This window comes from Opisthocomus hoazin, chromosome W (assembly GCF_030867145.1).
Source record: "Opisthocomus hoazin isolate bOpiHoa1 chromosome W, bOpiHoa1.hap1, whole genome shotgun sequence".
NCBI lineage: Eukaryota > Metazoa > Chordata > Aves > Opisthocomiformes > Opisthocomidae > Opisthocomus > Opisthocomus hoazin.
In genome coordinates this window covers 46,535,510-46,640,630 of record NC_134453.1, presented here as the reverse complement: position 1 = coordinate 46,640,630, position 105,121 = coordinate 46,535,510, and the positions used below count along the sequence as shown (strand labels likewise).

Sequence of the window (105,121 nt, the reverse complement as noted above, 5' to 3'; positions counted from 1 at the left end):
AGTTTTATTTGTGCAACAGGTATATAGGTTTTTTGAATTGCCGGTGATAGTGACTGTCCACAAGAAAGCACGTGCAAATATGACGTTATTAAGTATAAAACGCGTGAAAAGGTTATAAATAATACAGCCTGGCTGTAAACATTAGGGAGTAACTCTCTAGAGAGATTTCTAAGATTCCCGAGAAAAGTGCTTACTCTAAATCTCACCCAAGGCGTCCCAAGGGGGGGAGAAGCAAGGCTCAGCCCGTCGGCCAATCCCGGTAGTCAGAGGCAGTCTGAGATGGAGTTTCCCTTGACTTGCTCACGGTGTTATCTTCTTCTCCGAAAATCTCCTATTTCCCTGGCCATTTTTATATCTGTTCTACATTTAAGGTGGAGTTTGAGTGACTGTAGTCATACATACCTTTTATCACGATTGGTGTAAAATTCTCTCGCTTCACGTTTAAAGGTATACTTTACAAAAAATCGAGAGCGCAGACTCGAAGAGGGGTGGTCGCACCTCGGAGGCGGGTAGCCTTCGGGATGGAGGTGTGTTTTGGTATTAAAATGATATTAAAACGAGCAAAGTTCACGAAAGGATAGCACTTTGTCAAGGTCTCGAAAACCTGTTGGCTCAGGGGGCCAGATGAGCTGCTTATCAGTTCTAGAGGACCATGTCTTCCCACTTTATCATCACGGAGCATGGCCACGGAGTCTCCACTCCGCTCCATCCTCTGTGGTATGTTGCAGGGAGTTGCTGTGTTAGTGGATTCCTCGCATGCCTGCTGCAGCTGTGTCCCATCCTCAGAGCTCCTTTTGATTTTATGCTTTTCCTCAACGGGTGAACAATGCTACGTTTTTCATATAAACTTTAATTTTCAGATGTAAAACCTTAATTTTACTAATAAGTCCACATATTCCACCCCGTGACTAAAGTCACTCAAACTTCACTAGGTTTGGGACTAATCTGGAATGTCACACATGCTCTTATGGCAAGGGTTGTCAAGTACAAACAAATTTTGGGGAGCTAGCAAGCAAGATAACTTTTTCATCATAAGCCAAAGTTTAACATATAAAGCAAGTGTCAAAACAAAGCACAATATGGTGAGTACTAAAAAAACAACAACGGGATGCAACATCTTGTTAAAGAGTCCTGTAGCTGTTGGCGACCATCCGAAAAGAGTGTCCCACCATTTGTGTTCTCCGTCCTTTTTGACTCTCTCCAGTACTTGATGCATTTCTTCCACATCTTGATGGACAGTAATCAGAGTCTTTTGTCCATTCTCTTGGGCTTCTTTCAACAGTCACTTCAGGTCATCACGTCGCAGCAGTTTTCTCACCAATGTGATGTTCATTCCAATGGGGACAGGTAGTAAATCGTGAATCAGTGTACAGTTGGTCTGTAACAGCTGGTGAGACGTAACAGGAGTCAAGTAACTGAAATCGCATCCCACAATGTTAGTAACGTTGCAAACGCAAAAATTCAAATGATTATCAATATCTGTGGCCATGTCGTCTATGAATATAAAATTACAAGGAGATCTCATGCAAACACATCCTTTCCCAATATATATAAGCACAGTGTTGGGGGCATCATCAGAATGTATTTCAAAATGACAAACATTTTGTTCGGTGTCAAGACAAATGTCTTGAGCTTTAAGGATATTACTCTCACAAATAAAGCCTTGTTGTTCTCGTGTGATACATGCATCGACATCAACAGTTTGCCATTCGTCACCATCCTTTTTAGCCCACACCCTATGCTCAATAGGATAGAGTACCGTCCCATTGTGATTTAATCCTAATGCAATGATTGGGTGCATGGTATATACCGAGGCATTTTGTATCGTTAAGACAAAAGCAGTGGCCTTACTCTCAGTGGGGTCATAGGTGAAATTAACTAGGTACCACCAGGACTGAAATTTTTTCTCAAAGTCAATTGCATTATCCCATATTATTTTCCGAATTTCGGTAGGCAAGGTGCCTTCTTCACCTTCCCTTATAATTGCAGCAGTCATCAATTGCATCCAAAGCTGGGCTTGGATACAGCTGAGTGCTAGAGAGACATTGCTTTGGGCTGCACCAAGTGCACTTGCAATCAGCTGATGGTCCTTTTCACTTGTTTTTTCCCACTGAGGTAATATATTAGAAAAAAGCCATTGGTGATTTCCCAGGGCTAAAAGGGAAGACCGTAGGGGGTGTTCTAACCTATTCAAGTCACCAGTAGTTGTGACTAGTTTGTTAGAAAGTACTTCTGCGTCTATACTATTTAAGATGCCTAGGCCTGTTTCTAAGATACCCGTCACATCTCTCTTCAGTCGTTGTGAGGAGGTAAGGGTCCGCTCATGTAACCATGCATACCATCCTGCATAGGATGTACCCAGGAAAGGTAAGCAAGTGGGTTTGATGGCAGAGACATTAATCTGCGTTGATAGTTCCACTCGCTTGAGAGAGCAGGTCGGATTAAACAATATTTGTTGCTGACCAGTATTTTTAATAACATAAGGACCAATGTTAAAGATGTAAGGATTTAGACTTGTGGGTGTCCGAATGGGTTCATTCCCAAAAATTTGTTGGGGTGTAGGTTTGGCATATTCCTTGGTAGGTCGGGATGCTATTGTGTCAATCACAAAATCAAATAATAGGTCTTCGCCTTTGGGGAGTGGGTTACTCCAGAGACAATTCATCATTATGGGTTGAGTACAGGTAAAGTTGTACCAACAATCTAAATTTTGTTCTGTTATTCTATAGCAGTCGGTAACATGTTTTGATCTGGTGTCATTCACATGGAGTGCTCGAATTTCAGTTGGTCTGCGGTAAGTAGATCCATTGACTAGTTGACAACCAATTTGTAAAATCTGCCCCGGAGTGGTTTCAAGCCTAGCCACTTGCAGTGAGCAATAAAGGCCTGAGACCATGGCCACTCCGGGTCCTGTTGACTACAAATTAAAGGGAAATGTATTGGTAAGATACAAAATTCCTTGGATGCACTTGAGGTCAGCGTAAGCCAATGCGTCCGTCCATGTGCAGTTCATCCAGGATTCCTGTGAACACAAAAGGGAAGAAAAACATGCTCGGTCTTTGTCAACCGACGGGGTTAAAAGGAAGGTGAAATCCACCGGGTGCTGATCCGGTGTATTTTTCCTGAGCAATCTTTGGCTTCCCGTGCATAGGGATTTTTTAGGAGTGACTAGTACCATTGCCACTGTTCCAATTTGAGGCATTTTTACCAGCACAGGTTGTCCTGAATAAAAAGTTTGCTGATGACACCAAACTGGGAGGAGTGGTGGATACACCAGCAGGCTGTGCTGCCATTCAGCGTGACCTGGACAGGCTGGAAACTTGGGCAGAGAGGAACCTGATGAGGTTCAACAAGGGCAAGTGCAGGGTCCTGCACATGGGGAGGAACAACCCCATGCATCAGTACAGGCTTAGGGCTGACCTGCTGGAGAGCAGCTCTGCGGAGAGGGACCTGGGTGTCCTAGTGGACGACAGGTTGACCATGAGCCAGCAGTGTGCCCTGGCTGCCAAGAAGGCCAATGGCATTCTGGGATGCATCAAGAGGAGTGTGGCCAGCAGGACGAGGGAGGTTCTCCTTCCCCTCTGCACTGCCCTAGTGAGGCCCCATCTGGAGTACTCTGTCCAGTTCTGGGCCCCCCACTTCAAGAAAGATGAGGAGCTACTGGAGAGAGTCCAGCGGAGGGCTACGAGGATGGTGAGGGGACTGGAGCATCTCTCCTACGAGGAGAGGCTGAGGGAGCTGGGCTTGTTCAGCCTGAAGAAGAGAAGGCTGCGAGGGGACCTTATAAATGCTTACAAATATCTGAAGGGTGGGTGTCAGGAGGATGGGGCCAAGCTCTTTTCAGTGGTGTCCAGTGACAGGACAAGGGGCAATGGGCACAAACTGAAGCACAGGAAGTTCCGTCTGAACCATGAGGAAGAACTTCTTCCCTCTGAGGGTGACGGAGCCCTGGCACAGGCTGCCCAGGGAGGTTGTGGAGTCTCCTTCTCTGGAGATATTCAAGACCCGCCTGGACAAGGTCCTGTGCAGCCTACTGTAGGTGACCCTGCTTCGGCAGGAGGGTTGGACTAGATGACCCACAGAGGTCCCTTCCAACCCCTACCATTCTGTGATTCTGTGATTGTGTGATTCTGTGAAAAACCTGTAGGGTATTCTCCCGGTTTGGTATGTATTTTTGGAGTAATAGTGGTAGCTGTTACACAGAAAGCCTTCATTTTGGGGCAACCATCTCCACTCCATCTGTTATTTAATTGATAGATCGCATTAGGTAGTCGCAGATGCCATTCAGGCTGGTGAGTTTTTGCAAAGCGTTTAACCAATCCATTGGTGCGCTCAACAATGCTATTCGCTTGAGGATAATAAGGAGTGTGGAATACCCACCGAATCCCTTCCTCCTTGGCCCAATCTTGTACCACTGTAGCTGTAAAGTGTGAACCGTTATCACTTTGGATTTCTTCTGGAAGGGGGAGCGTGCTGAACCACCCCTTAAGGGCCTTTACTGTGTTCTCTCCTGTGGCTGATTCTACACTAGTGGCCATAGTGAGGCCAGAGATGATTTCCACTCCTACTAGGATATATTTCCTTTTGCCTGAGGGTCTTAACGGTCCGATATAATCAGTTTGCCAGGAGTGCCACAATGTTTTCTTGTCCCGAATGTGTAAGGGAGGTGCCTTACTGGGATGATCTCTATTGATTCGTAAACGACATTGTGAACAGGCAGTTACTACTTGTTCACACAGTTTAACTGATAGGGGCCATCCTCGGGCTAAACCTTCCCGATATAAGTCTGCTCGTCCTGTGTGGCCACGCTTAACGTGTAACCATTCGAGCAAGCATTCCCATTCCTGGCCGTCGTCCACTATGTCAATTTGTTGCAGCCGTGTGAGGCTATCTACCTGTTGATTGAACTGAGCAGTAACCGTGTTGGAGCGATCATGACCTTTTACCCAATCAATGTGTAACACTCTCTTTTCTCCTATTTCCAACAATTGCTTCCAGCTATCGGTTTCCCAAACTGGAACCCTGTTCACCTGCCAATCACTCCGCTCCATCCTCTGTGGTATGTTGCAGGGAGTTGCTGTGTTAGTGGATTCCTCGCATGCCTGCTGCAGCTGTGTCCCATCCTCAGAGCTCCTTTTGATTTTATGCTTTTCCTCAACGGGTGAACAATGCTACATTTTTCATATAAACTTTAATTTTCAGATGTAAAACCTTAATTTTACTAATAATTCCACAATACCCCAGTCTTGTAGGAAAATAGAAATTGTCTGTGAAACATAAGCAGGACCATTATCAGTTTTAATTGTTTTTGGAACGCCCATAGCGGCAAAACATCTTAGCCAGTGGCGTGTCACATCGCGTGCCTTTTCTCCCATATGTGCAGTGGCTACCAGAAATGCTGAGAAAGCATCCACACTAACATGTACATAACGCAGTTGACCAAATGTTGATATATGTGTAACATCACTCTGCCACAACTCATTAGCTCGTAAACCACGAGGGTTCACTCCTGTATATGATGATACGGGTGTAATACGTTGACAGTCAGGGCATGCACGAACAATTTCTATGGCTTGCTCTCAGGACAAAGCAAATTGTTTATGCAAGGAAGAGGCATTTTGATGAAAGAAGTCGTGAGATAATCGGGCTTGCTGAAAACTGCGTGGCAGTACTGCTGCCACTGTCAATTTGTCTGCTACAGCATTTCCTTCAGTTATTGGTCCTGGTAGAGTAGTATGTGACCATATATGCATTATGAAATATACATGTACACGATTTTTGCGTAGTGTAGCTAATTTCAATAGCAAGGAAAAAAGTTGTTTGTTATTGACCTCTTTTATCATTGCATCTTCAATGTGTTGAACAATACCCACAACATATGCAGAATCTGCGACAACATTGAGTGGTTCAGTCGAAAACAATTCAAAGGCGTGCAAGGCCGCTGATAGTTCAACAATTTGTGTGGATCCTTCAACGATTAAAATAGATGATTGCCAATCTGATGAATCTGTTTGTTTCCACACAACCACAGCTTTGTGTGTTTTCCCTGATCCGTCCAGAAACACTGTTCGTGCTCCTTTAATAGGAACAGGAACACATCAGTTCTTTGGCTGCAATGGAATTTGAGAGAGGGAGTGTAACAGCTTATGTTGTGGAAGGGTATAACGTATGTCATTGAAATAATCAGCTAGAGCGGCTTGCAGTGATAAGGATTCTCTATTTAATACCACAAAGTCATCTTTAGCCAGCGGCAGGTGGATAGCATCAGGAACACATCCTGTCAATTGCTGACAACGCTTCCAACCTTGTGCTATTAAGGACACTATCATGTCTACCTTTGTAGTTAATGTTTTCATGGGCGTATGAGACAAAAAGATCCATTCCAGAGTCTTCAACTCCTGTGCGTTAGCACACCACTGACCTAAAAGAGCATAGGGCTGGAAAAAAGCATAAACTATATACAAATCTATTGGTAACTCTCTGGCAAATCGTGGGGCGTGCCGGGGGCGGGGCCAGGGGGGGCCGGGCCACGCCTCGCTGCGCTGCTGGTTGCCGAGCGAGGGGAGCCCGCCGACGGGAAGGGGCGGCGCGCAGCAGGCGCGGCCCGGGGGGAAGCAGGTGGAAGGTTTGCTGATCCGTCAGATAGTGTAACTGTTGTCGCTGTGGCCAGATCCAGCCCGGCGCTGCGGTCTGTGCTGTGTCGGAGGGACTGCACGGTTTTAGGCTGGAGTTCACCGTGCTTTGATCCCAGGTCGGGTACGCCGACTGTTGTAGAGGGACCCTGTTGTACGTTTTTGGTTGCAAGCTGAAATAGCAAGATCTCAGTGGCTTCCTCTTGTCCAATTTGTCTCATAATAGCAGTTTGTAACCGATCTAATAATTGAACATAGGGTTCCTGAGATCCCTGTCGAATTGATGCAAAAGAGGCTTCTCGCCGGCCAAAATCTGGCACCTTTCACAAGGCCTTGAGAGTTCAATCCGCGGCTTGCGTAAATACTGCTCTTGGCAGTGTCGCTTGCGTTCCCCCTGTGGCATAATTATCTCAACCCAGCAACTTGTTTTCTCCAATACCTAATCCAGCAGCAATATTCTCCATAACCTGTACAGTTACAAGTTCCTTATATTCTGATGCCCAGATGGTATATTGTGCAGATGATAGAACCATGCTAAGTACTGATCGCCAATCAGAAGGGGTCATGACAGAAGATTCTCCTATAGCCTGTATAAGGTTCATAGTAAACGAAGCCTGGAGACCATATTCTCGTATGGATTTCCAAACTTCCTTAATAACCTCCTATGGTAAATAAGCATACTCTGGGGCTTGGTTAGGCTTATATAGTACAGGCATAGCTTGAAGGATAGAAACATCTCCTTTGCAGAGCGCATCAATCCTACATTTATCTAACAATACGTTTGACTGTCCGACAACATTCAGTGGTCCCGTACGAGTCAGAGGCGATGTTAGGAGCAAAAGGGGGGGGGGGGGGGGGGGGTAGGAGCAGAAGGGAGCGGTTTAGGAGCAAAAGGGGAGGGTTTAATAAGTGACATGTGCGATATTGATTTCTCTCGCTGCACCTGTAAAATTCCATCTGCTGTAGGGGCGGGGGTTGCCATAACCTTCACCGGAGTTATTGATGGGTATAAATCAGGTCTGTCCTCGGTGTCTGTTTCCCCGGGATCAAAAGGATCATCAGATTCTGGCCGATATGCCCCCCACATTCCCTGTGTTGAGTTAAGGGTTTCATCATACGCAGGACTAAATATTTCAAAAGACTGCAGCTCAGTCTGTTACTGCTTTTGTGAGAACGGAGGAGGGGCAGCCAACACTTGTAAGTGCTTCAAGCTGCAAGTCCTTTTTCATCTGCAATTTCTCCCCCACCTTTGCCCACAACGAGCTATCATATGAACCCGAGGAAGGGTACCACGAGCAATAGTCTCTTATCCAAACTAACAATTTAACCAACTTTGTAACTGATACTGCAAAACCTTGTTCTTTCAAAATTCTCTGTAAAATCTCTTGATGGAGCTTTTTCTCCTTTGTAGCTGACTGTCCCATCTTATAATTTCCGCAGCTGCTCACCTTAATCGTCCAGCAAAGGATGATGACACCTCTTGTGTGTGCGCACGCGTGCATATGTCTCCCCTCTTGGTCCCAGCTGTGGTTCACCACCGGTAATGACCTTCAATTCTGAATATCTTCATGTCCGAATATCTTCATGTCCGAGTACTGACGTTCGGGTGCCATTTGTGGTGAATGACTTCACGGACCCCAATCTTGTGCTCGATCAGAATCATTTTATTGCTCAAGTGAATACCTTACATACTAATACAATAGTTACTAGAGCCAATCAGCTTTGGATTCGTGGCTTTGCGAATGCCAGTTCACGGTTGCTGTTTTCCAGGATCTTTTGCAGCTGGATGTGTGAAAACAGCTTATGTCATGACAACAGCAAAAGGAGGCACAGGATGCGCTGATCCTTCAGGGTCACGAGACAATGCTGTTCTGTCTCAAGTTATACGGTTTCCCACAGCTTTTCTTGTTGTTTTTGACATCCCTTGCCAGCTTCAATTCCATGTGGGCCTTGGCCTTCCTCGTTGCATCCCTGCATGCTATGACAATGTTCATGTATTCCTCCCAAGTGGCCTGTCCCTCTTTCCACATTCCATGGAGCTTTCTCTTCCACCTGAGCTCTGCTAGAAGCTCCTTGCTCATCCATGTGGGTCTCCTGCCTGCTTTGCTAGATTTCTTGCTCAGGAGGATGCACTGATCCTGAGCATGGAAGAAGTGATGTTTAAACAGTGACCAGCACTCTTGGAAATCCAGAGACAAAGAATATCGACTAGTCCAGGATTTAAGGGCTATGTATTAGATAGTCCAAGATATATACCCAGTAGTGGCTAATCCGTACACTTTACTGACCTCTTTAAAAGAGGAACATAAATGTTTTACTGTACTAGATTTAAAGGATGCCTTCTTTTGCATACCTCTGGATATAAAAACCCAAAGCATATTTGCTTTTGAATGGGAAAGCCCTGCCACAGGACAAAAGACACAGCTGACATGGACTGTACTTCCATAAGGATTTAAGAATAGCCCCAAGATATTTGGGAATCAGTTGGCAAAAGAATTGGAAATATGGATAAAACAGAACCGAGGGAGAGGTATATTGTTACAGTATGTGGATGACATTCTGATAGCAGCAGAGAGCAAGGAAGAATGTTTTGAAATTACTGTCAGTTTATTGAATTTTCTGGGCCAAGGGGGATACAGAGTTTCCTGAAATAAGGCCCAGATAGGAAAAAAGCAGTGATTTATTTGGGATTTGAAATATCTCAAGGACGAAGACAATTAGGAAATGAAAGAAAACAAGCCATTTGTCAAATTCCTGAACCTAACAGCTCGAAGGAGCTGAGAGCTTTCTTGGGGATGATTGGATGGTGTCGACTTTGGATTCTGAATTATGGACTATATGTGAAGCCATTATATGGAGCTCTAAGAGAATCCAGAGATCAGTATTTGACTTAGACACCTGAATGTCAAATATCATTCAAAGAACTTAAAAAGGCATTAATGATGGCCCCTGCCTTGGGTCTGCCTGACCTAACCAAACTTTTTGAGCTGTTTGTCCATGAGAGGCAACATCTGGCCCTTGGAGTGCTGGCGCAACGGCTGGGATCCTGGAAGCGGCCAGTAGGGTACTTCTCTAAACAACTTGACAACGTGAGTAAAGGATGGCCGGGATGTTTGCGTGCTATGGCAGAAACAGTATTGCTGATTCAGGAAGCCCGAAAATTGACTATGGGCCAAAAGATGGTGGTATATGTACCACACATGGTGGTAACTGTTTTAGAACAAAAGGGGGGTCATTGGCTATCCCCTAGCAGAATGCTGAAATATCAGGTTGTCTTGCTGGAGCAAGACGATGTGGAATTAAAAAACACAGCTATTGTAAATCCAGAAATGTTCTTATCAACAGAAAATCCGACAGGAAGTTTAGAACATGATTGCCTGCTAACTACTGAACAAGTCTATTCCAGCAGACCGGACCTGAAGGATGAACCTCTGGAAAATGCTGATTTGGAGTTATTTACAGATGAGAGCAGCTTTGTGCAAGAGGGAAGACGAACGGCCAGATATGCTGTTGTCACCACCACCGAGGTACTGGAGTCAGGAACGCTACCTGAAAATACCTCAGTGCAGAAAGCAGAATTGGTGGTGTTAAAGCAGGCCTTGCGAATGGCAGAAAGAAAGAGGGTAAATATGTGGACTGATTCCAAATATGCATTTGGCGTGATTCATGCTCATGGGGCTATCTGGAAAGAAAGAGGACTGCTCTCAGCCCAAGGATCATCGATAAAACACAAAGAAGAAATTCTCCAGCTCCTAGAAGAGGTGCAGAAACCAAAGGAGGTGGCGGTAATGCATTGCAAAGCTCATAAATTTGGTCAGACGACTGTAAACTTAGGTAATCGATTGGCAGATAAGACTGCAAAGGAGGCCGCAGAACGAGGTATCCTTGCACTAGTACCAGTAAAACAGATAAAAATCCCAAATCTGAAACCAAAATATAGTAAATTGGATGAGCAACTGGCAAAACAATTAAAAATATCACAAAATACAAAAGGATCATGGGTAATGCCAGAAAAACAGGTAATAGTAACCCCACAATTTATGTTAGAATTTGCAAAAAAAAAAAAAAAAAGGCATGAACAAACACATTGGGGTGTAGATGCTATGGTCTCGAGTTTAAAAACATCTGTAGTGTGTGTAGGGATGATGGGAATAATTAAATCAATAGTAGCTAAGTGTCCAATTTGTCTCAAAAATAATCCCTTGAACCAGAGGTAGGCACCCTTAAGAGTCACGAAACAGGGTAATTCCCCGGGAGACTATTGGCAGGTTGATTTTTCTGAGTTACCTAGGCAAAATGGTTATAAGTATTTATTAGCATTAACTGATACATTCTCTGGATAGCCAGAAGCTTTTCCTTGTCACAAAGCAAGAGAAGTAGTTAAAATACTGTTAAAAGAAATAATACCAATATTTGGGATACCAATAGGCATGTCTTCTGATAGGGGACTACATTTTGTAACAGAAATAGTTCAACAAGTAAGTAAAATTTTAGGGATAAATTGAGATTTACATATGCCCTGGAGGCCGCAATCAAGTGGGAAAATTGAAAGAATGAACCAAACATTGAAAAGACAAATAAGTAAAATTTGTCAGGAAGTATCTTTAAAATAGCCCCAAGCTTTACCATTAGCACTCCTGAGAATCAGAATCCAACCAAGACCTAAAGATAGTGTAAGTCCATACAAAATCTTGTATGGCAGACCTTATCAAACTCCTCTAATCCCAGGGGACATGAGAATAGCAGGGGAAACAGATTTAAAAGTATATTTGATCTCTCTAGGAAAAACCCTCGAAGCACTCCAAAAATACATTGTGCTGACCAGATCGCTTGCTTTGGATATGCCTGCACATCAATATCAACCAGGTTATTTTGTGTACATAAAGACTTAGAACTCTGAACCACTGCAGGAGAAGTGGAAAGGACCTTTCCAGGTACTTTTAACAACTTACACTGCAATGAAAGTGGAAGGATTGGAACTGTGGATACACTACACTCGAGTGAAGAAGGTCCCTTCATGCAAAATCATCAACAGAGATCCAAAGACCGCAAAACTGATTTTAAAATATGTCTAAAAGGGGGGGGCTATCATTGTAAAATATGAAAAGTATTAATTCTGACCTGGAGACTGATGATTATGGGAGCATTGTTTAAAGTATTAAAAGTGAAAACAAGAAGTAAGGGTCTGCTGTCAATAAAAGCAAAACAGTTAATATACTTCCCAAGAAGTCTGGAAGAAAATTAGCTTAACAAAATTTTCAATGGATTGGGATGGAATCTGAGTTCTTGGGTAAAGTCCTTAACTGGTACTGGACTATTTTTATTAATAGCATTTTTGGTAATATTACTCATTTACTGTTGTTTAAAGAATGAACTCATGAGCAAAACTACCTACAATTGGATGATCATCCAAGCAGTAGCTAAAAGACAAGATTTAAGTGATTCAATCACAACGCTCCCACCATCATATAGTGAATAGTGGAAAACTGAATTGTTATAAATTCTAACCATTAGCAACGATAAAGCATTGAATTGATATATAACTAAATATAATTAATTTAAAATGGAAGTGTTGAAAAGATTATAATTTCAAAACTTCCAAAGGGGGGAAATGTAATCAGAGTGAGAGTCTGCTAACCATAGCAATGAACAACAAAAAAGGGGGTGGGGGACTGATACCAGTTATTGTATTTTTTTAATATGTATTCTAGTCTCTAGGTAACCATTAATGCTAACAAAATAGCAGACAGTGTGTTTCTGTTGAAAGAGAATGATGAAGCGTGGTTTTGTGAAGTGAGAAAATTTGCACCAGTCACCAAAGGGAATAATAATGAATATGCATAATAAAATAAATATGTATATTTTTGATCTGTATAAAACACATGGAAAAAGTATGAGGTATGCACGTTTGGCGGAATTATCGCCCATGCATCCAGCGCTGCAATAAAGAATGCCTGCCTTTTAACACTACATTGGTGTTATGAGGTTTTATTCCCAGATTTTTGGTGACATCCTCTCAGCCTTCTCTTCTTCAGGCTGAACACACCCAGCTCCCTCAGCCTCTCCTCGTAGGACAGATGCTCCAGTCCCCTCATCATCCTCATAGCCCTCCACTGCACTCTCTCCAGCAGCTCCTCATCTTTCTTGAAGTGGGGAGCCCAGAACTGGACAGAGTACTCTAGATGGGGCCTCACCAGGGCAGAGTAGAGGGGGAGGAGAACCTCCCTCGACCTGCTGGCCACACTCCTCCTAACGCACCCCAGGATCCCATTGGCCTTCCTGGCAACAAGGGCACACTGCTGGCTCATGGTCAACCTGTCGTCCACCAGCACTCCCAGGTCCCTCTCTCCAGAGCTGCTCTCCAGCAGGTCCGCCCCAAGCCTGTACTGGTACATGGGGTTGTTCCTCCCCAGGTGCAGGACCCTGCCCTTGCCCTTGTTGAATTTCATCAGGTTCCTCTCTGCCCAAGTTTCCAGCCTGTCCAGGTCTCGCTGAATGGCAGCACAGCCTTCTGGTGTATCTACCACACCTCCCAGTTTGGTGTCGTCAGCAAACTTGCTGAGGGTACATTCTAACTCTTCATCCAGGTCGTTGATGAAGAAGTTGAACAAGGCTGGGCCCAGTACTGACCCCTGGGGGACACCACTTGTTACCGGCCTCCAACTAGACTCAGCGCCACTGATGACAACCCTCTGAGTTCTGCCATTCAGCCAGTTCTCAATCCACCTCACTGACCACTCATCCAGCCCTCACTTCCTGAGCTTCCCTAGGAGGATGTTATGGGAGGCAGTGTCAAAAGCCTTGCTGAAATCTAGGTAGACAACATCCACTGCTCTCCCCTCATCTACCCAGCCAGTCATGCCATCGTAGAAGGCTATCAGATTGGTCAGGCATGATTTCCCCTTGGTGAATCCATGTTGACTACTCCTGATAACCTTCTTTTCCTCCACTTGCTTGATGATGACATCTAGAATGAGCTGCTCCATCTTCTTTCCCGGGATGGAGGTACGGCTCACCGGCCTGTAGTTCCCTGGGTCCTCCTTCTTGCCCTTTTTGAAGACTGGAGTGACATTGGCTTTTCTCCAGTCCTCGGGCACCTCTCCTGTCCTCCAGGACCTTTCAAAGATGATTAGTTTCCCACACTAAGCGATCTGTCCGTGACCTTGGCTGCTATAGTGATAACTGTAAACAGGGGCCTTTTTCTGTCTTCCATTCCTACCATTAGCTCAGTGAAACTATAAACATCAGGTGTTATCAGCTTTGGAGTGGACACTGTCTGTAAAATATGCAGCCAGCTTCAGAAAAATGCAGTTACTTAGAACAACTTAGCTGTAAGGAAGATTCACTGAAAGAGAATCGGTTCTTTTTTAACCAAAACCAGGATGGGGGGGGGGTGGGTCTTGGTGGTCACACATTCCTCTCCCGAAGGCAAGTGCTCAACTTCCTTGCCTAAGTCACATAGGTGGGTTTCACAAGCCGACACCCTGCCTTCACAGGGTTTTGCTAGGTCTTCACTGACACTTCAGAAACACTGGTGCTTCATTGCTTTCTGAGGAGAAGGTAGATGACTAAATACAGTTAAGAACAAATTTCCCATTCTAAAAAAATAACCTATTATTTCAACACTTGTCACCTTTTAGAGCAGGGCAGCAATAAACTGAGTGGCAGATGCTCTCTATTAACCCCCACCCTCCCACCAGAGGAAGGGAAAGAGGAGGAAAAGAGAGAGAGACTTACAAATCGAATATAAAAAAGTTTTACTAATAACACTAATAATACTAATAACATTGATAATAAGAGAAATAATGCAAAATATACAAAACTGATACTGAGTTTCCCGGAGTTGGGTGCTGGGGACGCTGGATTCCCACCAGCAGCTGCCAGGCAGCACCAGGAAGTCCCGGACTGGCCCGGGCAGCAGACAGGAACTGGACTCAGGAATGCACAGATTGGAATCTGGATCAGGATCACAGGCAGGACAATAAGCAGGGTCCTCTTCAGAAGGCAGCCATGGACGAAGAGAACAAGACCCTCGTGATCCCCCAGCTTTAAACTGAGTATGACGTGCATGACATGGAATACCTCGTTGGTTATTATCGGGTCACCTATCCTGTCTGCCCCTCCCTGCAAGTACAACCCTTTATGACTCCTCACTTGCAGGACCTAAGAGATCTGTCGGTGACCTTGGCTGCTATAGTAATAATTATAAACAGGGGCCTTTTTCTGCATTCCTTTCCTACCAGTAGCTCATTGTAACTATAAACATTAGGTGTTATCAGCTTTGGAGCAGACTCTGTAAAATATGCAGCCAGCTTCAGAAAAATGCAGTTACTTAGAAGAACTTAGCTGTAAGGAAGATTCACTAAAAGAGAATTGGTTCTGTTTTTACCAAAACCAGGACAACATTGTAAGAATTCAGCTTTCTCTAAGTCATACCTCCATTCACAAACTTGCTAGTTGTAGCAACTTGTGCTCCTCTGAAAAGGATTTTAAAACTGTGCTCCAGTTACAGAGGTTAGATTTTAGTTTTTTTGTAAGGGGAAGCTGAGAGCATATTTTAGACCTAAATACTGGCTTAGCCTGCTTCAGAATTACTTAAATGAGTGTTCTTTGATTGTTGCTCCACTAGAGTTCATGAATGAGACAGGGATGCACTCACTGTTTGATAGCTTTATGAACATTTTGCCATGAATATCTTTTGGATTCCAAAGGCTTTTTTAAACTTTTAAGCTTGAAGCTTTACTTGAGCCTTGAATCTCTTTATTTTGGAAAGGAGAAGAAAGGCGTGCATAGCTATTTCACAGAATCACAGGAATGTAACTTCTCTGCAATCCCCTTCTAAAACAATAAGAGATGGACATATTCTGTTTAACTGTGCAGCTCTATGGTTCCCTAATTCAAGGTAGAGGAATCTCTCAAATTTACTCATCTCAGTGTTCTCTTTAATTGATGTAGGGACTCAGTAATCTTTTATCAAGGCCATTTAGATGGGGAAAGGCCAAGTCAGCCTCTGTATGTTTTGACTAACTGATTTGGTTGGTATTTCGTGCTGTTAATGCCAAGTTACCTTGCTTTTCTGATTCCTCTTGGGATAAGAAAGTTGTCTCAGTGTTGTGATTTAGCCTGGCAGGAAGCTAAGCACCACACAGCCATTTATTCACTCCTCCCCTCCCCGCAGTGAGATGGGGAAGAGAATCGAAAAAAAAGGTAAAACTCATGGGTTGAGATAAAACCGGTTTAACAGGACAGAAAATGAAGAGAAAGTGATACTAATAATAATGATAAAAGAATATACAAAACAAGTGATGCACAACGCAATTGTTCATCACCTGCTGGCCAGTGCCCAACCCGTCCCCGAGCAATGATCACTGCCCCCCAGCCAACTTCCCTCAGTTTATATGCTGAGCATGATGTCATATGATATGGAATATCCTTTTGGCCAGTTTGGGTCAGCTGTCCTGGCTGTGTTCCCTCCCAGGTTCTTGTGCACCTCCAGCCTTCTCGCTGGCAGGGCATGAGAATCTGAAAAGTCCTTGACTTAATGTAAACACTACCTAGGAACAACTAAAACATCAGCGTGTTATCAACATTATTCTCATACTAAATCCAAAACACAGCACTATACCAGCTACTAAGAAGAAAATTAACTCTATCCCAGCCGAAACCACCCCTTATTCTACACCATCTATGTCATGCCCAGGTCCCACACTTTCCAATACATTCCAATTAATCACCACCACTTTTCCTGTCTTTTGATATATACACGCAGATATAATTCCCTTAGTCTATGGGCCATCTCTTTAAAATGTTCATTGAGTTCATTTAGTTCATGACTTTGGGCTCTGTCATAACAGTCCTTCAGGGCAGGAGAGATGGTGTGTGGTGTTGGATTGTTGCATGCTGAAGCCAGTTCTGGTTCCATTATCACTGCGCTTGTCTGGTTCTATAATTGCACTTTGCTCAGACCCAGAGATGGACAGACGTACCCAGAGTCCATCAGATGGACTTAGTGACCGAGTGACCTGGAGACTGACCTAGAGAGCCAGAGATGAACCCAGTGATCCACAGACCCAGAGATGAACAGGCAGAACCAGAGGCCCAGAGACGGACATATACAAAAAGACAGACCCAGAGATGGACCCAGTGACCCTGAGACAGGCAGACACACCCAGAGATGAACAGAGAAAGACCCAGAGACCCAGAGTCTGGCTCAGAGATGGACAGACAGACCTAGAGATGGACAGACAGATGGACCCAGAGACGGACAGATGGACCCAAAGATGGACAGACAGACCCAGAGACCCAGAATGAGTTGCATGGACCCAGAGACTCACAGACATATCTAATGACTGAAAAATGGACCTAGCAACAAAGTGATCAAGAGACTGACCAAGAGAGCCAGAGATGGGCACAGATACACAGGGACCCAGAGACAGAGAGATGTACCAAGGGACACAGAGATGGACCCAGAGATGGACAGATGGACCCAGAGACTGGGAAACTTACCCAGAGATGGACCCAGAGACCAACAGACAGGCTTAGTGACCAAGCAACCCAGAGACTGACCTAGAGAGCCAAAGACGGACCCAGGGACCCACAGACGGATGGATCCAGAGACCCAGAAGGGGACAGACAGACCCAGAAACACAGAGGTGGACAGAAGGACCCAGAGATGGACCCAGGGACCCAGACACCCAGAGACAGACCGATGCACCCAGAGATCCAGAGATGGACAGGCAAACCCAAAAACAGACACAGAGACTGACAGAAGAACCAAGAGACCCACAGAGGGACCCAGAGACTATCAGACAGACTCAGTGACCAAGCTACCAGGAGACTGACTTAGAGAGCCAGAGACAGACCCAGAGACCCATGGACCCACATAACCAGAGGTAAACAGATGGAACTAGAGACCCAGAGATGGAAAGATGCACAAAGAGACAAACCAAGAGATGGCCCTAGAGACCCAGATATAGACCTAGAGACGGGCAGATGTATCCAGAGACCCAAAGACTTACAGACAGACCTAGAGATGGACAAATGGACCCAGAGACCGACAGATGTACTCAGAGACTGGGAGACCCACAGATGGATTGATGTACTCAGAGACCCGGAGATGGGCCGATGTACCCAGAGGCCCACATGCAGACCTAGAGACCCAGATACAGACATACAGATGGGCAGACGGACCCAGGGACCCAGAGGTGGACCTAGAGACTGATAGGCAACCAATTGACCCAGAGACTGAATAAAGAGCCAGAGACAGACCCAGAGACAGACCCAAAGATGGACCCAGTGACCCAGAGACAGACAGATGGACTCAGAGACTCACAGATGGTCCCAAAGATCCAGAGATGGTCGGATGGACCGAGAGACCCAGAGATGGACCCCAGGATCCCAAGATGGACCTAGAGACTCATAGATGGATCCAGGGTCCCAGAGAGCAATAGGCGGACCTAGAGGCAAACAAATGGACCCAGCGATCAAACAAGCAAGACCCAGAGAACCAGGCACCCAGAGACATAATAACAGACAGACGAATCCAGAGACAGACCCAGGCACCCACAGATCCAGAGATGGACAGATGGATGCAGAGACCTGATGTGACTGGTACCCCCCTACTCCCAACCCCTGGTAATGTGGTTAGCATAACTAACGCCATTTTATAAAGCAAGCAGCCATTCTCTGTGACCGAGCGGGTTACGTATTCGTTCTCTTTCCCTCATTATCAGGCCCTGAAGGTCCTGTGAACTAAGTAGACAAACCAAAAAGATTGTTTCTTCCCCTCCCTACTGGCCTCAAAATTTCTGGGCACCAGGCTGATTACTACCTTCCTTGATAGCCTTGAAGGTCCCAGGCATGCGGTCAACCAGGTGTTGTTGATGACCCTGTCACAGAACAGGGAAGCATGACTTCACATAGAGCACTGTCTATAAAGTCAAGAAGTTACAAATCCTAAGTGGGGAACTTGGACTGGAATTGCTGCTGGACAGTGAGACCCGTGACCATCCACTGGCCAGGAATGCCTCCACCGTCCTCTGCTTCCTCCAAGGACTGAGTGACTTGAATTCTTTTATATGTTTTTTGAGTCTAGATTATGATTGTTATGTTGTACTGGGTTTCTGTGGCAAGGTTTTGAGGGGGGAGGGGGGCTACAGGGATGACTTCTGTGAGAAGCTGCGAGAAGCTTCCCCAATGTCCAACAGAGTCAGTGCCAACCGGTTCCAAGACAGACCCATCACTGGCCAAGGCCAAGTCAATCAGTGACCATGGTAGTGCCTCTGTGATAACATATTTAAGAAGGAAAAAAAACCTGTGTAAGGGCATTTTCCAGCAGGAGAGAGGTTTGAGAACTCAGCAGACACCAAGGTCACTGAAGAAGGAGGTGGAGGAGGTGCTCCAGGCACCAAAGTAGAGATTCCCCTGCAGCTTGTAGTGAAGACCATGGTGAGGCAGGCTGTCCCTCTGCAGCCCATGGAGATTAACAGTGGAGCAGATATCCACCTGCAGCCTGTGGAGGACCCCACACCAGAGCAGGTGGATGCCTGAAGGAGGCTGTGACCCTGTGGGGAGCTTGCACTGGAGCAGGGTCCTGGCAGGACCTGTGGACCCATGGAGAGAGGAGCCCACAGTGGAGCAGGTTTGCTGGCAGGGCTTGTGATCCCGTGGGGGATCCATGCTGGATGTTCCTGAAGGACTGCACCCATGGAAAGGACCCGTGCTGGAGCAGTTCATGAAGGACTGTAGCCCGTGGGAAGGACTCACATTGGAGAAGTTTGTGGAGAACTGTCTCTCGTGGGTGGGACCCCATGCTGGAGCAGGGGAAGAGTGTCAGGAGTCCTCCCTCCTGAGGAGGAAGGGTAGACAGAGGGAGAGACAACGTGTGATGAACTGACCGCAACCCCCATTCCCTGCTCCCCTGCGCCGCTCGGGGAGAGGAGGTAGAGAAAAATCAGTAGTAAAGTTAAGCCAGGAAAGAAGGGAGGGGTGTTTGCTGGGTAATGATGTGGGAAATTGACATTTAGTTTGATTTTGTTATAGCTTTAGTTTAATTTTGTTATATAGCTTTGCAGCTATATTAAGAGTTAACCACTGACATTTAGTTTAGTTCTGTTCTTTGCAACCTTGCTAACAAGGACTGCTGTGAGATCAAACGTAGCTAACAAGGACTGCTTGCGAGACAAATGAAGAGAAACAAGGACTGATAACCAGAACTTTATTGTCTGTAAGAAGCAACTCTCTAGCTGAAACTGGTTCTATGGTTTGGGACTCAGCCAACACAGACAACTCAGGAATTTTTGAACCAAAGGTGAAAGCACACAGTGAGGAGGACTATGAGCCTTCATCCACAAGACCCCCACAGACGACCACCAGACGACACTGCAAGCGCTGAAAAGGGGCAGAGTATGATAATGAATTCCTAGAAATAATTATAATAATCATGCCTATTCCTAGAATTAATTACAATAATCCAGCCTACTTAGATAAACTTTGTAATAAATAGGTGCATGCTTTGTGACTCGGTGTACAAGTTAGGAGGAGCGATCCCCCTTGCACCCAGCGCCGCAATAAATGTACTTACTTTATAACTCTCCGTGAGTTGTGAAGTTTCTTTCTGCACATCATTAAAAAAATGGCTGAATGGCCAAGCCCAGAGAGTGGTGGTGAATGGATTTAAATCCAGTTGGTGGCCGGACACGAGTGGTGCCTCCATGGCTCAGTACTGGGGCCGGTTCTGTTCAATAACTTTATCAATGATCTGAATGTGGGGAACAAGCGCCAGGGCCTGCAGTTCAGTCACAACAACCCCATGCAACACTACAGGCTTGGGGAAGAGTGGCTGGAGAGCTGCTTGGTGGAAAAGGACCTGGGGGTGTTGGTCGACAGGCAGCTGAACATGAGCCAGCAGTGTGCCCAGGTGGCCAAGAAGGTCAAAGGCATGCTGGCTTGTATCAGGAATAGTGTGGCCACCAGGAGTAGGGAAGTTATCATCCCCCCCTGTACTCGACACTGGTGAGGCTGCACCTGGAGTGCTGTGTTCACTTTTGGGCCCCTCACTACAAGAAGGACATTGAGGTGCTGGAGCATGTCCAGAGAAGGGCAACGAGGCTGGTGAGGGGTCTAGAGAACAAGTCTTACGAGGAGCAGGTGAGGGAACTGGAGTTGTTTAGTCTGGAGAAGAGGAGGCTGAGGAGAGACCTTATGGCTCTCTACAACTACCTGAAAGGAGGTTGTAGTGAAGTGAGTGTCGGTGTCTTCTCCCAAGTAACAAGTGATAGGACAAGAGGCAATGGCCTCAAGTTGTGTCAGGGGAGGTTTAGTCTGGATATTAGGAAAAAGGTCTTCACTGAAAAGGTTTTCAAGCATTGGAACAGGCTGCGCAGGGAAGTGGTTGAGTCACCATCCCTGGAGGTTTTCAGAAGACGCGTAGACATGGTGCTTAGGGACATGGTCTAGTGGTGGACTTGGCAGTGTTAAGTTTTTGGTTGGAGTCGATGATCTTAAGGGTCTTTTCCAACCTAAATGATTCTATGATTAGTGTTACTATGCTTTATTGCTTCTGCCACCTTCACTCTTATAATCATCTGGAAGAAGATAGGTGACAGGGAAACATTCTTTTCTCAATGCAAATTTTTCTTTTAATTTATTAGAAGAATATTGAGAACTCTGTATTCATAGAATCATAGAAGGGTCCTTAAAGATCATCTAGTTCCCACTCACCTTCAGGGGGCAGGGACATCTTTCACTAGATTAGGTTGCTCAAAGCCCCATCAAACCTGACGTTGAAGACTTCCGGGATGGGGCATCCTCAACTTCTTTGGGCAACCTGTTCCAATGTCTCACCACCAACAGTGTAAAGAATTTTTTCCTTATATCTCATCTAAATCTTCCCTATTTTAATTTAAAAGCATTACTCATTGTCTTGTTACTATAGGCCACAGTAAAAATTCTCTCTCAGTGGATAAGGAATTGGTTGGACGGTCACAGCCAGAGGGGAGTGGTTAATGGCTCGATGTCCAAATGGATGCTGGTGACAAGTGGTGTCCCTCAGGGGTCTGTACTGGGACCAGTAGTGTTTAATATCTTCATAAATGACTTAGCAAGATCGAGTACACCCTCAGCAAGTTTGCAGACGACACCAAGCTGATTGGTGTGGTTGACATGCCTCAGGGACGGGATGCCATCCAGAGGGACCTGGACAAGCTTCAGAAGTGGGTCTGCATTAACTTCATGAGGTTCAACAAGGCCAAGAGCAAGGTCCTGCACCTGAGTCAGGGCAACCCCCATTATCAATACAGGCTGGGGGATGAAGGGATGGAGAGCAGCCATGCCAAGAAGGACTTGGGGGTACTGATGGACGAAAAGCTGGGCATGAGCTGAGAATGTGGGCTCGCATCCCAGAAGGCCAACCATATCCTCAGCTGCATCAAAAGAAGCAGGGTCAGTAGGTCGAGGGAGGTGATTCTGCCCCACTACTCTGCTCTGGTGAGACCCCACCTGGAGTACTGCGTCCAGCTCTGGAGCCCTCAGCGCAGGAAAGACACAGAGCTGTTGAGGGGGGTCCAGAGGAGGGCCACAAAAATGATCCGAGAGCTGGAGCACCTCTCCTATGAGGAAAGGCTGAGAGAGTTGGGGCTGTTCATCCATGGAGAAGAGAAGGCTGCGGGGAAAACTTATTGCAGCCTTAGAGTACCTGAAGGGGGCCTATAGGAAAGAGTGGGAAAATCTTTTTCACAAGGGCTATTGTGACAGGACAAGGAGTAATGGTTTTAAACTAAGGGAGGGTAGATTTAGACTGGATATAAGGAAGAAATTTTTTACGATGAGGGTGGTGAAACACTGGAATGGGTTGCCCAGAGAAGTAGTGTAGGCCCCATGCCTGGAAGCATTCAAGGCCAGGTTGGATGGGACTCTGAGCAACCTGGTCTAGTTGAAGATGTCCCTGCTCGCTGCAGGGGGGTTGGGCTAGGTGACCTCTAATGGTCCCTTCCAACCCAAAGCATTCTATGATTCCATGATTTTTCCTCTTTATGTATTGAAAGGCCGCAATAAGGTCCAGAGCCTGATATTTATTAAAGATCTCACTTTGAGAAGTCAGTATTTTTCACATTCGATTTCATTTTAGTAGTCTAAAGAACCATCTTGCCTTTAATTTTAATATATTAGTTTAATGTAAGACATTATAATTATCAAAAATAATACAAGATTAAAAGCTTTCTTATGTCTGAGATTTTGCTTTTTCAGAAGTAAACCCAGGACATCAGTATATGAATTTAAGAGTTGTAATGAATAACTTTACAAATCCAACTTCAAAAAGATATGGCTCTTGAATGATTATGTACTATGCAAGTGTAATTGCAAGTGTAAAACAGTTAAGCAATGTTACCAGGTGCAATCGCTTTCACAAGCAAGCCACCAGACAGAAAAAGTTCTAACAATTTTTTCATGTTTGAACTTGGCAGGACAGCCACCAGTCTCTTTATAGATGTAGCTATACTATTACTGCACAGGACCAAAGTAACAACATGCACAAAATGTTCTAACAATTGTATGTCTGATTTCCTTAAACAATAGAAGAATCATAACTGTTTAAATATTTCACAGAAGTATAAGATTCCTGCTTTCAAGTTTTAATGATTCCTGGTCTAAAGTTGTATTTTTAAATGTCCTCATTCTTCTACACAGCCAAAGACTCCACAAAAAAAAAGGTATTTATATCACTCTTTTTATTTTTTTAGCGAGAAATAAATTTTCATAGGGCATTTCAATAAATATTGTTTATTCCTTAGACAAAACCTCCATCTCTTTGGCATCTGATCATATTCTATTTTTCAAAAAAAAGACTACATAGGAAAGTTTACTTTAGAGATCATTGTTCAGTATACTAAATTTACAGAGGTACAATTAACTCTTTAAAATACACATCAGTTGTAAATATTCTAATAAACCAGAAAACATTAACCAAACCAGTAAAACATAGTGTACTGAGCTCCTCTTCACTGTCTTCAGTTACAACTGTAGAATAAGTGGCAGAACAAAAAGAACTCTTCATTTTCCACAACACATGCACTGGCTAGTGCTTGCTATTCATTCTGAAGGACAAAATAAAAACAAACCCTGAATTGTACCAGAAACAACTGGTCAAATAAGTTATGTTTAAAAAAAATGTGATCTTAATTTTAACTTCTAAATAAGTAAACCAAAACGAAGTTGCCTACTGCTTCAGTAATAGATTGCACCTAAAAATGTCTACAAACTTTTTTAAATTTTTAAACATAAGTTACTAATATGTTTTAAATATATCTAAGAGTACAGTTGTCAAAATTGCATTTCATGTCATATTTGGACAAAAAATTCTTAAGCAACAAATTAAGCCAATGTATTCAATCTCCTCTCTTGAATAATCCAGAATCAGCTCTACAGGGCTGATACAGAAACACTTCACTTACACTCCATCTGAAAATCTCCCTTCCGGATCTTAATAAAAGTGTTCAGTGGTAAAGGTATTTGACATCTTCTATGACTATATTATATAGAAATCATGAATTAAAATGAAAAACTTTATTGACATACTGATGCAGACATTCTAGTGTATTTACTGGAATCTGAAGTGAATCCTTGTTTACATGTCAAGACAATGTAAAAAATAAGTCATATTAACAAAAAAACCAAACCCTTCACTCTCAAAAATATTTCTTAATATTCTAAATACTTATTTCAAACTAGTTTTGTAAAACAGAGGAGGCAAACCAATTACTTCCATGCAGGAAGTAAAAAATAATTTAATAGGTTTAAAGTAGCAAATAAAGGTTTATTTTATTTCCTCCTCATCACCAGTACAAACCCAGTCTCAAAATGTTTGAACGAGAGGGTTTAAAATAACAAGCGATCCAATTTAGCCAAGCTCACATTCCTTCCCATGACATAAAAAAATCATACATACATTTTATTGTAGAATACAGTAAGAAACAAAAAGATAACTTGTGTATTTATCCAAGAGCAATTTCTAACATCAAGCCAAAATTAGCAACAACCAAGCAGACCATTAATTTTTCAGTATTAAATTACCATAAATACTAGATAACTGTACAAAAACCCAAATCCAAATTGAAAAAACAAAAGTCTTTTCTTTGTTAAAAGGTTTCCAAAGAAATATCCATCAGCTGAAGTCAAATTTCCATTAGAAGCTTCTTGCTCTGGAAAGATGTTTTATCCCTCCAAGTATTTGTAACACAATGCATTGTCAAAATTCCATTAAAATAAATTACTTTCTGATAACATTTAGCTGATATCGCCTACAATGTGGACAGTAATGTACACAGTATGACAGTGAATTTTTGCAGCAACAGAGAAATAACCAGAAACTGGCTCTAAATTATAGATTATAGTTCATAGTTCATGTGTTATTTCTTGCAAACATATGGCCCCCTCTAAGGGTAAGGTGTTGGAGCTGGTATTGTAGCATGTCTGTGTCAGCAGGTTCCTCAATGCTCGTTTTGTCTAAATTGAGGTAGTCCAGAGATTTAGAGTGAGCCCTTTCACCTTTTAAAAGGCAAAGAGGCAGGGGACCATGAAGTGCCTTGGAAGATTCATATGGTAAAGCCTTAGTGCATTTATCCCCTGAGCTGGGCATCCGTCGCCTCCTCCTCCCATTTACTGCTGGGATCTCATATGGCTGATAGTACCTACTTCTAGTTTTGTACAAACGGGAGGAACATGCAAGTCCTGAATCAAGCTGTTCAGAGTGCAAGTTAGGCCTGGATTCCCCTTTATTATCTTCATTTCCTGTATACTTCTGGGCTAATTTTAGCAGCTCCTCTCCAGTCATGAAGCCAACCAGGTAGTTAGAATCCATATGAAGGATCTGATAGCCTGAAACTGTTTGTCGCATTGGTGAGCAGGGGGTACTGGAACATCGTGGTTTCTCTGCTTCTGTTTTGCCTGCAGAACTGATCTCTGCAAAAGGTACAGGGAGGGTAGATATGGTAGTTCTGGACTCTCCATTTATGTCCATTTTAAGCAATGTGCTATTCTCCTAAAAATAAAACAGAGACTGATCACAAATAGAGCCAATAAAGGAGCTGAGAGACGACCTCAGAAATCAGATATTTTTTATCACCCAGAAACCATAACCAGTACTTCTCTATTCAGTTTTGTCTTACACTCTACAGAGTGTCTCATAACAGTGATCACTGACATCTGCCTTTTAAAATTGTTTTGCACCCCTTTTTAATAACAAACACTATAAATATACTCTTGATATTCTTAAATATGTTAAAAACATATTCTTGAGTAGTACTATACAAAAAATGAAGTATTTTTCCATTCTATTTCTTAATCCTTTTGGTCTGTTTGATCCCTTATAACCTCTTTCCTTTGAGGCCATCTACAACCATTAGCACATCCACAGTAATGTCTCAGTAATTTTTCCATTCACAATAATATCAGTAAACATACCTTAAAAAAAAAAGGAATCTAACAGTTATTACCTCAGGCATAACCATGGACTTGACCTGACCTACTGGGTACTGCAATATTTCCCTGTGGTGGGTTGACCTTGCCTGGCTACCAGGTGCCCACCAAGCCACTCTATCACTCCCCTCCTCAACAAGGACGTGGGAGAAAAATATGATGAAAAAGCTCGTGGGTCAAGATAAGGACAGGGAGATCACTCAGCAATTACAGTCACGGGCAAAACAGACTTGACTTGGGGAAATGAATTTAATTTATTGGAAAACAAAATCAGAGTAGGATAATAGGAAATAAGAACAAATCTAAAAACTCCTTCCCCCCACCCCTCCATTCTTCCCGGGCTGAACTTTACTCCCGAATTATCTGCCTCCTCCCCCCTGAGCAGCGGAGGGGGATGGGGAATGGAGGTTGCAGTCAGTTCATGACATGTTGTCTCTGCTGTTCCTTCCTCCTTATGCTCTTCCCCTGCTCCAGTGTGGGGTCCCACCCACGGGACACAGTCCTTCACGACATTCTCCAATGTGAGTCCTTCCCACAGGCTTCAGTTCTTCAAGAACTGCTCCAGCATGGGTACTTTCCACAGGATGCAGTCCTTCAGGAAGAGATGGCTCCAGCATGGGTCCCCCACAGGGCCACAGGTCCTGCCAGAAAACCTGCTCTGGCATGGGCTCCTCTCCACAGGCCGCAGTTCCTGCCAGGAGCCTGTTCAGTCGTGGGCTCTCCACAGGCTGCAGATTCTTTTAGGGCACATCCACCTGCTCCAGCATGGGGTCATCCATGTGCTGCAGTGTGGATATCTGTTCCACCATGATGGACCTTCATGGGCTGCAGGGGGACAACCTGCCTCACCATGGTCTTCACCATGGGCTGCAGGGGAATCTCTGCTCTGGTGCCTGGAGCACCTCCTCCCCCTCCCTCTTCACTGACCTTGGTGTCTGCTGGACTGTTTAACATTTTTCTCACTTCCTCTCAGCTGCTGTGCAGCATTTTTTTCCCTTTCTTCAATACATTAGCTCAGAGGCAGCACCAGCGTCTCTGATTGGCTCAGCTTTGGCCAGCAGCAGCTCTGTCTTGGAGCTGGCTGGAACTGGCTCTGTCCAACATGGGGGCAGCTTCAGGCATCTTCTCACAGAAGCCACCCCTGAAGCCCCTCCCACTAGCAAAACACTGTGGGACTTCTAGTTAATGTATTTATAACAAAGTAATCAGTATACTAAATATTCAGATTTCTATGGATTTTTTTGGTTTTTATTATTTCTGGAAACAGACTACTTTGCCCTGGCTTTTGTCCCCTCACAGCTATTTCAAAATCTTCAGTTCGGTGTCTTCACTGATACAACTTTCCACCACTAGCCATTACCATCTTTAACGTGGAAAGATAAGGTTGATATCACAGTAATTATATGCAAGTGGATCCCAGAACACTTTGAATTCTGCTTTGAATGTCATCTACACTATCTTTGTGTAGCTATTTCACAAAATGCAAAGGTCAGATCAGTTTCCAATCCATCTTGTCAGCCTCACCTTTGCTCTAAACAGTACCTAGTGTCTCTCTAGCAAACAGACTTCAGAAAAAAAAAAATCTATATAGCTTTGTGATATTTAAAGGCAACGACACTCAAAGAAGCCCGTGATCAAAGGGATCCAGTATCCTACCCCACCAGGATGTAGGCAGGGTCTTAAAGGGAAGCGGCGAGTGGAAACAAGTCCACAATCGGGGCAGCCAGCAAGCCCTCTCCTTGTCCACCATGCTTCCCCAAGTGCCTCTGCACAATAGGTATGAGGTTCTGTCAGTGGAGGACCAGTCAGTGGATGATGTGGGTGTCGATCCATCTACACCAGAGGAGTTGCGGAGAACAAAAACACTCACCCCCTGTATTGCTACCACCTCCACAAGGAAGAAAAGAAGGGTAATAGAATCATAGAATCATAGATTCATAGAATAATAGAATGGTAAGGGTTGGAAGGGACCTTAAAGATCATCTGGTTCCAACACCCCTGCCATGAGAAGGGACATCTTCCACTAGACCAGGTTGCTCAGAGCTCCATCCAACCTGGCCTTGAACACTGCCAGGGAGGGGGCATCCACAGCTTCTCTGGGCAACCTGTTCCAGTGTTTCACCACCCTCATGGTGAAGAATGTCTTCCTGATATCTAATCTAAATCTGCCCTCTTTTAGTTTACAGCCATTGCCCCTTGTCCTATCACTACAAACCCTTGTGAAAAGTCCCTCTCCATCCTTCCTGTAGGTCCCCTTCAGGTACTGGAAGGCTGCTATAAGGTCACCCCACAGCCTTCTCTTCTCCAGGCTGAACAGCCCCAACTCCCTCAGCCTTTCCTCATAGGAGAGGTACTCCAGCCCTCTGATCATCTTTGTGGCCCTCCTCTGGACCCGCTCAAACAGCTCCATGTCTTTCCTGTGCTGGGGGCTCCAGAGCTGGATGCAGTACTCCAGGTGGGGTCTCATCACAGCGGAGTAAAGGGGCAGAATCACCTCCCTCGACCTGCTGGCCACGCTTCTCTTGATGCAGCCCAGGATACGGTTGGCCTTCCGGGCTGCAAGTGCACATTGCCAGCTCATATTGAGCTTGTCATCTACCAGTACCCCCAAGTCCTTCTCCTCAGGGCTGCTCTCGAGCCACTCTCCACCCAGCCTGTACTTGTGTTTCGGATTGCCCCGACCCACGTGCAGGACCTTGCACTTGGCCTTGTTGAACTTCATGCAGTTCACACAGGCCTAACTCTCCAGCCTGTCCAGGTCCCTCTGAATGGCATCCCTTCCCTCCAGTGTGTCAACCACACCACACAGCTTGGTGTCATCTGCAAACCTCTTGAGGGTGTGCTCAATCCCACCGTCCAGGTCGCTGACAAAGATATTAAACAGCACCGGCCCCAGTACCGACCCCTGAGGCACACCACTCATCACTGGTCTCCACTTGGACGTCAAGCCATTGACTGTAACTCTTTGAGTGTGTCCAGTGAGCCAGTTCCTTATCCAACGAGTGGTCCATCTGTCAAATCCATGTCCTTCCAATGTAGAGACAAGGACATCATGCGGGACAGTGTCGAATGCCTTGCACAAGTCCAGCTAGGTGATGTCAGTTGCCCATCCTTTGTCCACCAATGCTGTAACCCCATCATAGAAGGATACCAAGTTGGTCAGGCACGATTTGCCCTTGGTGAAGCCATGTTGGCTGTCCCCAATCACCTCCTTGTCATCGATGTGCCTTAGCATGGTTTCAAGGAGGATCTGCTCCATCATCTTGCCAGGCACAGAGGTGAGGCTGACTGGCCTGTAGTTCCCCAGGTCTTCCTTTTTGCCCTTTTTAAAAATGGGGGTGATGTTGCCCCTTCTCCAGTCGTTGGGGACCTCCCCAGACCACCACGACCTCTCAAATATGATGGAAAGTGGTTTGGCAACTTCATCCGCCAGTTCCCTCAGGACCCGTGGATGCATCTCATCAGGCCCCATGGACGTGTGCACCTTCAGGTTCCTTAGGCAGTCTCGAACCTGGTCTTCTCCTACAGTGGGTGGTTCTTCATTCTCCCAGTCCCTGCCTTTGCCTTCTGCAACTTGGGCAGTGTGGCTAGAGCACTTGCTGTTGAAGACTGGGGCAAAAACGTCGTTAAGCACCTCAGCTTTCTCCACATCCTGGGTAACCAGGTCTCCAGCTTCCTTCCAGAGAGGGCCCACATTTTCCCTAGTCTTCCTTCTATCACTGACATACCTATAGAAGGCTTTCTTGTTCCCTTTGACATCCCTGGCCAGATTTAATTCTGTCAGGGCTTTAGCTTTCCTAACTTGCTCCCTGGCTACTCGGATGATTTCTCTGTATTCCTCCCAAGCCATCTGTCCTTGCTTCCATCCTCTGTAGGCCTCCTTTTTCTGCTTGAGTTTGGCCAGGAGCTCCTTGTTCATCCATGTAGGCCTCCTGGCGTTTCTGCCTGACTTCCTCTTGGTCAGGATGCATTGCTCCTGAGCTTGGAGGAGGTGATGCTTGAATACTGACCAGCTTTCTTGAGTCCCTCTTCCCTCTAGGGCTTTATCCCATGGTATTCTACCAAGCAGATCCCTGAGGAGGCCAAAGTCTGCTCTCCTGAAGTCCAGGGTAGCGAGCTTGTGGCGCACCTGCCTCGCTGCCCTAAGGATCTTGAACTCCACCATTTCATGGTAACTGCAGCCAAGGCTGTCCTTGACTTTCACATTCCCCACCGGCCCCTCCTTGTTGGTGAGAACAAGGTCCAGCATCGAACCTCTCCTCGTGGGCTTAGAGGAGGAAGTTGTCCTCAATGCATTCCAGGAACCTCCTGGATTGCCTGTGCCCTGCTGTGTTGTCCTGACAACAGTTGTTCGGGGGGGGGGGGGGTAAAGTCCCCTATGAGGACCAGGGCTTTTGAACGTCAGGCTTCTCCTATCTGCCTATCACAGAATTACAGAATCACAGAATAGTAGGGGTTGGAAGGGACCTCTGTGGGTCATCTAGTCCAACCCCCCTGCCGAAGCAGGGTCACCTACAGCAGGCTGCACAGGACCTTGTCCAGGCAGGTCTTGAATATCTCCAGAGAAGGAGACTCCACAACCTCCCTGGGCAGCCTGTTCCAGTGCTCCGTCACCCTCAGAGGGAAGAAGTTCTTCCTCATGTTCAGACGGAACTTCCTGTGCCTCAGTTTGTGCCCATTGCCCCTTGTCCTGTCACTGGGCACCACTGAAAAGAGCTTGGCCCCATCCTCCTGACACCCACCCTTCAGATATTTGTAGGCATTTATAAGGTCCCCTCGCAGCCTTCTCTTCTTCAGGCTGAACAAGCCCAGTTCCCTCAGCCTCTCCTCGTAGGAGAGATGTTCCAGTCCCCTCATCATCCTCGTAGCCCTCCGCTGGACTCTCTCCAGTAGCTCTTCATCTTTCTTGAATGGGGGAGCCCAGAACTGGACAGAGTACTCCAGATGAGGCCTCACTAGGGCAGTGTAGAGGGGAAGGAGAACCTCCCTCGACCTGCTGGCCACACTCTTCTTGATACACCCCAGGATCCCATTGGCTTTCTTGGCAGCCAGGGCACACTGCTGGCTCATGGTTAACCTGTCGTCCACCAGGACGCCCAGGTCCCTCTCCGCAGAGCTGCTCTCCAGCAGGTCCACCCCAAGCCTGTACTGGTGCATGGGGTTGTTCCTCCCCAGGTGCAGGACCCTGCATTTGGCTTTGTTGAACCTCATCAGGTTCCTCTCTGCCCAGCTTTCCAGCCTGTCCAGGTCACGCTGAATGGCAGCACAGCCTTCCGGTGTATCTACCACAGCTCCCAGTTTGGTGTCATCAGCAAACTTGTTGAGGGTACATTCTAACTCTTCATCCAGGTCGTTGATGAAGAAGTTAAACAAGGCTGGGCCCAGTACTCACCCCTGGGGGACACCACTTGTTACCAGCCTCCAACTAGACTCAGTGATGCTGATGACAACCCTCTGAGTTCTGCCATTCAGCCAGTTCTCTATCCACTTCACCGACCACTCATCCAGCCCACACTTCCTCAGCTTCCCTAGGAGGATATCATGGGAGACTGTATCCAAAGCCTTGCTGAAGTCAAGGTAGACAACATCCACGGCTCTCCCTTCGTCTACCCAGCCAGTCATGTCATCGTAGAAAGCTATTAGATTGGTCAGGCATGATTTCCCCTTGGTGAATCCATGCTGACTACTCCCGATAACATTCTTTTCTTCCACTTGCTTCATGATGGCCTCCAGGATAAGCTGCTCCATCACCTTTCCCGGGATGGAGCTGAGGCTGACCGGCCTGTAGTTCCCTGGGTCCTCCTTCTTGCCCTTTTTGAAGATTGGAGTCACATTTGCCTTTCTCCAGTCCTCGGGCACCTCTCCTGTCCTCCAGGACCTCTCAAAGATGATGGAGAGTGGCTCAGCAATGACATCCGCCAGCTCCCTCAGCACTCGTGGGTGCATTCCATCGGGGCCCATGGGTTTGTGGACATCCAGATCGCTTAAGCGATCCCTCACACAGTCCTCCTTGACCAAAGGAAAGTCGTCCTCTTTGTAGGCTTCTTCTCTTACCTCCGGGGCCTGGGATTCCTGAGGGCCAGTCTTGGCACTGAAGACTGAAGCAAAGAAGGCATTCATTAGCTCTGCCTTCTCCGCATCCTCCGTCACCAGGACACCCACCTCATTCAGCAGCGGCCCCACGTTGTCCCTAGCCTTCCTTTTGCTGCTGATGAAGTTGATTGCCTATAGAGGGCCTCATTTGCTCACTCATCCTGGTCAGGTGGCCTGTAGCAGACTCCCACTGTAATGTTGCCAGTCCCTGTCCTGCCTTTAATCTTGACCCATAAATTCTCCATGGGCTCCTCATCCAATCCCAGGCGGAGCTCCATGTACTCCAGCTGATCTTGGACATAGAGGGCAACACCTCCGACATCTTCTCCTCATCTTCCCTCCCTGTGTTTCCTAAAGAGCCTGCATCCTCCCATCCCAATAATCCAGTCATAGGAGCTGTCCCACCACATCTCCATGATGCCGATGATATCATAGCCCCGCAGGCGTGCGCACATTTCTAGCTCCTCTTGTTTATTCCCCATGCTATGTGTATTTGCATAAAGGCATTTGAGCTGAGCCCCAAATGAAGCTGCACCGTTGCTGCCACACAGCCCCCTGTTCCATACCCTCACTGACTCAGCAGAGTGAAGGTCCTCGCTAGCGCACCATCCACTAGCAGCTGAGTTGCCACCTCCAGGCTTTTCACTAGCTAGCCTGGTTTTATCCCCTTCCCCCTTCCAATCTAGTTTAAAGCCCTATTAATGAGCCCTGCTAACTCCTGAGCCAGGCTCCTCTTCCCCTTTTGCGACAGGTGTACTCCATCTGTTGCCAGCAGGCCTGGTGCTGTAGGGTTTCTGGAGAAACAGGGACATATTGTGAGCAACCCAGACACTCTGAATATGGACTCGATCGATTTGTAGTAGCACAGGCTTCAAGCAGCACAGGCCTCAAAGCTTTTCTCAGGCTGGTTGTGGGAAAGCAAACCTTTCTGAGGCCGGTTGCAGGAAAACAGGCCTTTCTCAGGTCAGCTGCGGGAAAACAAACCTTTCCCAGGTTGGCTGTGGGAAAGACAATCGTTCTCAGGCCAGCTGCAGGTAAACAGTCGTTCTATGAATACTGACCAATCATAGTTTGAGTATTGATTATGTAACCGGGGTGTTTTGCTGATAGATGTTTTTATGTATAGTAACCAATCATAGCTGAGTGTTGTGCCGAGTGTTTATGTATAGTGACTAATCACAATTGAGTGCTGTCTATATAATCCAGATTCTCTGCTAATAAAGTTGACTGTTATGGATCATATTGGTCGAGTCCTTGATGCCGCCGCAACAAATGGTGCCCGAACAGGGACCCTCAGATCGGCATTAGCATCTACGGGTGATTTTTCCAGGAAGACCGAACCCTGAGGGAGCAGAACCCGGCCGAAGGTGAGTTCTGCCCCGGCACTCGGGAGTCGCTAGCGCAAAGTCGGGAAAAGAAATCCCAGAAATGCTGCCCTGATCAAGCAGGCGGCCGGGGAGGAGATGGGGTCCACACTGACAAAGGAAGAGTCAGCAGTGGTTAAGCTCCTCCAACACATCCTCTCCGTGAGAGGGTTACAATATGACTCGGCTACCTTGAAGTCTCTGTTGCTTTGGGCACGGAGAAAGGACTTAATCCCCTTAGTTAATGCTGCCTTTGATGTTCAGACTTGGGCGGATATAGGAGCGAAACTGTGGGAAGAAATTAGTACGGGATCCAAGGAAGCGGGCAAATTCTCCACGTTGTGGAGGCTAATACATGACACTTTGAAAGCTATGAGAGCTGAGAGGGAAGCCGTTGCTTCTGCTTTCGCTGCGTTAACACCCGAGGGAGGGACCTGCTCGGCGACAAGTCTGCTGTTTCAGGGTCCTACTATCCCTCTGCCGCCTGTGAAAGCAGCAGGGGTCCGAGTCGGCAGCCCGTGGAGGCAGGGGAACCTGCGGTCCAGGAGAAGGAGCACGCGCGGCGCGACCCGCTGGCGCAGGGGTTTCCACCCCCGCTGCCAGAATCACCACCACCGCCACCGCGTCGCGGAGAGGGGTGCGCTGAGGTGCTGCCGCCCGCAGATGGCCGCGCGCCGCCGCTGCCCCTTCCGATCGTCCCACGTCCCCGAATCCTGTACCGCGGTATCCTCCATTTCCTCCGACTACACCACCGTCTTGCAGATCTCCAGTGACTCATTGTGTAGACGAGAAAGCGGCCGTCCGGGAGGTCCAAGAGGACCAACTCAGCGAACTAATATCTAAGCTAGAAAAACTGCAAATGCGCCTGGACCAGTCTCCCAGGCAGGCTATGGACCTTTCGTTTCCGGAGCCACCAGTCCCTAACCCATATAACCCATTTTCTCTTCCAGCCCCACCTTGCGCCGTGCCGTGGGATGGGAGGTTGGGAACCGGGGGAGGGTCGGGGGTATGGTGGAGAGGGGTAGTTACTGTGATGGCAGTTATAGTTGGGGTGGCGGTGCGACCGTTGGTCGCAAAACAGAAAAGGGAAAATCACGCCAGGAGTTGTTTTAATTGTGGAAAAAAGGATCACTTTCGGAAGGAATGTGGAGTCAAAGGACCGGTTAGCCAAGGGGGAAGAAAGTGGTATGTGAACTGTAAGCGGGATAACCACAATACCAGTGAATGCAGAAAATCGGGAAACAGATCAGTTGTTCGACTTGGATGTGTGGCAGAGAATCGTGGACTCTGTGCATGCAGGTCAGCAACAAAGAGGAGCGATAATTAGCTCCTGTTTTTCGAGCTGTTGTTAGCCTGACTCAGAAGTAATGGAGTGCCCGCGGAATCACCGCGTGTTTTTGGTATTTTAACTTGGAAGGTGTCAGGAGAGTTACCTTTTAAACATACTTCAAGGAGTGATGTGAATGCGAGTCGAGTATTATCAACTTGGCGTTTGGTTTATGAAGCGTTAAAAGATGTGTTAGCAGAGAAAAATGTGGCCAGCGTCATTCAGAAAAGTCCTTTTGTTGCAAATGTACCACCTGAAGAAAGCCGTGAGCAGGGGCTGGGTCCAACAGACCCTGAACAGGAATCGGGTCTGCCCCCCCTCCGGCTCGCTGGAGGATGGGACAGTCACCTAGAAAGGAGCGAAAGCTCCATCAAAAGATTTTACAGAAAATTTTGAAAGAACAAAGTCTTGCAACTTAAAATCCCTGAGGAAATTGTTACTTTGAAATTAGTGCATACAGCTTTAAATGCTTTTAAGCCCGCAGAAACTATCTTACAAGCGGCTGCTACTCCTCCGCTGTTATCTCAAAAGCAAGGACAGAGCCGCAGTCTTTTGAAATTTAACCCTGCATACGATGAAATTCCTAATCCAACACAAGAAATGCAGGAGGTAAATCTGCCAAAACCTGACGATCCTTTAAATCCAGAGAAATGGGAAGTGGGGTGCAAAATCTGGCATCCCGAAAGTATACGACAGGGTCCCTCTGCAGCAATTGGCGTACCCGACCTGAGATCAAAACAAGGTGAATTCCAACATAAAACTGCACAGTCCCTCAGACACAGTACAGCCGCCATGCCAGCAGCCACCGCATTGGATGGGTCAGCAAACCTTACACCTGGTTGGGCACGCGGCCCCCCCCCGGGCAACCGGCGGCGTGGCCCGCGCCCCCATTGCCGAGCCCAGCGCGCCAGCCTGGCCCGGCCTAACCCACAAGCGGCGCAGCGAGAACCATCTTTCTGACATTCAACGCCTTGGTTGGGAAAAAGTGTGCATAATTCAATTACTGCAGATGGTCTATCTAGATGATGTTATTCACCCTGTTCAAAGGTGAAAATATTGACATTACGACTGAAGAGTTGTCCCTCTATTTACTTTGTTAAAAAGGACTCAGATTTGTTTTTTTCCCGAAGATCAATGCCAAAAGCAAAAACTGTTTTACAAAAGGTTTCAGATAGAATTGCAATTGCCTTTACCTCCAGAATTAATGTCAATTTACCAACAAATTTGTATACAATTTATGAGGTTTTTTGTTTTCCAGCCTTATCCTCTTTTAGGTCGGTGATGTGCTGATGCGCAGGAGTTGAAGACTCTGGAATGGATCTTTTGGTATCATATGGCCACAAAAATATTAACCACTTGTTGGAAATGTAATGATTATGTATGTTAACATGGCATAAATATCTAGTAAGAGTGTCTTTTTGGTACACACATTTGGGTAGAATTATTCCCTGTGCGTTCAGTACTGCAGTAAAGAATGCCTGCTTTCTAGAACTCCAAAATTAAGTTTTAGAAAGTTAATTATTTTGCTGCTTTCTAGTAATAGATTTTGGGTACCCAGGTAGGACCCTGCTCTTGAACATCAATGGTCCGAGGGATCGCAGGACCTCCAGCCGGCACCGAGGGATTCTCGGGGAGAACCTCTGATCCTTGGACCAAAATGTTATGAGCAGGAGCCATTAACAAGGCAAAGGCATTCTTCCAGTATTGTTTCTTGTTGCCTGCTTGTTAGTCGTAGTGAAAGCTTCAACATTAGTCTATATCCCTGAGTAGAAGGGAAAACGCCCTTCCTAAAACAGAATTGAAAAGAGAGTACTCTTCCTGAAACTGAGGCTTGGGAGTTTGTCTGTTAAATGTTGAATATTATTGTAAGTCCTTGTCTGTTCATAAGTCTTTGCAATATTTGGATTTATGCTGAAAACTTGGTGTGCCTGTGTGTGTGTGTGTGGTCGCGACCATGAACGTGTGGTTTTATGTTACAGTGTTTGTATTTCTGTGATCTGATGGATTTATTTGGATTAAGTAACAGGTTTTGTGTCTTACGGTTTGGTAAATTCTGCAGGTATTGATTATTTTCTGGTTTTCTTTTTTTGGCTTTAGACTCGTGTTTGGACTCTGATTTAGCAGGACTGCAAGCATTTGATGCAACAGGGGTTAGATGTGCTGATGTTTGCAGCTTTGTGCTTTTATATACATTAATTTCAGCTATACAAGGTTAATGAGTCGCTAGGTGATTAATATGGTTAGCCAATACTAAATGTTAGGGATGTTTGTATATGTGATAAGTATACCTATAACCCAAGTGCAAATTTACTGAGCTCATATTATTGATACACTGTTATTTTCGACGCCTGACGCGGTGAGATGCATCCCCTCCAATTGACAATAATGATATGTAATGGTCAGGCGGTGCTTCGGTCCCACCATCCACACAGGAAGAAAATTGGATGCAAGTAAATCCAGAAAGAAAATTGGATGCAAGTAAATCAATCTACACTCATATGCTAGGTAACAGATTTACCATCAGTATGTATCATTCTCAGGTTAATTTGATCTTTATACTCAGAAGGTTATGGTATGCACTTCACATCTCTATGTCTTCAATTGGCATTTGTGTTCTTATGTCTGTTTTTAGTATTGTAGTTTGTGTGGGCCTCTGAGAAAGTGGTAGCAAGCTGAAGGCCAAAATTATGTCAGCTCTCATCATTATCAGCAACCTCATCAGCTGACCTGGCGTGTAAGTTGGCTACAGATTGGACAAAAGTAAAACAGAGACCCTCGTGCAAATAGCTGCCTGATCGGGATAGAAAGTTCCCAGGAACCAATGTCCGAGTACATGATCATCTGCACAAAACCGTGTTCAGCGGGAACCACCTAACGCTTCTGGTGTCTCGAGAATTGCCTCCTATCCTAACTCATTTTCTGTCATTACAGAATGCTGATATACGGCCTAAGGCAAAGGTGCTGGCACGGGATTTGCAATCGGGAGCTTGGACAATACCAAGGCAACTATTAATGTGGGGGCACAGGTATGCTTGTGTTTCCACAGATGTAGGACCTAAATGGTTCCCAGCGAAGTGCATTAAGCCGGCGCTAGACAAGCAACAGACAACCACAAAAGACTCTAAAGCACCTGCTGAACCGTCAGAAGACATTTTGAGTGATAACACACTGTTTGATGGCAAGTGATTCGTTTGAGACTGTAAGGAGTGGTGTATCAGACCTCACTAGGCTGCAGGTGTCTGTATGTTTAGGCTGTAAGCGCTGTTATGGACATATTATCACACACCGTATATTTCGCAAAAGGTGTTTGATTTATTTTAATGGTAATCAACACATTTATCGTACCTTAACACCATTGTGCATTCGCTGTAAAAGAATCGATACCGTAAGTAAGATCTATTCAATCCGCTATTTTTGCTGTAACACAGACCGGTATATAAGATAGAAATGATAATGATCCTCTTAAGCTTGATTGGGTGTATGCAAGCAGTATGGGTGCCACCGCAACCAAAATGAGTGTGTGGGTCACGCTAGCAGACCTGACAAGACCAGATTCGATTTGCCTGTCCATAGCATCTCCAGGGAACCCCCTTTTCCCACGTGCCTTGTCGGTGTCCCTTTAGACGCATGGCCCATACCATCGGCACTGACCAGTGTGGTCCCCCTGAACAACGGCACAGTCACTGATATGTGGGACCTATGGACTGTTCAACTGCCGTTGGCCTAGTTAGAGCCTCAAGAGATAGAGTTACTTGACTCCATACCAAAGGATTTTTGTTTGGTTTTTTAGCTATACAGGGAGAAATCAAACACATGCATGGAGCGTTAATACATTGAGCATATCTAAATCGATTAATCAACCACTTGCTTTACCCCATAGAGTATTTATCATTTGTAGGGACCATGCTTAGCCGTCCATCCCATCCCATGTAAAGGGAGGTCCCTGTAGTCTAGGGAGATAAACGCTTTTAACACCAAATCAGATCATCATAATTGGCCACCGAAATACACGATACTGAAGGAAAAGAACAATTCATGCCTTTACCTCAGATTGCAAACACAATATCGAATTTTGGAATAGCGGTGGAATAATCACTGCATCATTTTTAGCCCCCAGGATTGCAGCGTTTCAGGCTCTAGTTGCCCCGATTAAATTGGGATATGGGTTAACCAAGAAGACTAATGTTACTTCTTAGGCCTTAAGTAGTTTGTTTTTAGATGTTGATTTGATTAGACACGCGACTTTACAAAATCGTGTGGCAATTGATTTTTGCTTTTAGCACAAGGACATGAGTGTGAAGATTTTGAAGGAATGCGTTGTATGAGTTTGTGTGACCACTCAAAATTGATACATCAACAATTGAGTGAACTACGCAAAAATTTGAACGTTATAGAGGTAGAGTCAAAACTGACAGACTGGCTCAGTCACCTGGGCATCCGTGGGTGTTGGATCTGGTCAAACAGGGAATAGCGATGTTGATTACGATTCTGATCATGTTATACATTTTTGGATGTTTGATAAATTGTGCCACAAAAGTGGTTAAGAAGACGTTTAACGGTATCTGGGTTGCTCAAAAACAAAAAAGGGGATTTGTAGGGTTTCTGGAGAAACAGGGACATATTGTGAGCAACCCAGACACTCTGAATATGGACTCGATCGGTTTGTAGTAGCACAGGCTTCAAGCAGCACAGGCCTCAAAGCTTTTCTCAGGCTGGTTGTGGGAAAGCAAACCTTTCTGAGGCCGGTTGCAGGAAAACAGGCCTTTCTCAGGTCAGCTGCGGGAAAACAAACCTTTCCCAGGCTGGCTGTGGGAAAGACAATCGTTCTCAGGCCAGCTGCAGGTAAACAGTCGTTCTATGAATACTGACCAATCATAGTTTGAGTATTGATTATGTAACCGGGGTGTTTTGCTGATAGATGTTTTTATGTATAGTAACCAATCATAGCTGAGTGTTGTGCCGAGTGTTTATGTATAGTGACTAATCACAATTGAGTGCTGTCTATATAATCCAGATTCTCTGCTAATAAAGTTGACTGTTATGGACCATTTTGGTCAAGTCCTTGATGCCACCGCAACATGGTGCCATGTAAACTGACCCATGATCAAAGAACCCCAAATTTTGCCTATGACACCAGGCTTGGAGCCAGGTATTGATCTGTTGACTCCTCCTGTTTCTTCCCTCATCTCCCCCTGCAACTGGAAGGATAGAGGAGAACACTACTTGTGCTCCTGATCCCTTAACCTGTCGCCCCAGAGCCCTGAAGGCCTTTTGATTGCCTGTGCGCTTTTAGTTGTAGGAGACTCCATTCTGAGGGGAACAGAGGGTCCAATATGCTGGGCAGACCCTCCTCATAGGGAAGTCTGCTGCCTCCCAGGAGCCCGGGTGACAGATATCACTAGGAAACTACCGAGCCTAGTGCAGCCCTCGGACTACTACCTGTTACTGGTCTTCCACATGGGTGGGGATGAAGTTGCAGTATGTAGCCCAAGGGTGATCAAAAGAGACTTCAGGGCCTTGAGACAGCTAGTGAGGGCATCTGGGGCAGAGGTTATTTTTTCCTCCCTCCTTCCAGTTGTGGGCGGTGACATTGGAAGGAACAGGTGGACCCAATCTATTAAGACATGGCTCCATGGCTGGTGTCACTGACACAACTTTGGGTTTTTTGGCAATGGGATGGCCTACACAGCACCAGGCTTGCTGGCATCAGACAGGATTCACCCTTCTCAAAGGGGAAAGAGGGTCTTTGCTCAGGAGCTTGCGGGGCTCATTGGCAGGGCTTTAAACTAGATGTGAAGGGGGAACATATCAGGCTTGCCTGTGAGAAGCTGTGGGATGATACACAATGTTTGGAGGGGCGGGGTGCTAGTATGAGCCCTCAGCCAGTTGCCCAGAGGCATGATGGAGACACTGCAGCACAGTCACAGTCTTGTGGAGATGAGCTGGGAGCTCCTGAAGTAGTAGGAGCCAACAAGGAAGCTTCTGTGAAATAGCCCAAGGGAAACAAGAGGTGTTCCTCTAAGATGGTGACACTGCCAACAGCCCACATGAAGTGCTTCTACACGAACACATGCAGCATGGGCAACAAACAGGAGGAGTTGGAAGCTACCATGCTGCTAGAAAGCTATGACCTGATTGCCATTACTGAAACTTGGTGGGATGAATCCTATGACTGGAGTGCGACTATCGATGGCTACAGCCTGTTCAGAAGGGACAAGCAGGGAAAGAGGGGTGGAGGCGTTGCCCTCTACATCAAGAAATCAATACAGTGTGAAGAGCTGTCCCTGAAGAATAGCCACGAGCAGGTCGAAAGCCTATGGGTAAGAATCAGAGACAGAGGCAACAAAGGGAACCTTGTGGTTGGGGTCTACTACAGGCCTCCTGATAAAGGGGAGCCTACTGACGAAGTCTTCTTCCTCCAGCTCCAGGAGGCTTTGCGCTCGCAGTCTCTCATCCTACTGGGGGACTTCAACCACCCTGACATCTGCTGGAAAAGTAGCACGGTGAGCTGTAGGCAATACACGAGATTCCTGGAGTGCATTGAGGATAATTTTTTGAGCCAGGTAATAGACAGCCCTACCCAAGGGGATGCAATACTGGACCTGATTCTCACCAATGCAAGCGAGCTCATCGGTGACATCAAGACTGGAGGCAGTCTGGGCTGCAGTGATCATGCATTGGTGGAGTTCACAGCCTTGAGGGATATGGGAAAGGCGAGGAGTGTAGCCTATATAGTAGACCCTAAATTTTAGGAAAGCAAACTGTTCTAATTAAATAGGAGTAAACAAAATTCAAATAGTTTTGCTAAATAGGATTTTATTTGCCAGTCATTGACAAAAAGCTTCTATTATGGAGACATTATTACTAAAGTTTCTTTAGTCTTAAAAGTTCTTTTTCAGTTCTCCTCATAATTGTGGTCTGTTGGGGTCGATATAGCTTGAGAATTAGCACGACTAGGCCGCTTAAGCAAAACAGCATAATTGAACAGGCCGCTGGTAAAGACAGCTAAGAATAGCCATTGAGAAAGTTCTGATAGTGCACATGGTGTGGGTTAGCAAAAACAAGATGTGTTCAAGGACGTGGAGGAAGTCTGTTGCTATTGGCGTTAGTGCATAGTTACCAATCATAAGGGAATGTGGGGCACGTGAACAGCGTGTGATTTATGTCTGTAGCCTATCCGATATAAGCGTAATCGTGTGTAGAGATATGGTAAATGTATATAACCGCACAAGCGGGAGAATAAAGAATCCGACTGTGCATCGTATCAATGCGTGTGAGAGTTGTTCCCGTCCTTTCACGGATGCTGAAACTCGGCATTGTGGTGGCCCTGAGGATTTATCGCAGCCAGAAAAAAAGGCAGGGGACTGCCAGCTGGCGAGGTAAGCCGGGCTGCCCGAGAAAGGCAGGAGCGGACCCGCGGCACGCCGGGGGGGCGTGAACATCGACAGCATGGGTTCCACTGTATCAGCGTTGGAAAACACGGCGCTGAAAAGCTTGTTGGAATTGGCAGATCGAGCCGACGCTAAGTTCACTAAAGGAGACATATCGGGACTATTATTATGGTGCCGCCGCCGAAAGCTGATAACAATGGATCAGCTGTTCGATCCGGATGCGTGGCACAGAGTTGGGATGGACTTGTGGGACTCTGTGCAGGTCGGAAACAAGGAGGCGCGACAATTAGCCCCTGTTTTCCGAACTGTTAAAAATATGATTGCTGATATGAAGGACGATGCTACTGTGGCTGCAGGTGCCGCGAGAGCTGTTTCTGCAATCAGTCAACCCGCGGGAGAGTATCAAGATCCCTGTACGGTGCCTTCCGCGTATCCCGTTCGTCCTAGTGAAACGGAGTTTTGGAGAGAATCGAGTATTGAATTGGGAGGTGGGGCACCAGCGCCACCTACAGCCCCACCACTGCCAGGAATGTGCCGCTACCGGACTCTGATTTTCAAGAAATGGATACTGACTCGCCCGAAGGAGCAACATCGCTATTATACCCAAAGATTCATAAAAGTGAACTCACGGACATATTGAGAAAGCAGCAGGATCAAATGACAAAGCTGTTGGACGAGATGCAACGACTAGATAAAGGATCCCGTAACGCCATGATTAAACAGGCATATCGAAAGGCTCTCCAAGCCACAATGGACGCTTTGTGAGCAGTCGAGCAGCAGATATGTGGGGAGTCGGACGGGATGGGGGAGGTGATTTCAGGGGGGGGGGTCAAATAATGGAAGCATTAACAAAAGTTCGCCACTAGAGCATTCGCAACGGCACTGGGTTAGGCTCATGCTGGAAGACGGGGAAATGAGCTTAGCTGACGCTGATCACTATTTACGCAGTAAATACGGTAAGGGGGTGGGGGATGACGAACGTGAGGCGTGGAAGAGGGGTGTGAAGTGGAGAGAACAAGGAGGAGGGGCATCCGGTGTTCAAAAGCCTGATTGCGTGCACAGTGGGTGTGGTCTGCAGGGACCCGGCGGTACAGAGGGGGGTGGTGTGGCCGCTGGAGGTCGGAGTGGAGACGGGACGCCCCTGATACGCGACCCTAATTTTAATATGGGACAGCAATGGAGGGGGGTAATAGAAAATGCTGTAATTGAAGGACAAATGCTACCAAACAGTTTAACAGCATTCCCGGTGTTTACGCAGGGGAATCAACGGATATGGGCTCCTTTTGACTGGAAAACAGTGAGTCAGTTACAAAAAACTGTAATGAACTATGGTTTGGATAACAAGCAAGTTATGACGCTGGTTACCACCTTTTTCAAAAATCAGATATTAGTGCCAGCTGATGCCCGAGCCTTGTTAGAATTGGTGTTGCCCCCCACTGCCTTTATGTTGTGGAAGGATAAGTGGCGGGATAAATGTGAGGTTGCAATGACGCAAAACCTTCAGCTAGGTGCTGATGATCCTTTACGTGTAGTTACACTACACCAGCTCATGGGTACCGGCGCTTTCCGCGACAGGGCGGCTCAAGCAGTGCTACACCCTCGAATACTGCAACAGTCACAGAGCTTAGCCCTGGCCTCTTTAACTGAGTTACCACAGATTGGGAAGCCTGTATTACCTTATACGCAGATTCGTCAGGGTCCTGATGAGCTGTACATGCACTTTATAGACTGATTAAAGGAAGCATTAGATGCGGCACCGAATCTGCCAAGTGAAACAAAAGGTGCAGTAGGAAAGGATTTAGCTTTTCAAAATGCCAACACTCAATGTCAACAGATAATTGCATCCCTACCTAGTGGGTCTACCCTTAGTCGGTACGTGGAGGCTTGTTCCCGATTACCTCGCTTAGCGGAGGAAAGAGAGAAGGCCAGAATACATGCGGCTGCTATGGCCACTGTTTTACGACCTGCCATGCAAACGGGGAAAGGGGATTGAGGTGTTAAAGCAAAAACTGGTTGTCTTATTTGCGGAGAGGAAGACCATTACAAAAGAAACTGTCCTCAGATCAAGAAGCAAAAGGTGGTGGCTGACGAATTTGTAGGGACATGCCATAGATGTGACAAGTTCGGGCACAAAGCAGCTCAATGCATGTCTCAGTTTAAAAAGGATGGTACCCCCCTGTCGGGAAATGGGCAGAGCAGCGCCAGGATGGGGGGGCGCGAGGACAAGAAAGTTCCCCACAGCTATGGCTGTCTCGACGAGCTCCAAGCCACCACAAGCGGCTCCGCAGGAGTCAATCTGGCCGTGGGACAAGACATCACTATAGAAGACGATAAGGTGCATGTTGTCCCCTCGGTAGCCACAGGACCTTTAGGTCATGGGCTGAGTGCACTGTTGGTGGGGCGACCCTCTGCATCTAGTCAGGGAATTTTTGTCCTACCAAGGGCAATTGATGCACATTTCACAGGCCCAATAGGGATTATGTTAAAGGTATTCACGCCACCATTAACCATCAAACGAGGCAGCAAGGCTGCCCAACTGATTCCTTTTATTGCTCAGGTCCCCCCAACTGACCCTAACTATAGGGGGAGTGACGCCTTTGGCTCAAGTGGACCCCCCTTGGTGGCATTCGTACAACCTCTTTCCACAGAACAGCCCATAAGAAAGATCACTATTAAAGGACCGAACGGCATTGTACTAAAAGACCAGAAAATGTTGTTAGACTCCGGAGCAGATGTTACTATAATCCCGAGGGCCCAATGGCCAGAGTCATGGCCATTGACGGTAGTGTCGGGCAAGGTGACAGGAATCGGTGGTGCAGCAGCGACACAAATGAGTACTGAGTTCATTACCTTTGTAGACCAAGATGGTAAGTTGCTGGCACAAGCACGCCCTTATGTCTTGAATACTACTATTTGGCTATTAGGCAGAGACGTATTATCACAATGGGGTTGTGTCATTCAGACGCCTTTTTGACAGCGGCCATTGAAGCGAGCGCATCCAGGCCTACACTGAAGCTCACGTGGTTGACAAAAATGCCGATCTGGGTGGACCAATGGCCGCTGTCTACTGAAAAGCTCGCCCATCTCCAAGAATTGGTGGATGAACAAGTGAAGTTGGGGCACTTGGTCCCGTCCACTAGTCCTTGGAATACTCCTGTGTTTACCATTCAGAAAAAGTCCGGAAAATGGAGACTCTTACAAGACCTAAGAGCACTTAATGCAGTAATGCAGGATATGGGGCCGCTACAACCCGGACTACCGTCGCCAGCTATGATACCAGAACAATGGGATATCCTGATTCTAGATTTGAAGGATTGCTTTTTTACCATCTCGTTACATCCGGATGATTGTGAAAAGTTTGCATTTACAGTACCCGCCATTAACAGAGCATCACCCACGAAGCAATTCCAATGGGTAGTGCTATCACAAGGTATGAAAAACTCACCAACAATGTGCCAATGGTATGTGGATTTGGTGCTGCAACCTTTCCGACGATCTCATCAGGAACTAATTTTGTATCATTATATGGATGACTTATTATTGGCCTCACGATGTCCAGTCCAAGATGACATTGTTCTTGAATTAAAGGGGATGTTGGAAGATTGGGGTTTAGTGGTGGCTCCTGAAAAGATTCAACGACAACCCCCATGGAAATATTTGGGCATGACTTTAACTGAAACCGTGATTAGGCCGCAAAAGTTGACTATACGTGCTGACAACGTCAAAACCCTTAATGATGTCCAAAAGTTGGTGGGAGACATTCAATGGATTCAGAACGTTTGTGGAATAACCAATACGGATTTACAGCCCCTGTATGAACTATTGCAGGACGGAAAGGATCCTCACGAACCACGCCAATTAACACAACCAGCAGAGGCAACACTTCAAATTATCACGCAGAAGATTTCACACGGTTCTATCTCCCGGATACTTGAAGGCTCCCCGATCCAGTTATATATCTATGACTCTCGGGAAGAGATCATTGGGATATTGGCTCAATGGCGGGAGCAACAATCAGACCCATTATGCATCCGGGAATGGATTTTTGGTCCTAGCCATTTCAAATGAACTGTGACCACAAGGATTGAGGCTATTGCGACTATAATCCATAAAGGATGCCAATGAGCAAAAATTATTGCTGGAGCTGTACCACACCAGGTAATAATGCCACTTACATCCCAATTGGTCGCACAGTTTTGTCAAACCAATGATGAATTTGCGGCGGCCGTATTGAATCAACCGTATGTAATAGATAATCATTACCCGCATCACCCATTGTTTAAGACATGTTTACGGTTGTTGCCGCGGAATATTGTGACTGATTGCCCGATAGACGCATTGACAGTGTCTACAGATGCAAGCAGCAAATCGAAGCGTGCTGGGTTTGTGTGGCAACTACATGGCTACTGGTACTCGCACAGCCTTGTGGCGGAAGGATCTGCTCAAATTTTAGAACTTTTAGCAGTAGTGGAAGTATTGAAACGGTGGCCTCAACAACCTCTTAATATTGTGATTGACTCACTATATGTCGTTGGTGTTGTACAAAGGTTACATTTTGCATTTATCGGTAAGATACAAAACCCATTGCTGTTCAGTTCCATAACTCAGTTATGGCACATGCTTCAACAGAGGCAAGAACCACTATTTGTAGCTCATATTAGAAGTCATACTTCCATTCCTGGGGGCCTAACAGAAGGTAACCACCGTGCGGACCAACTAGTGACAGCCACTCCTGTACAACTGTCCACAAGCTTTGATGCTGCACGAGCAGCACATGATTTTTTCCATCAGTCTGAGGCGGCGCTGCAAGGACAGTTTTCATTATCTAAAGCAGATGCGCGTGCTATTGTTGCAGCCTGCCCTGACTGTGCAAGACTCACTCCTATACAGGATGGTGGTGTAAATCCTCAAAGTCTACAGCCCAGACAACTTTGGCAAACCGATGTGACCGAGTTCCCCCAGTTTGGGCATTTGAAGCACATCCATGTCTCTGTCGATACGTGTTCGGCTGCCATCTGGGCAACAGCAGCTACTTCTACCAATGCCAAAGCAACGCAACGACATTGGGTGCAAGCCTTTGCTGTGTTGGGAGTACCTGAACAAATTAAAAGTGATAATGGCCCAGCCTACAGGTCTCAGGTGGTGGCCCGTTTCCTTCAGTGGTGGGGTGTTAAGCATGTACGGGGCATCCCATACAACTCCACCGGTCAAGCTATTGTTGAGCGTTCCCATCGCTTACTAAAAGATCATTTAAATATTTTAAAAAAGGGGGGAGAGCGGTCCCCGACAGACTGTCTACACAAAACCCTTTTTGTCCTGAATTGGTTGAATGTTAGAGGAGGTCATAGTGAACCCCCAGCTGTTCGGCACAGGGGAACAAACAAAAATGTCTATGACAATGATGTGGTGTTAGTAATGGTATTCCGCCCGGATAAAGGGGTTTGGGAAGGTCCAGTACGACTACTCACTTGGGGGAGGAGATATGCTTCTATTTCTACAGATAATGGACAGACGGAGTGGGTGCCGGCAAAATGGATCAAACCCATCTTGAATGAACACGGAAGAAGAAGGGGAGGCGATAAAAAGACAGTGGGCCCGGTTAACAAATATGCTACATCCTAACGATGTATAGCTGTTATCTGTACTATCTGACAAGTGTCAATATGAGTGCCTGCTTTCTAGGGCTCCGGGGTTAAGTTTTGGAGAGTGAATTATTTTGCTCTTTTCTGGTAGTAGAGTTTGGGTACCCGGGTAGGACCCTGCTCTTGAACATCAATGGTCCCAGGCATCGCAGGACCTCCAGCCGGCACCGAGGGATTCTCAGGGAGAACCTCTGGTCACTGGACCAAAAAGTTCTGAGCAGGGACTATTAATAAGACAAAGGCATTCTTCCAGCATCACTTTTGTTGCCTGCCAGCTGTCTGTTCATAAGTCTTTGTAATATTTGGATTTATGTTGAAAACTTGGTGTGCCTGTGTGTGTGTGTGTGGTCGCCACCATAAATGTGTGATTTTATGTGTTTGTTGTCATAGTGTTTGTATTTCTGTGTTCTGATGGATTTATTTGGTTTTTGTGATCTAATGGATTTGTCTGGACTAAGTAACTGCCTTTGCATCTTCTGGTTTGTTAAGTTTTCCGGTTTTTGACTTTAGACTATTGTATCTGCATTCTGATTTATTTGGGCTGCGGAAGTATTTGATGCAGCAGGAAACAGATGTGGAATTTCTGGCTGGTTAATGTCACTAATCAAAATGTTATTGCTTATTGTTGTAGTGATTATGGCAGTGATTATGTTGGTCCCGTGTATAATACGCATAACACAAGAGGCACTAGAGGTAACTGTGAAGAAAATTTTTGTGATGCAACTAACACAAATTGAGCAAATGTTTTTAAGGTAATGATAAGATAGCTTAGCCTTTTTGAAAAGAAAAAGGGGGAGATGTTGGGGTCGATGTAGCTTGAGAATTAGCACGACTAGGCCGCTTAAGCAAAACAGCATAATTGAACAGGCCGCTGGAAAAGACAGCTAAGAATAGCCATTGAGAAAGTTCTGATAGTGCACATGGTGTGGGTTAGCAAAAACAAGATGTGTTCAAGGACGTGGAGGCAGTCTGTTGCTATTGGTGTTAGTGCATAGTTACCAATCATAAGGGAATGTGGGGCATGCGAACAGCGCGTGATTTATGTCTGTAGCCTATCCGATATAAGCGTAATCGTGTGTAGAGATATGTAAAATGTATATAATCGCACAAGCGGGAGAATAAAGAATCCGACTGTGCATCGTATCAATGCGTGTGAGAGTTGTTCCCGTCCTTTCACGGATGCTGAAACTCGGCAGTGGTCTACTTAGGATTCTTCATTATGAGTTTTGTACAGCATTGCTTTTACAGATATCTAGATACACTTCATCCATCACGTTATAAAACATGTTGTATTAAAAAATGCAGATAACACAGCAAAAATTAAACAAAAAATGAAAATACCTAAAAAAACCCCTATAACACTGACATATTTCACTGAAGAAAAAACTACTTAAAAACCTCAGTAATGTTGCTTGTTATATTTAATTTTCTTTCTGAAATATATTAATGGAATCAATTCAAACTTTCAAATTTGCAGAAACAAATGTTATTTCCTACTTTAGCACCCTATCTACACAATGAGACAATAAATACAGTGATGTTTCAGCACACAAAGATACTCATGACAATTTCTTATTTAGAAATTATAGTTCATGCACCATCAAGGTTACTGGAAATGTAGCACAGAAAAAATTTTGCATTAAAACTTTTGGCTACCATGGACTTTTAGCCAAGAAACAATTATTCATCTGCTCCTGCTCCTTTAATTCCTAGCTTTTATTCTCCAGTTCAGAAATATTTCCAGTAATCTTCCAGAAGGATTCAACCTTTTTCATTAAAAAGCAGAAAGAACACTAGAAGTACAAATAAAATAGAATTTTACAGCAAGGTTAGAAATTACTCTCATGTTCTAGACACATGAGAGATTAAAAACCAGCGAACTTCCCCTCCCAAATTATCACTTGCTGAAGTAATGTGTGCTCTAAGGACAGGGAAGGATGAAGGGTTACCACCATGCAAAGCTAAAAAAGCCTTAAGAGCTGGAAAGCAAAACAAAGGATCTTCTTGAAATACAGCTTATAAAAATAACTTACTTTAGTTCAAAGCATGGGTGTGTGTATTGGGTTTGTGTGGTAAGGTTCTGGTAGCGAGGGGGGGGGCTACAGGAGTCACTTCTGTGAGAAGATGCCAGAAGCGTCCCCCATGTCTGATAGAGCCAGTACCAGCTAGCTCCAAGACAGAGCTGAGCCAATCAGTGATGGTGGTAGCACTTCTGTCATAACATATTTAAGAGGGGAGAAGAAACCTGCTGTGCAACAACAGCCAGAAGAGAGGAGGGAGAATATGTGAGAGAAATAACTCTGCAGACACTAAGGTCAGTGAAGAAGGAGGGGGAGGAGGTGTTCCAGGCACCAGAGCAGAGATTCCCTTGCAGCCCTTGGTGAAGACCATGGTGAAGCAAGCTGTCCCCCTGCAGCCCACGGAGGTCCACAGTAGAGCAGATAGCCATGGAGGACCTAACGTCAGAGCAGGTGGATGCACCCAAAGGAGGCTGTGACCCCGTGGAGAGCCCGCGTTAAAGCAGGCTCCTGGCAGGAATTGTGGCTTGTGGGGGACCCATGCTGGAGCATTCTGTTCCTGAAGGACTGAACCTTGTGGAAAAGACCCACACTGGAGCAATTTGTGAAGAACTGCAGCCCAAGGGAAGGATCTACTTTGGAGAAGTTCATGAAGGACTGTATCCTGTGGGAGGGAACCCACACTAGAGCAAGGGAAAACTGAAGAGGAAGGAGCAGCAGAGTACGAGAGGTGGGAATGAAGTTGAGCCTGGGAAGAAGGGAGGAGTGGAAGGAAGGCGGTGTTTTTAGATTTGTTCTTATTTCTTATTATCCTGCTCTGTGATTAATTGGCAATAAATTAAATTAATCTTTCCCAAGTTGAGTCTGTTTTGCCCATGACGGTAACTGGTGAGTGACCTCACTGTCCTTATCTCGACCCATTAGCTTTTTCATCTTATTTTCTCACCCTGTCTTGCTGAGGAAGGGGAATGTGAGAGCGGTTTGGTGGGCACCTGGCAGCCAGCCAAGGTTAACCCACCACAGGCACCAAAAGGCAAGGGGTGAGGCACAGACAAGTTGGAATGTGCCCAAGGGCTATGAACACCTCCTAGGAATCACACCAAGGGGCCTCCTGGGAAAACCCTGTTACATGTAGAGAAGAGACCAATCCCGTGAGCTGGACTGAGAAGCTCCTGCATTGAGGCCCAGCCCAACAGGATGACCACACAGTGTATCGTGCTTTAACCTGTCAGCCGGCAACTAGGACCATGCAGTCGCTAGTGGAACGCATGGATTTTCACTGAACTCGTGGAAAAAGAGAGAGTTCCTGCTGGTCTGCCAACCCCCATTTATAAACTCAGCATGATGTCTATGGCATGGAATATTTCCATTGGCCAGCTTGGGCTATCTGTCTGGCTATGCTCTCTCCCAGCTTCTGCACACCTCTCATTAGCGAAACATGGGAAACATGAAAAAAGTCCTTGATTTCTTAGCAACAACTGAAAACATCAGTGTTATCAACATTCTTCTCATAATAAATCCAAAACACAGCAGCTACTGGGAAGAAAATTGACTCTATTCCAGCCAAAACCAGGACAGTGTTACTGGGGCAAAATTTGGGCTTTGTGCGGTCCTGCAAGGCACAGGCAATGCTGGCTTCAAAAACGGTAAATCAGAAAAAAAATGCTAACTTCAGAAGAACATGTGTGTGAGGAAAATAAAAAAAAGATCCTAAGGCATTCCTGGAAAAGGCCACGCAAAACAGAAGAACTGGCCAATGGGCCTGTGAATTGCAAACTGGATTTTGACTAGTCACATAGAGACCTTTGCCCATGGTTGTGAGGGATCTTACAGCTACTATCTATAAGATCATTATGGGGTGCAGGCTGGTTCTATACGTTGTTATGATAAACTAATTCTCTAAGTGTTATATCAATTAGTCTTTACAGTATGAAATTGTATTAACTTTCTTAAGAGACATATATACGGTTTACATTGTATACTAAATAGCCACGCTTAAGCAATCAAACTAAAGGACCCCAGCTCATCACAAGGAGGAAAAGGACAGCCCCGCCTTGAAGATAAGAACTTTACTTCTTGGAATCTTAAAGCTGTCCATGACAGATAAAACATACCCTTAGACAACTAAGATAATGCCAGCATCCTAGCCCCTCTAACACCTCTCTGAAACCCTCCCATTGTCTAGCATCATAGATAACCTGGTCTAGTTGAAGATATCCCTACTCACTGTAGGGGGGTTGGGCTAGATGACCTCTAAAGGTCCCTTCCAACCCAAAGCATTCTATGATTCTATGATTCTATTATAAATAACTATAGCAAGACAGACTTCAGGAAAGTCTAGATCAATAGAGAAGCATGTGGATGATGACATCATAGAAATATAGTTGCTTTGTGAAGTTTTACTATGATTAGTGAACAGCAGTGTGTGTGTGTTACGTAGCAAGTAGTCAATTTGTGTTGTACCTGAACACTTGAAAGGTATAAGAACCATGTGTAAAAGCACATTTGGGGTGCCCACATTTGATGGAATACCTCATGTGCATGAATAAAAGAATAACTCCTGTAATTCTATACTTTGCATCCTAGTCTCTCTCCTCAGTTGGGAAAAAAAGGTTGGGGGATTTTTAAGCCAAATGACAGTCTTAGATATCCCAAGACCTGTTTCCTCTTTTTACATGATGAACACTATTATGGTGTTAAGGATGTCAGGAACATATTTAGGGCAAGAAACTTTTGCAAGCTTTGTCATACATTGTATAACCATGGCCACAGCTGTAAATATTATTGCCAGCTCTGCTTGTCTTGCAAATATGATAGCCCAATCTGACGCAGTTTACCGTATTGTGGTTTGGCCCCAGCCAGAAACAAAGAACCACGTGGCCACTCTATCGCCCCTCCCAGCGGGGTGGGGAGGAGAATAGGAAGAAAAAGGCAAAACTCGTGGGTCGGAATAAGGACAGTTTAACAGAACAGCAAAGGAAAAGAACACAAAAGCAAGAATATTGATATGAACAAGGGAATACACAGAGAACTCTCTCACCGCCCAATGCCCAGCACACTCCCTAGCAGTGATTAACCACTCTGTGGCCAGCTCCCCCACTCCAAACCAAGCCTGACTTTAAATGGTATCAAATACCGCATTTGTTTAGCTAGTTTGGGTCAGCTGGCCCAGCTGTGTCCCCTCCTGGCTTCTGGTGAAAACTAACCCTATCCTGCCCAAACACAGGACATAATCCACCCCTTATTCTATACAATCTACATCATGCCCAGGTCCCCCATTTTCCAGTTAATCACCACAACTTTTCCTGTCTTTAATATATACACAAACACATCATTCCCTTAATCAACAGGCCATCCCTCTAAAATGTCCATTCAGTTCATTTAATCCATGACTGCGGGCTCCATCTGTCATAACAGTCTTTCAGGGCAGGAGAGATGGTGTGTAGTATTCACAGAATCACAGAATCACAGAATGGTAGGGGTTGGAAGGGACCTCTGTGGGTCATCTAGTCCAACCCCCCTGCCGAAGCAGGGTCACCTACAGTAGGCTGTAGAGGACCTTGTCCAGGCAGGTCTTGAAAATCTCCAGAGAAGGAGACTCCACAACCTCCCTGGGCAGCCTGTTCCAGGGCTCCGTCACCCTCAGAGGGAAGAAGTTCTTCCTCATATTCAGACGGAACTTCCTGTGCTTCAGTTTGTGCCCATTGCCCCTTGTCCTGTCGCTGGGCACTACTGAAAAGAGCTTGGCCCCATCCTCCTGACACCCACCCTTCAGATATTTGTAGGCATTTATAAGGTCCCCTCTCAGCCTTCTCTTCTTCAGGCTGAACAAGCCCAGCTCCCTCAGCCTCTCCTCGTAGGAGAGATGCTCCAGTCCCCTCACCATCCTCGTAGCCCTCCGCTGGACTCTCTCCAGTAGCTCTTCAACTTTCTTGAAGTGGGGAGCCTAGAACTGGACACAGTACTCCAGATGAGGCCTCACCAGGGCAGTGTAGAGGGGAAGGAGAACCTCCCTCGACCTGCTGGCCACACTCCTCCTAATGCACCCCAGGATCCCATTGGCCTACTTGGCAGCCAGGGCACACTGCTGGCTCATGGTTAACCTGTCCTCCACCAGGACACCCAGGTCCCTCTCCGCACAGCTGCTCTCCAGCAGGTCCGCCCCAAGCCTGTACTGATGCATGAGGTTGTTCCTCCCCTGGTGCAGGACCCTGCATTTGCCTTTGCTGAATCTCATCAGGTTCCTCTCTGCCCAAGTTTCCAGCCTGTCCACGTCACGCTGAATGGTAGCACAGCCTGCTGATGTATCTACCACACCTCCCAGTTTGGTGTCATCAGCAAACTTGTTGAGGGTACATTCTAACTCTTCATCCAGGTTGTTGATGAAGAAGTTGAACAAGGCTGGGCCCAGTACTCACCCCTGGGGGACACCACTTGTTACCAGCCTCCAACTAGACTCAGTGCCGCTGATGACAACCCTCTGAGTTCTGCCATTCAGCCAGTTCTCTATCCACCTCACCGACCACTCATCCAGCCCATACTTCCTGAGCTTCCCTAGGAGGATATTATGGGAGACTGTGTCAAAAGCCTTGCTGAAGTCGAGGTAGACAACATCCACTGCCCTCCCTTCGTCTACCCAACTAGTCATGTCATTGTAGAAAGCTATCAGATTGGTCAGGCATGATTTCCCCTTGATAAATCCATGCTGACTACTCCTGATAACCTTCTTTTCCTCCACGTGCTTGTTGATGACCTCCAGGATAAGCTGCTCCATCACCTTTCCCGGGATGGAGCTGAGGCTGACCGGCCTGTAGTTCCCTTGGTCCTCCTTCTTGCCCTTTTTCAAGATTGGAGTCACATTTGCCTTTCTCCAGTCCTCAGGCACCTCTCCTGTCCTCCAGGACCTCTCAAAGATGATGGAGAGTGGCTCAGCAATGACATCCGCCAGCTCCCTCAGCACTCGTGGGTGCATTCCATCAGGGCCCATGGATTTGTGGATGTCCAGATTGCTTAAGCAATACCTCACACAGTCCTCCTCGACCAAGGGAAGGTCATCCTCTCTGTAGGCTTCCTCTCTTACCTCCGGGGCCTGGGATTCCTGAGGGCCTGCCTTGGCACTGAAGATGGAAGCAAAGAAGGCATTCAGTAGCTCTGCCTTCTCTGCATCCTCCGTCACCAGGACACCCGCCTCATTCAGCAGCGGCCCCACATTGTCCCTAGTCTTCCTTTTGCTGCTGATGTACTTGAAGAAGCCCTTCTTGTTGTTTTTGACATCCCTTGCCAGCTTCAATTCCAGGTGGGCCTTGGCCTTCCTCATCGCATCCCTGCATGCTCTGACCACATTCCTGTACTCTTCCCAAGTTGGCCTGCCCCTCTTTCCACATTCCATGGACCTTTCTCTTCCACCTGATCTCCGCTAGAAGCTCCTTGTTTAACCATGCAGGTCTCCTGCCTCCTTTGCTAAATTTCTTTCCCAGGGGGATGCACCGCTCCTGAGCATGGAGGAAGTGACGTTTAAACAGCGACCAGCACTCTTGGACCCCCCTGCCTTCGAGAGCCCTGACCCATGGGATTCCTCCCAGTAGCTCCTTGAAGAGGGCAAAGTCAGCCCTCCTGAGGTCCAAGGTTTTGATCCTGCTTATCGCCCTACTTCCTCCATGCAGGATCCTGAACTCCACCATTTCATGGTCACTGCAGCCGAGTCTACCTCTGACCTTCACATCCTCCACCAGTCCCTCCTTGTTTGTTAATACAAGGTCCAGCAGAGCGCCTTTCCTTGTTGGTTCCTCCACCACTTGCGTCAGAAAGTTATCATCGATGCTCCGTAGGAACCTCCTGGATTGCGCCTGCCTAGCTGTATGGTCTTCCCAGCTGATGTCAGGGTGGTTGAAGTCCCCCATGAGAACCAGGGCCTGGGACTGTGAGGCTGCTTGCAGCTGCCTGTAGAAGGCCTCATCAACTTCCTCCTCCTGGTCAGGTGGCCTGCAGTACACACCCACTGTAATGTCACCCTTATGAGCCTGTCCCTTAATTCTAACCCACAAGCTCTCAACTCGTTCCTCATTTGCCCCCAGGCCAAGCTCAATGCATTCCAGTTGCTCCCTCACATATAGAGCAACTCCACCACCTCTCCTTGTTGGCCTGTCTTTCCTAAAGAGTCTGTAGCCATCCATGACAGCATGCCAGTCATGCGAGTTGTCCCACCACGTTTCTGTGATGGCGACCAAGTCGTAGCCGTCCTACTGTATAATGGCTTCCAGCTCCTCCTGTTTATTGCCCATGCTACATGCATTGGTGTAGACGCACTTGAGCTGGGCTGTCAATCTCACCCCTGACCCTGGCACACCAAGCCTGGGCTCATCCCTAGTGAGCTGGGCAATGTCCCCTTACCCCTTCGAACCTAGTTTAAAGCCCTCTCAATGAGCCCCCGCCAGCTCATTTTCCCCTTTGAGATAGCTGCGATCCGCCTGTCGCCAGCAGGCCCGGTGCTGTGTACGCCTCCCCGTGATCAAAGAAGCCAAAATTTGACCGATGGCACCAGTCCCTGAGCCACCTGTTAACCAGGTGAGTTTTCCTGCCCCTTTCAGTGCTGTTCCCTGCCACTGATGGGATGGAGGAAAACACCACCTGCACCCCTGATCCCTCAACCAGTCTCCCCAGTGCCCTGAAGTCCCTTTTGATGGCCTTGGGACTTCTTTCTGCTATCTCGTCGCCGCCAACCTGCACTACCAAGAGGGGGTAATAATCAGAAGTCCGCACCAGACCAGGGAGCTTCTTAGCAACATCCCTAACCCGGGCCCCAGGGAGGCAGCAGACTTCCCTGTGGGATGGGTCCGGTCGGCAGATCGGGCCCTCTGTTCCCCTCAGAAGGGAATCGCCTATGGCAATTACCCTTCTTTTTTTCTTAGCCGAGGCAGTCGTGATACGTGGGGCTGACTGACTCGTCCTGGGCAACCCCCTGGATGGAGCTTCACCTTCACCCACATCCTCTGCAGCCGGTCCCTCACGTTCCAGAGCCCCATATCTGTTGCTTAAGGGCAACTGGGCAGGTGAGGGAGGCCGGGAGGGGATTCGCTTGCCCCCCCGAGCAGGGACCCGTTTCCATTCCCCCCCATCTCTTCGGTCTCCTCTTTCTGCTCGGTGGCAAGAGGGTAGGGGGTTCTCTGCTTCTCGTGGAGCCGCCTCCTGCTGCCTCGGCCTCAGGGAGGGCAGGGTGCTGCCCCACCAGTCGATCTCCCTCTCACACTCCCGGATGCTCCTCAGCCTCTCCACGTCCTCCTTCAGCTCTGCCACCAGGCTGAGCAGGTCATTCACCTGCTCGCACCGAACACAGCCGTTGTCTCTGCTGTCCGCCGGTACGAGCGCCAGGCTCAGAGACCTGGACAGCTGCGTTCTTGCGCGGGGCCTCCGTCTGGGTCCCCACACTCCTTCGAGCAAGAGCTTTACCACGGATGGTAACCATGGCTAGAATATCTCCTGGAAGGGCGATGCCCACTACTTAAGTTGCCAGGAGGAGCGGCTGCACCCTGCCTGTCGCCTTCCCCGCTCGCCTTCCCTGCGCGAACTGCCGCGCAAAGTGCTGCGCCGCTCCCCAGCTTCTGCTTCGGCTCTGCTCGCCCGCGCTCCCTGGGGCTGCTCTTATCCGTGAGGGGGTTTGGCCGCTGTCACACTCGGCTCCGCCCCCGCTGAGTCAGAGCTGCCGCTCGTTGGCACCTCCCGCTTTCCCGCTCGGGGCGGGGGGGGGGGCGCTGGGGTCTCCTCTCTCTCCCGGCGCTTTTTGCCGCCTCGCCGCTGCGGTTTTGCCACTGGAGAAAGGGTCCCTCGGCGCGAGCCTCTGCTCCAGAGCCCTTCACCTTCAGTAGCTTGGATGGTCACATGTTGCATCCAGAGCTCGCGGCTGGTGTATCTGGTGTGGCCTGTGCCCATGGTGCGCGGGTGAGATATGCTGATCTTCATGAAGTGGCTGGGCGCCAGCTGCTGATGCCACGTCCAGTCCCATCAACGCTGCACTTTATTATGTTTCACCAAAGTCCATCTTTCATTAATTTGGGTGATTCTTACTGTAATACCATTGACATACAATATAACAAATATAGTAGTGATGACAGACAGTAACAAGATTATTTAGCAATTAGCTCAATGATTGTGATGACAAGGTTGAGTGCTTATGGGTAAAGATGAGGGGGAAAGCCAACAAGGCAGACATCCTGCTGGGGGTCTGTTACAGACCACCCAACCAGGATGAAGAGGCAGATGAAGTTTTCTACAAGAGGCTGGCAGAAGTCTCACAATTGCTAGCCCTTGTTCTCGTGGGGGACTTTAACTTACCAGACATCTGCTGGAAATACAACACAGCAGAGAGGAAGCAGTCCAGGAGGTTCCTGGAGTGTGTGGAAGATATAACTTCCTGGCACAGCTGGTAAGTGAGCCTACCATGGGAGGTGCCTCACTAGACCTGCTGTTTACTAACAGAGAGGTACTGGTGGGAGACGTGGTGGTCGGAGGCCGTCTTGGGCGACCATGAAATGATAGAGTTCTTGAGTCTTGGTGAAGAGGGGGGGTCTACAAGAAGGGCCGAGAGGAGGATCCCAGGAACTACAGGCCTGTGAGCCTGACCTTGGTGCCGGGCAAGATTATGGAGCAATTCATCCTGAGTGCACTCACCGGGCATGTGAAGGACAACCAGGGGGATCAGGCCCAACCAGCATGGGTTCACGAAAGGCAGGTCCTGCCTGACCAACCTGATCTCCTTCTATGACCAGGCAACCCGCCTAGTGGATGAGGGAATCACAGAATCACAGAATCACAGAATGTTCCGGGTTGGAAGGGACCTCTGTGGGTCATCTAGTCCAACCCCCCTGCCGAAGCAGGGTCACCTACAGCAGGCAAAGGCTGTTATCTACCTGGACTTTAGTAAGGCCTTTGACACTGTTCCCCACAGCATCCTCCTGGAGAAAATAGCTGCCCATGGTTTCGATGGGTGTACTCTTTGCTGGGTAAAAAACTGGCTGAATGGCCGAGCCCAGAGAGTGGTAGTGAATTGGAGCTAAATCCAGCTGGCGGCTGGTCACAAGTGGTGTTCCCCAGGGCTCAGTATTGGGTCTGGTCTTGTTTAACATCTTTATCAATGATCTGGATGAGGGGATTGAGTGCTCCCTCAGTAAGTTTGCAGATGACACCAAGTTGGGTGGGAGTGTCGATCTGCTCAAGGGTAGGAAGGCTCTGCAGAGGGATCTGGACAGACTGGATCGATGGGCAGAGGCCAAATGTATGAGGTTCAACAAGGCCAAGTGCCAGGTTCTGCACCTGGGTCACAACAACCCCATGCAACGCTACAGGCTTGGGAAAGAGTGGCTGGAAAGCTGCCCGGCAGAAAAGGACCTTGGAGTGCTGGTCAACAGCCAGCTGAACATGAGCCAGCAGTGTGCCCAGGTGGCCAAGAAGGCCAACGGCATCCTGGCTTGTATCAGGCATAGTGTGGCCAGCAGGAGTAGGGAGGTGATCGTCCCCCTGTACTTGGCACTGGTGAGGCCGCACCTGGAGTACTGTGTTCAGTTTTGGGCCTCTCATTGCAAGAAGGACACTGAGGTACTGGAGGGTGTCCAGAGAAGGGCAACGAGGCTGGTGAAGGGGCTAGAGCACAAGTCCTATGAGGAGTAGTTTAGGGAACTGGGGCTGTTCAGTCTGGAGAAGAGGAGGCTGAGGGGAAACCTTATTACTCTCTACAGCTACCTGAAAGGAGGTTATAGTGAGGTGGGTGTCAGTCTCTTCTCCCAAGTAATTAGCGATAGGATGAGAGGCAACGGCCTCAAGTTGCATCAGGGGAGGTTTAGATTGTATATTAGGAGAAACTTCTTTACTGAAAGAGTGGTCAGGCATTGGAATAGGCTGCCCAGGGAAGTGGTGGAGTAATCATCCCTGGAGGCATTCAGTAAACGTGTAGATATGGCACTTCAGGACATAGTTTAGTAGGCAATGTGATATTGGGTTGATGGTTGGACTTGATGACCTTAGAGTTCTTTTCCAACCTTAATGATTCTATCATTCTGTGATTCTATGAAGGGATGGAGAGCACTCCTGCCAAGAAGGACTTGGGGTTACTGGTGGATGGAAAGCTGGACAAGCTCCCCAAGCCTGTAGCATTGCATGGGGTTGTTGTGACCGAAGTGCAGAATCACAGAATCACAGAACGGTAGGGGTTGGAAGGGACCTCTGTGGGTCATCTAGTCCAACCCCCCTGCCGAAGCAGGGTCACCTACAGCAGACTGTAGAGGACCTTGTCCAGGCAGGTCTTGAATATCTCCAGAGAAGGAGACTCCACAACCACCCTGGGCAGCCTGTGCCAGGGCTCCGTCACCCTCAGAGGGAAGAAGTTCTTCCTCATATTCAGACGGAACTTCCTGTGCTTCAGTTTGTGCCCATTGCCCCTTGTCCTGTCGCTGGGCACTACTGAAAAGAGCTTGGCCCCATCCTCCTGACACCCACCCTTCAGATATTTATAGGCATTTATTAGGTCCCGTCGCAGCCTTCTCTTCTTCAGGCTGAACAAGCCCAGCTCCCTCAGCCTCTCCTCGTAGGAGAGATGCTCCAGTCCCCTCACCATCCTCGTAGCCCTCCGCTGGACTCTCTCCAGTAGCTCTTCAACTTTCTTGAACTGGGGAGCCCAGAACTGGACACAGTACTCCAGATAAGGCCTCTCTAGGGCAGTGTAGAGGGGAAGGAGAACCTCCCTCGACCTGCTGGCCACACTCCTCCTAATGCACCCCAGAATGCCGTTGGCCTTCTTGGCAGCCAGGCACTTGGCCTTGTTGAACCTCATGAGGTTCACAGGCCCACTTCTCAAGCTTGTCCAGGTCCCTCTCGATGGCACCCCATCATTCTGGTGTGTCAACTGCACCACTCAGATTGGTGTCATCTGCGAACTTGCTGAGGGTGCACTCGATCTTGCTGTCTATGTCATTGATGAAAAAGTTAAACAGCACTGGTTCCAGTATGAACCTTTTAAAAAGAACAGGAGCAGGCAATCCCATTGTGTTGAAAATTGAGAAAGCAGGGCAGAAGACCAGCTTGGCTGAACAGGGATCTCCTTGTGGAGCTCAAGAGGAAAAAGAAATTGTATGATCTATGGAAGCGAGGTCAGGCTTTACAGATAGCTTACAGAGCTGTAGTTTGTATATGCAGGGAGAAAACACGAAAGGCCAAATCTCAGCTAGAGTTACTAGAGTTGAAACTGGCCAGTGTTGTGTCAGACAACAAGAAAGGCTTTTTTAAGTATGTTAATAGCAAGAGAAGGTCTAAAGAAAACATTGGACTGATAATTGATGAAGATGGTCACCTGAGAAATTCACCTGACATTCAATTCTTTTTTTGCCTCATTCTTTAATAGTACTGATAGACCTTGGGCTGCCAGGCCCCCTGAGTTGGAAGACCATGATTGCAGGACCAGTGACTTTCCATTTGTGGACACTGAAATTGTAAGCGACCAGTTGTGTCAGCTGAATGTTCATAAGTCCATGGGGCCTGATAGGATTCATTACAGAGTACTAAGGGAGATAGTGGATGTTATGGCAGGACCCCTATCTATCACCTACCAAAGGTCTTGTGAGTATTCCAATTTACAAGAAAGGCATGTGGGAAGATGTGGTGGTGCAGCCCCCACACACCTGGTGATCCCAGAACCAGTCAACATTGTATTCTTGCTTGCACTTCAAGAGTAGTTAGCTGGTGTGCAGTGAATTGGGATGACTTGGCACTTTCCTTGTCTTTGTACAAGAACAGTGAGTTGGGTCAATTAGACACTCCCTGACCACACCTGAAACTCCTGATGCCTGGAGTCACACCTGCCTGGTAAATGTCAGAACTGTACATTCTGGGTAGTACTGGAATTGTATAGTTTCTGCCTAAATATCAGGACTGCATCATGTGGATTGTGACCCAGATAGAAAATTACTGATGCCTAAAGTCAATCATCTTGAGACCCTATAAACAGCAGTACCAAGGAAGGCCCTTTGAGCTCTTCTGGTCCGCAGTGGGCTGCACCCAATAACTCCCTCTGAGTGGGATGCCTCTAAGAGTAATTCATGAACTACCTGGGCTGATCTCCTTGAGACTCAACCTTCGCCTGTTGAGAAATCATTTGATTTGGAGTATTTCACTGAACTCGAGGGGAATTTTTATGATTGCGTGTGCATTGATTCAAAACATAATATTCTATTACTGCGATTGTAATAGCAAATTCTTTCTACTCACTCTGTAAATGCTAAGTTAACCAGTGATTAATAGCTGCTAAATCCCTGTGATTCTCTTTCTCTCTTTAAACTGTGAACACACCCTGAACTGCTGCTAAACACATCCCTTAGACATAAATCATTATGGTCTGAGGCTGGTTCTAGATCCAGCCGCACCTAGGCTCCTCTCCGAGAAGGAGTTCAGAAAACAAGGGGTCCAGTCCAAACCTGGTGACTCAACGGGAGGGTTTCTGTTACCCCTTACACTTTTCTTTTACTCTGTATAAATTTTCCACTCAAAACCTCCTTCGATTTTGTATTCCACTCATTTAATAAGTAATAGAGTGAACCTTGCCAACACATTTTGTAAGATCACATTTTTTAAATTTTCAGTTAAATCTTTTCTTGCAAAAACTTTGAGTGATCATTTAAGCGACCTAACCACTAATTTGTGATAGAAGACCCAGGGAACTACAGGCCTGTTAGTCTAACCTTAAGTAAGGCTTTTGATACTATCACTCACAGTAATCTTCTGGACAAGCTGTTCAACTGTGGGATGAACAGGATCATGGTGCACTGGGTGAAGAACTGGCTGAAGGGCAGGGCTCAAAGGGTTGTAGTGAATGGGGCTACATCCGGCTGGAGACCGGTCACCAGCGGTGTTCCTCAGGGCTCAATTCTAGGATCAGTTCTGTTCAATATTTTTATCAGTGATCTGGATGCAGGAGCTGAATGCACCATTAGCAAGTTTGCTGATGATGCCAAACTGGGAGATGCTGTTGACTCTCTTAAGGGACAAGAGGCCTTGCAGAGGGAATATAGACAGACTGGAGTATTGGACAATCATCGATGGCACGAAATTTAACAAGTTGAAATGCCCAATTGTGTACCTGGGATGGAGTAATGCTGGACATAAGTATAAATTGGGAGATGGGTGGCTGGAGACCAGCCCCACAGAAAGGGATCTGGGGGTGCTAGTCGACAGCAGGCTCAATATGAGTCAGCAGTGTGCCCTGGCAGCCAAAAGGGCAAACTGCATCCTGGGGTGCATCAAGCACAGTAGAACCAGACAGTCAAAGGTGGTGATTATCCCACTGTATTTAGTATTGGTTTGGCCTCACCTTGAGTACCGTGTGCAGTTCTGGACTCCGCAATTTAAGAAGGATACTTAAGAAAGCATCCAGAGGAGGGAAACAAAACTGGTGAAAGGGCTGGAAGGCATGTCCTATGAGGAGCGGCTGAGGACACCGGGGTTGTCTAGCCTGGAGAAAAGGAGGCCCAGAGGGACCTCATTGCTCTCCACAGCTTCCTGAGGAGGGGAGGTAGAGAGGGAGGTGCTGATCTCTTCTCCCTGGGATCCAGTGATAGGATGCATGGGAATGGTTCAAAGCTGCACCAGGGGAGGTTCAGCCACGGCATTAGGAAACATTTCTTTGTCGAGAGGGTGCTCAAACACTGGAACAGGCTTCCTAGAGAGGTGGTCCGTGCCCCATGCCTGTCAGTGTTTAACAGGCATTTGGACAATGCCCTTAATAACATGCTTTACATTTTTGGTCAGCCCTGAAGTGGTCAGGCAGTTGGTCTAGATGATCATTGTAGGTCCCTTCCAACTGAAATAGTGTATTCTATTCCATCAACATGGAGATGGATGGATAATAGTCTTTCTGCAAAGTATACTGCCATATCTTACCCTGCAGTGGTATTTCAAAGATGGCATCTTCACTGATGTTATTCCAGCTGTGCAGGTACTCTATTTCCACCAGCCCCACCACCCACTTCCCCAATACCTTCCAGGGGCCTCTCCAGCTGCACGATGAAGCTTGAGCTGATGTCTTGTGGGAAGATCGTGGCATTAGTTTTTCTGGGTAGAGCGATATAGAAACCTGCAGCAGCCATCCTTTTTCTCCCCGCTCCAGCCCAAGTTATTAGGTGTCCTGGACTTAGGAGGCTTCTACCCAACTGGAATTTCTGGGATCAGCCATGCCATTTCACGAGCAGCTATTTTGTTCTTCCATTCCATTTGGCAGCCATGATCGTCTCAATTTTATAGATTCTGTCCTCATCAGAATTCACTTTTTTGAAGTTCGTCGGGGTAAAATGCTCCCTTGTTTGCTTCATGATCATTGTCTATTAAGCGGTACACAGTTATCTGTCCCCTTCTCACAATTTCAGCTACTACAATAATTTCATCTGTGAACATCTGCTCATAACATTTCTCAGATTTCTCTTTTGTTCTCAACAGCCTGATGTGGTCTCCCTTTTTCAGCAGAAGAGCAGATTCTTTCATTTTAAACACAAACACACACACACACCCCCCTACGGTTTACCAAACCCTTACAGAGCTTAAAGGGTTCACACCTACAGGCCTGGCTCTGACAGTTCTGTGGAAGCTACGGTTATAGCTTTCTACAAACTCCAACAACACATCAATGTAGCGGAACATGTTGCACAGCGTAAAATATCTCCACATCTTGGTTTTGAGCATCCTGTTAAACCAGTCTATGACAGAGGTTTTTACTTCATCATTAGTAAAAAAAGGGGAACATTACACTGCTTTAACAGCTTGTTTAAAGGCTGGTTTAAAAATTCTTTTCCCTGCTCCCTGTGTAATTTCTAAGGCTTGCATCCCCTGCCAAAAATGGTTTTAAAAGCCCCAGCTTTTTCAGAATCTGTTTTGCCTTTTAGGACAACAGCTCAGGCATGCTTGGATTAAACATCTTTCACCACTAAGATACTTAAGACTATCATCATGTTTGGAAAACTGTTGCATAGCCACCAAGTCTGCTTGCCATTGTGCATCCACCTCTGCCACAATCATCTTGATTCATTTTAAGTGTTTTCTTGCCTTCGGGTATAAGCTGCAAGTGTCCTGGTCTGGAAGCTAGGTCACCTCTTGGCTTCTGTTCAGATAGGCCATTTGCCTTTCAGCAGCTTCAAAAATGGGATTTATAGTCACAAAGCTTCCTACCTCCCCAGGAGCACAGTAAATCTCTTAACAGAAGTGGTGTTTGTAGACGTGTCTACTGACATGCTGCTACTACACACATATATGAAAGGAAACACTGGTCAACCAATTTAACTCAAATACAAAGAAACTTTATTAACAAGGTATGAGAGGAGTTGGTTGCCATTCAAGACTTCACCAGGATTTTTCCCTTCCCTCCCCCCCTTGAACATCACTGTGACTTCTCTACCCTTCCTCCTTTCTTCAGCTGCTCTAGGCCCAGATAAAACACAAACAGGTAATAGCACAATTTGACTTCTCCCTCCTCAGTCAAATGGAGCTATGTGATATGTTCCATAAGGTTATCATCAAGCTAAGGACAAGGAAAGATACATAGCACTAGCCTGCACACCATAATGGTCTCGTAGCTAGCCGCAAGAGTCCCCCAACCATGGGCAAAGGGAGCTTCCCCCAACACCACCATCACCCACCCTCTATGTGATACTCACCTCAAAATCCAGTCTGAGAGTCACGGGTGTCACAGTTTAGTCCCCCTGGTAACAAAGAACCATGCAGCCACTTGCTCACATAACCCCCTTTTTTAAAAAGGGTAAAAAGAAAAAGACCTGGGGAATGACACCAAACTGGGAGCTGTGGTAGATACACCAGAAGGCTGTGCTACCATTCAGAGAGACCTGGATAGGCTGGAAAGTTGGGCAGAGAGGAACCTCATGAAGTTCAACAAAGGCAAATGCAGGGTCCTGCACCTGGGGAGGAACAAACCCATGCATCAGTACAGGCTTGGGGTGGACCTGCTGGAGAGCAGCTCTGTGGAGAGGGACCTGGGTGTCCTGGTGGACGACAGGTTGACCATGAGCCAGCAGTGTGCCCTGGCTGCCAAGAAGGCCAATGGCATCCTGGGGTGCATTAAGAGGAGTGTGGCCAGCAGGACGAGGGAGGTTCTCCTTCCCCTCTACACTGCCCTACTGAGGCCTCATCTGGAGTACTCTGTCCAGTTCTGGGCTCCCCACTTCAAGAAAGATGAGGAGCTACTGGAGAGAGTCCAGCGGAGGGCTACGAGGATGGTGAGGGGACTGGAACATCTCTCCTACGAGGAGAGGCCGAGGGAGCTGGGCTTGTTCAGCCTGAAGAAGAGAAGGCTGCGACGGGACCTAATAAATGCCTATAAATATCTGAAGGGTGGGTGTCAGGAGGATGGGGCCAAGCTCTTTTCAGTAGTGCCCAGCGACAGGACAAGGGGCAATGGGCACAAACTGAAGCACAGGAAGTTCCATCTGAACATGAGGAAGAATTTCTTCCCTCTGAGGGTGACGGAGCCCTGGCACAGGCTGCCCAGGGTGGTTGTGGAGTCTCCTTCTCTGGAGATATTCAAGACCCGCCTGGACAAGGTCCTCTACAGCCTACTGTAGGTAACCCGGCTTTGGCAGGAGGGTTGGACTAGATGACCCACAGAGGTCCCTTCCAACCCCTACCATTCTGTGATTCTGTGTGATTCTGTGAACTACAGGCCAGTCAGCCTCACCTCTGTGCCTAGACAGATCATCATGGAAACTATGCTAAGGAACATGGAAAATAAGGAGGTGAATGGTGACAGCCAACATGGCTTCACCAAGGGCAAGTTGTGCCTGACAAATTTGGTGGCCTTCTACAATAGGTTTACAGCATTAGTGAATAAGGGAAGAGCAACTGATGTCATCTACCTGGACTTGAGCAAAGCATTTGACACTGTCTTGCAAAACACCCTTGTCTCTAAACTGGAGACACATGGATTTGAATAATGGACCACTCGGTCGATAAAGAATTGGCTGGATGGTTGCACTCAAAGAGCTGCAGTCAATGTCTCGATGTCCAAGTGGAGACCAGTGATGAGTGGCATTCCTCAGAGGTCGGCACTGGGACTGGTGCTGTTTAATATCTTTGTCAGCGACCTGGACGGTGGGATTGAGCACACCCTCAAGAGGTTTGCAGATGACACCAAGCTGTGTGGTGTGGTTGACACGCTGGAGGGAAGGGATGCCATTCAGAGGGACCTTGACAGGATTGAGAGGTGGGCCTGTGCAAACCTCATGAGGTTCAACAAGGCAAGGTGCAAGGTCCTGCACCTGGGTCAGGGCAACCCCCAGTATCAGGAAACGCTGGGGGATGAAGGGATTGAGAGCAGGCTGAAGAGAAAGACTTGGGGGTGTAGGTTGACAAGAATCTCAACATAACCCAGCAACGTGCGCTCACAGCCCAGAAGGCCAACTGTATCCTAGGCTGCATCAAGAGAAGCGTGACCAGTAGGTCAAGGGAGGTGATTCTGCCCCTCTACTCCACTCTGGTGAGACCCCACCTGGAGTACTGCGTCCAGCTCTGGAGCCCTCAGCACAGGAAAGACATGGACCCTGTTAAAGTGGGTCCAGAGGAGGGCCACAGAAATCAGAGGGCTGGAGCACCTCTCCTATGAGGAAAGGCTGAGGGAGTTGGGGCTGTTCAGCCTGGAGAAGAGAAGGCTCCAGGGACACCTTATAGCAGCCTTCCAGTACCTGAAGGGGGCCTACAGGAAGGATGGAGAGGGACTTTTCACAAGGGCATGGAGTGACAGGACAAGGGGTAACGGCTTTAAACTGAAAGAGGGTAGATTTAGATTAGATACAAGGAAGAAATTCTTCACTATGAGGGTGGTGAGGCACTGGAACAGGTTTCCCAGAGAAGTTGTAGATACCCCCTCCCTGGAAGTGTTCAAGGTCAGCTTGGATGGGGTCTTGAGCAACCTGGCTTAGTGGAAGGTGTCCCTACCCATGGCAGGGGGGTTGGATCTAGATGATCTTTAAGGTCTCTTCCACCCCAAACCATTCTGCAATTCTGTGATTTTATTCCTAAAAATTGGATCTCTTGCGCAGGTCCTTAGACCTTACTTTGTTTTATGGCAAAACAGCTGTCAGAAGGATTTGGGTTATTTTCTCCCCTTTCTCAGAAACTTCTGCTGCTGTGTTGCCCCACATGATGATGTTGTCAATGAATTGCAGGTGCTCCGGAGCTTCACCCTGTTCCAGTGCAGTCTGTTTAGTCCATGGCAAATGGTAGGGCTGTGCTTCCACCCCTGGGGCAGTTGACTCCAGGTGTACTGGAGGCCCCTCCAAGTGAAAGCAAACTGTGGCCTGCACTCTGCTGCCAAAGGGATGGAGAAGAATGCATTAGCGATGTCAATTGTAGCATACCACTTGGCTGCCTTTGACTCCAGCTGATATTGAAGTTCTACCATGTCTGGCACAGCAGCACTCAACTGCAGCGTGACTTCATTCAGCCATAATAATCTACTGTCAGTCTCCACTCTCCAGTAGATTTTCTCACTGGCCATATGGGACTATTAAAGGGTGAGAGAGCTTTGCTGATCACTTTTTGACTCTCTAGTTGACGGATCAGCTGATGAATGGGGATAAGGGAGTCTTGGTTGGTGCGATATTGCCATTAGTGCACCACTGTGGTAGCGATTGGTACCTCAGCAACCCCAAAAGAGAAGGGTCCTCCAAGAGACTAGGCAAAGTAGACAGCTGTTTAATATCATCTGTCTTCAAGGCAGCTGTACCAAAAGGTCATCGGTATCCTTTTGGGTCATTCAAATACCCTTTTCTGAGTTTACACCAAGGATACATGGGGCCTCAAGGCCAGTCACAATGGGGTGCTTCTGCCACTCCTTCCCACTTCAGCTTCCATTAGAGTTAACTGTTGGAATCCCACTAGAGCTTTATACTCTTGTGGATCTGACACGTGCCAGGCCATTGAATCCACATTGTCCAATAAACGCGGTTGTCCCTTTCCTCCACCTGGCTGGAGGCAGGGCCCCTCTAATCCTGGTCAGAAAATTTGCTACTCGCTGTAAAAATGACTTAGAGGTCCCTTCAAGAGGATCAGAAGTAAGATGAGGCCTTCTGCCCTGTCTGGGGAACTGCCTGCTGCAAACTGGAGCGGCCTTTCTCCTAGAAGAAACCCCCTTTTGTGATTGTTTTACCTTGCAACTCACGCACTTGTGCCTCTAGACTTGAGGTAGGTTTTCCATCCCACATCCTCATGTCCTCTCCATGGTCATGCAGGTAAAACCACAGGGTGCCTCGTGGTGTGTAGCCTCTGTATCCTCTCTCTTGATTAGAGAAAAACTCCTAATAGCTCAGATACTGGTCTGTACATGCGGGGAGCAGAATCTATCCTCTTTGAGTTGCTGGACCTTCCAGGACAGTTTCTCCACAACCGAGATGAGGGAGGAAGAGAGAATTTCTTCATATTGCCAGAGTCAGCCAGCCACTTCATCCACTGTTGGCGCCTCTTCACCTTTCCAGTCCATTGTTGCCAGTGAGTTGGCATATGAGGATGGTGCGCTCCATACAAACTTCCTCCAGATGGGTCGTGTGCACTGGACTTCATCTGGGTCTGTGGGTAACTGCGCATTGTCCGGGTCACAGTAAACCAGCTCCCACACAGCTAATTCCCTCAGGTACTGGATACCCCTCTCCATATTGGTCCACTTGCCTGGATAACACACAACATCTTCACTGAAAGGATACCTTTCCCTCACACCTCACAGAAGTCTCCTCCAGAGGCTGAGGGCTTGTGTCTTTTTTCCAATTGCCTTGTCAATGCCCCCTTCCCAAGACAGGGATCCAAGCTGCTTGGCTTCCCTGCCCTCTGATTCCAAGCTACTGGCCCTGTTACCCCAACATTGGAGCAGCCAGGTGACAATGTGCTCGCTGGATGGCAGCTGAAATCTTTTCACATATCTCACACCTCACTCAGGGACAGGGATTAGTTGATTATCTCTGGTTCTGCCTCCTTCACCTGTTCCTGTGATGGCCTGGGTTCATCGTCATTCCTTACTGGGCAAATTGATTTTTTTTTTTTGTGTGTGTGTATTTCTTCTTCTATATAGGGGCAAATGATACCAGCACAGGTTGGTTGTCTGGTTCAGCTGCAATGCCCATTGCAGCGGTCAGGGTAGCCGCATTGCCCATCGCAGGAGTTGGTGTAGCCATGGTGCCCATCGTTTTGTTTTCTCTCTCTTCCCCCTGAGGGTGCTGCATAACATCAAGCAGTGTTTGGTAGATACTGACCAGAGCCCAGCACAGTGTGGTAAGTTGTGCCTCTTTGGAATAGCCACAGCATTTTCCTTTCAGATATTCTGTCACTTTATTTGGGTTCCGTAGTTGTTTGGGAGTCAAGTTCCAAGCCATTGGAGGCGAGAAGTTCTCTAGATACCTGCCCATATTCTCCCACATGCCATGCCACTCACGACTATCCAGCCTTGGGGCAGGTCTCTGGGCGATATTCTTAAAAATTTTAATTGTAACCCTAAACAAGACCTGAAACACATTCAGGAGACATAGCAATAAAAGCATGGTGGCTTGGACATCCCAAGGATATTCAAAATTCTCAGAAATTGTTTTGACTAGCCTGAGGGAAAAAGGGGAGGTGAAAGAGTGGGGGAAAGTACCCCCTCCTGTCTTCTCCATAGATTGGGTGTGATTATTAATAAATTCCAAGAGATAGTACTCAACGTATGGGCATGACAGCAATGCCGCATATAAATACCAGCTTAACCTTATGGCCAGTGATCTTATCCTAACATAAGTCAATATTAAACAGTATAGCAAAATGATAATGCTGATCCATTTCCCAGAGGTGACAAACAGCACCATAGGGAATACATATAGCAAGTAAGGATTTACATACCTCAACCATGTAACTAAAGAAAACAACTGTTTAACTACTATAATAAATGTGTGTAGCAAATTATAACAAATTTATTTTAACACCTTCTGGTCAGCCCTGCCATTATCCCAACCCTTCGTGCCCCATGTTGGGCGGCAAAAAGAACTGTCATGGTTTCACAGAATCACAGAATAGTAGGGGTTGGAAGGGACCTCTGTGGGTCATCTAGTCCAACCCTCCTGCTGAAGCAGGGTCACCTACAGCAGGCTGCACAGGACCTTGTCCAGGCGGGTCTTGAATATCTCCAGAGAAGGAGACTCCACAACCTCCCTGGGCAGCCTGTTCCAGTGCTCCGTCACCCTCAGAGGGAAGAAGTTCTTCCTCATGTTCAGACGGAACTTCCTGTGCTTCAGTTTGTGCCCATTGCCCCTTGTCCTGTCACTGGGCACTACTGAAAAGAATTTGGCCCCATCCTCCTGACACCCACCCTTCAGATATTTGTAGGCATTTATAAGGTCCCCAACCTTTTAACCCCAGCCAGCAACAGAGAACCAGGTGGCCACTCGCTCACTCCTCCCCCCCAGTGGGATGGGGAGGAGAATCAGAAGAGGAAAGGTGGAACTCATGGATTGGGATATAGACAGTTTAACAGAAGAGCAAAGGAAGAGAAAAAATAACAACAATAAAACAGATAAAAAGAAAATACAAAGCATGGCGATGCTGTGAAAAGCCGGAATTGAAGACTCAATAGTCAGAGGGCTATTAAGCAGGTATTCTTTATTATGGTACCAGGCACACGGGGGATCTCTCCTCCAAATGTGCGCGCCAAACACCCTGTCATTTCAGGTTAAATACAATCACAATATACATATTCATCGTATTTCCGAGAAATGCTTAGAATATTCATGACTTTTCTGAGAACTCATTAGCATATGTTAATGTCTTTCACGCATGTCTGTTAGCATCCTCGGGTGGTCTTTGGGGGTCCTAAGACGAAGGCTTATACTCCTCACCACAGTGTCCGCTGGTTGACCTTTGTTTCTGCACAAACTCAGTTCTAAGATCAGTATACTGTGTCCTTCCAGGTTGTTTTGCTCTGGTCTTGTTGCCCTCTTGGTGCCTCTTTATCTGTAGCTTGGTGCATCTGCCCTCCCAAGGCTGAGCTGTCCAAATAACATTATTTAAGAGCCTCTCTATCTTAGAGCTTTCCTGTCTTCTCAGAACAGCAAGGATCTACTTTAGTTGCATTACAATCACTCTAGTAAGTGGAAATTTTACATTTACAGGTATCAAAACATATATAGAAATGCATAAGGAGTGTGCAAATATTTATATTCCATCTATTGTATGTATTTTTATATGCAGCCAATCAGAGGGAGATCTGAGAATACGTGGGTATGACAGTGTCGAAAATAGCCATTAGCCAGTCACAAAGCAGTGTGAAAACACACGGGAAATGACATTGTCAAAAGTGGGGGGCTTCCTTTCTGTCATTCTTCTGGGTACACTGGTAGGTAGGTGCGGCTAGTTCTGCCAGCCAATCACAGGGCTGTCTGAGAATACATGGCTATGACGGTGTCAAGAAATGGCTGTTGGCAAATCACTGAGCAGTATGAAAACATGTAGGTTCAACAAAATGGCAGTCCCCTGCATATTTAGGGGAAGGGTTTTCCTGGCCTGATGTATTTCCGGGTGAACTGGTAGGGGAGGCTGGTCCTGCCAGACAATCACAACAGATGACATGACCAGAAGTGGGGAGTGACTTTTAGTGGGCCAGAACCATTATATATGAACGCCTTTCCCCCCATACACTGCATTACTAAGTTGATGACTTCACTCCCAGCTTCTCTACCTCCTCTCCCTGAGCAGCGCAGGGGGATGGGGAATGGGAGTTGCAGTCAGTTCATCACACATTGTCTCTGCTGCTCCTTCCTCCTCACATTCTTCCCCTGCTCCAGCACGGGGGCCCACCCAGAGGAGATAGTCCTTCATTAACTGCTCCAGCATGGGTCCTTTCCACAGGGTCACAAGTCCTGCCAGAAAACCTGCTGTGGGCTCCTCTCTCTACAGGTCCACAGGTCCTGCCAAGAGCCTGCTCCAATGGGTCACAGCTTCCTTTGGGCACATCCACCTGCTCTGGCATGGGGTCCTCCATGGGCTGCATGGTGGATATCTGCTCCACCATGGACCTCCATGGGCTGCAGGGGGACAGCCTGCCTCACCATGGTCTTCACCACAAGTTGCAGGGGAATCTCTGCTCTGGCACCTGGACCACCTCCTCCCCCTCCTTCTTCACTGACCGTGGTGTCTGCAGAGTTGTTTCTCTCACATATTCTCACTCCTCTCTTCCAGCTACTGTTGCGCAGCAGGTTTTTTTCTCCCTTCTTAAATATGTTATCACAGAGACACTACCACCATTGCTGATTGGCTCAGCTTTGGCCAGCAGCAGCTCTGCCTTGGAGCTAGCTGGTACTGGCTCTATCAGACATGGAGGAAGCTTCTGGCTTCTTCTTACAGAAGCCACCCCTGTACCCCACCTGCTACCAAAACCTTGCCACAAAAACCAAATACAGTGATAAATCTGCAGCAGGTACTGTTTTTTTGGAAAGGTGTCTCTCATATCACAACATTCACACTTCAAAAGGTCACTTCCTCAAGCTTACTGAAATTATTTAATACAATGACCTTTCAAGTTTTACTCTCTGCCTCCTTCTCAGATGTCCCTCCCCATACTTAAATGCTACCTAGAAGTTAGTGTTTGTTTACATGCAATGCCAGTATGGGACAAATATTAATAGAAGTCCAACAGCTCACTCATAATAAATATGATTTACACTTATAAGTAGTGCCAAGAGAAAACACAGTTGGAGCTTCTCCATTACTCCTACCGAGATCTGCTTAAGTGCAGTCTTCTGATATTAATTTCTACATGCAGCTATGCAAGCATGTATGTACAGTGATGTACACCAACGGCAGCAACATTAAGTTGGGTGGTGGGAAGAGAAGCTGTCAATAAGGGAAATGAAAGGGGAAAGGGGCGGGGGGGGGAAATCAATGCTGCACATCTCTACTCCTTGTGCCTCTTCATGGGAATGTTCCAAGGAATTCTACTGTATTCAGAGCAATGTCAGAAGGCAGCCAACTACTGGTAGAATTAGCAAGTTATTCTCCCATCACAGACCTTCTCTATCATTCCTACTGATATCTGCTTAACTGCAGCCTTCTGACATTAATTAATTGCTACATGCAGCTATGCAAGCATGTATGTACAGTAATGTACAGTACCACCCTAGACAGACACCGTAACAAGCCACATTCACATAAAACATCTACTAGTATACATTATTTGCCATTTTCTGTGCAATAGGTACACATGCACTCTCACTTATGTCAGCTAAAACCCTATATAAAATTGCATATGAATAATAATTAGATAAGAAAAATTAAGACTTGAGACTATTTTCCTACACAGCTGTAGGACACTTCAAACATCAGTACTTTAACTGTTCATACACCCCCTCCCCTATATCTTAATAGGCAAAGGAAACCTGCCAATAAACCAAAACCACTTAGCAAACTCTATATTCTATAATTTTAATGCATGTTAGAGGGCACAAATGCAATCTGCGAGTATCATGGATGATATAACTGACATTTCAACAGAGCTTTGACCCTTCATTTACCTTTCACAAAAAACAAACAAACAAACAAAAAACCTAAAAAAACCAACACACCAAAAAAGTACCCCCAAAAAACACCCACAGGAAAACCCAAATTACAAACCACCAACTTTTACTACAATGCAATATAAAGTTAGCCATAGAAAGCTGGGCACTAGTACACATTGTTACTATTAGACTGAATAGTAAGGTCATAGTCAGGTTTAGCACTTGTATAAGAGTATTAAGAATGGTATAATTGGGACTACTGTTGGTTGTAAGTCGCAACTTAAAAAGAATTAAGCAGTTATGAACAGACACAGATGCTAACATATGTTAATTTTGGCTTTCCCACCAGTTTAGACTGTTAACAATAGCTGATGCAAAATACACCTGATCAATCTAACTACAAGCTTAAGGATTTACATAAAAATTCCCAAGGCTTCTGCACAAAGGTATCAAAATTAATACCCTTTCCTCCTCCCCCCCCCCCCGACTTGCCAGAACAGCTTCACTGCTCTGCTCTTCACTGCTTAATTCTTATTTTCATTATATTTTAAAGCATTTATAGAAGGAGAAGAAAACATGGGTCAGGGATAGAACACAGAAAAAAACAGGCCTGCAGACCCCTCCGCTATGGCGGGAAAAGAGCTCACCACATTCATTTCTGTCTTGCTGATGACACTACAATAGTAAGTACAGAGATAGGAACCCTACTCAGAGAAAAGGAAAATGAAAACATATATATCACGATCTCCATGCTGCAGGGGAAAATCCTGTCTACATAAGAGCACCGGGTGCTGCAAGGGCTCGAGAAGCACCATGCAGCTGTGAGAGGATGGCTGCTCAGCCACATGAAGAACATGTCTGCTTACCTACCCTGCACCCCCTAGCCTACATAATGGTATTTCAGACGCCTTCTGCCCGCTGCTGCCTGGTCTCACGGCATGGCCCCGGAGTGATCGAGGTCTTTTTCGAGAACCGACTTTAAAGACAGGCAGCAGCGGGCAGAAGCTGCCAGCCCTGCCGTGGAGCCCAGCTGCGTTACGAGAGGGCAGCAGCGTTACTGCCTTCTGCTGAAGTGCTAAGTGTGAGCACACCCCACCCCCACCGCTACCGCACGCAGAAGCGTAACGCTGCGCTAAGCGGTTCGCCAACTCCCTGCGCTCAGCACCCTGACGCGACAGGAAATCCGCAGTTAACGCTGCGCGCCCGCGGCCCGACAGCCAGGAAACACACACTCCGAGCCGCACATCTGGGTGATTTAACCTCACCACCCCAACGGACCCCACGGGGGACGCAGCCCTCACACAACCTTCACGAACAAACAATGCTGGGCGCCCCGCAGCCACCACACCGACCACTAGCGCTTCGCAGCACCCGCACACTGCCCTTCGGTCCCACCGCACGGCACCTTTCCTGTCAGTCCCTCGCTGGCCCTCGCAGCGCCTTGGCCACCCGCACGGTGCGCTAAAGTCTGCCCGGCTTCCCACGGCCCCTCCCCAGGTACCACCCGCCGCCCGTGCTCCAACAGGCACAGGCAGGGCCTGCCGCAGAGCCCGAACTACAACCCCGGCGGCTCAGCGAACCGGCACCACTCCCACCTGCGATCCAGGGCGGTGGAACTCCGACACGGAGCAAGGAGAGACAACAAGACTCAGAGTACGATACAGTCCACTACGCCTGCTAAGGCTAAGGATGAAAATACCCCCCCATACTCACGACCCATGGGGTAATGGATGCTTCCAGCCAATCACAACAGACCATGTGATCGAAAGAGGGGCGTGACATCCGGAGCAAATAGTACATCTGGCTATCTTCAGGGATGGGTATTTCACCAGAAGCCAGGGGTGGGGCATTTGTTATTTCTTATCTTGACTAAAAGTTGCCCCTGTACTGCTTGCATACACATATTATGTATACTTGGAAATTCCATTTTCTTTTGCTGTCACTAAAGCATGTTGTTGAAATTATGTACTTATAGAGCAAAGATTTTTGGAAAGAATTATTTCCAACGTGTGACAAAAAAAGCAAAATATTTAGTTGAAAGGGAAAAGTCAGGTTAAAACTGAACTATGTAAGAGTATCTACAAAGGTGTCACATTGCACTATCTAGAGCAGGGGTAGCTAGCCTATAGACTTTGACCTGTATGCAGTTTACAGGCTCTTCCAGTGCAGGCTGGTGATCCTGCTGTATGTATTGCCAGCCCCAGAGTACAAACACGGTGGTGGGGAGTTGTCTCCCACCAACTTGTGCCCAGAGTCACCCTCTCAGTTTTCTACATGGTTGTTCTTAACCATATGACAATTTTGTATTCAGCTGAAGGGGCTTAAAAAATGTTATTTCACTATGCTCTTGAAGGTCCCCTAGAATAGTCACAGACACAGGCAGATACCATGTTTGTAGAGACAGAAAAGGGGTAAAAAAGTTGCAGCAAGACTAAAACTAGAGATGAAGGTACCAAGGCATTGTAGACATTCTTCACCAACTTCTACTATTCCTTGAGACAGATACCAAACTATTCTAAGACACAAAAAAGAAAATAGAGAAAATATTAAACTGTTGCATCGCATGAGGTAACATTCAGATGGAGCAAGAATAAAATTTAACACAGATTTTTTTTCAAAATTAAACATAAGAAAATAAAATTATGCATGAGATATATGTTACGATCCTGTAGGCCACAAGTATCATGGTTTAATCCCAGTAGGCAGCTAAGCCCCACACAGCCACTCATTCACTCTCCCCACAGTGGGATTGGGGAGAGAATTGGAAGGGTAAAAGTGAGAAAATGCATGTATTGAGAGACAGTTTAATAGATAAAGCAAAAGCTGCATGCCTAAGCAAAGCAAAATAAGGAATTCATTCACTACTTTCCATCAGCAGGCAAATGGTTAGCCATTTCCAGGAAAGCAGGGCTTCATCAAGTGTAACAGTTACTTGGGAAGACAAACACCATAAATCCAAAGGTCCCCCCTTCCTCCTTCTTCACCTAGCTTTTATAAAAGAAGGTGAATGGATATGCATGTTAGGTTGACCTTGGCTGGCCGCCAGATGCCCACCAAAGCCGCTCTATCACTCCCCCTCCTCAACTAGACAGGGGGAGAAAATATGAAAAAAGACTTGTGGGTCAAGATAAGGACAGGGAGATCACTCAGGAATTACTGTCACGGGCAAAACAGACTGACTTGGGGAAAATAATTTAATTTATTACCAATCAAATCAGAGCAGGATAATGAGAAATAAGAACAAATCTAAAAACATGTTCCCCTCGCTCCTCCCTTCTTCCTGGGCTCAACTTCCCTCCCACCTCTTCTAGCTCCTCCTCCCAAGGGGCGCAGGGGGATGGGGAATGGAGGTTATGGTCAGTCCCTAATGCTTCATCTCTGCCACTCCTTCCTCCTCATGCTCTTCCCTAGCTCCAGTGTGGGGTCCCTCCCATGAGAGACAGTCCTTCACAAACTTCTCCAATGTGGTCATTCCCACAGGCTGCAGTTCTTCATGAACTGCTCCAGCATGGGTCCTTTCCACAGAGTACAGTCCTTCAGGAGTGGACTGCGCCAGCATGGGTCCTTTCAGTGGGGCCACAGGTCTTGCCCTGCTCTGGTATGGGCTCCTCTCCATGGGCCACGGTTCCTGCCAGGACCCCGCTCCAGTGCAGGCTCTCTACGGGGTCACAAGTCCTCATTTGGGCACATCCACCTTCTCTGGCATGGGGTCCTTCATAGGCTTCAGGGTGGATATCTACTCCACTGTGGACCTCCATGGGCTACAGGGGGACAACCTGTGTCATCATGGACTTTACCATGGGCTGTAGGCAACTGTCTGCTCTGGCACCTGGACCACCTCCTCCCCCTCCTGCTTCACTGACCTTGGTCTCTGCAGAGTTGTTTCCCTCACATATCACTCCTCTATCACAGCTGCTTGTGTGAACAGCATGCTTCTGGGATGTCCTGGTTTTGGTTAAAACAGAACCAATTCTCTTTTAGTGAATCTTCCTTACAGCTAAGTTCTTCTAAGTAACCGCATTTTCCTGAAGCTGGCTGCATATTTTACAGACAGTGTCCGCTCCGAAGCTGATAACACCTGATGTTTATAGTTATACTGAGTTAATGGTAGGAAAGGACTGCAGAAAAGGCCCCTGTTTATAATTATTCCTATAGCAGCCAAGGTCACCGATAGATCTCTTAGGTCCCACAAGTGAGGAGTCAGAAAGGGTCGCGCTTGCAGGGAGGGGTGGACAGAACAAGTGACCTGATATTGACCAAGGAGGCATTCTACGCCATGCACGTCATACTCCATTTAAAGCTGGGGGATCACGAGGGTCTTGTTCTCTTTGTCCATGGTTGCCTTCTGAAGAGCACCCTGCTTATTGTCCTGCCTGCGATCCTTATCCAGATTCCAATCTGTGCATTTCTGAATCCGGTTCCCGTCTACTGCTGAGGCCACTCTGGGACTTCCTGGTGCCTGCCTGGAAGCTGCTGGTGGAATGTCAGTGCCCAAGGCACCCAACTCTAGGAAACTCAGTATTGGGTTTGTATATTTTGTTTTGTTTTTCTCCTTATTAATATAACTAAAAAAAAAAAAGCTAGCATACCGCTTAGCGGAGTCACAAGGAATATATAGTCTTATAAAAACAAATAAATTACTCGTGACATTCTGATTGGTTCATCCCAATACACACTTATCTTAGAAGTATACTCCTTCCTTACTTAAATATGCATGCTCGCAAGCTGGGGGGCTGCAGTCTTTTTGGTTCTGAATTGAGTCAGTGGCTGCAATCTCCCCCTGCCACCTTTACCTTTCTCCTAGTTACCCTAGATCTTTGTTCACTACATGTGTTGTCAGCAAACATCCAGCTGTCATGGAATCATAGAATCATAGGTTGGAAAAGACCTCTAAGATCATCAAGTCCAGTTGTCACCTAACACCACCATGCCTACTAAACCATGTCCCAAAGTGCCCCATCCACACATTTTTTGAACACCTCCAGGGATGGTGACTCCATCACTTCCCTGGGCAGCCTATTCCAATGTCTGACCACTCTTTCAGTAAAGAAATTTTTCCTAATATCCAATCTAAACCTCCCCTGGTGCAGCTTGAGGCCATTGCCTCTCGTCCTGTCGCTAGTTACTTGGGAGAAGAGACCAACACCCACCTCACTACAACCTCCTTCCAGGTAGTTGTAGAGAGCGATACGGTCTCCCCTCAGCCTCCTCCAGACTAAACACTTCCCTCAGCCGCTCCTCATTAGGCTTGTTCTCTAGACCCCTCACCAGCCTCATTGCCCTTCTTTGGACACACTACAGCACCTCAATGTCCTTCTTGTAGTGAGGGGCCCAAAAATGAACACAGAATTTGAGGTGCAGCCTCACCAATGCCAAGTACAGGGGCACGATCACTTCCCTAGTCCTGCTGGCCACACTATTCCTGATACAAGCCAGGATGCCATTGGCCTTCTTTGACTGCCTGGGCACACTGCTGGCTCATGTTCAGCTGGCTGTCAACCAACACCCCCAGGTCCTTTTCTGCTGGGCAGCTTTCCATCCACTCCACGATTTTTTTTTTTCTTCTTGTTCTCTTACTCTGTCTTTTTGTGTTCCTTGCCTCACAGTAGCGTGCCATGGGTACGTCTGTAAAAGGTCAGTATATAATGATATAGCAGTTCGTACTTGATGACATTTTTCACACTGTATTTTTTCTCCTAAACATTTCTGAAAAATATCACACAGTTTTTTAAGCACTTCTGAGCTGAATTTGAACAAGCTGCCGCTAGGAATTCGCATCACACTGCTCACCCATCCCTAACCTTGAAATGTTTAAAAATAAATAAATAAATGGATTAGCATAAAATGATATAGTAACCCATCAAATTTATTTAGTTTAATTTATGCTAATCATGGCATATTGGTGCTCTGGCAGATAAAATAAAGCTGGTGGAGAAGACTGCGTCGAGGAAGCTATGACAATAACCCTAGAAATTATCACTCTTAAAGTGGGTTCAGCTTTGCCATTGAAAAGAACCAGTCCAGCAAATTCCTTTAACTGTCAGTAATAAGATTGTCACTGAAAATCCGGGAATAAAACCTCGTAACACCAATGTAGTGTTAAATGGCAGGCATTCTTTATTGCAGTGCTGGATGCATGGGGGATAATTCCACCAAATGTGCATACCTCATACCTTTTTCATGTGGTTTATGTAGACCAAAAATATGTATATTTATTTTATTTATACATATTCATTATTATTCTCTCTGGTGATTGGTGCAAATTTGCTTGCTTCGCATGTAAATTATTGCACAGACTCAGTCCTCCTTTTCAATTGTTCCCTTTTGAGTAGGTGGTATTACTTGGGTAGGTGGTCAATGGGTCGGTGGTCACGATCTCCCCCTGCCAGAATTACCTTTTACCCACTCAGCTAGCAATCTTGGCAGTCCTGGTTAGTTTTCTCAGTTCCCTACATGAAACTACCCTCTATCATTCTCTTTTGACAGAAACACATTGTCTATTGTTTTGTTCACATTAATGATTACCTACATCTATCCCTAATTACTTACTTCATATACTCAGTGTTCCGAGATGTAATGTCCAGTTGGATAAGGCTGTACAAGGAATATAGCAGCATTGTTCATTGCCATGGTTAGCTGATTCTATCACCCTGGTTGCAAGATGTATTTAATAATTTTAGGTGTGTGTAAATTTATTTTTTTATTTATATGTATACACATATGTACACGTGTATTTTCTTAGGGATGTGTATATTCCTGTTAGATTTTAGAAGTTAAAATATTTGAAAATATGAAAATACAACTTAATCCAGGAGTGAAGTCAGGATATTTTGTACAGGCTTTTCATTATTTCTGGCTTATAATTCTAATTATGTTTTTTTTCAGGTTATATAATACACCATTTTAGGAATAACTGTACGTAATACGGAATTTAATATTAGCTTAGGCTTTCACTAACATCAGAAGTAATAAAAATGACCAAGCAGAAAAGGTTGTAATCATCTTTACTGCTGTTTGATCAGAGAAGGACAGATGGACTGTATCAGGTTGCATCTGTTAAATTGTGCCTTGGCTCTGGCTACCAGAGGAAGCATACAGCCCACAAAAATAAACAAAATTATTATCATAAACAAACAACTATCTCAGGGCTTCTCATGTGCTCTAGTTCCTGTGTGTGCTGATTTGCTTTTAGATGTAAATTAACTCCTTTGGTTTCTGGCTTACAAATTTGTATAGCACTCAGTGGAAACAGAATTTTAGCTGTAACTTTTTCATAGAATCGAGCGACCAAAGGAACCATAACTGATTTAATGAGCCATTCGCAGTTTTGCTGTACCGCCCATGTGTACTTAGACATGCATGGCTTAAGCTTTGAGACAAGCATATGCTGCTGGCAGAATCAACCAGGTTAGATTCTCTCCCTTTTCCAAAGGAAGATTCTGAGCTTCATTTACACGCCAACGGATATCTATTATCCTTTTGAATGTCAGATTAAAAGCCTCTGCCCACTTTCCTAATCCTAGCACCTCTTCACCACTTTCGTTTAGAGTCAAAATTCTTGCTCCATTATCTACCATGGCCTCAAACATTTGGTTTAGTTCTAAAGTCAAGATTCCCCATTCCAAGGGACTAGCTGATGATTTTGGCAATGGTAGACAGGAGGTCACACTGTTTGTGTTGTGGATTCTCCCGAATGACTGGGTAAACTTTAAGATTAAATTTCCTCAATTTTTACGTATGTCAGTCCTGTTTTCTAGTTACAGTTCATCGAAGGTCTCTGGTCAATCGAAGTTTAAATTCTTCAGTTGGTGTAGAGGTCCATTTATCTCGGTCAGGCTTCAGTGTCCCCTGGTTGAAATGGGTGAGCTGGTGCATCAAAGGGAAGAGAAACCTTTTGATTTAGGTACCTATGTAGTGAAGAAAAAGTCTGCGAAAGAGAAGTCAAATATTTTTTAATTGCAGCCTGTCCTTTCATATGCATTTGGTCTCCCTTAATATTTAAAAGATTTGTGTGATATGCTTTCCCCTTTAGATCTCAAAGGGACTTACTCCTTCCTTGACCTTAGGGGTTATTCGAATTCGCAAAAGAGCTAAGGGTAAGGCTTCTGTCCACTTAAGGTGGGCTTCCTGACAAAGTATAGAGACTTGTCTCTTGAGAGCCTGATTCATTCTTTCTACTTTCCCACTAGATTGTGGCCTCCAGGGGGTAGGTAGATTTCACTTATGTTGGAGAAACCTCGACACTCCCTGAACTACTTCTGAAATAAAATGAGGTCTACTGTCAGGGGATAAACCTTCAGGGATCCCGAACCTGGGGATAATTGCTTTTAATAAAATTTTAACCACTTCCCTAGCCCTATTGTTGGGACAAGGGAAAGCTTCAGACCACCCAGAAAATGTATCTGCTAGAACTATTAGATAGTTATATTGTCTGCATTTTGTTAACTCCGAGAAATCTATTTGCCATTACTCCCCAGGGGCTATTCCCCTTTTTCCTTCACCCATTGGTGGCTTTCTTTGGATCTTAGGGTTATTTGCACAGCGGATCTGGCATTTCCTTACTACTGCGTCCACACTTGATTGCATTTTTGGCCCTACAGCATATCATCGGATGTTTGCTACTACTGCATCTGCACCCATGTGAATTTCTTGATGAGTCTTTTTATTAATTCCTTCATTAGTGGGGTTGTGACTATGATTTGTCCAGTATCAGTTGTCCACCATCCATCCTTGGTTTTGGTACAATTTAGAAGTTTTGCTAATTGACTGTCCTTTTCCGAATATGTTGGAGGCTCCAGTAAAATTCCTCCAGTTGGAGTTAGAGCTCCCACCAAAGACTCTGTCAAAGCTGCCCTTTTTGCTGTCTCGTCAGCTTTCTGATTTAGAATCATAGAATCATAGAACAATAGAATGGTAAGGGTTGGAAGGGATCTTAAAGATCATCTAGTTCCAACCCCCCTGCCATGAGCAGGGACATCTTCCACTAGACCAGGTTGCTCAGAGCTCCATCCAACCTGGCCTTGAACACTGCCAGGGAGGGGGCATCCACAGCTTCTCTGGGCAACCTGTTCCAGTGTTTCACCACCCTCATGGTGAAGAATGTCTTCCTGATATCTAATCTAAATCTGCCCTCTTTTAGTTTACAGCCATTGCCCCTTGTCCTATCACTACAAACCCTTGTGAAAAGTCCCTCTCCATCCTTCCTGTAGGTCCCCTTCAGGTACTGGAAGGCTGCTATAAGGTCACCCCACCCTTCTCTTCTCCAGGCTGAACAGCCCCAACTCTCTTAGCCTGTCCTCATAGGAGCGGTACTCCAGCCCTCTGATCATCTTTGTGGCCCTCCTCTGGACCCGCTCCAACAGCTCCATGTCTTTCCTGTGCTGAGGGCTCCAGAGCTGGATGCAGTACTCCAGGTGGGGTCTCACCAAAGCAGAGTAGAGGGGGAGAATCACCTCCCTCGACCTGCTGGCCACGCTTCTCTTGATGCAGCCCAGGATATGGTTGGCCTTCTGGGCTGCAAGCACAGATTCCTGGCTCATGTTGAGCTTGTCATCCACCAGTATCCCCAAGTCCTTCTCCTCAGGGCTGCTCTCGAGCCACTCTCCACCCAGCCTGTACTTGTGTTTCGGATTGCCCCGACCCACGTGCAGGACCTTGCACTTGGCCTTGTTGAACTTCATGCAGTTCACACAGGCCTAACTCTCCAGCCTGTCAAGGTCCCTCTGAATGGCATCCCTTCCCTCCAGTGTGTCAACCACACCACACAGCTTGGTGTCATCAGCAAACTTGCTGAGGGTGTGCTCAGTCCCACCGTCCAGGTCGCTGACAAAGATATTAAACAGTAAGAGAGTAACTGCATGGTTCTTTGTTGCAAATTGAGGCAAAACCTCAACACCTAGTTACCCTAGATCTTTGTTAACTTCATGCTTCTTTGGCAGTCATCCAGCTTTCAGCACTTTCTGGGCTGGATGTTCCCCTTTTATCAGTCTGTTAGCTCCTCTTCAAGGGCATGATTGTTAGTAAGGCATGCATTGTTTATACAAAGTAGTCAGACCTAAATTAAACAGTATGTCACTATGACCTAAGCATTTCTGCCCTGTATCATTGCAACCTAAGCATTGTTATGCTCTGAATATTTCTGCACGATATCACCCCCATATGATTTACAAAAGGATACCAAGGTTTGGACTAATGTCTGGACTAAGTCTGCTCAAAGGATTAAAAAGAAGTGGAAGGGAAGGGGTGCTATCCTGCAGCCCTTGGATGAGACATCCAAAACACAAGAGAGAGGGATCAGCTCAATTGGCTGAGCTCCAAGTGGTAGTGCAAGCTGCTGAACAGAGCACTTGCACAATGTAAACCGATTCCTATGCAGTATGGACTGGGGCCACTCAATGGCTCCCATACTGGAAATCTTAAGGATGGAAAATTAAAGGACGTTTTCCTTGCATATTGCAAACACCCCTTTGAAGCACTACATGGAAGGTGCTTGACCACCAGGGTAACAAACATCTTGTTTCTCAGTGGTGGATATCTAAATTATCTAATATCCAAAAGGAATGAAGTGGTTTTGTTTTTCTTTCAGGTAACCCTAACTGCAACATCAGCAATTGGGAATTCAAATGATCTTCCTTGGATTCTTGTTTCTACTGTATTCGGCCTCTTTGAACCACTACCTGGTAGAGTCTTTGAATCCTAAAGTTTTCTCTCTTGCTTTGGGCCTGCCCCAACAGCAGGAATAGTATCTGTTCCCATATAATCTATTAACATTTGCAATCTGAAACTAAAAATTTAGTCATTTTTCACAGATTTTATAAGGATATTTGGCTAAGTTGAAATATAGTAACAATCTACTTAAAACCTAAACAAAATGTATTAAGTATGTAATTTAATAAAATCCCATCTTTATTTTTATGTTGCAGTAGTAAAATGAATTTTAGAGAGTGTAACAATTATTCCCTTGTTTTGCTTTTTTGGACAAATTCACTTTTAGCATAATTAAGCTGACTTTAGTAGAGATTAGTGTTGTAAAATAGTGGCAGTTCACACAGAAGGGTGCAAAGAAGGGGATCTTAGCTGAATTTGTATCGCTGTAACTGTCTCAGATATGGTGGTGACATGCCACAAAGCAGTTTCCCCAGCAGGTGTCGCAGCAGCTCTCCCTGCCAGGGTAGAGGCTTCAACGCAGACCAGGCTTCAGATGGTGGATGCAGCCCTACAAGTCCTAGGCTGCAGAGAGTGCCTGAACAAGAGATGTCCCTCTGTCCTGTAGGAGGTGTGCTGTCTTGCAGGAGCTGTGCCACTGAGTGGAGGAGTTACAAGAGGAAGTGAGTAGGCTGTGCAGCATCAGAGAAGATGAAAGGATGATAAACAGGATTTTCTCTGAGACGAAGCAGCTTGAAGAGCCCCAGACCCCCAAAGCAGTAGAGAAGCAGGGAGTGTCTACCCCTAGTATTAAGATAAGAGTAACCTCTGGAGGTGAAGAATGAAAGCTGGTGACTTCTAGCACCAAGAGGAAGGCTCTTCCCCCACCTAAGGGCTTACAACTACAAAATCGGTTCACTGCTGTGAGAGACTGAAAGAGTTAATGTGTGTTAATGTTTCAAACGTTGTGATAAAACAGCCACCTAAGCCCCGGGGCAGTCCTTTAAATAGCTGCCCTCCAGCTCGATCAGGGAAAGCAGGGCAGGACCGAGCCCACCCGCACTTGTGGTCTGCCCAGCGACAGAAGCTAGGTAACACAGGATGTGGAGGGTGTATCAGAGGATGCACAGTTCCGTGTTCTGATGTGCCTTACCAAATATGGCCAGAGGTCCTTGTAATCGATGGCCTTGCTGGACTTGTCAATGCCAGATGAAAGACATGCTCGAACTCAGGTGTCAAGAGCCAAAGAGTTAAGAAAGGGAGCTATTAACTTGCGCTTATCTTATCAGACAGAAGTAAGGGGGGATGGCCCATCACTGTAAACCAAGTGATCTCTGGGGCGACACTGAGGCCGCAGCCAGAGATTGCTTCCGATAAAGAACAGATGGCCCTCGGAAGCGCATACCAAGATGCCTGCTCCATAGGCGTGTCAAACTGCTGAGCCCCACTTCTGACTACACGACATTCCATGCCAAGAGCCAATCAATGCACAATTATTGACTTAGTCCCACCTCGCCAAAAGATTTTCCAAACGTGTAAAAACTGGCACTTGAAAACTCTCTTTGGGAGGAGGAGCCAAGCGAGAACCTTACCTGACGGATGGGTCGACGGGCCTGAACCTCTCTTCCCCCCCAAGAAGGGATGCCTTTTTGGTAAGAGTCACGCCTCTGACTTTGTCAGACATATCCCCAGGAACACATTGTTAACTAAAGCGCTAAACTATTACCTTGAGCTCAACTTTTGTAGACAGTGCATTTGTCAACGGCAATCCCGAATCTGTGATATCTGTCGCTTGAATAAACTACCTATTGTTTCAACTTTGCAAAACTGTTTCAGTGAAAGTCCTTGGAAGGGCTCTGACAGGCAAGTTGCATCTGAGAAGTGGCTACACACTTAACCCTTTAGACATAAACCATTGACCAAGTCTGGGACTAGGAGTAGATCCAGCCGCACCTAGGCTCCTCTCTGAGAGAGAGTTTAGAACGCAAGGAGGTCTTCTCTGAACCTCGTGACTCAAAGGGAGAGCGTTCCTTCTGCCACTTATCAGACTCTCTTACCCCTTTTAACAGAATCACAGAATGTTCGGGGTTGGAAGGGACCTCTGTGGGTCATCTAGTCCAACACCCCTGCTGAAGCAAGGTCACCTACAGCAGGCTGCACAGGATTGCGTCCCCGCGGGTCCTGAATATCTCCAGAGAAGGAGAATCCACAACCTCCCTGGGCAGCCTGTTCCAGTGCTCCATCACCCTCAGAGTGAAGAAATTCTTCCTCATGTTCAGACGGAACTTCCTATGCTTCAGTTTGTGCCCATTGCCCCTTGTCCTGTCACAGGGCACCACTGAAAAGAGTCTGGCCCCATCCTCTTGACACCCACCCTTCAGATATTTGTAAGCATTTATAAGGTCCCCTCGCAGCCTTCTCTTCTTCAGGCTGAACAAGCCCAGCTCCCTCAGCCTTTCCTCGTAGGAGAGATGCTCCAGTCCCCTCACCATCCTCGTAGTGTCACCGAAAATCCGGGAATAAAACCTCGTAACACCAATGTAGTGTTAAAAGGCAGGCATTTTTTATTGCGACGTTGGATGCACGGGGGATAATTCCGCCGAACGTGCATACCCCATACCCTTTCCGTGCAGTTTATATAGATCAAAATATACACATTCATCTGATTACATAAGCCCTTTCTTTCATAGTCAAATCAGTCCATTTTCATACACTCCTCCCACCCGCACTTGCGCAGTGCCTCCTAGTGGTGGTCGTCGGGGGTCTTAAGATGAAGGCTTATCCTCTTCATCACAGTTTCTGCGCAAACTCAGTCCTCTTCTGGCTCTTGTCTCTGCGGCACGGGTCGTCTTGACCAGTTCTAGGCACCTGCTCATTTCAATTGAAACTACCTTCTTTGGGGGGGAGATGTATGACTTTTTGCTTCAGTTAATTCACACAATAGCTTGTTGCCTTTGTTGGCGTGGCGACCTGGTTCAGGAACGGCACGGCGACCAACCCCAGGCCGCTCGGGCCATCAGCTCGCAGACACCAATGTGGTGGACGGCAAATGGCGTTTATTGACGGGTAGCACAGTATTATATAGCTTAGGTTTACAGCGTCACTTCCGTCTGCTTACACCTATGGGCTAAACGCTACTGGTTATCAGGAGAGGAGGGGGGGGCCTACCTTTCCGTACAGCACGACATCTTCCGACCGCCAGGCCCTAACTATCCACATTTCCCCCCTCCTTATGCTTAACTAAATAGGTTAATATAAAATATAAAAGTGTTAATACTTAACCTTAAGACTTAAACTTAATATCTGGCCAGACTTAACCTTACTTAACCTTAACTACAATTTAAAAAATGTAAATATTAAAATCTTACGATTACAAAGATAAGGTACCTTAGACAAATGCATTTGTAAATTAGCTAAAATATAATCTTAAAAATTCTATTGTTATTCTTATTCTATATTGTACAGTAGTGTTAAAAAGTATATGCTATAAACTTGAATAGAAAACATAAGGCACAGTAAACGGGTAGAAGTTAACTTTTAGGGACGATTGAGGGTAACACTGGGTAGGTACATTTTTAAAGCAGTTGTTGGTGTTCTACGAACATGATGTTAACTTTCTCTAGCCGACTCTTGACGAATGACACGATCTTGTTCAGTATACAGGGTCCAAAAATTAGTGTCATTACGATCATCGCGATCGGCCCTATCAAGGTGGATATCAGGGTGGTTAACCATGGCGAATGGTTAAACCACGATTCAAACCATCCTTGTTGGGCTTCTTTGTCTCTTTTTCTTTTTTCTAGACCTTCTCTAAGTTTGGCCATGGTATCTCTGACTACTCCGGTGTGATCAGCATAAAAACAGCACTCTTCCCCTAATGCAGCGCAGAGGCCTCCCTGTCGCAAGAAAAGAATATCCATTCCCCTCCTATTTTGTAACACAACTTCTGATAGTGAGGAACTTCCAGGCTTGGACAGAACGTTTGCTGACTTGTCATCTTCTTTGGTCACCGGGGTATACGGGTTACGGGGGTGTCCGATGATCCGGTCCTGTGAACAAAAACTCACAGTTTTCATTAGTTTTATTCTGGCTAGTATGGTGCGAACAGCCACCTGGATCGGGGTTAGATGCTCTTCCTTCGCGACATGCTTAATTATGTCTGCGATACACGACCCCGCTGATAGTGATCGCAGGATTTCTTTGGTTGTCGAATTACACTGCTGATGTAAACATTCTGCGACGACTGGGCCTTTTGCCTCCACAGGCAAGGCTGATGAATCGACCGCTGCTTGGAGACGATCCACAAATGTTGTAAAACTCTCATTCTCACTTTGCTTAATTGTGGACCATGGCGATGGTTTGGCAATGACTCTAGAGGCTATGCGAATAGCTTCTCTGGCCGCACGAGTAGTTGTAATGACTTCATGGGCCCGCAGGCCCTGGGCTTGTGCCTGGGGAGTAATCATTGTGGGATCTGTGCCCATTAACCGCTGCAGGCTGGAGCCATGCAGTGGATGGTCTGCCCCAGTTACTTGGGCCAATTGCCTCGCACAGTTGTCCTCCCATTCTTGTTTAAAAACGATCATCCCTGCCCCGTCAAAGATCAATCTACAAGTTTGTTTTATATCGAACGGGAGCATATCGTCTCCCCCGAAGACACCATCTATGAGGGCGGAGACAATGGCAGAATTAAGGCCTTTATCTGCGATTGCCTTAACAATCGCTTGTATATCCTTAGGGTTTATCGGTGTGTGGACCCTCTGTCCCCCGTCCGTCACCCGGACCGGGAACGCTAGTGCGGCCGATGGGGTCCAGTCGGCGCACGTAATCTTTATTTTCCTCCAGTCCGTGAGAGGGATTTCTCCCCCTCGCGGTTTCTCTTTAATTTGGATGGGGATATTTTGGCTCTTGACTTTATTTATCTTTGTTTTCTTCTCTTCTAAACTTAAATTAGTTACGAGCCACTCATCCCCGCTAGTGTTTGACTCGGAGTCGGAACTCGACTGACTGGTTACTTCCGGTCTCCAGTACCTTTTTGCCGAGCTCTGGCCCCCTCCCCTATGGGCGGGCTGCTCCTCCCCCCGCCCGGGCCCGCCCCGCCCTCCGCTCGGCGGGGTGCCCACCTCACAGGCGCATCTTTTGAAATGCACGCGCCGGTTGGCTCTCTGCCCCCCGCTGGCCCCCCTTTCCCCTTCTAGGTCGCTCCCACCGCTCCTCTCCCCCCTGTTCTCCTCCGCCTCCCCTTTGTGTGCGCTTGATAACTTTAGCGCTTCCTCCCTGTTATCACCAAAGGAATTTTCGTCCCGCCTTTCCCCTTTGTGCTCGGTGCCATCTTGGGGCGCATAGGGCGGTGGTGTGGCCCAGACTTTATCAGACTCTGTTTCTTTCGCGGCGCCCCTAGCCTCCTCGGCTAACCCGCCCCAGAAGGATTTAGCTTGTTTCTCTCCCTCCGTAAGCGGATCGGGGTCCGGGAGTTGAGGGGACGTGTCGCCCTCTTGCTGATTTTTAGGCTCAGCAGAACCGTTATCGTCTGGGGGGTGCGAAGTCTGTGTAGCTGCCCCGATTCCCAATTTTGGGGTAGCTAACAAACAGTTCTTTGCCGCCTTCCAGGTCTCCTGCTCTTGTATAGCTTTCTGCAGGGCCTGCATGACTTTCCCCCACGACTTAAGCTTTTTCCCACAACTCGAGGACATCGTTTCCTCGGCTAACGCTTTAGTGCACTTATCCCACACCTCAGGGTGGAGAATATCCACCGGCTGGTCAATGACCCCAATTTGCAAAAGCCTCGCAACTGCGAGCGTAAAATCTTTGGGCTTACAATCAATCCCCCACTGCTTATGTAATTGCAATACGACCTTCACAAGGGCTTCCATCCTCCTTGTTGGTCCGGGAGCGTCCTCCCCGCCGGGCTGGTCCTGCCGCTCCGGCCGCCGTTCACCCGATTCCAGGCGAGTCTTTCCCGGGTTTCGGCACCACTTGTCGCCTTTGTTGGCGTGGCGACCTGGTTCAGGAACGGCACGGCGACCAACCCCAGGCCGCTCGGGCCATCAGCTCGCAGACACCAATGTGGTGGACGGCAAATGGCGTTTATTGACGGGTAGCACAGTATTGTATAGCTTAGGTTTACAGCGTCACTTCCGTCTGCTTACACCTATGGGCTAAACGCTACTGGTTATCAGGAGAGGAGGGGGGGGCCTACCTTTCCGTACAGCACGACATCTTCCGACCGCCAGGCCCTAACTATCCACAGTACCACAAATACACCTGCAGTCATTTAATAGCACTATTTCTATTAAAAAAATCCCCCTTCACCATTATTGTTTAACATTAATGATTACCTAGGGACTAAACCCTCTGTTCCCAGACCTAATGTCCAGATGGGCAGGGCTGTACAAGGGACATAGCAGCATTGTTTGTGCTTTATGATTAACTAATTCCATCACCGTGGTTACATTTCCCCCCTTTGGAAGTTTTGAAATAATTATCTTTTCAATACTTCCATAATTAATTTTTTTTAAGCATATAATGATTAAATATTATTAAAATATACTTTTCAAAATTACAACACTACACTTATAGTCCACTTGTTTCGCTATAGGGTGGTGGAAGTGTTACAACCGACTCACTAAGGTTTTGTCTTCTTGCAATAGCCTGAATAATCACTCGATTAAAAGCTGTTCTGTTGGTGAGTTCCTTTTTTAGACAATAATAAATGAGCAGTATTATTATTAAAACTACTACCAGTAAAAGCAGTCCGGTACCGACTAAAGATTTGACCCAAGAACTAATATTCCACCTGAATCTATTAAAAATTTTATGAAGCCAATTTTCTTGTATGTTTTGTTGAATTTCCCCATGGGACTGATTCTCCTATCGCCCTTGGGATTGGAAGACATGCAGTTATTTGGGTCACATTTTGTAAATTTGCAAATTCTTTTATAAGCCCGATTATCAAATTTTTTTCTGGAGTCCTCCTTAGGAGGTATATTAATTGTTCTGCTTTTATTGGCAGTGAATTAACGTTTTTTGTTCTTATTTCTAATACACTGAACAGTGCTCCTATTATCATCAATTTCCAGATCGAGATACAGTCTCCCCGCATTTTACAGTAATAACTACTCTTTTTAGATATATTTCAAAGTCAGTTTTGCAGTCTCTGGATCTCTATTGATGACTCTCCACGAAGGGGCCTTCTTCACTCGAGGGTAGTGTATCCACGGTTCCACCCCTTCTACTTTGATTGCAGTGTAAGTTGTTAACAGTACCTGAAAAGGTCCTTTCCACTTTTTCTGCAGTGGTTCAGAGTTCCAAGTCTTTATGTACATGAAATCACTTGGTTGATACTGATGCACAGGTGTATCCAAAGCAAGCGATCTGGTCAGCACAATGTATTTTCGGAGTGCTTCAAGTGTTTTTCCTAAAGAAACCAAATACATTTTTAAATCTGTTTCCCCTGCTATTTTTATATCCCCTGGGATTAAAGGAGTCTGATAAGGTTTGCCATACAAAATTTCGTATGGACTTACACCATCTTTAGATCTTGGTTGGATTCTGATTTTCAGAAGTGTTAATGGTAAAGTTTGTGGCCATTTTAAAGACACCTCTTGACAAATTTTACTTATTTGTCTTTTTAATGTTTGGTTCATTCTTTCAATTTTCTCACTCGATTGTGGCCTCCAGGGGGTATGTAAATCCCAATTTATTCTTAAAATTTTACTTACTTGTTGAACTATTTCTGCTACAAAATGTGGTCCCCTATCGGAAGACATGCCAATTGATACCTCAAACCTTGGTATTATTTCTTTCAACAATATTTTAACTACTTCTCTCGCTTTGTTGGTGCGACAAGGAAAGGCTTCCGGCCATCCAGAAAAAGTATCAATTAATACTAATAGATACCTGAATCCATTCTATCTAGGCAGTTCAGAAAAATCAACTTGCCAGTAATCTCCTGGAATGTTACCCTGTTTTGTTATTCCTAGGGGTGTCCTTTTCCGATTTAAAGGATTATTTTTGAGACAAATTGGACACTTAGCTATTATGGATTTAACTACTCTTGTCATTCCTACACACACCACAGATGATTTTAGGCTTGAGACGATAGCATCTACACCCCAATGTGTCTGTGTATGTTTTTCTTTCGCAAGTTCTAACATAACTTGTGGGGTTACAATTACTTGTTTTTCTGGCGTTACCCACCACCCTTCTGTATTTTGTGATGCTTTCAATTGTTCTGCTAATTGTTCATCCAATTTACTGTATTTTGGCTTTAGATTTGGGATTTTTATTTGTTTTACTGGTACTAGTGCAAAGATACCTTGTTCAGCAGCCTCCTTTGCTGTTTTGTCTGCCAATCGATTACCTATGTTTACAGCTGTCCGACCAAATTGATGAGCCTTGCAGTGCATCACTGCCACTTCCTTTGGTTTCTGCGCCTCTTCGAGGAGCTGAAGGATTTCTTCTTTATGTTTTATCGATGAACCTTGGGCTGAGAGCAGTCCTCTTTCTTTCCAGATGGCTCCATGAGCGTGAATTACACCAAATGCATATTTAGAGTTAGTCCATATATTTACCCTTTTTCCTTCTGCCATTCGCAAGGCTTGCCTCAATGCCACCAGTTCTGCTTTCTGTGCCGAGGTATTTGCAGGTAGCGTTCCTGACTCCAGTACCTCGGTGGTGGTGACAACAGCATATCCGGCCGTTCGTCTTTCCTCTTTGACAAAGCTGCTTCCATCTGTGAACAATTTGAAATCAGGATTTTCCAGAGGCTCATCCCTCAGGTCCGGTCTGCTGGAATAGACTTGTTCAACAGTTAGCAGACAGTCATGTTCTAGATTTTTTGTTGGATTTTTCGTTGACAGAAACATTGCTGGATTTACGATGGTTGTGGTTTTCAGTTCCACATCATCCTGCTCTAGCAAGACAACCTGATATTTCAGCATTTTGCTGGGGGACAGTCAATGACCCCCCTTTTGTTCTAGAACAGTTATCACCATGTGTGGTACATACACCACCATCTTTTGGCCCATAGTCAATTTTCAAGCTTCCTGAATCAGCAATACCGTCGCTGCCACGGCGCGCAAACATCCCGGCCATCCTTTACTCACGTTGTTAAGTTGTTTAGAGAAGTATCCTACTGGCCGCTTTCAGGATCTCAGACGTTGTGCCAGCACTCCAAGGGCCAGGTGTTGCCTTTCATGGACAAACAGTTTTTCAAATATTGTGGGGCTATTTTTAAATCCTTGTGGAAGTACAGTCCATGTCAGTTGCATCTTTCGTCCTGTTGCAGGGCTCTCCCATTCAAAAGCAAATATGCTTTGACTTTGTGCATCCAGAGGTATGCAAAAGAAGGCATCCTTTAAATCTAGTACAGTAAACCATTTATGCTCCTTTTTCAGGGATGTCAATAAAGTATAGGGATTGGCCACTACTGGGTGTATATCTTGAACTATTTGATTTATAGCTCTTAGATCCTGGACTAGTCGATATTCCCGTCCCCCAGGTTTCTTTACCGGTAATATAGGTGTGTTGTATTTTGATTCGCATTCTACCAAAAGTCCATATTCCAAAAATTTCATGATTAACCCCTCTAATTCTTTTCGTTCCTCCCCCTTAATAGGATATTGTTTTTGTCTTACCGGTTTGGATCCAGGTTTTAAGGTCACTTTTACCGGTTCTGCCAATTTGGACTGTCCCGGAACTTCATTTGCCTAAACCAAGCGGCATTATTGCGTTTTCCACCTCTTCTGGAATTTGTTCTTCCTTAAAAGAATCCTGTAACACAAACACCCTTGCCTCTACGGCTTTTGATTCTGGTATTAATAATTCAATTTCTTCATTTTTTTTTTAAAGTTATTTGTGCCTCTAATTTGCTTAATAAATCTTGTCTTAACAAAGGCAACGGACATTCAGGCATATATAGAAACTGGTGAGTTACCCACTGTTTTCTCAATCTAAATTTCAATAGCTCTAAGAAAGGTTAATTTTCTTTTTACTCTGTCGCACCAACAACGTCTACAGATTTATGACTACATTTCCCTTTACATGTGTTTAATACTAAATAAGTGGTCCTTGTATTTATTAAAAATTTTTCTTCTTCATTCACTAGCTTCTCAGAGAGGGGCTTGGAGGGGAGAAGCCGATTTTGCTACCCCCCCCCCCCGTCCTTCCCTGTGTCCTTCCCAAAACCAGGATAAATCTTCCTGCCCCCCGACATCGGAGAAACAGAAGGACTGTCTGTCTCAGATTTTCGGTCCTCCTCATTACCTCCCCATCTCCGACAAGGTGCAACCATTAATTCAAAATCATTCTCCTCAGGCTCATATTTCAAACACTCTTTGCCAACACTACAAGCGACGCAACATTTCTTTGAACCCTTTTCACAGTTTCCTTTCTTTAAAGCCATTACCATAGAACCGCGCGGATGTATCCCACACTGCCTTTGCCATTCTGAATGATTTCTCAACGAGAAAAACAAATCTACATATGTCATTTCTTCCTATTTACCTTCCCTTTTACAAAACAACATCAACTGCAAAATGGTATTATAACACAGTGTCCCATCCTCCGGCCACTTCTCCCCGTCATCCAGAGTATATAACGGCCACCAATGATTACAATATTCAATTAACTGTTTCCGAGTTAAAGGATCCCCCCCCAGTTCTTTCCAGTGCTTTAAAATACATCCCAAATGCGTGCCCCTTGGGATGGGTCTTTTACTCGGAAAGGTGCCCATGCTTCAAATGACCAGTGGTAGTGATTGTGCACTATATCACAAACACTAATCAGAGGGACCCCAACCCTTGTTGGAGCTCCCTTTGGGATCCCAGCCCCCTGCTGAGATCTTGGAGACTTCAACCCCCTGTTGAAGACCTCCCCCTTGGGCCCTGCTCCACCGGCTTTCACCGAGCAGAGACTTTCCACAAAGGTACCTTTCAGCCCAACTCTACGAGGTTTTCACCACGATTTACGAGCAGGCGTATATTACACTTAAAGAATGCCTTAATTAAATTCCAGGGGACTTACTTGGAATCCTACGGTCCGGGGATCAGAGGTTCTCCTCGAGAATCCCTCGATGCCGGCTGGAGGTCCCGTGATCCCGCGGATCCGTCGGTTTTCACAAGCAGAGTCCCACCTGGGTCGCCAGAAACTGTCACCGAAAATCCGGGAATAAAACCTCGTAACACCAATGTAGTGTTAAAAGGCAGGCATTCTTTATTGCGACGTCGGATGCACGGGGGATAATTCCGCCGAACGTGCATACCCCATACCCTTTCCGTGCAGTTTATATAGATCAAAATATACATATTCATCTGATTACATAAGCCCTTTCTTTCATAGTCAAATCAGTCCATTTTCATACACTCCTCCCACCCGCACTTGCGCAGTGCCTCCTAGTGGTGGTCGTCGGGGGTCTTAAGATGAAGGCTTATCCTCTTCATCACAGTTTCTGCGCAAACTCAGTCCTCTTTTGGCTCTTGTCTCTGCGGCACGGGTCATCTTGACCAGTTCTAGGCACCTGCTCATTTCAATTGAAACTACCTTCTTTGGGGGGGAGATGTATGACTTTTTGCTTCAGTTAATTCACACAATAGATAGGTACCACAAATACACCTGCAGTCATTTAATAGCACTATTTCTATTAAAAAAATCCCCCTTCACCATTATTGTTTAACATTAATGATTACCTAGGGACTAAACCCTCTGTTCCCAGACCTAATGTCCAGATGGGCAGGGCTGTACAAGGGACATAGCAGCATTGTTCATGCTTTGTGATTAACTAATTCCATCACCGTGGTTACAGTAGCCCTCCGCTGGACTCTCTCCAGCAGCTCCTCATCTTTCCTGAAGTGGGGAGCCCAGAACTGGACAGAGTACTCCAGATGGGGCCTCACCAGGGCAGAGTAGAGGGGAAGGAGAACCTCCCTCGACCTGCTGGCCACACTCCTCTTGATGCATCCCAGGATCTCATTAGCATTCTTGGCAGCCAGGGCACACTGCTGGCTCATGGTCAACCTGTCACCCACCAGCACTCTCAGGTCCCTCTCCACAGAGCTGCACTCCAGCAGGTCCGCCCCGAGCCTGTACTGGTGCATGGGGTTGTTCCTCCCCAGGTGCAGGACCCTGCATTTGTCCTTGTTGAACTTCATCAGGTTCCTCTCTGCCCAACTTTCCAGCCTATCCAGGTCTCGCTGAATGGCAGCACAGCCTTCTGGTTTATCCACCACTCCTCCCAGTTTGGTGTCATCAGCAAACTTGCTGAGGGTACATTCTAACTCTTCATCCAGGTCATTGATGAAGAAGTTGAACAAGACTGGGCCGAGTACTGACCCCTGGGGGACACCACTAGTTACAGGCCTCCAACTAGACTCAGAGCTGCTGCTGAAAACCCTCTGAGTTCTGCCATTCAGCCAGTTCTCAATCCACCTCACTGTCCACTCATCCAGCCCACACTTCCTGAGCTTCCCTAGGAGGATGTTATGGGAAACCGTGTCGAAAGCCTTGCTGAAGTCAAGGTAGACAACATCCACAGCTCTCCCCTCATCTACCCAGCCAGTCATGCCATCGTAGAAAGCTATCAGATTGGTCAAGCCTGATTTCCCCTTGGTGAATCCATGTTGACTACTCCTGATAACCTTCTTTTCCTCCATTTGCTTGTCGATGACCTCCAGGATAAGCTGCTCCATCACCTTTCCCGGGATGGAGCTGAGGCTGACCGGCCTGTAGTTCCCTGGGTCCTCCTTCTTGCCCTTTTTGAAGATTGGAGTGACATTTGCCTTTCTCCAGTCCTCGGGCACCTCTCCTGTCCTCCAGGACCTCTCAAAGATGATGGAGAGTGGCTCAGCAATGACATCCGCCAGCTCCCTCAGCACTCGTGGGTGCATTCCATCGGGGCCCATGGATTTGTGGACGTCCAGATTGCTTAAGCAATACCTCACACAGTCCTCCTCGACCAAGGGAAGGTCATCCTCTCTGTAGGCTTCCTCTCTTACCTCCGGGGCCTGGGTTTCCTGAGGGCCTGCCTTGGCACTGAAGACGGAAGCAAAGAAGGCATTCAGTAGCTCTGCCTTCTCTGCATCCTCCGTCACCAGGACACCCGCCTCATTCAGCAGCGGCCCCACATTGTCCCTAGCCTTCCTTTTGCTGCTGATGTAGTTGAAGAAGCCCTTCTTGTTGTTTTTGACATCCCTTGCCAGCTTCAATTCCAGGTGGGCCTTGGCCTTCCTCGTCGCATCTCTGCATGCTCTGACAACATTCCTGTATTCTTCCCAAGTGGCCTGTCCCTCTTTCCACATTCCATGGACCTTTCTCTTCCACCTGAGCTCTGCTAGAAGCTCCTTGTTCAACCATGCAGGTCTCCTGCCTCCTTTGCTCGATTTCTTTCTCAGGGGGATGCACTTCTCCTGAGCATGGAGGAAGTGATGTTTAAACAGCGAACAGCCGTCTTGGAACCCCTGCCTTCGAGAGCCCTGGCCCATGAACAGTCATATAAATTTCACTTGAGGAAGGGGCTTAAGACCACCTAAGAGACCCCTCGCAAACCCCCCCCCCTCCACTGGCGCCTGTGCAGAAGACCATGAATCTTCTAGAACAAGTACCATACAAGTCCCCAAGAGACGTGACTCAGGGTGGAGACTGAGCTACAAAAGGCACACCTGCAAAGGGCCAGGCACGTACCCACCACTGGAGGACCCTGACCACCAGCAGAGACCACCACTGGTGGTGATATCTTTTCTCTTATTTCTTCTCTTGCTTTCCTCTCTTTTACTTGATTCATAGGTACATAAGGGTAATGTTGTGAGTTTGCCAATACACTGCATTTTACAGTTTTGCAAAATCAGACATTATATTGTTGTAAGTTTTGCCAAGCTGACATCCGTTGTAACCCCACTGCATTAAAGGTAATGTTGTTATAATGTCGCAAAGTTACCATCTTTGCAATTTCGCTGTATTTCAAGTAAAGCTTTGTTTTTAGTTGAGCCTCTTGGGTCATTGTCGTGACTCCTGGATACTGCACAAAGAACTGAAAAAGCTCACCTCCCCTTACCCACGAAGTGGGACAGGACAACCGCCCTCAAAGTTGAAGAGGAGACAGATGTGCCTTCAAGCAAAGGATTTGGTTCACCTAATCCAAACCATGCAAGATCACCAGGAAGAAGCAGCGATTCCCCTGATCCTCGTTCCAGCCCTTCTTGTAGATGGGCGTCACATTTTCTTACTTCCAGTCAACTGGGACCTCCCCGGTTAGCCAGGACTGCTGATAAATGACGGAAAGTGGCTTGGTGAGCGCTTCTGCCAGCCCCTCAGCACCCTTGGGTGGATCCCATCCAACCCCATGGACTTCTGTATGTCTAAGTGGTGTAGCAGGTCGCTTTATGAACAACATACTTTGTCACTATGCTTCCCCCAGCATCCAATAAAGGATGGAGATTGTCCTTAGCCCTCCTTTTGTTGTTAATGTGTTAATAAACATTTTTAATTGTCTTTTACCACAGTAGCCAGATTAAGTTGGGATAGTTGGGCTTTGGCCCTTCTAATTTTCTCCCTGCCTAACGTCACGACATCCTTATAGTCCTCCTGAGTTGCCTGCTACTTCTTCCAAAGGTTGTAAACTCCCTTTTTTTTTTTTCCTGAGTTCCAGATGAAACTCTCTGTTCACCTAGGCCGGTCTTCTTCCCTGCTGGCTCATCTTTTGGCACATAGGGACAGCCAGTTGACAGGCTGCTGCCTGCTCTACTCACCCACAAGCTTAGGCTGGAGGAAAGCAAATATCCTTACTTTCTTCAAGAAGGGCAAGAAGGAGGACCCTGGGAACTACAGGCCTGTCAGCGTCACCTTCATCCTCTGAAATGTGATGGAGCAGCTAAGCCTGGAAACCATTTCCAGGCACATGAAGGACAAGAAAGTCATCCTGAATAGTCATCATGGCTTCACTTAAAGGGAGCTCATGCTTCACCAACTAGATAAACTTCTATGATCCAACTTCAAAAACTTCTACGATAAAGTGACTGGCCTAGTAGATGAGGGGAGAGCAGTGGATATTGTCTACCTAGACTTTTGGTTTTGTTATAAGGCTACAGAGCCTACACCACTAATGGGATTTTAAAAGTTATCAAGTGTGGGAAACCATATAATTTGAGACAGAACAGCACTGTCTCATGACCCTGAAAGATCAGCACATCCTGTGCCTCCCTTCTCTGTTCTCAGGAGGTAAGCTGTTTTCACACATCCAGCTGCAAAAGATCCTGGAAAACAGCAACTGTGAACTGGCATTCGCAAAGCCACGAATCCAAAGCTGATTGGCTCTAGTAACTATTGTATTAGTATATAAGGTATTCACTTGAGCAATAAAATGATTCTGATCGAGCACAAGACTGGGGTCCGTGAAGTCATTCACCACAAGTGGTGGCCCCTGTATAAACTAGAAGATTATGAGAAATGGCCCTTTAAAGGATCTTTGAATTATAGTACTGTATTACAGTTAATGTTGTTTCCATGGAGAGAAGGGAAATGGGATGAGGTTATGTATGCAGATATGTTTTTCACTTTGTGAAATCATCCGCAGTGGCAGAAGGATTGTGGTATTAACATCCCACCACAGGACCCTCTAGTCTTATGCTTAGAAAAGGAAAAGAGAAGTGGAAGGAAGGAACAGGAGAAAATTAAGAGGTGCTGCTCAGCACGTAGTATCGGACAAAGGTGTTTAAAAGTGACAAGTGCCAGAAAAGAAAAAGAGGAGGCAGAGGATCAGTTTGAAGATTTGGGACTACCCCCTCCATTACAAAACTTGCCTCCTCCACTTCCATCATTACTATCCGGAACAGATAGTAGCAGTGAAAAGGAAGGAGCAACAAATAAATTTACTCCGATTACCACACGGACTCGGAGTAAGACTCAGAAGGCTCCACAACTCCTGGCCCCATTGCGGGAGGTAATGGGGGCGGGAGGCCCAGCTAAAGTAAAGGTTCCCTTTACCACTGCTGATCTAGATGCTTGGAAAGAGATAGCTAAGGGATACCGAAATGACCCCTCTCGAGTGGCAAAATGATTTGAATTAATAGTAAAAAACCAGGATCCTGATTGGACAGATGTAGATTTGATTCTGGGGGAAATGACTGAGACAGAAAAGCAGCTGGTATTAAAAACTGCACGAACACATGTACAAGCCCAAATTACTGGAGGAGCCTTACAAGGGAATGTAGATAATTACATTCCCCTGAATGACCCACATTGGGACCCCAATGATGAGAGGGATTATAGAATGTTAAAAAGATATCGAGATTGGATAAAACTGGGGTTAGAAAATGCGATTCCAAAAGCTGTAAACTGGTCAGCATTATATGCTGTCAAGCAAGGGCAAAGGGAAACGCCTACCGAATTTTTGGATCAATTGAGAAATGCTATGAGAAAATACACTACCCTAGATCCCTCCTCAGATGTGGGACAGCAACAGCTTGTCTCTCTGTTCTTGGGACAATCATCTACAGACATAAGAAAGAAGTTACAGAAACTAAGAGAACCAGAAATAAGAAACTTAGAAAAACTGCTTGAGGAGGCATGGAGAGTTTTTAGGAATCGGGAGGATGTGGAGAGAGGAAAATTAACCAGAAAAATGGCAATGGCAATGGTGGCAGCCTTAGAACAGAAAGGAATGACAGACAGAAGGGGATTTAGAGGACGAGGAAGGGGAAGATCCTTGAGAAATAGAGGGGGACTGGGGAATGTAGTGGGAAGGAATCAGTGTATGTATTGTCGAGAGGAGGGACATTGGAAGAATGAATGCCCAAAACTTAATAGAACCTTGATAGCCGAAGCAGGGGTTAACTGACGGGGACCTGGGGACTCCACCCTAGCGGATCCACTGGTTAAAATCAGGCTAGGGGGACAGGAGAAAGAAGTAGCGTTTTTGGTAGACACAGGTGCCTCTTTCTCTGTCTTAAATCAAGAATTAATACCTGTAAGTAGCGACTTCGTAACTGTAGTGGGAGCTACTGGCCAACAAGAAAAAGCTTTCTTTCTAAGACCCCTCAGTTTTAAATTAGGAAAACAGGTTGGTATACATCAATTTTTATACTTCTCAAATTCCCCAAAGCCACTGTTAGGCAGAGACCTATTGGAACGATTGGAAGCAGAAATAACTTTTAGACAAGGAATCATGGAATTAAAGGTGAAAGAAAATCAACTAACTGAAATACTAAGCTTAGCCCTAATGGACCCTGGAACTTCTGTCACATCTACACCAGAGAATGAAGAAATTACTAATCAGGTATATCCAGGAGTATGGGCCACGGGGATCCCAGGCCGAGCAAAGCATGTAGTTCCCATAACAGTAGAACTCAAGGAAGGGGCAAAACCAATACGACAAAAGCAATATCCCTTGAAATTAGAGGATCAAAAAGGAATAGAAGGACCAATTAATAACTTTTTACAGTATGGACTACTAGTGGAGTGTGAGTCAGAATACAATACTCCTATATTACCAGTGAAAAAACCAGATGGAACTTACCGGGTAGTACAGGATTTAAGAGAAGTGAATAAGATTGTTAAGGACATACACCCTGTGGTAGCTAATCCCTATACTTTACTTACTAAATTACAAGATAATAAAGTATGGTTTATGGTGTTGGATTTAAAGGACGCATTCTTCTGTCTGCCTTTAGCCAAAGAAAGTCAGAATTTATTTGCATTTGAGTGGGAAAGTCCTACCACGGGCAGAAAAACCCAGCTTGCCTGGACAGTGTTACCCCAAGGTTTTAAGAATAGCCCAACGATCTTTGGAAATCAACTAGCACGAGAACTTGAAGCATGGAACCTGCCCTCCAGAGATGGAACCCTTTTACAGTATGTAGATGATTTATTGATAGCAACTGAAACAAAACCTGACTGTATACAGTGGGCTATCAGTTTGTTAAACTTTCTGAGACTAAACGGGTATCGGGTCTCTCAACAGAAAGCTCAGATGGTGTGCCAGCGGGTAACCAACCTTGGATACGAGCTGTCTGGAGGACAAAGAGAACTAGGAACAGAACGGAAAGAAGCAATCTGCAGGACTCCCCTCCCTCAGACGGTAAAAGAGCTCAGGACCTTTCTGGGAATGACAGGTTGGTGCCGACTGTGGATTTATAATTATGGAATAATAGTGAGAACCTTATATGAACTTTTGAAAAACAACCCCACCCGACTGATCTGGTCCAAAGAAGCTCAAAATGCATTTAAGACACTTAAGAAGGAACTGATGAAGGCCCCAGCTCTGGGCCTGCCTGATGTTACCAAACCCTTCTGGCTGTTTTCTTATGAGAGACAAGGCATAGCTCTGGGGATCCTAGCTCAACAGCTGGGACCCTACAAAAGAGCTATAGCCTACTTTTCTAAACAACTGGATGAAGTAAGCAAAGGATGGCCAGGATGTCTGCGAGCTGTGGCGGCGGCGGTCTTGAATATTCAGGAAGCCCGAAAATTTACCTTGGGCCAAAAGATCACAGTGCTGGTCTCACACACAGTATCAGCTGTACTAGAACAAAAAGGGAACCACTGGCTTTCCCTGTCCCGATTTCTGCAACACCAGGCCATTCTGATTGAATCAGATGATATTAATATTGTAGTAACTAATATTACAAACCCAGCTTCTTTTCTCAGCGGGTCAATCTCTGAACCATCAGTACATGATTGCTTAGAAACCATAGAGACTGTGTACTCCAGCAGACCAGATTTGAAAGAGGAACCCCTGGAAGATGCACAGGACTCCTGGTTCACAGATGGAAGCAGCTTTGTCCGACAAGGTATTCGAAAGGCCGGGTACACAGTGACAACAACAGATGAAGTAGTTGAGTCTCAGTCACTACCTGCTGGAACATCAGCTCAAAAGGCTGAAATTATTGCCCTAACTAGGGCTCTGGAGTTAGCAAAAGGAAAAAAGATACATATATGGACAGATTCCAAATATGCTTTTGGAGTTGTCCACGCTCATGGGGCAATTTGGAAGGAGCGAGGACTACTAACTGCGCAAGGGAAGCAGATCAAATATGCTGAGGAAATCCATTGCCTATTAGAAGCTGTTCAACTACCAATGAAAGTTGCCATCATGCACTGCCAAGGACACCTGAAGGGTAACACTGACCAGGAAAGAGGTAACAGGTTGGCTGACTATGAAGCTAAACAGGCAGCAGAGAGAATGCAAGGGATTTTGGCCTTAATTCCAGATAATAGAAATAGAAACCTGAGTGACCAAGAAAATGTTGAGTATTCTAAAGCTGATGAAGAATTAATCGAGGGATTAGGGGGCCAAGTTCCATCCCAGGGGTGGGCCTACTGTAAGTGATGGCAGAATTATAATCCCTGCTAAACAGATATGGGGGGTGGTTAAAGAAGAACACAACAGGACACATTGGGGAGCGGACTCCCTGTACAAATTTTTAAATCAGAAATTAATAGGGAAAAATTTGTATACTACAGTCCGACAAGTAACCCAACAGTGTGAAACGTTTAAAAAGTAACCCCAATACAGGCAACCGGGTACAATTAGGAAGTATTGGGAAGGGAAGTGTACCGGGAGACCATTGGCAAATTGATTTCTCTGAACTTCCAAGAAAAGGAGGGTACAGGTACTTATTAGTACTTACGGATACCTTTTCAGGTTGGCCAGAAGCATTCCCTTGTAGAACAAATAAAGCAAGGGAAGTAACTAAGGTATTATTAAATGAAATAATACCTCGATTTGTGGTACCAACAATTATCTCCTCAGATAGAGGGACGCATTTTTGTGCAGAAGTAGTGAAACAGGTCAGCAAACTGTTAGGAATCGATTGGAAGTTACATACGCCCTACAGACCACAAGCCAGTGGGCAAGCAGAAAAGATGAACCACATGATAAAACAACAGATAGCAAAAATATGCCAAGAAGCGAATCTATATTGGTACCAAGCATTGCCTATTGCACTACTTCTGATACGTGTAAAGCCTAGGGCCAAAGAAAATTTGAGCCCTTTTGAAATACTA

General features: G+C 46.4%; 1 protein-coding gene across 1 annotated transcript; it reads right to left on the bottom strand.

Annotated features, from left to right (window-relative positions):
• Positions 1-23,297: 23,297 nt before the first annotated feature.
• On the bottom strand, positions 23,298-76,071 carry LOC104331132 (macrophage immunometabolism regulator). The gene is made up of 2 exons (XM_075446491.1): positions 75,888-76,071; positions 23,298-25,668 (listed from the first exon to the last, which is right to left on the bottom strand). Exon 2 carries the CDS (start codon positions 25,645-25,647, stop codon positions 25,030-25,032), a length of 618 nt encoding a protein of 205 aa, XP_075302606.1. The 5' UTR covers positions 25,648-25,668; positions 75,888-76,071; the 3' UTR covers positions 23,298-25,029.
• Positions 76,072-105,121: the final 29,050 nt, after the last annotated feature.

What these genes read in the sequence shown, in the direction of transcription:
- LOC104331132 (XM_075446491.1), bottom strand. Translation starts at nt 25,647, where the DNA reads ATGGACATAAATGGAGAGTCCAGAACTACCATATCTACCCTCCCTGTA.